The sequence below is a fragment of the Anopheles coluzzii genome, chromosome 3 (assembly GCF_943734685.1).
Source record: "Anopheles coluzzii chromosome 3, AcolN3, whole genome shotgun sequence".
Lineage (NCBI taxonomy): Eukaryota > Metazoa > Arthropoda > Insecta > Diptera > Culicidae > Anopheles > Anopheles coluzzii.
The window spans coordinates 61,831,169-61,966,522 of NC_064671.1; the positions used below are offsets into that span (position 1 = coordinate 61,831,169).

The following is a 135,354-nucleotide window of genomic DNA, read 5'->3' on the forward strand; positions in this document are numbered from 1 at the left end:
GTAAAAGTGCAACCGATGTGACCATTACTTCGATCGATCGAGACCATTACTTCATCAAACTGTCTGCAGACCCTCTACGTGTTGGTTTTTATTTAACAGCCCGATATTCACGCTTACAATCTCTGTCCACTAAACATGTTCAATAACACTGGTCGATTGCACTTCGTAGCACAAATAGCTCAAAAAATATTGTATTTTGTACAAGCATACATGTTTTGTAGCCCGTAGGTACGTCAAACATTGTTACGTCTAAGTAAAAAAAAAATAAAGACGAAAGAATAGCCTCTATCCTCTCATTTTGATACCATCGGGAAAGGGTTTAAAAACTAACCGAATTTTTTGTGTTACGAATTTTATGGATAACCTCTTAACACAGTTTCACGCAAGTATTTTTGCAAAAACATGTAACATTGAACAAGTGTTACACGTGGAGTGAAGATTGACTCTTTGACGTACATTCGGAGACAGCGTCATTATTTGAACAGATTTAGCAGATCTGTTGTAGCTATGCAGCAGCGTGCATGTTTTAATGTACATTTTTGATGCGAACATTGATAAGATTCGGGGTATAAATACTGGAACGCACTTCACTTTAACCACAGTTGCGCAAAACAAACGATGAAGTGATCTGTTTAGTCATTTTGGGTCTATTCTGCAGCAATGCAGTGTCAGCAAACGGAAATGAAAAGGCAACAGCCGAAGCAGCAGTGCTGGTCAATGGTGACAATGTGACTAAAGCAGAAGCAGCAGCACAATCTGGACGTATTTTCAACGGTGTTGCTGTGGATATTGCAAGATATCGCTTTGCAATAATTTTACGCCTCGATGGCCAGATCCGTTGCAGTGCTGTTGTCATCTCATTATCGCATGCGCTGACTGGTGCTCATGCTGTTTATCCATATCGCAACAGTTTCCAAAGGGTAAGTTGTAAGGCATAGATTCCATTCTCGCTCAAATAATGCTTCGAATTACCCCATCAATATTTCAGTTGACTCTCTACGGAGGCAGTACATCTCCAACCTCCGGGGGCTTTTCATTTCAACTGACCAGGATTGCTGTTCATCCTAACTTTAATCCAAATAATGGCGTGTCTGATTTCAATATTGCCGTTCTGACTGTGCCAACGAATAGCTTCGGAGGAAAGCGAAATATTGCACCGATATCGCTTGCATCAGCTGGAGTAGCAATTGGCACTAAATGCTCTGTGTTTGGATGGGGCAAAACCAGTGTTAATCTCTCAGGGCCTGCTAACACACTACGTTCTGCTGACATGATCATAACATCGGAGGCTACCTGTGCTAGATTATGGGCTCAGTTTGGAGTTAAAATTACTTCAAAGTAAGTGTGGTCACTATGCATTATTTATGTAATTCGACATCAGACCACCAATTAATTGAAATTGTTTATTGGTTGCTTTCTTCCAGCATGGTCTGCGCTAAGGGCGACAGAGGAGCGGACTTATGTACTGGTGATTCTGGAAATGCCCTGGTGTGCAGCGGTAGACTGACTGGCGTTGCAATCCTAAGTAATACGTGTGGTAACGGCCGGGACACAGCATATACGAAAATAACGGCTTCTAGTGTTCGCAGCTTCATTCGCAGCCAAACTGGTGTATAATGCGGATCGTGTATACTGTAACTACAAGTACGATTTTGTATGTTGTTATATTCATGCTTTACTTTGGAAACCTTTTCAATAAAAATTAAAGTCCGCAAATGTATTTGTATGTTCAGGTCCGCAACTGCAACGTTGATTAAAACGAAACTGTTTCAAGAGTAGAATATTGTACGGGACAGGCATTTTTGTGCTCCTTTACCTCATCAAATATCCCTCTTCTTCTCAATGAACAATCATGGTTTTAAAAATTCGCTCTAAACCAGTGTTACTTGAGCCAATTTAAAAAGATTGTGCCATAATTCTTCTTGAAAACTGTAGGTCTGTATTTGTTCCGCCACTTACTAGACGTTTTAACTTGTCTATAGAGTCTCGCTCATGTCCATCAATTTGAAAAATGAGCTGGCTTGTGCCTAATTTTAAAAAGGAAAATCGTTCAGTAGTTTCGAGCCACCGCGGTGCGCAAGTGCTAAGCTGTTTGAGACTGTGATTTTTTCATCTAACTTGTTCCTGTGCCAATCATGGATAAGCCATATGCAACACGGTTCTATGCCTTACAGTTCGACTGTAGCTAATTTTCTTTCAGCTGGAATCCGGAATTCAGGTCGATGCGGTTTATACGGAATTCAAGGCGGCATTTGATCGAGCTCTGATTTTGGTAGCCACGATGGATGGAGATTCCTATGGAGATTGGCAGCTAGAAAGTTTGAGTTGCAAACGATTTTGTTTGAGTTGCTAAGTAACTTTGGACTATCAAATGAAGATTTGTCAAAGTACACTGGATGAACCCCAACCTGTAGTAATATATGGATTTTGGATATAGGGTAAATGTACCAATAGTGGTGCAATTTGTAGTGGTACCGATGTGTTTTAATGGATTTAAAGTGTGAGGAAGGATAATTTGAATATTTTAACACATAGCAATTGGAATATGTTTTATCTACGCAATCACAACCATTTTTATCATGAAATACATCAAATTTACGAAAAAATACATATTTTTGTGACTGCTTCGTTGTACCTATAATGGTGGTATGGTTCCTATAGTCGTCGTATTGTGTTCCTATAGTGGTGGTAAACAAAGATGCATCAAAAACGGTGTATAATATCAATGAAACTTAGTTTCGAAGCTGTTTTCGTATGAATAGCAAGGATTACTGCCATAATATAGGTTTCTTGCGTAATTTGATCGTAAAAAAATGTATAAATTTTATCAATGAAACTATTGACTAAAGTACTGCATCACACCTGTCATCAACCTACACCCGGAAGAGTGTGCTTGATTTGAAGTCAATTTTTCATTCAGTCATATAAGCGAATTTTGGCCTGTTTTTGGTAAATTACCTACATAAAACTCATTTATGTTGCTTATTTTAGTGAAAACAATACGACATGTCAAAATTATCCTCGAAAAAATCTAAAACGACCTGTTTTTATTGACTTTATAACTATAACCACTATAGGAACATGCCTGTTTTGTGTACCTATAATGGCACTATGGTAAAAAACACTTAAAAATGCATAAATATGGTCAAAAGGCAAATAATTTTAGTAAAACAATAACAGTTATGTTGAAAAACTAGTAATTGCGTGGTTATGTGGTCATTTAGAACGTTAACAGAAAAATGAGTTTCGTTATGAAATCCTAAGGATTTTGGAAAAATGTTGACTCATTTCACAAAATAATGGATTTTTCGGTCACTAAGTAACGGAATGGCCCCATTTAACTTGTAAACCCTTTGTAAAAGGCTAAAGAACATTTCACACTAACTTAAATAACTTAATTACTTGTAATTTGCCGTATGAACCGCATTTTAGTGCAATACCACCACTATTGGTACTACCACCACTATAGGTACATTTACCCTACGTCGAATTTTGTCAACTGGCGTTCCTTTTATCTATCCCGGTGCTCGTCTAGAGTGAAGGTTGGTGATACAGCGTCAGAAAGCTTCATCTGCATCTCAGGCATCCCGCAAGCCATTGTGTTGAGCTCGTTGCTATTCCAATTGTTTGTGAACGATGTAATAAAATGTAAAATAAAACAAAAATGCACACTATGGGGCAGAATTTAGAATCTGAACAGAAATATGATCATTAGGGTCAGTCGGCGAAATCCTCGGTTCGAAAGCGCCGCTTACAGTGTTGAAAGTGCAGCACATGAGTAGGATCGGGTCAAAGGAGCCAAATCGCGGTCTACGATCATCGAGGGCCAACATTGCAGGAGTTCGGAGCGGCCTGGCAGGTCAAGATGATGGGTGCCAGTAGATGCGGCCGTCGAAAATTCCCGCGATTAACGACAGCCTGGCTCTCCGTATTCGCATTTCCATTTGCTAAACCGCACAAAGATAAAACAGATCGTAATAACTATAGAGCCATAGCGTTAATACCAGCAATCATCAAAATAGCGAATACAGCAGTGCTAGAGGTAATGATTAGAATCTGGAACATATAGAGGTAAATTTCGAAAACAAATAAACTTCCAAACAAATTTCAGATGGACTACCTCAAGGAGACGTACTATGGCTTACTTACTTACTTATCCGGCGCTACAACCGCTTTGCGGTCTTGGCCTGCCTCAGGAGTGTCCGAAACCGCTCACGGTCTCGCGCCTTCGTCTGCCAGTCCGTTATCCCGGCCTTAATGGCAGACGCCTCCACGCCATCTTGCCACCTCAATTTGGGCCTACCACGCCTCCTCTGTCCTTGTGGACGGCCTAAAAAGACTTTACGGGCTGGGTCGTCCGTTTCCATGCGTACAACATGGCCAGCCCACCGGAGCCTGGCGAGCTTAATACGCTGTACGACAGTGAGATCGCCGTACATCTCGTATAGCTCGTCATTATAGCGGCTCCTCCATTGTTCTTCCACACATACGGGGCCAAGTATCCTTCTGAGCATCTTCCTCTCGAACGCGGCTAAGAGGGCTTCGTCAGATTTGGACAGTGTCCATGTCTCAGAGGCGTATGTGAGTACTGGTACTATATAGGTACTATATAGTCCCAGCTTCGTCCGTCGCGACAGGTTCTTTGAGGTGAACTGCTTTTTCAGGCTGTAGAATGACCGGTTGGCAGCCAGCATCCTTGCGCGCAACTCAACTTCCATACTGTTGTCGTTGCTGACCTTTGACCCAAGATAGGTGAATTGTGGGACGACTTCAAAAGTGCGTTCACCTATCTGTACATCACGCCTACGTAGATTCGGATTATTTATTGGTAGGCCCGCTGATGTTGCCACCATCAGTTTGGTCTTTGCCTCGTTTATCTGCAATCCGAGGTTCTCTGCCGCCTGCTCAATCCCTTGGTAGGCTTCTGCTACATAGGAGAGCCGCAGACCAATGATGTCTATATCATCAGCGTATGCCAGGATCTGGGTTTCGTATCTGTCTTCTGGTAGTAAAGACTCTTCTAAAGTTTTGAATTCCTGTTGGACAGCAATGTCCCTTAGAGAGTCCGTGTTGAGCCGAGGCTGCGTGTTTTCTCCGCCCCCATTGGCGCGGGGGCGGGCGATTCTACAACGTATCACTAAGCCAAACAAGTAGTGATCGGAATCGATATTGGCTCCTCGATAAGTTCTGACGTTTAACAGGCTCGACTGTCGTCGGCGGCTTATTAACACGTGGTCGATCTGGTTGAAGGATTCTCCACGCGGGTGCGCCCATGTGATCTTGTGGATTTTTTTGCGCGCAAATTTGGTACTTCCTACAACCAGATTGTTCGCTGCGGCGAACTGGACCAATCTACTACCATTATCATTACTGTGCTCATGCAGACTGTGACAGCCAGTGTATTGGCGGTACATTGGCTCCCTACCGACTTTTGCGTTGAAGTCCCCCAGGATGATTATGAGGTCATGCCTGGGACACGCATCAATGATTCTAGCGAGGCGGCCGTAAAAAAGGTTGTTCTCCTCTTCCTCTTTATCTTCGGTAGGGGCGTGAACATTTATGAGGCTTATATTAAAGAATTTGCCTCGCATGCGCAGGGTGCATAGCCTATCGTTTATAGCCTTGAAATCCATGATTGCGGGTTTCAACCGGGGACCTACGGCGAAACCCGTTCCGAGCACGCGGTGGCGGTCGTGGCAGCTGTAGTATATGTCGTAGCAATGCTTACCACGCCTGTTGTGCACACCGTTCCCTAGCCACCGAATCTCTTGTAAAGCTACGAGGTCCATGCTCAGTGTGGCTAGGGCATCATCAAGTTTTTTCAAGGCTCCGGCTTCGCTTAGAGTGCGTACGTTCCATGAGCCCATTTTCAGAGTAGTCCGGGGGCATTGCGTATGGTCGGTATCGGGATGTCCGTTTCGAAAATTTCTGTGGCTTTCCGTAGTCGTTGGTTAATGGGACTGGGTGACTGGCCCCGCGCCCACGTGACCGTTTTGTTTAGCGTCGGGTTGCCCCCCCAACGTTCAGGCACCCAGTTTCCCGGGATACCCACCCCCCTCCTGGTTCGCCATGTGCCACCATCCGCCCAAGGGGTTGGGTCAAGCACGTGTACCCAAGCTTGGATATGTGGTGACACATGTTACCACTCTGCACGACGAGGACGTGTCGGAATAGGAGTTGGATGGGAGAGCCTGTATTATCCCTCAATGGGGCTTCGGATCCCATCCCATTACAGAGCTATGTTTGGCTATGGCTATGTTTTTGTAATTTATACACAAAAGAAATACATGATAAAATCAATCAATAAGAAATAAAGATAAGACAATATGCAGAAGACTTTGCTCTTATAACACAAGCTAAAAACAAACGCAATTTACAGATATATTAAACCAATTCACTTCAATAACAAATGAACTTAATCTAGAAATAAATCGAGACAAAACGAAATATTTGGTATTTCATAAAGACACTCAAAACATGAAAATAAGAATTAGAGGACGTCCCATAGAAAGAGTGAATTTGTCAAATATTTAGGAATCTGGCTTGACAACAAACTATCGTATCGTAGACAATAGAAGAAACAAAAATAAATCCTTGAACAAATTACAATAATGAGAAGAATTTGCAACTATAGAAACAAACTTAATCATAGCAAGACAAAACTTATGCACAGATGTTTTATTAGAAATATAATAACAGAGCAAGACAACCACCACAGCAGCAGCACTACAGTAACAACAGCGACAGCATCTTCGCAGACGACGAGATAGCCCCGCCATCGTTGGATGAGATTTCCAGCGCCATCAAGCAGCTTAAGAACAATAAGTGTGCCGGCAGCGATGGGCTGGCGGCCGAGCTCTTCAAGATGGGGCCGGAGAGGGTTACCGTCGAAATATATCGGCTGATCGAGAAAGCCTGGGAGCAGGACGAACTACCGGAGGAGTGGAAGCTGGGTGTCATTCACCCAGTCTACAAAAAGGGCGACAGGCTGGATTGCTCGAATTTCCGAGCCATCACAGTCCTGAATGCCGCCTACAAATCAAAGATCGTTACGACGTGGTCAAGCTGGTCATGGAAGCTCAACTTTTTATCAAGGACCATTTCTAGATCCTTGACACAGCTTTTGTGCTCAAGTATGGAGTTGTCTAGTGCGTGCCTGAACATGCATCTGATCTGCTTGTGTACGAATCGGTAGATATATTTTAGCACGATCCGCATACATTAAGTGGCTGTCCGAAAGCACATGGGTCACGTTGTTCAGTCGAAGAGAAGCGGGCCAAGGTTACAGGGTTTACCCGTCCAATAAACAACTATCCACTTGTTTATAACAATAGTCGTTTTGAATAGACACCGCTGTCTACCACTTGCTCACACGTCAGATGGTGTAAGCTACTCTGTCCAATTTAATTACACAATTTTCGCCGTAGATTAGCAACTGTCAGATTCGGCACAGTTTGTTTTGCTGGGACAAATTGCGCAAAAACAAAACATTTTCAAACACATTTTTTTATACAAGCAATATGCAGTATGAATCATACATTTCAGTAAATCAAAACATAAATTTTGTAAATACTGCAACAACCACATGAAACCGTGCCGAATCCGACAGTTGTGCAATCGAAGGCGAAAATTGTGTTATTAAATTGGACAGAGTAGCTTACACCATCTAACGTGTGAGCAAGTGGTAGACAGCGGTGTCTATTCAAAACGACTATTGTAATAAACAATTGGACATTTGTTTATTGGTAAACCTTTTACTTCCTTGCGGCATTCCGGAGGAGGCGATGATTCGGCGCGGGGTGTGTGGTCTCATTTTTACGAAGTAAGATTCGTCGACGAGGTAGGATCGCATCCAGGACTACAGCATTTCCGGTAGCCCGAGAATCTTCAGCTTGGCCAGTAGCAAGACGTGTGGAACACTATCGAAAGCTGCCTTTATGTCCGAGAACACGGTATCGACCGCAAGGCCGGCATCAATGGTTCTCTGGCAGAGGCTAAGATATTCGACGAGATTCGTGGTAGTCCAGCGTTTTTGTACGAACCCGAATTGTGAAGGACTGAAGTAATGTGTAGCTGCAGCAAGCAGTAACTCGTGTACCAATAGATCAAATACCTTTGCGCAGGCGCAGAGCGGTGTAATACCACGATAGTTATTTGCGTTTGATTTGTTACCCTTTTTGTGGATGAGAACTAGCCATGAAGTTTTGCAGCAAGCTGGATTGGAGCGAACACAGGTTTAAGCCTATTGCCTTCAAGACTGACAGTTCATCAACAGACGGAAGATTAGGGATCATAACTTCTGCTGATCGTTCGCTAGGACTTCCGAAATCTGTCTCCATTCGGGTGTGCTTGGCCGGAAGAAGGCGGCAAAGCGTGAGGCAACGGTGACTCCAGGGCGGTCCGCGTATAGGATACTTTAGCGGTGTACAGTCATTTAACGCGTTCATCTTGAATATCGACACACGAAGTACAAATGCGGCATTTTGACAACGTTAATCACCAATAAGGAAACCCCATAGGTTTAGCACTATGCAAGCAAATATCCGCTAGCTATGTGGCCTTTTTTCAAGGAAAAGAGACTACCAACTTCCAATCATACAATGCACCCCTTTTCGATGTGCTTGGTTTTTCTAAATTTTTAAAGATATCGGCCCGATTTCTGCCTAGCTAAAAGCTAAGACTGAATGTTAAAATCTTCTTCCTCAGTGGATAAAAATTAGTACACCCATTATTCCTGTCTCGTAATCGGCAATCTACTTCAGTTTCATTCAAATATCTGTCAACGTTATTCGCGGGCCGGATTGATAGGCTTCGCGGGCCACATGTATGTTTGACATTTCTGCCTTAGAGTCATGGACGGATTAAACACTACACAAACTAAGCTACCGCGTGGGGCCCGAGGACGCGAGGGGCCCCGAAAAAAGGGACGCACCCCCCGCTCACAAGTAGATTTACTTTTCAATAACCTTCCGTTTAGCCACTGCTTGGAGTATCACCTCTGATCATCACAATTGTGTATGTGACGCTTACATGGATTTTGTTCAGTTTTTATGCTATTGACAGTGACATTTTGCAGCACTCGCAGTATATGCATGTAATTGAACCATCAAGCGGGCTCAATGCGATAGAGCAAGCGTAACACACTTCTTCCATTTTGTATCGAATCGAAGATGGATGCCAAAATGATTATCAGCAATTGACAAAAATGACATGGAAAACAGGAGCGCTTTTCAGGAAAAATAGCAGCAGGATCTGCTAGCCCAACTTATGGTCACAATCAGACACAAGTTATACAAACTATCTGGATGCATTTTAAAGACCATCTTCAACGGTGGGTTCAAGCAGTGCGTATGGAGGCAAAGGATGAACCGCTCAAGAGAGAGCGTCCCAATGGGGATGTTGCTGCGAATCGTAAACAAATAGAGAACTGTCACCGCGGCTGACAGCAAAACATTCAGCATTTGCGATCGCGAGAGATTCTACACTCTCACGTACAGAGGGCACTGTAACGGGTTCGGATACAGGGAAGGCGAATGACCTCAGGATCGAGAATCGGGTTCCTCGCCATCGCGATTGCTTCAGTAGCATCACGACAGCGAGCGAATATAGTTGAAAAACTTTTTAAAGGTTTACAAAAACCGCGATTCAAATAAAGTTTCCACCCAAAGCGAAACTCAGCGTTTTAAGTATTTTTGATTCCTACGAAGAAGTGAATACTATATCGCCACGCGATTAGTTCGGGAGCTAACAAGCTTTAAAAAAGTTTTTTTTGCAATAAGTGCAAAGATTTTTATCGCAAATATCTAAAATCAAAGTGCCGGGAGTGATATTTTTCGAGTGTTAGTGCATCCGAGAAAATGTCCCAGCAAGCGATGAAAATCACCGGTGCAGCGACTGACCGCGATAATGCACCGCAAGTGCGGAGTGATGTGGGAGAAAAGACCGCTACCGCGGCAACAGCCAAAGTTACTCGACCCAAGAGCGAGAGGCTAATGGCGGCTAAGGCCAGCCAAAATCGGGATATAGCAGCCACGCAAGTGTTGGCAAGCGAAAAGCGCGAGGATAAACCTCTCCACCCGAATGATGAGCCTTGCTCATCCCAACACGGCCGCAAAGCAAGTTTGTCGAAGCATGAACAAGTTTCGACGTCTTCAAGATGCTCAGCATTAGAACGTCGCGTAAACGAAGAGAGAGCAGAGGAGCATAATGCTGCCAGCGATAAAGGCATACGGGAGCCCCACAATCCCAACAAGGAACCAGGATCGTCTTTGCGTCCTAGTAAGGCTACGTCATCCAAGCATGGGCGTTCATCTGTGTCGTCCAAGCGCTCAGCCTTAGAACGCCTAGTGAGAGAACAAGCCCTACAGGTGAAGTTGCTGATGGCTGAGAAAGAAAAAATGATGGCAGAGAAAGAAAAAACGATGGCGGAAGCAGTATTGAAGTGCAAGTTTGCCGCCTTGGAACTGCAGCACGAGACGCAAAGGAATAACCTCGAAGAGGTCGATGGCGGTTCCGAATACTCTGCGGGCATCATTCAGGGGTTAGTGTTGAGTGGTCAAGACGAAAACGAACAAGAGTCCATCTTGAGAGCAAAAACGGCGGAGTGGGTACAGGCCCAATCGAAGATTTTTTTACCGCAAGCGTGTTCCAGCGTTGAACCTGTGCAACAAGAAGTTACACGCGATAAGGAAGTAGCTGCTTTGGATTGGAAACCCTCCGACCACATCGCAGCTAGGCAGGTATGGCCGAAAAAACTCCCTACCTTTTCAGGTAAGCCACGAGAGTGGCCAAAGTTCTACAACTGCTACGTCGAATCGACAAAAGCTTGTGGACTTTCTCCAACGGAAAACATGGCCAGGCTGGAAGAATGCCTTACTGGACCCGCACGTGATGCCGTCGAAGGATGGCTCGATAGTCCGACGTCAGTAGAGATGGTCATGAAGACACTTCAGAGACTGTACGGACGGCCTTCGCTTGTGGTGAAGGATTTACTCGAGAAGGTACGGCGAACCCCGGCACCAAGGCCGGAACACCTAGATGAGCTAATCACGTTTGGCCTAACAGTGTTACATCTGTGCAACCATCTAGCCAACGCGGATCTGGTACACTACCTTTCAAATCCTGAGCTACTTGAGGAGATGGTAGAGAAGCTGCCCGTAACAAGGAAGTTAGAGTGGGTACGATTTAGTGAAAGTTACCATCTACCAACCCTGAAGGAATTTGGAGTCTTCATGGACAAACTGGTAGAGGAAGCCTGTGTTGTAACCAGATACACTCCACCCAAACCTCACACACATCGAACGGTACACCGCTCAAATGTACATAGCCTATCCCACGAGCCACCAACACCTGTCGTTGAGTCAAACACAACACCTTGCCGGATGTGTAAAAACACTAGCCATAAGTTGAGGCAATGTGAAGCATTTAGGCACATGTCTCCACCGGATCGCTTGGTAGCGGTTAACCAAATGAAGCTTTGTCGAAACTGCCTTGCTAACCACGGGACGAATCCCTGCAAATCGAGGTACTCCTGCGGCGTTCCGGGATGCGGTCAACGACACCATAGCTTGCTGCACCAGCCGAGGGAAGGGGCAACCGCCCAGCCAGCACAGTTGCAGACACACCACCACGTGGCGAAAACAACACTGTTCCGTGTAGTACCTGTTACCATCCACAATGGAGATAAGCAAATCGATACCCACGCTTTCTTAGACGAGGGGTCATCGTTGACACTAGTGGAAGCATCTTTAGCAGCAAGTCTTGGCATTGAAGGAGAATCGGAGCCATTGGAGTTAAACTGGACCGCCAACGTGAAGCGGAGGGAAGATTCATCGCAGCGCATCAGCATGGAGATCTCAGCACGTGGGGGAGAGCGGCGCTATTTAATAGCGGCCGCTCATACAGTGAAACAGCTAAGTCTCCCAAAACAACAGGTTGATTTTAATTCACTGATAAGTGACTATTACTACTTGCAGGGTCTACCAGATGAACAACGAGTGGATGGATTTCCGAGAATCCTGATAGGCCTGGAAAACGTCGACCTGATGGCACCACTGGAAATCCGATCCGGCCAGCCAGGGCAACCGATCGCCGTAAAATCCGTGCTAGGATGGGCGGTCTACGGCCCTCATGCGACTAACAACGCGAGAAGCCAACCGGCGGCCAGCTACGTACACAGTGTTCAGCAGCAGCAAATCGACGATAGCGACACAACAACTCGTGCGACTAACACCGCGAGAAGCCAACCGGCGGTCAGCTTCGTACACAGCGTTCAGCAGCAGCAAATCGACGATAGCGACACAACGTTAAACGAAATGCTCCGTCAATACTTCACACTAGAAGAAGCGGCCGTAACCAACTACAGCGAATTTCTGCCAGAAAAGCGAGAAATAGTGCGAGCCAGACAACTACTTGAAAGTACCACCGAGCGGCGGAACGATCATTTCGAAACTGGTCTGCTATGGAAATCTGATGACGTAATTCTTCCTGATAGCATAGCAATGGCCACGAAGAGGCTATACGCTCTAGAGCGAAAACTGGACAAGAATGAAGAGCTGAAGAAGATCGTACACGAGCAAATGCGTATGTATATAGAAAGAGGCTACGCACACCAAGCGACAGAAGAAGAATTGGCTACCGCAAATCCCAACCGCATCTGGTACCTACCATTAAACGTTGTTGGGCACCCACATAAACCTGATAAAAAACGCCTCGTTTGGGACGCAGCAGCGAAAGTCCAAGGGGTATCCCTTAACTCAGTCCTTCTGAAGGGTCCAGATCTGCTAGCTATGCTCCCCGAAGTGTTGTGTAATTTTAGACAGAGAAAGATTGCCTTCGGAGGAGACATAGAAAAGATGTTCCATCAACTACGAATCCGACCGGAAGACACTCACAGCCAACGGTTCTTGTTTCGGTTTGATAAAAATAGGAATCCGGATATCTATTTGATGGATGTTGCAACATTTGGTGCAACGTGTTCCCCATGTTCTGCACAATATGTCATGCATCGCAATGCCGACGAACATGCCTGAAACTACCCAAACGCTGCAAGTGCCATCAAACGTTCCACCTACATGGACGACTATTTTGACAGCTGCGATACAAGGGAGGAAGCGATAGAACGCATAACGCAAGTCAGGTATATCCACTCCCAAGCGGGGTTTAACATGAGGAATTGGGTATGCAACGATTCTTCTGTGCTTAAGGCTACAGAAGAAAACAATATAAATGTAAAACCCGTCGTCATAAACCTAAGCGACACCGGCAGTAACACCAGAGTGCTGGGAATGGTTTGGGACCCTATTGCCGACGTATTTCGATTCTCCTCTTCATGGCATAAAGAATTAGTACCCTACGTAATGGAAGGAAAACGACCTACAAACTCTAAGAACTGCCCTTAGAGTCATTATGAGCCTTTTCGACCCTCTGGGACTGCTAGCCCCAATCCTCATTCACGGTCGCATGATAATGCAAGATTTGTGGCGCGTCGGTATAGACTGGGATGCAGAAATGAATGAGCCAGAGTTTCTCAAGTGGCAGAAATGGGTGGGTCTACTACCGGCAGTTGAACGACTGGAAATACCCAGATGTTAGCTTGGCGATATGTGTTCGAAATTGAGTACATTACAGCTACATGTTTTCACAGACGCAAGTGAAATTGGGTATGGATGCGTCGCGTACTTGCGGGCCGAAGAACAAGGCCGCATACATTGTTCCCTAATCATGGCACGTAGCAAAGTAGCTCCCGTAAAATATCAATCTGTACCCAGAATGGAACTACAAGCAGCACTTTTGGGAGCGAGGTTAATGCGAACTATTGTGGACAGCCATACGCTTCCGATCAACGAGAAGTATATCCACACAGACTCAGAGGTAGTACTGGCATGGGTTAGATCTCCCTCTAGAGATTTCAAACAATTTGTCGCTTGTAGGATCGGCGAGATTCTTTCGGCGACATGTTCCTACGAAAGACAATTCGGCCGATTGTTTAACGAAATGGGGAAAAGAAACTCAGCTAGAGTCAAATAGCCGCTGGTTCAATGGACCAGCATTCCTCTACCTTCCACCATCGAAATGGCCAATGCAAAAAAAGGTAGAAGAGACCCTAGAAGAGCGAAGAACTGCCCACCTATTAACGCATCATCAAATTGGCGAACAACCCTTCATAAAGGTAGAACGTATTTCTAAGTGGAAAGTACTACTACGAACTGTGGCAATGCTTTTTCGATTTGTAGCTAATTGTCGACGCAAGGCAAACAATCTACCACTTGAGACCATACCAGCAACACAAAGACAAGCACAGCATATAAAGCGAAATGTGCTATCACACCAAGTCCCAGTTAAAGCTGAAGAATATAGTAAGGCAGAACAAGTGTTGTGGCGCATGGTCCAGCAAGAATGCTACCCAAATGAAGTAAACCTTCTGAATGGAGATAAAAAGGAGCAAACCCTACCAACTAAAAGCATCCTTCACTCATTAACGCCCATGGCAGACGAATATGGTGTGATACGCGTCGATGGTCGTACAGCAAACGCAGAATATACTGCATTCGACACGCGTTTTCCTATCATCTTACCAAAGCAACACCGCGTAACCTGCTTGTTGATAGAATATTACCACCATAGACTGGGACATGGAAACCGAGAAACGGTTGTAAACGAGGTCCGTCAGCGTTTTCATATACCAAATTTGCGGGCACTAGTTGATAGAGTAGCAAAAGACTGCCAACGCTGCAAAATAGCAAAAAGTAAGCCATACACTCCTAGAATGTCTCCCCTACCCGTGGAACGACTCACCGCATGGGTACATCCTTTTAGCTACGTCGGGGTCGACTTTCTAGGACCGGTCGACGTCACGAACGGTAGGCGTAACGAAAAGCGATATGTGGCAGTGTTTACCTGCCTCGTTACACGAGCCGTGCACCTTGAGATGGTGTACAGCCTCTCAACCGACGCCTGCATCATGGCCATACGGCGATTTGTTGCACGTCGAGGTACACCTATAGAGATTTTCTCTGATAATGGCACCAATTTTGTGGGAGCGAGCAACGTCCTAAAACAAGAAATATCGTCAACAATTTATAAATGTGCCGATACGTTTACCAATTCCTGCACAAGTTGGTCCTTCAATCCGCCGTCTGCACCACACATGGGAGGTGTCTGGGAGCGCATGGTGCGAAGCGTGAAAGCAGCTATGCGCACTCTAAACGATGGTCAACGGTTGAATGATGAGATATTGTTGAGCGTGTTAGCTGACTCGGAGAATTTGATCAATTCCAGGCCGTTGACATATACGTCGCTTTCGTCAGATGTAGAATCCATCACACCAAACCACTTTCTACTCGGAAGTTCAGCAGGCGCTCAGACACATATGCGCTTCTGTCCGAGTATAACACAAGCACTTAGACACAGCTACAAGAGGTCACAGCAGTTGTCCTACCACTTATGGGATCGTTGGGTAAAAGAATACTTCCCATCGCTAAACAAACGGCCAAAGTGGCACGACGACCAGGTTCAACTAAAGGAAGGCGATTTGGTGTTTGTAATTGAGGGAGATCGAAAAGAATGGACTAGGGCAGTAGTCGAAGAAGTCCATGCAGGACGAGACGGGCGGGTAAGACAAGCGATTGTTCGTACAGCAACCGGAAAACAACTGAAGCGACCCACGGTAAAGTTAGCTGTATTAGATGTGGAAATTAAGGAATCCGAAAAGGAGAGAGATATTGCACAGCTAAAGTAGAAGATAGTTTACGGATCGCGAGAGCACATGGAAAAGTGAACACGGTATGACAGCAAGCTTGACGGGTAACCAGTTCACGGGGTGGGGTGTTGCTGCGAATCGTAAACAAATAGAGAACTGTCACCGCGGCTGACAGCAAAACATTCAGCATTTGCGATCGCGAGAGATTCTACACTCTCACGTACAGAGGGCACTGTAACGGGTTCGGATACAGGGAAGGCGAATGACCTCAGGATCGAGAATCGGGTTCCTCGCCATCGCGATTGCTTCAGTAGCATCACGACAGCGAGCGAATATAGTTGAAAAACTTTTTAAAGGTTTACAAAAACCGCGATTCAAATAAAGTTTCCACCCAAAGCGAAACTCAGCGTTTTAAGTATTTTTGATTCCTACGAAGAAGTGAATACTATATCGCCACGCGATTAGTTCGGGAGCTAACAGGGGATATAGAATATAAAGAAGAATGATCTCGTTACATTTTTCGGACATTTTTCTTTAACTAATTCTAATTACTCCAGTCATTTAACTTATGAAAGCAAACCAAACTTCAAAGAACTTTATTGTCCGTGTTACTGTTTTCTTTTGTGTTCCAACGAACGAGATTCGTATAACACCTTGTTAACAAAATAAACTCTGAATAAATATCGCTCGTCTTACCATCAATCGGGATGTGCCCTTTAGTTTAGCAGAGTCTGATCTTTCCACGTTTCACAAAAACCGAACAGCAAATGGCTGTATTGCTGTTCGTTTTCTACTGTCCTACCCTTTAACATTCATCGAGCACTAGTGTAATTATTGTTTACTTTTCCTTGTCCTGTCTTTATAAAACCAATAACTGCGCAGATGTAGAGTAAGGCAATAAACAAGTGTAAAATGTAGTCATTTTTTCTCAACTTAGTCTGTACTGTCAAACATATTCGATGATCGTCATCGATGATCTTCATAACATCAGGTTCGTATTGTGAGATGCGTTGTACAGGATTTGTACAGGATCTGTGGTCGTTGCTCATGACAGGCTTTTTTCTACGCCGATGTACTGTTCGGTGTACCAGCTATTGTTCATACCATACTTATTGCTACGATTAGTTTCCATAAAAATAATCCTACCTTGCAACACCCAACAGATCTTACGCTGCACACATTTTATATTAGCTAACATTCCAAGTATGTATATAAATCGTAGTATATGGAGATATAAATATCGGTTTAAATATGTTCTTCCAATTAGTCTACTATAAGTTGTATCGTTCGCTAGAAATATGTAAAACTTTATAAAAGCGTCTAACAACAAGCATTATGTCCGGTAGCCGTACACGATTCGCCTTGTATGAGCTCTTGTCAGAGGTCGTTAGTGAGACATTAGGTTCTAGATTGGAAAACAATCGATACTATTCAACGATAACCCTATAGCAATAGTCTCATCTGTCCCACGTTTCTACTTGGAAAGGGAAACTTGATCTACTTTCGACATCGACATCTGTGTCTAGCACAACAGGTATGTGGCGGGAGCGTTAATCAACCTACTCGTTCTCTTAAGTTGAAAAATAAATCTCTAATAACAAGCTCAATCATTTTGTCTACCATTCAAAAATACAATTCCTTCTAGTTTTGCTATCTATCTGTCGAATGGATGGATGTAGATCTATTACAGGATATCCTGTAGCATTAATAAGCGGACAAACGAACCGTGTACCGTACGTCCGCAGATGGCTGTAGCTACAGACGACGGCCACCCTCGTCCATTGTCCACCAGAAGATTTACACCAACCATTCGGTGGCCAACGGAAATGTGAGCTTTCCCCGGATCGTGTTCGTCGCGGAATAGCACGGAATGGCCTGGGATAACTTCAGCCCGAACGGATAACAACCGGTCGGAGTTGTGCGCGTATCCTCCACAAGTAAAACACAAGTGGGACCGGTTCCAGCACCACATCCGTGAAAACTATCATACTGACCACACCCACCATTGGCGACACAGGCGTACTGGCCTTGCCTACCAAGCGTACATCTATTGGTACCGCAGCTGTTGCCGCTGCCACTGCTGTTGCTACTACAGTTGCTGATGCTTCTCCTACAGCCTCTACTACGCTCGCGGCTACAACGGTGAGCACTATTATGACTACTACTACTACGACAACGACGATCATGATTAGCGACGGTAATGGTGACGTTTGGGGAACAGCAGGAGTTCGTTGGTGAATCGAGGCGCACGAAGATGCCACGCCGCATGCAGCTTTCTTCCGCGCAATCATGTCAGACGGCGGTGCCCGTGTACAGCTGGCCGGGAATAGCCGTCGGTATTAACGGTTCCGGTTTGAACGTGCGTCTCAAGCGCTAATAGGACAGAGGAAAAGAGGTAATGTTAAAATGCATAATTTAATAAATGAGACACATTGCTATCGATTGCAATTATATTATTGATAATAAGGTAACATTTTTTTATACAGATAAAAGTTTACATTCACTATCTTTGATAATGTTGGTATGACTGCACTATTTCAAAAATGAATACGAATCAGCTTGTAGCAAATGATAAAGTCATCAAATGGCCCCGTAAGAACAGCATCCTCGAGGCGTAGGACAAACAAGTTATGAATAAACCAATCAATTATTATGGCCAAGCCCATAAATGTGGCTATCTCAGCTTAGTCCATGTGGTTAGGACAGCATTAAAAATATTCCTTCACTCTTAGGTTTATTCCACAATCAAACATTTATGAGATCTAAAATGTATGATTTTCTGTCTAATCCAAACTAACTAAATATGAAAAAACTTCATTAAATTATGATCCAGCTTGATAAAACGCCGACCATAGCCGGCATCGCGAATAAATGAACTCTTTTTAACAGTCGTTTAAAGTTCATTTTGGTTTAACCGAGTTCATTTGTTGTTCATTCCTGTTAAAATAAACGACCGTCAAAACAGTTAACGACTGCTCGATATCGCATATAGGCAAACACGGGGAAAAAATTCGAGCAGTATAATTAAACGACTGTTAATTTGTATCGCATACGCTCTTGACAGTCGTTTGTTAAACGACGGCTAGGACCAGTCGTTAAAATTAACAAATGAACTCAATGCGTTCGCGATGCCAAATTCTAGCAATTTTTAACGACTCTGGTTAATTTTTAACGACTGTTAATTTTAAACCAATTCTTTCGCGATACCAGCTCATATCTATATGAACAGTCGTTTTTCACGATTTCCGGAAAATCAGGATGAGATGAAGACAAACTCAGTGAATGTATAAATTGTGAAAAATATTATGTCATATTTTAGAGTATATTTTCAAAAGTTTGAAAAGGTTTGAAAATACAAACCAAAGTATGTAAACATATTTTCAAAAGCTCATTTTAATTTTCCATGAGAACCTTGTAAATTTAATAAATAAAGGTCCAAAACTGATCTGATCAAATGCTAACAAAAGCGACACAAAAACGATTTGTTAGCAGAATCCAAATGTTTGCTATTGTTCCATGCATAGTTAAAGAATAATCGAAAGAAGGTAATCGAAACCTCTTTCTTTCCTTCCACCACCCACTTCATCTTCGATGAATCAAGCGTTGTCAATTCTATCTTTTATTGATCAAAAGAATCCTTCAAAATTCAATAATTTAAGGGCCTTGTTTTACTGTTGTTTTAAGCCTTGTTTTACTGTTTTAAGATAAATTATAGAAAAGCCAGCAAAAAAAATAGAACAAGTAATATTTAAGTATATACTTACATCATTACAGTTGCCAGAGCTTATCAAAAATTTGTAAACCATATACGTCGGAATGCACAGAACCGATGACAGTGTCAGTGCCCAACCGGCAGCCACACTCCACTCAGGATACTCGTATTCCTCACCAAGCATTTCCTCATACCCGAGCAGAGAAAATATCAAAATGCACTGAAAGAAACATGATTTTTGGTAAGATATCGAAACTCTCCACACATACGATGATACTTACGAACAAAAACGTCGGACTGATGTACTTCCAGCAGATGCGCCAAAACAGTGACGGTTTCTTGCCCAGCATTTGTTCGATGTCGGCGGAGAAGTTTTCCACACCGTAGAACCAAAACACGCCGGCCGCTTCGACGAATACCACGAACAGTATCGCCAGACCGGGCCCGTACACGTTCAGGAAGTTTACCAAGTACACACCACCCTGCAATCGAAAAATGTGAAACGTTTAGAAATAAGAGCACGGACACAATGAGATAAGACACGCAGGTTGAATGTAGATTTCACGTTGGTTTCAGAACAATTGAAGCGTTCAAAATCTCATAAATTGTGTTCGATTAATTCAACAAAAGTCACTGACCAAACACACACACACACCCACACACACACACACTCGCGTTTAGTGAATGAGTGGATTAAATGTAGCTGACCAAGCAATGCATACACGAGAAAGATACATATCCAGTGCAATGACACGGAAAAGGATGATCCTTTCGCACGCCTTGCCCACTACCACTACGGCACACCTACAAAAGGTACGCACAGAGGGTGTGAGGATGGACATGTTATTGCGAGATAAATCGTTCCCATCCAACATCAACCCGCCAACCACCAATTCATTCTACTCGTCCGCAAGCCGTAAGATTAAACACGGAGCTTTAAACGGTTCTCCATTAGCTCATGAATAAAAACATGACCACCACCTCCCTCCTAATGTCTAGTGGAATGCTCAAACCCTCACCATGGCGCCGTAGGCACGTATCGTAAGTGATTGAATTAACTCCGGAACATTATTTATCACTTGCCAGCCACCGCGTACACAGTCACAGGACTCCAGGCCGACGGAAAGGGAAAAAGGTTTACTTATCAATTCAAATGCCGTGAGAATGTCGGCCCCATTTCGACGGAGTGTTTTCAATGGTCAGCATGGGCACTTCTTTTATCATCTGTTGCGATTGTGGATCCTTGTTCTATGGAAAGTGTACTTAAAATGGTGCAGGAACAGACAGCAGCAGTAGATAAAATGGGCTTCGCTATTTTTCACTGTTTTTTCCATTGCTCCTTCAGTTGGTCATTATCTTCCCGACAATCGACGGAGAAGTGGTATAAAACTTCCATCAATGCCACAGCTCATCAACCTAAACTACGGCAGCATCGTTCACTTTACGCCGTTCTAGTAGGAGGCTTTCTTTGCTTTGTCTGTGCTTTGCAATTGTATCCCGAGGATGAAATAGTTCTTTTTTTTACTATACCAATGTTTCAAGAAACGATTGAATGACGCCTGTTCATTGCGTTTCTCTGGAACTTGTTATTCCTAACTTAACGGGCAACCAATCAACGTTTTATGTTTACCACAAAGGCCGATTGCGTGTCCGTTCTTGGTAGCTATATTTATTTCCTTGTCGTACTTTAACATCAAACAGAAATGTGCGTGCTATTGTTCCATAGCCCAGTTCTATTGTTTGTACATGCATTTCATGGCCTCTTAAGCGTCCCATGATCATGTATTGAAGAATACTAAGGTTCTGTAGCGGATATGGATATTACACCAGTTATTGAATTATCTAAACGTCTAGCTTTTAGTGGCGTCGAATAGCAAGAGAGACTTAAATGCTAGAAATGGTCGAACCTCTGCGTACATCGCCTCTTGTTTTGCTAAACAACCGTAGTTGACCTAAAACTGCTATAGAATTCGAGTTCTTAGACTTGAACTGGCGCGTCGTCATATTTCTTTGCATATTTCATATTCTCTTAGGTGGTTTTGGCAAGCGGCGAAGGACCTTTGCTACCGCCGATTTCATAGATAGTTTTAAACAATTGGAATCTGCGTTATTGTTGAAAATATCCAATAAACAATAGACAGTTTGTGTTATAGTAAAAAGAAGGAAAATCTTATACTAATATCACAGAGCCGGTTTCGTAGTACAGTCGTCAACTCGTACGATTTAACAAAATGCCCGTCATGGGTTCAATCCCCAAATAGACATCCATCTATGGTCGGCTGACTATCCTGCTATGGGGGGAATCAATTAGTCACTGAAAGCCAAGCCCACAAGTGGGTAGAGGCAGGCCTTGACCGACATCGATTGTTGAGCCAAAGAAGGAGAAGAAGAATATCACAGAACAAGGTATGAGGTATAAATCATATATCTGTTTATCTAAAAAAATCTATGTTTTTTTACTAAACAGATAAGTAGTTCATTTTCAAAAATGCCAAATCATTCATACTTTTGGGAACAAAAGTTAGAGCTTAACCAAGGAACTCATATGAACATTCAAGTAAATTATATAAAAAATGTTTTTATATTCTCTTCACTCCCGGAAAGCCCTCTGGAGGCTATGAAATCTTAATCTCAAAATTGAGTAGTTTTTCTATCGGTTGTTTCATGAAAATGGATGTAATGTGCAGGACTTGTGCATCTACCTTTTACAAAACTTTTCTTGTCCGAATTAAGTAAAAAACATGGAAAAATAACATATGTCCCTCGGCCTTAAGATCATTGCGTACTTAGTTTAATGATAAACATTGCGGCAATGTTAATTAACTCCAGACAACAGAAAAATTGGACAAATTTACCAAAAACGCTCAATTGTGTTCATAGCAAACAAATATTAAGGCCGGGGGACACTGTCCGTATTCGCTAGTGTAATTTCGATTTTCATTAGCGCATTTGGCGGTGCCTGGTGGAAGTTTTTTTGGTCGTCGGGAGAATGGTTCAACCGGATCTCAAAATTAATTAGTTATTTCACCGTTTTTTCGTGCGAAACGACTGAAATACTTGCACAACATATTTATCTATCAATTACAAGGCTTTTCCAGTCCAATTAAAGTAAAAAAAAAAACATGGAAAAATAACGTATTTTCTAGAGCGGCTCCAAATTGTTTGGCAAAATGCTTCGGTCAGCCGCCGCCAGATGCTCTAGTGAAAATCGAAATTATACTAGCGAGTACGGACAGTGTCCCCCGGCCTTTATGCTCAAAATTTCGAGTTTTATAGCTGCTTCTATTTGATAGAAGTATCACAGTCACAGTGTTTCTGTAATGTAGTAATTAAAAATAAAACCATCATACTCACGTATGTCATTGTGGGTAGTGCACAGATGTAAATAAGTCCTAGTAGTATCAACACAAACAACTCCCGGCGACGACCGATGGTGCGGGGATACTCATCGCACAGTGCCGTTATCATCGCTTCCAGCCCGCCGAACGTTGAGTCTAGCCCAAGCGTGATCAGCATCAAGAAGAAGATGATCGACCAAAAGACGGACCCCTTCATCATGGCGATCGCTTCCGGATAGACGATAAACACCAAACCCGGTCCCTCGAGACCGACCTCCTCGATCGATTTGTTCTGCACCTGGGCCATATAGCCGAGCACGGAAAATATGACGAACCCGGCCAGAAAGCTTGTGAGACAGTTGATGCTGCTCGTGAGCAGCGCATCTCGGTAGCAGTTGTTGTTGAACTTGTTGTAGCTCGAAAGCGCCAGCAGCGTACCGAATCCGGGCCCAAGCGAGAAGAAGATCTGTGACGCTGCATCGATCCATACCTGTTGAATGAGCGTGCGTTAGGAGGAGAAATAAACTCTGCAGGACAGTACTCCATGCACACTTACCCGTGAGTTGTTTAGCTTGTCCCACTGTGGCGTTAGATAGTAGCGTATCCCTTCGGCAGCACCGGGCAGTGTTACACCGCGGGCCAGCAGTATGAGCAGCACCACGTACGGTGCCAGTGCCGTCACCCATACGACCTTCCCGGCACTGCGGACACCTTTCCACAGCGAGAAGTACACCAGCACAAACACGCCGAAGACACACAGGGCGAGCGAAGGTTTGACCGGTCCCATAAAGTCCAGCCCGTTCGATTTGTACTGCTCCAAAACTTGCCGCCTAGATAAAGGATATTGTAAAAAATGAACACTCGTGTTAGATGAAACAATAAGTCACCTCATCAATCTCAGTGGTATGGATTTCATTGCTTAGCCTCACTTTACGATTCGTACTTTAGAACCATTGTACAGCCGCACATCTAGTTTATAGTCCACTTCCAATCATCCATTTCTCCATTCCCGTTCGGTTCGAATGTACTTACTCGAAAAATTCCCTAGCTGGGCTGGAGAGAGCGGGAGCGCTGGCACCTCCGACCACTCCAGCGACCGTCGCCATCGTGCTGGTGGTCAGATTGGATAGCATCGTTGGCAGCGTGCTGGACAGCAGGTGGTGCTCGTACTGGTAGTAGTGCGAATGGGTGGTGCCCATTGTCGAGTTACCCAGTGCGGACGCAACCAGTGTCACACCGGCCGACGCTGCACCCGTACTCATCGATGACATGGCCGTTGTCGTTGCAGTCGCCACGGTGGAGGTGACCGTCTCGTTTACCCTCCCCGTGACCGGTGAACAGTTCTCCGTGTTCCACGGATTGCCACATTTGGTCCAGGGCAGCTCGGAGCTGAACGATGCGAACAGATAGTAAACGGCCCACCCGATGATGGTGTTGTAGTACATGCCCATGTAGATATCGATCAGGCAGATGGCGTACCCGACACCTGTGCGGCGAAGAAAGGGAAGAGAAGAGGCAACAAAAACCATGGTTAAGAGATGCATGTGAGATGCGGCTGTGAAGGGAGACGAAAAAGCATCGTAAACTTGCATTCGATCCACATTTCCCACGGCAAGGATACGGGTTTAAAATATATTACCTCAACCGATTGAGTTATTGGTCAGTGACGCATAAAATCGGATAGCGTCCTCTGCCTGGTGGTTCGCGTGATTTACGATGGTAAGCGCCCGTCCGTATTTATTGTCACCCTGTACCGGTGAGTATTGGGTCAAAATCGGGATTCCATTGGTGTCGCGTAAACGTGTTACCGTGCCATTAAAGTCGGTTACCCACAAAGTCGGGGTAAGGCCCGACAATCAGAATCGGTTTGCACCGAAACTCAATCATACGCCTCCCCGAGGGGTCATTTTTGGAAGAGAATTATTTCTCAATCAGATCGATGCACGAGGTGGGTCCGATATTTTATGTTCCAATTGTAGGGCACACTTTCAATCCAGGTTGTTACAAGCGTTAGCTGGTTATCATTACTACCGTATTACGATATAGCATCAATAAACAACAACATGATGGAGCATTAAAATTATAAAAAGGATTGTCCTTATTTTACATTACAGAATGTATGCGATGTACACCGTCTTGCTGGCAAAGATTCAAAATAATCTATAAACAGGTCAGGTAAATGTAGGTCAGATTAACATTTATGGGCCTGAGATTTTATGTTATAACTGTAAAGCACGGATTCGATTCGGGTTCATACAACCATTGGCCTGTCATCCTTAACACCGTTTTATTATAAGACAGCAATACACATCAAATTGATGAAGCATTAAAATTATAAACGGATTGTCCTTATTTTTGATTAGCGAAATGTTTCCAAAATGGTTTACGAGCAGCGATTAAAAATATTCCTAAACAAGCTATATGCACGTCAGGTAGATATGTATGTCACATTGTCATATCTAGGATAAAAATTCTCATGTGAAACCCTTTTCATCTTATCTTACCGTGCACGAACCGTGCGAATAGACACATATACTAGAAAACCGCCACTAACCCTCTCGGGCTTATTTCGTACACCGCAAAGCCAGATCCGAAACATACAAAAATTCAATTCTACGCTGCGTCCCAGAAAGTACGACCCCGGTGGTATTGTCCGGAACGAGTATTTACGAGTTTGCACAATGGATTTAATTCCCTGTCTGCCATCGCGGCCGGCAAACACTATCGGAGATGGTCTCCTTCACCTTCCCTCGAGCCTTTCACGAGCTTGCGGTTCCGCATGTGCATGTTCTCGTTCTCTCGCATAGTGTTCTTAGTCAACGGTAAACACTTGCGACTTTTCAAGTGTCGTCCGTGTGCTGCCTTTCTAGGGCAAAGTAAACCCGTTCTGTATTTCCATCCCGCATAACCACTAACTTTGCTGAGGGATCCAAGTGGGATTTACTTTTCCCTTGTGGTAGTTTTATCGGAGGTGAAGTGACTGTAGGTTCCTTGTCCGTGGCTCTCTCAAAGCAGTGGTTTGACACACAAACAGTGTGGTCCACGGGACCACTTGTTGCTTCCTGGTTCGGTTGCTTCGCACAATTGGTTCACAGTAGTTTGTGTGTGTGTGTGTGTGTGTGTGTGCGTGTGTGTGTGTGTGTGTGTGTGTGTGTGTGTGTTTGGCTACCGTACCGTCGATACTGCAACGATTCAACAAGTTACAAGCACCGGCCCTGGTTCATCTTCCCTTTTTAGTTCGATAAGACGAACCTCCATCGCAAAGGACGTAGACCTGAAAGGAGACAATGCATGGCACGACACCGCTCGAGCCGTCCGAGATTCACATCGGTCGGCCAGTCGTCCGATTCCTTCCTTCCGATGGGAAAATGTTAATGGAGCGGAATGGAAAGCTTCTGTTATTGTTTATACATTCGATGGTAATCACAAAATGGACTGACCTTCCCTTTTACACCCCTCAAACGTATCCTCTCCCTGCCGGCAGTGACACCATCATCACATCGTTTCCCTGTTTTTACGTTCACTAGTGTACGAACGACTCTACACGATGACCCACACCGCTCCACATTTATTCCGTCAATACTCAGTCACCGACAATTAATCAGAGCCGTGAAAAGACGGGGAGCGTTTTTGTTGATGGAGCTACTCGCTCCATGCTCGTTATGCCGGCTTGCTATCAAGCTGATGGGTGAATTAATTGCTCGTAACAACTCGTAAAAAACTCGTCCTACTTTAAGCTGCATGACGTAGGCAAACGTTGGTCTAGAGACGCACAAAAAACACACGGACACACCCTCGGTGGAAAGGAATGGCCCATCCACAGTGCAGGGCAGGTTAGTGTTAACGCACCCGGAAGCAAACGGAAGCCGGTGGTGTGATGCCCGAGGGGATGGTGGAAATTAATTTACAAACTCGCTAAACCCGCATGAACATTAGCCATTTCTATGCGTCCTGTAACCGGCTTGTCATCTCTGTGTATATATATATGTGTGTGTGTGTATGTGTGCCTGTGTTCAGTAAGTTCATAATTTATGAAAGTCTGATTTCAGCAAACCAACGCGAAAACCCTACCATCATCATCATCACCATCATCACCATCGTCTTCAGAGACATCCACCGGGGCATGGATCACATCGTGACCGTGCCCACTCTTTCCTTGCCATTGTAGGACATTGTTTGTGACGTTATCACTAGTACTGTGCGTTCTTCAACGACAACGACTCCTGGCACGGTCATAGGGGCATTTTAGGGACAGTGCCGGAACAAACTGTCACTTGTTGTCTCAGCCAACCCCTCCGCTAAAGACGATCGTTGTCAAATACCCTCGTTTAGCTAAGCACAATTTTCCCCCTCATCGTTAGGATTTTTCATTCACTCTAGCATCTTAAAGACGGTTAAAAATTAATTTTGATCTCTTCAAGCTTTGCTTCGACATTGAGCAGCATGACGGTGATATCTTCTCTCCGCACTAGCGTCACACGCAGTCAAAAAAAATCCGTTCAAAAGCACTCGTCATCGGACGTTGATTTTCGAGTAGCTTCTTATAACCCTGCAGAAGGACGTCTAAATTTCACACATCCGGTCGGTCCCGCAGCGTATGCAACGCATGAAAGGGTGGCAAAATTTAATCTAATTCCTGCCAACTCTCAATCTCCGCAATCAATACCATGCTCCAAGATGGCTTAGTAGCGTTTGCGTCCGAAGATGTAGGCCCTTGTGCACTGTACTACAAGGGAAGTCGGCTTGGGCGGCTCGGTTTGAGATAAATGGATGCTAAATTGTCTATTCAAAAACAATTTTAAATTATTAGCCATTTTAAGGCTGATGGCAGTGACTTCTATTAGAATGAGTCTTGGGATAGCGGATGTCTTCTAGATAGATGATGTTTCTTCGTTTTTTTTGGCAAAATTATAACAGGACAAAGTTTCTTGCTACATTTGAGCTTGTTGTTTCGTGGTTTGAGCAAGGTATCAATGTTTTCATTTAGATATATGAGTCAAGGTTAAACCACGGAACCACAGTAATTAAGCTGGAGCTCTGCCAGATCAGTTTAACTTCATAGATACTGGTTGAAAATCCTAGCTTGCAATTTTGCTGGCATGGAAAATGAAGGACAAGTTGGGTCTTTTATTAACTTAGCAACACCGGTAGTTACACAATAGTAGAAGCAACGATCTACTAGGCTAAGGTGAAAGTGTTGGAGCACATTTAAAGTGTTCCACCAGCTGATCGCTGTGGCCGTGTGACTGTTTACTTTATCATTCTGAACCTAGAATCCCGTCCCAGTGAGTTTGTCAGTTTATTCCCTTTTTTAATCGTATTCATGTCCAAAGTTCATGAACCGATCCCAATCATAGACCTGATTCGTTACAATACTACTCTTAGCCTACCAGCATAGTGTTAGTCTTACAAAGTCTTTACTTTCTTCTCACTAGTACTCAGGGATCAGAAGATTAAATTACATGCATGACAATTGTTGTTACGTATCGAGCTTCTCCCTCAGGCCATGGGAAGGATTGGCTCTCGGGAAGAGTCATAGGTTCGCAGTGGAAAAGCAACAAACAGCTGACTTTTGGACAGAGTCTTTGACACTTTTCCTACTAACATGTCCTTTCCGCTAGTTGCTTCTAATCCATTGGTTGGGAAGTCTATGCAGTCGAAAGGAGGTGTCTAACACAGAAATCCAGGCGCTCTGTCTTATTTCGGATGTTGAAGAATGATGTTTACTCCAAGAACTTCTGCGTGTGAATCTCTTCCACTTCAACTCTGTGACTCTTACCGAGGGCCAATCCTTCGCGAGGTCTGCCTGAAAAACTCGGTATGTAACAGTTATTGTAACTAAAAAGTGCAAGATTATTATTGTTCTTCGTGACATAAATTATCTATACAGTTATTCCAGATTAATAAAGGCTATCTGAATTAATTGAGTACCTATCAACATAATTAATTTAAACATTTGAGAAGAAATTTACGTGAAAAAAATAATCTCAATCTCACATACACATACTAAATACAGTCTTTCCCCAAGCTACGCAATTTTTTATTTTAACAGTTTAATAAATCTCTGTAATTTTCTCAGACAATTTTCAAAAAATAAATTGAAATATTGTTATATGTTTAAAATAGCTTAAAAACAGAAATAATCGAATCTTCTATACGATTTGTATAACATATGTAATTTAGAGCATATAAGTGCTAAATTTAATCAAAAATAACCATTTATGTCTCCGAAATGCATTATTCGCGTAACTCGGGGAAAGACTGTACTTTCAATAATTGTAATTAATACATTGTACTTATACCATGCAATTAACAACATTGTAATTTAAAAACATCGAAGAGGGTTTGAAAGAGGGCTGAATTCAGATAGACAAACATGTTTGAAGCCAGGTCAAACATTTTTAATATAAATTTGTGTACTAAGAGGTAAACTTGGTGTCTTAGTAGAAATAATATGTACCATGACAACGGGATTATCGCAAGTAAAATTTCATTTAAAAAACATTTCCGATTTTTGTGAAGTGTTGCAAATTGCAAGTGCAAATTAATTTTGATTCATTTTTAAACTAAAAAATTTGTACAGCAATGTTGAGAAAGTATTTTTATTAAATTAGCCTCTGTCTCCTATAAATACGCAATAATTATCAAGAAATGTAAACTCACACTTAACTCATTTATCGCACTTAATCATTTTACTTTCATACTTGTGTCAACTACTGCACGTAAATACACTCTCTCTCTCTCTCTCTCTCTCTCTCTCTCTCTCTCTCTCTCTCTCTCTCTCTCTCTCTCTCTCTCTCTCTCTCTCTCTCTCTGATCTCTCTGATAACAACAAAACACTGCAATAAAATGCTTTTGCCTTTGCAGTAAAAACTACTCGCAACAGGTATTATAGCCGATAAAAGTAAAAAACAAACCACTGATTTGCTGCGAAAACAATTCACATTTTGAAGCACTCCCATTAAGCTTTCCAATCCAATTCTTCTGCATAGACGCACCATCTCAATACGAACTAAGTTCCAGTGGGCAAAAAAGTAAGACCATCAGCACCAAAGGACATCGACTGCGAAGATGGGGAGCAAACAAAAAATGGAAAAAAACAACAACTTCAACCAATAATCGTTAGCACTTGTCAACTTGTTGTACGGTGTGCGTTTGCTCCCGTTGTTCCGTTTCATTCCGGTTTTCCCTTTTTTCAAATTACTTCTAGCGAATGTTTATGGACGTGTTTTATTGCCTAGCTACCTGTAACTGCTGTGACCGTGCATTTTGTTCCACCGTTTGTCGTTCGGATTTTGTGCGCCTTTTTCCCTGCGGAAGCAAAATCCACTGCTTTCAAGTGTTGGATTAAGCAAAAAATATGTGTATGTGATTACGGCAGCGTAAAGTGTACAGGGCGAGAAAAAAAAACTACTTCTTCACTATTTCAGGAAACACTTCCAGTATCTTACACTACAACTGGAAGGGAAGGGAACGATTGTGTTGATAAAGGTTCACAAGAAGATTGCTTGAATCCTTAAGCTTACTTTTGAATTGATTTTCCACATTGAAGCACACCATATATTTCACTTACTATTTCAGTATATCTTTATTATTATTTGCGGTATAATGTTGTAAGTCGTTTGGATGTAGTTTGCAAAACTTTTATTTAATTTCAAAATGTATTCTTTCTATTTATTTATATATTATTTCATGCTATCAGCAAAAATACTTTAATTCTCATTCTCAAAGACTTTTGCAAAAATATACGTAGATCTTTAAATGACTATTTTGATAACTACTGATTTTTCTTCTTCTTCTGCCTTTTTGACACAATAATCGTTGTCGGTCAAGGCCTACCTGTACCACCGGTGGGGCTTGGCTTTCAGTGATTTATTGATTACCCGTAGCAGGAAAGTCAATCCTACGTATGTGCACAGCAAATTTTATCTTCCTGGTTCAGTAAAGTTTTCTACTGAAACGGTTCAGTAGTAGAATATTTTTCTGGTTTTCAGCATAAATGTCATATTTTTACTGTTATTTTTATTAAAACAATTTACTGAATCCATTTCAGTAATACACATTTTATTGAAAATCGGTAAAATCGGTGTCAAATAGGTCGTTTCACTGAATATCAGTAAAACAAATTACTGAAAATGCAGCAATTCATTCTGTCAAATCGACCTGTCAGTCAGAACATCAAAACAAAACAACGCGATGTCCTCTTGCTCATGATGTGATTTGGTAGGCGCTTACAGACACCCCGGTAAAATTTCAGGTGAGATTGCAGCTTGCGGGATTAATTTGAAACAATTGCCAGCCGTGTTAGTATGTACAATCGTAACTACAATTCACTGTGCTTACGGCAATTTCGTGGTGTCTGTGAGCGCTTACTGAACCATTAACACTTGTTGCGACAAAATACAGTATAAAAACTGTATCAAACAACATAAAATATGGATGAATATGAACTAAGGGACTGGCAATCTCTGCGCATTAATACAACACTCAATTTAAAAGGAAAATTTCGTCACTTTTTAATCGCTACCAACTACTGAAAAATCGGTAATATGAAAAAAGGCTTTACTGTGATTTCAGTAAACAGGCTGTCATTTTGGCGAGCCCCGAACATTACTGAATGATTCAGTAAACATTCTTTTTACTGAAAGGATTACTGAATCTTCACCTAAAAAAACATCAATAAAAAAATTCTGTGTGGGCCCGGTCCATTCAGGGTTTAAACTCATGACGAGCATTTTGTTAAGTCGTGCTAGTTGACGACTATACCGGAAACCCCATTTTGAATATGAACGCAGGAATATCTAGCGCTAGGAACTACCGTTTGTGATAAAAAAATTGCCTATGAGCAATCCTGGTATGGATCAGATGCATACCATAAAATGATGCTTTTTAGGAGGCGAAAGCTAAACTCTCCTTTAGAAATGACGTTTTGCTTACCCATACAGCTTTTTCCAACTCATATGCTTTCCTTTAAATCAGAGATGATCCGCCATCACCATCATTGCGCCCTTTTTGCTCTCGCAGGGATCATCCCTCCGAATCAGCATACTTGTCCCGCGTGAAACTGATATCCAACGCGAGCTACGCTAAGCACCGTTTCAAAGCTATAAAGTGAAATCCGTCCGCATGCCCAAGGAGAAGCGAACAAGACAGAGCCATGTAAATAGAGCCCTCGAGTTGATGAGAGAGGTGCAATTGATTTGTTGATTTATTACAATATGAACGCTGGATGAAGTAAAGAGGGAAACAAGCACGAACAGGTGCAACCATTCCGAGCACACACACACAAAAAGTCTAAACGTCTTTCAAAGTGTAAAAAATGGCAGCGTTTTGGTATTTCCGAGTGGCGAAGGGGTAGGTACAAAAAAAAACCCGCTTCCCGAAGGAAACATCAAATCGAAGCGCCAAGCGATTCCCTAGACGCGCACGCGAATGTGAACAAAGCGGGGGAAATCATCTAAATGATGAGTGATTCTCATCCTCGCACGATTTCGCCCTTTTCCTCCCCGTATGGAGGATGGATTTTTTCTTGATTTTACCCTTATTTCTCGTATCCGCTTAGAGTCGCACTTCGATCGTGAATTGACGCGAAGGAGCAATTGTTACCATTACGCCGCAGGCACGTCTGTGTCTGTGCGTGCTACGAATGGTATTGAGTGTGTAAATGTTCGCCCATTTCCACTTCCTACAACAAATCAACCCAACCTGCCTGATTTGTCTACGGTGCTTGATTGCTCGCATCATATCCGATAGATACCGATCTTCTTTCGTCGCCCTCCTGTTCATGTTGGCCAGTGGGGAAAAAAGTTGCTCCCTCAAACTCTGGCCCAGCACCGTTCTGGGCAGGTCGACCGAACGATCGATCCCGTGGAACGTTGAAATGTCACGTACGGATTTTCACGAAGCAATTGTACGCTCGCTCGCTCGCTCGTTTGCCTTCCCGTTGACTGTAGCCGCGAACAGTCAAATAATTCGCATACAATTAAGAAACACATTCTAGACCACAAAAAGTGACCTCAAGTCAAGATATTTTTTGTTCCTTTTTGTTCTGCATGAAATCTTTTCGTTCTCAATCGTTTGACGGCTTTAACGAATTTCTCAGAAGGACCGTAAAAAGACGCAATGGTAAAACGGTAAAATTCAGTGTAAAACAACACCGGGTACCTTTGTAAAACTTTTTTTCATTACTCAAACTCTAGCCCTACGTTTTCTGCTTTCCCAATCCGATTGGGTTAATTAGTGAAATGGCAAACTCTCGATTTTATGCCTTTATGACAAACCTTTAGGTTTTAATTGGGTTTGCCTTTTAGAGTCTTCTTCTACCCGTAAAATCGGGCCCCGTCTTTTATAATTGATTTAAACAATTTTGAATATATATTTTAATGCTTTTTTAACACTTCATCTGACGTAAAGAAGGGGTAATTGGTCATTCCTTTATAAACACGCCGAGGAAGTGCCAAAATTGTGGTTCGTTTGCTTATTGTGTACATTATTTTGTATTGAATCTATTACTATTACTATTGTTCTGATACGGTCGCATTCATTCTTTAACCCTTTGACAGTCCCTGTGTTAAGCGTAATCTTGCTGTGTCGGGTTGGGAATTTATTGAATGTTTGACGGGAATTAGAAGAGTTTAATACTAATATAGAAAATCGGGCATGAACTATAAATTGTGTAAAAGTGAACTCCGGCAAGAATTGATAATTGTAAAAGAACTTAAAAGCATTAAAGACATCATTGAAATAAGAGCTATCAAAACATTGGTCCTTGGAGCTGGTTTTGAACCATGTACTTATAGATAAACAGTCACAATGTCACGCGACGATTGCATCGAAACGGAGAACAAATCAAATTCTCAAGTCCTTAGGAACCTTAAAACTTCGGTTTTTCTAGATTGCGATTATTTTTTTTTCAGTAGGAACGGTCCTGAAAGGCCGTATTGCTGCGTTTCAAATTATTGCTTTAGAAAAGTTCATACCACATAAGTTAATTATAACAAGCGTACGACTCTATGCATCAAAAGCAAACGATTTTTGATGATAGATTTGCTATTCCCAATTCATGAATTTAGCTCACAACCTTATTACTTGAACATGCATGAAAAGACATTTGATGATTTTACGGAAAAAAAGTTTTATAATAATTGCTTGTTATACATTGTAAATAATTTAAATTGCAATTACCATCAACATTAATATTGATACACTTTGAAAGTGGTAATTCTAACCAATATTGTTGGATTTACATTACGTTAAGCTTAATTTACATTTTCCTCCACTTACCTTTTAAAGCCGGACAGATGCGCTTCCAGATGGACAGACAGCCGCACCGATGAAACTGACCCAGGGCAAGCTCCATGTAGAACAATGGCAACCCGCCAAACAGCAGCATAATGCAGTACGGGATGAGAAACGCACCACCGCCATTCTGATAGCAGATGTACGGAAATCGCCAAACATTGCCCAAATCCACCGCAAACCCAATCACCGCCAGCAGAAACTCCGCCTTCTGGCTCCAGGTCTCCCGCCGTCGTTCACCCGTCAGGGCCACCACAAGGCTACGCTCCTTGCCACTCTGCAGAACCTGTGCCGTCTCGGTGGTGGCCGGGTGCGTTGGTTTGCTCGTGGCCGAACTTCCATTAGAGGCCGCTTCTTTCACGGCGAGGGCTGCCGTATCGGACACGGTATCGGGTGGCTCGCCGTGCCCTCCATCGGTCGACGTTCCGTTAGTGCCGGGTGCCGCCGCGGTATGCCAAGAGTCACGCTTTTTAGCTCCCCGCGAACCGGAACCACCCGAACCGGAGGAATTGGTCGTCCCCGGCTCGGTACCCATCGTTGGCGCGTTGGTCCTTTCGTGAGACTTATCTTCTCCCTTTGTACGATGTTTGATCTGTCTACCGCCCGTCTTCGGTCGCAACGATTTCCAACGAAACCTATTATTTCCCTGCAGCCGCTTCTCAAGTCTTTTCCGTTGTACTTTGAGACAAAATCAATTTGTAGGACTTCTTCAGCAAACCAAAAAAAAACCCGCTAGAACGCGCTCCTAAACGGGCCCGTAACCGTTTCCGTCTCCGATCGATTAAACCGCCGACTTATCATCTTCGCTTCCGAGAAGGAACAGGGTTGTGGTCGAGCGGTTTTGATAGGATCCTTTTCTTCGGGTCGTCTACACAGCAAGCAGCGGCAGCAAAACAAAGCCTACCTGTTTTCTTCGCTAATTATTACCTCCAACGGTGGACATTGTGTGGCTGGAAAGGGAATAGGAATGAGAACAAAAATACGATATTTTTAGAACACGAAAGTGATGACTGCAACTTGGAAAGCAACTTTTATGCAAAATATGGGCATGGGAAAAAATAATGATTTTTTTTCGACTATGTACTAAATCATTCGCGAACTTTGTGAGTCGGGTGTGGGCGGTTTTTTTGTGATTGTCGGTGTTTTTTTTTTGCATTTTACTCGCCTACCGCTATCAACCGCAAACGTTGGTTCTTTCAAAAACCAAAAGGCACAGACCATTTCTAAATGGTCAGCAAGAAAAGCAAACAGTAGAATGCGTTTCATCTAATGGGTCTGCTGAACGCAAACGGAAACATTTCCGGTAACGATAAGCTGCTGCTCGCTATCGTAAGAAAAGGTGAACGCCAATTGGTTGTGAGAGCAATAAAGGCAAGTGCAATACATTTTTTTTAACCTTAAATGACTTAAAATTACATTCGACCTGCAAATAGCTTTATGGCATCATCTTAAGACCACTTTAAGTATCCTTAAATGCAATATGATATTATAAATCAGCGCTGTCAAACTCATTTGACCACGTGGGCCAGAATGCATACTTAAAGTAATAGCGCGTGCAACAACCTAGTGGTTATAGCATTTGCTAACCTTTGACCCTAAGCAGTTGTTTTAATACTAGTATGCATACATTTTTAACTATAGTTCAGAAATTCATTACTATAGGAGATTTGTATAGTTTTGTGTCAACTAATGAGATATAGTTGGTTCGCAAAAAAATGTTGCAGCTACGAGGTAGATTACAATCTCGTTCTGATTTAGTACTGTGCTTGGTAATGGCTATAATGGTTGCTTTACCGGTTGCAGAATAGTACATTTCATTGTGTCATTTGTAGAATAAATATTTTTGAGCTTGTATCGATGATAAACAGCAAGATTTGAAACAATCAATGTTGATCTTAGGTAATACTTTACGCTCCTGAACGACCTCTTAGGATACGTGAGCTGTTAAGACCTACGTTCTCAAGATCTGCACATTCCTACAATGCGCCTATTAACCAAATGATACATAGCTTCAACAAATACCAAAGATTCTTCGACTTCAATATTAGTATAGCTCAGTTTAAAACCAATTGTCTCTCGTTTCCTTATTGATAGCGCTGTAGCTAAGTTTGTAGATGAATTAAGGATTTATTATATAAGTACGTGTCCCAGCAAATCTATGCAAGATACTAAATGAGAAATAAATAAATAAATAAATAAATACCATATCAAAAACATAAAAATGTTTGTAAAGTCTAAACTGAGTAAAGTAAATTACTCTTTTTCGTTCACTATTTCAGCTGACTTCGTTTCGTTCCGTTGAAGTATAATGTTCTAAGCTGCATCAAACCAAACGAACCTTGCATAAAGAATGTGATACTTCCACGAAAAAACATGCTAAAAAAGTGGAAAACCTTACATACAGCGCCTACCATAACTATATGGACAGTCGTTTTTCGCGATTTGATCGTGTAATCGCAAGGTAGTTTATAGTAGGTAGTTTCATAAGGGCTGGCTGGGTTAGTAATGTAGAATTTTCATGTATTAATAATTTATTTGAAATATTGGTAAGAGTATGTGAAAAGGGTATTGTGGTAGGCCCATTGCAATTGAATATGGTATTCTTCTATATTTCTTGAAGCGATTTTTATTTTGTAGCGATCTAAGAGAACATCGATGGTGAAGTAAGTAGTGAGAGGCAAAAAACAGGTTATAATTACATTCCTTAACTATGTTTATAAGAACAGCAAACATTTGAATTTGCTAAAAAATCGTTATTGAGGTTTTTTGTCGATCAGATCAGATCATTTTTGAACCGTTAGTCACTAAATTGATAAGGCTCTCATGGAAAATAAAATTAATTTTTGAGATCTTTTTACATACTATGTAAACGCATAATTATTTACGACTTTAATTTTTTTTTCTCTCGGAAATTGATCGGAACCACAAACACGCAGAAGTTCAAAGTATGTATTTGACTTAAGATGTCGCAGACTACACCAAACTTTCATGATTTTAAGAGCTTTATTTAAGTAACTTCAATTTTTACTAACAATTATTTATAAACAGTTTGAAATTATAATTAAACTAGCTGGTCCGACAAAGTGAGTTATTGAAAAAAAAACTAAAATATTCCCTTATTGCTTTGTTACTTGGGATAGTTGTATTGTGCCCGCATCCCCTCAGGATCCTATCATCGAGTGTAAACCGCCAGGCTCCTCACACCAAGTGTCAAAGTGCCGTATACAACACAACAACAATCCTGCTCTTTGTATGGGAGTTAGAAAATCATTTTTAAATTAAATTTAGTGTAACATCTGAACGATTTTTAAGTCTTAAAACCTATTCTCATACCACCATAAGGTGTGTGCAAAGTTTCGTTGAAAATGATCCAGCCGTTTCGGAGGTTGCTCGCAACAAACACCGTGACACGAGATTTATATATATATATAGATTATGTCAAGCCGGTCTCGTAGTACATGTTAGCCTCGTTATGTTAGCCGGTCTCGTAGTACAGTCGTCAACTCGTACGACTTAACAACATGCCCGTCATGGGTTCAATCCCCAAATAGACCGCGCCGCCATACGTAGGACTGACTATCCTGCTATGGGGGGAAATCAATTAGTCACTGAAAGCCAAGCCCACAAGTGGGTACAGGCAGGCCTTGACCGACATCGGTTGTTGAGCCAAAGAAGAAGAAGATTATGTCAAACCCATGCCATTAAGCGATGAGAAAATTGGAAAATGTTAAGCAAACTTTCATTTAAATTGATCTAAATTTAGTGGACCAGTTTGACTCCCCACCATGAGGCTATGTAGTGATGAACAAACTTTTCGGCCAACAGATCGAAGTTCTGTGAAAATACTCCTTGATCAATAGAGTTCTTCATAAAGTACCACATGAAAAAAACCAAACATCATATGTTTAAAAGCTTGAAAGGAAATATAATAATATGACGGGAAAAAGACTACCATCTAGGGAGCAAAGAAGCATGTGGCTCGCAAACCGTAATTGGCCGATTTCTTGACTAGAGGACCCGTACCAAGTAATTCGTCAATTAAAAATTGTGTGTATTATATCTTTAATATATTTATCACAATGTTTGGATATCTGACCGGTCTCATGGTACAGTCGTCAACTCGTACGGCTTAACAACATGCCCGTCATGGGTTCAAGCTTCAAATGGACCGTGTCGCCATACGTAGGATTGACTATCCTGCTGTGGGGGGTAATCCAAAAAGTCACTGAAAGCCAACCCCATAAGTGGTACAGAGGCAGGCCTTGACCGAAAACGGTTGTTGAGCCAAAAGAAGAGAGTTTGGATATCTGAACGCATTTCGAATGATGAGGACATAAACCCATCTTAACACTTTCAGCGCTGGCATTCCTCGCTGGCTTACTGCGGAGAACTCAGTACAAAATAAAAGAGCGGTACGAGCGCTAGGTGGCTTTCTATCAGTTATTCTCTTCTGATCCTTAGAGACGATGCAGCTTTTGCTATATGCTTCCCGTTGCCATAAGTTCTGTTGAAAGTTGATGAGAGACTATTCATAGAGAAAGAGGATGAAAAAAGCCAGCGATCGAAATCGATCGCTGCAGGGCGCAGATTGTGAAATTAGTTGATAGATGAACTTATGTAGCATTCAGTGTGTGAGTTCTCAACTTGCTTATATCAATTTTTAAATACTTTTGAAAATATTGAATCGAGCACATCGGAAAAAATGGTTCATGTTTGTTTCAGTTTTTAGATCTTAAACACGTAACTTGTATGTTTTGAATGTTTTTGCTCGTCTAATTTAAATTTATTTTGAAGTAATAGAGTAAGAACCCACGAAGAATCCCGTTCAGACTGATACCTCATTGAAATATATCTAACACTATGTTTTTTTGTTCTTTTTTGTTGTATAGAATAATTATGCTATCCGTGAAGTACCAGGCGTCTCCATGGAAATGCTAAGACATTTGCATATACCAAAGAAAAAATAAAAAACTTTTAGAATTCTCGTGTGACGTATAAATTTAAGTATTGAAAATCTGCCCTCGGTTCTTCAGACAACAGTTATTCCGCTTGTAAACAATGTAATACACGGGAATTGTCAAGCTCTTATAGTAAGTTCTTGTAGTACATTGTTTTAAATTCAATTTTAACGCAGTCATGAATCACAAAATCTGTTTAATCATAAAAACCGACCTTTCTATTCTATTCTATTCTATTGTTGAATTAGTTGCTAGAATCATAAATTTCATTAAAAGCTTCACATTATTTTGATGCTGCACTAATGCTTTCGAAACACAGTATCTTTCCAATGCAGCACAAATTATTTAGTGATTTTGATATTGCGATGCCATTACAAATATAAATTCAATCAACCAAAGCAAACTCCTATTGTATTTTTACGCTCATGCTGATTAGCTATCCCTCGATTGAAACACAAATGTCGAGCAAAAAACTTGGCACAAAACTTGTATTTTCTTCTTTCATGGAGACGCCTGGCCCTTTACAGATAAGCATAATTTTTGCTGCGCCAAAAACAAGAGCAACACAAAAAAGAAATCATACCACAAACAACCGTACCGCTACCGCGATGAAAACCGAAAGTCAATAGCAATTTAACCTTTACCTGCGCCAAAGTTTCTTGAAAAGTGATAAGAATCGTTCTGCGTAATGGAAACATTTAGTGATTCGTCGTAATAACTTCATCCCGACAACCGCAGCCAAAGTCAAACAAGCTCGACCCATTACAGACCATTCCAGAGAGGGGCAATCGTGTACCAAATGCGTATCGGTTTGGCAGAGATCATTATCGCGTAACCCGGAGTTGGGAGGCTAGTCAGTGCTGCGTCCCTACCCAGCGCCAAATCAACTCACAGTAAACGAAGTCTGTTTGGGTAAAGCATCTCTTTGCCCATGGATTTTTTTTTCTCACAGGTGAAAAATCACGGACCAAAATACGGCAACAGACCATGACAAACATGACGAGCATCAGTTCGAATACACGCACACACATACATAACGCAAACAGCTTCAAAGCGAAACTTTTACCAAACGAAAACACGAACAGTGGTCTGGTTTTAACGAAAAAGGTGCAATATGAATATGAAAGTGGTGGAAACCAGTGGCACTGGATGGTAGATTATGTGCGAATGAAAGTCAAACAGTTATACAAGAGCAGATGAAGCAACCCAAAACACAACAAACAGTTTAACAGAATCGTAGGGCGTAGATTAAAATGAAACCGAATCGGAAACCCGTTCGTTGGTTTGAAAATGTGAATGCTGAAAAAATAAATGAGACAAAAACAAAATTTTCTTATCATTTAAAGCCTGTATGTATTTTTTACGTGATTACCTTATCTGTAAACAAAATAAGCAAGCTTTTTTCACTCTCGCGTACAATCAAAAATACACTCGTCTCGTAAAAAGATCTTATCATTCCTAATGAAAGTTATAGGCGTTTTTTTGTTTGTTTGTTAACGAATTCCTTCGCAATAGAGAGAGAGAGACATAGCGAGAGAGAAAAAAAGAGACGGAGATTGGGGGTGGGAGTAAAGGCTTTTTCTTTCTACCACAAACAATCCACAGCGAAAAGGTTGCCTAGTGAACCGTGGGAAAGTAAAGGACTTTAAAGGGCTTCAAAGATCGAGATTATTACCGGGGACATGTTTTCTTGGGATTTTTTTAAAGCACTTTAAAGAAACTCAAAGAAGATAGAATTTTGTGTTGTATTCTTACTGATATCAAATATGCAGCTTTCCGGTATCTGGGTACATATTAATATGAAGGCAGATTTCCGTTTTATATAGCCAAACAAGTCAAGCAATCTGAACTAAGCGACCATTTAACGGAAACCATACCGAGTGCAGCAATATTCCATAAGGGTTATTTACTACCACTAAATAATTTCCCAATTGACCACGGTTAAATTAACAAAGCTGCAAAGCTTCCCGTTAGAAATTAATCATAAATTTATTAAGAAGCGTACCAGCTGCATTACCTTCGAGCCATGCATGACCCATGACCTATGCTTAGAAGAAGCTACGCTACCATTGCTTTCATGCGCTTTCGCCCACATCTTTCAATCATTGGGAAGTTTTACGTTTCTAGACAGCTTTTTAATATGGAGATTGACACTTGGTGGCTGAAATCATGCCAACACTCCATACGAAACCACACGCTACATTATCCACAGATTTTCAGTCTAGATTATTTCAGCCTGAAAATATGATGCATTGCTAGCTCGAATATATTGGCCAAGAATGATTGAAACATATTTGATCAAGAAATGTTAAAAACTGTTTCATTCGATATTTTAAAATGTATTTAACTGTTTAACTGGAACTGTTACCCAATTAAAACAGAATAGAAAAAATGGCTTTAAAATGCAGCTTTATTTGTACACAAATAGTAAAATCCAATATGGCGGAACGTTGCTTTCAAATGAGTGCTCCTAGTAAAATGAATGTTATTCCATTGACAGGCTGAAATTTCCGCTTTCTGGCTTAAATTATAAAAGGAGCCATTACTATGGCCTTTTATCTTTCTTTCTTTTTTTGTTCAGTCACGTTCCTCCTGAACAAACAAAAACGCGTTAAGTTGAATACCTTTGCAGCCTGCAGTTTTTGCCTCGATCAGAGTTGCTTCTTGGGCAGTTTCACTCAATGGAGAGTATGCATGTAAGGATGGCTGGAAAGGAAGGAACAATGAAGCTAGCTGTTTGATGCCGTTTCAACTCCATCTCCAGATGTGGTACACGTCACAGGTTGTTTTTTTCTGGCCCGATTAAGTTTCCAGTATTACGGCTGTATGTGCTGCCTCGGCTTGTGTTGCAGGTAAATAAGGCATTATACTGGGGTATTGGCGCTGTAAGTGAGCGCGCCAGAGGTTAAATGTTATCGAATGGTGGTGATACTCGGTGATACTGGTCGCACGTACCTCCAGATTTCATTAGGGCTTCCTGGAAAGAAGACCATTGCTGCTGCATTGCTGCAAGAGACTCCATGAGGTTCTTAAGCAACTTACACATCATATATATCGACAATATGACGATCTGAATATGAGATCTGTAATACAAAAAAACTCGGCTCCCGTCTACAAATTGACAGCACACGAGTAGAACGTGGGCCACTGACTTCACCGATACTTGGCACGTGATACAATCTGAGGACATAGTTAAGTCTCAGACATGGAAGTACTCATAGAAAAACACATGCTTCCGTCCAGTCCTCTCCAGCACATTGGGAATCATCCTATATGCCCACTTCACGTACCGACTAGCTCGTGAATGATTTGCGGCTCGGTCACATCCCAGAAGGTGGAAGGACACCATTTTGATAACAATCTCCACCATATTAAAGAAACAATAACTATGGTCGTTGGACCAGATGCCACTTTGCATTAGCCAGCATTCGTCTGCAAAATTGCATACCCCAGGCTTTCGCCCAATTCACTTCCTCAACATTGAAGTGTAAGTACTGCAAGGTCGTTCACAAAACCCGCTACATTTGCACTTTCAGAGAGGGGGGGATTTATTTGCACCTTTCATTTGCACCTTTGGGTTTATCTCGACTATACAAAAACCAGGAAACACTTTCTTGCTATACTCGGTGCTGATTATTACCCTTACGTAGGCGAATGCCATCAAATGATGACATTTATCTCAATTTATCTCTGCTTCTTCAAGCCTTTGATAGGCTTCGGCCACTTTAGAGACCCGCAAACCAAGGGTGCCTGTATTTTCTCGAATTCTTCGCCCCGAATCACATATGACCCCCTAACGCCAAGTTGAATAAAGACAGCTACGCCCATCCACCTGCTATAGATTTGCTACATTATGTATTACCCGAGTTATGTTATCAAACTATTTCATTATCACATCAAACAAACAATTTTCTTTTACATATTAGTTCTATTCTATACAACCCTAACAAGTTTATGCATAGTTTACCATTTCAAAATTATTATACTAAAGTGCTTGGCCACAACGGCGACAATATACGGACAAATTTATAAACTTAGGCAAAATAGCTGAACAACTACAAACAAGAGCTTTTCTCGTAGTACCATAAAACATATATACATTTACGAAAAAAGGCTATGCTACTTCCCTTCAGTAGTCAAAGCATCTTCGGCCTTTTCTTTCTCTCTGTCTAGGACATCGATAGAGACATTCTGAACATAAATTTGTAGCAATCATAGATCAAAATAACAAAAATAACAATAAATGTAATCTGAAATGAATTATAAACACAAGTGTTATCAATATTCTAGAAATGTATTACAACCTTTTTTATAATTTTTAAGCACACGATAAAACTTTTTTGTCCACATTTTGTTAACGTTATTTTGTTGCTGTTATTGGTTAGAAAATAATGATTTTTTAGTAATATCACGTTTTTATTAATATGTCAGTTTTTTTTCGCTACCGTGTTCCCGTAACGTGTTATTTTCAAAATGAAGGACATACTGGGGTCAAAACTCATACGAATTGAATTCCTTTAAACGTAGGATTGACTAACTTATAGGATTGACTAGACTATTCAGTCACTGGTATTAAAGTTCAGATGACAAAACTAGACCCATGGCGATTATTGGGTGAAATAAATGAAAATCTTAATTATAAAATGAACAACAAAGTTAACATCTTTGAGAAAGACATCGAATAGTGGAATTTGGGACAAGTGTGTCATCTTAAGCATTGTATGTTATAAATCACTAACACTTTTTTATTAAAAGCCGTTTTAAATCTCATATCCAGTTTACATCTGTGGTGTTGTCGGCTGGTGGAAAATAAAATATAACAAACCACTTCCCCAGAGCATTACCCATCACTACCGTTCTGCTACATTAAGGGTTAGTTAAATTAGATTAGAATATGAATTATAATAGATTAAACCGATAAAAGATAACGGGAGAGTCGTTCAGGAGACGAAGATAGGAGTGGCAGGACAATGCGTTAGATCGCCACGCTCACAGATAGGGATACGCATGTATGACAATGCGTGAGAGCGCCACGCATATTATGAGGTGAATCAAGCGATCGTCCTCTTCTCATCGGTAACAATCTACCTGTGTGCACGACGTGCGAAAATAAATAGAAATAAAGTTTATATTGTACAACCCCAACGTACACATATATTTCCTCACTTATAAATGAGTTTCACTTGAAAAAAGCGCAAACAAAACTATTTTTGAAGTGTTTTAAAAAAGGTCTTAAAAGACGTTATTTTTTGGATTGTGGGGCATGAGTGCCACCCGTACGAGACAAGACGTCCACCCGGATAAAATAAGCAAATTTCTTAGATAATTTGAGTTTTTACGTGTGTGGCACTAATGTATGTATTCTTACATGTCTTGAGCCACCAAAGAACGCTTTTGTACAACCAACTATACCGCAATATGTAAGTTACTGGTCTGATCTTCTTAGGCGGAATCCGTTCATGATAGTGCACCGCAGAGACCCGCAAACCAAGGGTGCCTGTATTTTCTCGAATTCTTCGCCCCGAATCACATATGACCCCCTAACGCCAAGTTGAATAAAGACAGCTACGCCCATCCACCTGCTATAGATTTGCTACATTATGTATTACCCGAGTTATGTTATCAAACTATTTCATTATCACATCAAACAAACAATTTTCTTTTACATATTAGTTCTATTCTATACAACCCTAACAAGTTTATGCATAGTTTACCATTTCAAAATTATTATACTAAAGTGCTTGGCCACAACGGCGACAATATACGGACAAATTTATAAACTTAGGCAAAATAGCTGAACAACTACAAACAAGAGCTTTTCTCGTAGTACCATAAAACATATATACATTTACGAAAAAAGGCTATGCTACTTCCCTTCAGTAGTCAAAGCATCTTCGGCCTTTTCTTTCTCTCTGTCTAGGACATCGATAGAGACATTCTGAACATAAATTTGTAGCAATCATAGATCAAAATAACAAAAATAACAATAAATGTAATCTGAAATGAATTATAAACACAAGTGTTATCAATATTCTAGAAATGTATTACAACCTTTTTTATAATTTTTAAGCACACGATAAAACTTTTTTGTCCACATTTTGTTAACGTTATTTTGTTGCTGTTATTGGTTAGAAAATAATGATTTTTTAGTAATATCACGTTTTTATTAATATGTCAGTTTTTTTTCGCTACCGTGTTCCCGTAACGTGTTATTTTCAAAATGAAGGACATACTGGGGTCAAAACTCATACGAATTGAATTCCTTTAAACGTAGGATTGACTAACTTATAGGATTGACTAGACTATTCAGTCACTGGTATTAAAGTTCAGATGACAAAACTAGACCCATGGCGATTATTGGGTGAAATAAATGAAAATCTTAATTATAAAATGAACAACAAAGTTAACATCTTTGAGAAAGACATCGAATAGTGGAATTTGGGACAAGTGTGTCATCTTAAGCATTGTATGTTATAAATCACTAACACTTTTTTATTAAAAGCCGTTTTAAATCTCATATCCAGTTTACATCTGTGGTGTTGTCGGCTGGTGGAAAATAAAATATAACAAACCACTTCCCCAGAGCATTACCCATCACTACCGTTCTGCTACATTAAGGGTTAGTTAAATTAGATTAGAATATGAATTATAATAGATTAAACCGATAAAAGATAACGGGAGAGTCGTTCAGGAGACGAAGATAGGAGTGGCAGGACAATGCGTTAGATCGCCACGCTCACAGATAGGGATACGCATGTATGACAATGCGTGAGAGCGCCACGCATATTATGAGGTGAATCAAGCGATCGTCCTCTTCTCATCGGTAACAATCTACCTGTGTGCACGACGTGCGAAAATAAATAGAAATAAAGTTTATATTGTACAACCCCAACGTACACATATATTTCCTCACTTATAAATGAGTTTCACTTGAAAAAAGCGCAAACAAAACTATTTTTGAAGTGTTTTAAAAAAGGTCTTAAAAGACGTTATTTTTTGGATTGTGGGGCATGAGTGCCACCCGTACGAGACAAGACGTCCACCCGGATAAAATAAGCAAATTTCTTAGATAATTTGAGTTTTTACGTGTGTGGCACTAATGTATGTATTCTTACATGTCTTGAGCCACCAAAGAACGCTTTTGTACAACCAACTATACCGCAATATGTAAGTTACTGGTCTGATCTTCTTAGGCGGAATCCGTTCATGATAGTGCACCATATCGCTGCACTCCAAAACAATCTTTATATTTAGATAGCTCCGTGCCCATGAAATATGGTGGCATAGATGCCCCAAATGGAGGTGGCTCTTTCGACCCAAAAGAAGTTTTATGTATTGAATTTTTCATATTAAAAAAAATGATTAATTCAATTAACCCCACAGAAAATTTATTTTTTTTCTCAGCTTAACAGGTTGGCTGATAAGTCCCCGGTCTAACAAAGAAAAACACATTTTTTTGTCAAAATTCGTTTTTATTATTCAACATAGTTCCCTTCAAGAGCGATACAACGATTATAACGACCTTCCAATTTTTTGATACCATTTTGGTAGTACTCCTTCGGTTTTGCCTCAAAATAGGCCTCAGTTTCGGCGACCACCTCTTCATTACAGCCAATTTTTTTTCCCTGCGAGCATCCTTTTGAGGTCTGAGAACAAGAAAAAGTCGCTGGGGCCAGATCTGGAGAATACGGTGGGTGGGGAAGCAATTCGAAGCCCAATTCAAGAATTTTTGCCATCGTTCTCAATGACTTGTGGCACGGTGCGTTGTCTTGGTGGAACAACAAAATAATAAAATTTGCTTGACAAAAGACGCTCTGTCTCAAAAACTAATTGACATACAGACGTCAAATTTTGACACGAATCATTTGAAGGTTGGTACTATATAAATATATATATATATATATATATATATATATATATATATATATATATATATATATATATATATATATATATATATATATATATCTATATATATATATATATATATATATATATATATATATATATCTATATATATATATATATAGATATATATATATATATATATATATATATATATATATATATATATATATATATATATATATATATATATATATATATATATTTATATATATATATATATATATATATATATATATATATATATATATATATATATATATATATATATATATATATATATATATATATAACTATATAAAAATGAGCCGGTCTCGTAGTACAGTCGTCAACTCGTACGACTTAACAACATGCTCGTCATGGGTTCAATCCCCATATAGACCGCGCCGCCATACGTAGGACTGACTATCCTGCTATGGGGGGGAATCAATTAGTCACTGAAAGCCTAAGCCCACAAGTGGGTACAGGCAGGCCTTGACCGACATCGGTTGTTGAGCCAAAGAAGAAGAAGAAGACTATATAAAAATAATGTGCATTTAATACTAGCGGCGCCATCTATGTGTCAGACCGGGGACTTATCAGCCAACCTGTTATAGTGGTATAAGTATTTTCTCGTTTCTTTGTTCTTATGTGTTTTGATAGCTTATTTGGTATGGTAGAACATTTTTAATTTTCTGCTCAATTTTGAAACTCAACATAAAACAGAGAACATGAAAAAGAGAACTACAGTTATTAAGTGGAAGAGTGTTAAAAGAACTAAAGCACTACTATATTAAAAGTAATGTTTATATTTTCTTTTATGTATATATTTTGTATGCATATCTTATAAAAAAAAACAATTCATCTCTTTGTGGTACTTCTTTGGATAGAGTTTCATCTGCGAAAGATCTAGGGCAGGGGTCTCCAAACTACGGCCCGCGGGCCGCATGCGGCCCTCAAGTGCTTAAAATGCGGCCCCGATGACTTTGCCAGATTTAGAATAAATATTAGGTTATTTTGACTTTTTCAAAAGAAATTGTATTTTTTTACATTTCTTAGACAAAAATCAAGCTTTAGTAACACGAATCTGTTCAAGTATCGTTAGTATTTTGTTATAAAAATGAGATTTAAACGTTCACTCATCAATTATAGGTAACATCAAATGGCCCTCAACATGGTGATTTTTGAAGCAATGCGGCCCGCGGGCTGAAAAGTTTGGAGGCCCCTGATCTAGGGGTATGGTTGGACGTTGAGCTTTCGTTCAAGCTCTTAGTCTTTAGCAGAGCAAACAAATCACATGTGTCTCAAAGCTCTTTATTGATGTTGGGTCCGTCCTGTTCCAGAACATTAATGTCTAATCTGGACAGCATCAACTAGCACAGCCATGCAAATACTTAGAATCGTTAATATCCGAGAAATTTATTCGGAATGCGATCCGCCGATTTCTTCACTGGTACAATATAGCTATGTTCTTTTACATATCCCATTGCCGACTATCAGGTATTGTTAACAGTAGGACTTGCTACCATCATGTATAGGCTTCATTCATAGTATTTATTAATAGCAGAGCAAAACATAAACAATATCACCGTCAAAATTTTGATCATCCAAATATTAACGTGCGAAAGAACCAGTCACCAATGACTTACAATGACTCACCTACTTGCTACCGTTTGAACATAAAACAAAGGAAATAAATAAATCAAACAATAACTCACCCGAAGGTCTGCGTGCGAAATAATTTGGCAGCAAAAAATATTCAAATAGGGAACCGTGATTCCTCGTAATAACAGTAAACAGTAAAAACCAAAAAAAATCCACACCATTACATAATAGGTGCAACATTGCTCGGTCGCAACGCTATGGTGACTAATGCCTGCACGCAATTGAATGATTACTTTTATTTTGAATAATCAATAATGATAAACACTTATCAAACGAGCTAGCAGTGCGACAATATACACACAGTGTGTGTTTAACACCTAAACCTTGCCCATGCATTGGTAGACTTTGACCGGTAATGATACACCGGTTTGTCTGTACGCAAAAGATGCTTCATCACTCAGGTGAATGTGCGTGACTCATTGAGCGCGTGGTATCTTTTGCTAGTCCGTACTGAGATCGGGTCGATTCTTTGCTAAACACTTTTGGAGCGTATGATGGTAGAAGGGCGTACTTTTGATCGCAAATTCATTATCCACGCGACCTGTTTGGGAGGTATGTGCTGTAATTCTATGATTGTATTACCAGGAGAAATGGGGACTTTGACTTCTGCTTCACCTTGATCCAGACAGCATGGCATCAAACCAAATATCGTCTCAAAATTCGATGATATCAACACCATGTACGCTGTCAATCATACCTCAAACAAGCTTATCTGTACTTCAGGAAGAGCCGGTGTTGTTATGATTATCACACCGCATATCAAAGCTGCGGGGAACGGTCATAAACAAACAAACGTTTGTGATGACTACACTCTACATGCTTCAGAACGAACAACCTTTGTTTTTCGCACGGCAATCCATGAATGATTGATTTTGAGCAATCAGAAGCAATGTTTATCAAACAGCTTGTAAGGTAATGAATCAATATAAACATTGTACCGCCAATTCATTATAATGCATAATGTCATACTATGAGAATTTTTAAAAAATGTCTGAATCCAATAGACGCAACATGGGCAACAATCGGTTCTGATGCTTTTGATACAACTTCTGAAATCTGTGGAGTGTTGTGAATTCTTTCACAAGTTATTAAAAAAGGAGATGTAAGAAAAGCTACATTTTTTTAAATTATTATCTGCTCTGATTTTACTCTATTGTACTTGTATTTGTCTATTGTTGACATGTATTTTTTCAAAAAAAAGTTCTCACGGTATTATCCCTTTTTATTGGTAACATACAATTACGTTGTAATTGCTTATTTTAATTGAACTTAAGATTCACTTAGTCCAAAAGGGCATGCATATAGTGTTACCTACGATGTATTGATTGGTTTCCGTATTTTTTGGGCCCGTTTTACGATTTATTAATCGTTTCGCATATATTTGTGGTTCATTTCTACAATTTATTAGTATCGTATGATTGGGCATCAATACAATTTAATCAAAAACTTCTGGTAAACGTCTAATAAATCCGTGGAAAACACCGAAAAAATATTAGGAAGCAACAACAATGTTTTAGAAAACAACGAAATAAAACCTTGGAAAACCCTTTAAAACCAATATAATGAAGAATAAAATGCCACATTTGTTAAATAACAATAACATTTGGAAAGATTTAATTGTTTCCAAATCTTGACCACAAATGTCCGACTTGCTCGACCATCAAAATGTGTCGCAAAAATATCATCATTGATTTCTTTTCAATTTACTGCAAATAGTTTGACTAAAATTATTGTGGTGTTTTTACATTTTGTGTATAATATTGTCTCATGAATAAAAAAAACAAATACAGGCAATGAAATATAATATTTCGTTTTAAAACTTCATCGAAGATCAAATGCATTTAGAATGTTTTAAAATAGCAGTGAAAAACTTATTTCATAAAATTTTTAGAAAATATAACAAAGAGTTTTACATTTAGTGTCTAAAATAAAACTAAAACAACTGTTAAATCCCTCTATGCAAGCATATGAATGACCACTTAGGTCATTATTCAAATATTAACATCTGCACCATATTAACAGCCAGTCTCGTGGTACAGTCGTCAACTCGTAAGACTAAAATACATGTCGATCATGGGTTCAAGTTTCAAATAGATCGTGCTGCCATACGTAGGACTGATTATGGTAATCAATAAGTCCACGAAAGCTAAGCCCATCATTGGTACAGGCAGGCCTTGACCGACATCAATTGTTATGCCAAAGAATGATGTAGATCTCTTTCAAATTGTATTCAAGTTGAGATCTTTGTTATATGATTTTTATAACCGGTTTTCTAAGACAGCAAAAAACAAAGTTGATAACGTATCGTTGGACTTCTAGTCTTAGAGCACTTGAAATACTTGGCCACTGGAGTACTCCTGGCTGTAACGGTATAGATTATTTAGGGGTATCATTCGAATCCGTTGGCGAGACTTGATAACGCTTTGGAGATATTTATGTTGTTTGTCTGGTTGAAACGATTGCATCAAATGACGACAATGGTTACACATTTTATGTCACAGTTCGTATTACGGAACCATCCCATCGGTGACATTCATTCATAATCCAAAGATCATAAGGCATCAGTAATCTAAATTACCCCTATCGCAGTGAATAGGTGCGGGAAACAATCGAGTGTAAACCTCAAAACGACTAATTAACTTCGATTCACACCCTCGGCCCCATCAACACACCAGCCGACAGCCGATTAAACCCCATTTTACCCATTTTTCACCCGTTCTTTGGAGTGGTCTTGATTATTCGCTTTTCTGTTTACCAAACATCGAGTGCTGTGTGCCTTCCCTCCTCCCGATAAATCACACAGTGATGATGGTCGAGTGTCCGAATTGAATTCGCGCACGCACCAGTCGATTCGAAACGCTCGAACGATATCCATTACCAAGCGGGAGAAGTTAATTAAATTCGTACCAAGCGCGGGCGAATGCTTGCGTTGGCTTTTTCGCGCTTTTTCCCAAAAAATATCCGTGCCGAAGCGCATCTGTCAATGTATTTGCAAAAAAAATCTGCTAACGGATTGCTGGACACTGCAGCTACTCAGGGTCAAATAATCACTTTACTTTTTGCAGTGAACTTCGAGAGAAATAAAAAAAATATGAAATTTTGTTTTAAAATTGATTGCCTGTCCATAGGATTATTTATTGGGGTATTTCAATGTTTTCAGACATTTCTTTTAATATTCAGTTCGTAAAATGTTAAACCCCATCATCAAGATCATAAATCGTTCAACAAGTTCATTTAATTAAATTTACCAAAAAAAAATAATTTAAAAATCCTCATCCCAATTCAACAAACGTAAAATCCTTGCTTAAGCTTCGTTTAATAGTGTCTTCACTGCGCCCGCACCACGGCACAGACAAACACGCCACAATTGTTTGTGGTTTTATTTTTTGAGTAAGTCCATATAGAATTAAAATAATTCACTTTTGGATAGCTAAACAAGGCAACGGTTCCGTTCTGTTCTGTTCTATTTGTACGAATGTAAGGTAAAGCATCCCAGTAGCATTTTATTTGCTAATCTCATTCGCGAGTGCGCTGAAGTGATTCGTTGATAATGTATTAGTAGCCGCCACAGTGCTGAGCAGTCGTTCGTACGTCTGCACTTGGGACGCTGAATTAGAATTAATTAAATCGTCCATATTTTATAAACCTCATATATCTCCAAACAATCATTTTTATTTATATTTTTGTTTTCCATGAAATCCCAAACAGCGCAAACACGTACACTGCTCGGTCCATGCTGCAATCGTTCAGTCTTTAAAACCAAATTTTGCTGATTTAGTACATCCAACCCTTTTTTTAATGTTCCACTTTTTGCCTCGTTTGTGTGTTTGCTTTTCCTGTTTTGTTTCCCATAATAATGTACAACACGGCCCGACTTTGTTCCTAAAAGGAGGCTTTTTCGGTTTCCGTAATCCGATTTTCTGCTCCATCTACAAATGATGATTTTGCTTCGCCATAACGTCTCCAAAGATGCTCAACGGCTTGTAGCAGAACGATGGCAGCGCATTGGTTTTTTTTTTTTAAGGCGTTATTAGTTTGTTTTAATACCTTGTGCATGTTTTGTCCGTTTGAAAGTTCTATCTCACGTTTTCTCCAGAGAAACGTTACTGTGCGTTACTGGTATTGTGTTTACAAGCGCGAAAAGACTCACAAGACATTTTCATTCAAATCGCACTTGAACATAGCCATGTGTCGCTTACTTAAAACGAAACCCGTGCGTTGAAACCATTTCGGCGGCACCTTTCTTCTTTTCCCGCCGTCTGTCATGATAAGAAAGCTGTCCAAACACGTCAGATGAGTTGGTGAGCTGCGGTATCGATTACACGCGTGTGAGGTTTTGCCCGCTATTGCTCTACCATATTGTACCAAATAAATGAAACTAACGAACTCCAAGTGTGAAAATGGTAAGAACACAAAACAACTGCACAAACAGTGTCGGTGATCGACTTCGAATTCGGGTTTGAATCGGTTCCGGCCGCTTTGCGAGAAACTCCACTTGCTTAACGCGATTATCAACGGCTGCGGGCGGCCTAAACGGTATGATTTAAAATGCAAATGAAATAATAACAATTTCCATCTGTATCTCTGGTGGTGTTGTTTGCGGGGGTCGTGTGAATGGTTTGGTGAGTTTTTTTTACGTTTATTTTTTTATTTATTTTGTCTGGATGATATTTTCGGTAAGGCAAAGGGCAATTGAATCTGGTAAATGCTAAATTTGACCAGATTTGGGTCTTGTTACTGATTGCAGGCGGTCGGTAACTAAGACGCGGCTATTTTATGTTTGTAACTGGGACGCGAGTATCAATTATTGCTCTAACAAAGTGCTTATCAAGTGTATAATGGTAAAGAGCGTTAACACAAATAGCAAGCGTGTTTCGTTTAGAACATCGTTGAATAAGATACAGTGGCGGTCATCTAAAATCGAACACCTCATAATTTCACCTACTATCTGACTTTGCGGCACCCTGGACAGTTCTTTATCGGAAGACTTTTTTCACGGAAAACCACTTATCTTTTTCCTTATCGGAAAACCACTTATCGAAAAACATGTTTCACAAAGCGTTGAGGAAATTCTTTAGTTATGTTCCTATATTATATTCACGTAGGTTTAAGCTCGATATCACAAGTATGATTTTTGTTGTTGTATTAACCACCCACAAAAACGGATGTTTTGAAGGCTGCTCCACATCCAAATATTTCTTTATCATTCAATTGTTTTCTCATCTTTTATTTGTATTAATTAAGGAATTAGCCGGTCTCGTAGTACAGTCGTCAACTCGTACGACTTAACAACATGTCCGTCATGGGTTCAATCCCCAAATAGACCGCGCCGCCATACGTAGGACTGACTATCCTGCTATGGGGGGGGAAATCAATTAGTCACTGAAAGCCAAGCCCACAAATGGGTACAGGCAGGCCTTGACCGACATCGGTTGTTGAGCCAAAGAAGAAGAAGAAGAAGAATTAAGGAATTATGCAGAAAAACTGACCAAATTTTCAGACCGCTGATTTATTTGATTTCGATATACCTCAGACCACCATTCAGGGAACGTCTACGTCTAGCTCGGTTAAGAAATTAGTAAACGTGTATATTGTTATTTATTATGAAAAAGCTGTCTATTTATATGTATATTTACCCGATTAAACCAAATGAGTTCGATGAGTGAAATAATTTTAATGTTATTTTTAAGTTACGCTTAAAGTTAGTGCCCAGGCTAACTTCTTCTTCTTCTTCTTTGGCTCAACAACCGTTGTCGGTCAAGGCCTGCCTGTACCACTTGTGGGCTTGGCTTTCAGTGACTACTTGATTTCCCCCCATAGCAGGATAGTCAATCCTACGTATGGCTAACAGTTTAATAAAAATACACTTTTATTTCGATTACTGCAAGGATTAGCGCGCTTAGATAATCAAAATTCAATGATGAACAGCAATGCATAACGTTTAAACCAAACTTAATATTTTGGTTTCGTTCCAAAACATTCAAGCTGTTTCGCTATAAGTCTGTGCCTGAGAAGATACGTTTTAAACTAATGCAATGCAAATAAAAGGATGCTCCAACACATTTGCTCCCAATTCAAACGTTCTTTACATAATTTCACCTTTTTTTATACTTTTATACTTTTTTTATTTCGATTACTGCAAGGATTAGCGCGCTTAGATAATCAAAATTCAATGATGAACAGCAATGCATAACGTTTAAACCAAACTTAATATTTTGGTTTCGTTCCAAAACATTCAAGCTGTTTCGCTATAAGTCTGTGCCTGAGAAGATACGTTTTAAACTAATGCAATGCAAATAAAAGGATGCTCCAACACATTTGCTCCCAATTCAAACGTTCTTTACATAATTTCACCTTTTTTATACTCGTGATACTATTATTCGTTCCAGGGATAACTCGTTTTTTTAAGATTTGCGTAGAACGAAGAAAAGTGAGATTTCAAATTAAACCCGGATCGTAATTTAAGGCTCACGCTTATTACATCCTTCTGAAATAACACTTTTTCCTACTTACGTCCATCGCCGCATTGCATTGCTAGGAAGTGGAATGAAGTTCCGCGAGAAACAAAGAGAGACCGAAGGAGCGATAGAGACAAACACACAGAGAGGATAATAAAGGAGTAGATTAATGTAATCTAAACCTTGCCAGCAAGAATGAGCATGAGTATAGCAATGTACAGAGCGATGAGTAGCGAAGAACATTAGTGCTGGTTTTGAGATCAAAGTTTAGAACAAATGTGAAGCGTTGTAAATCAATCCCGGTATCATTAATGGACGCTGGCGAAGGTTTGTCCATTTTCAGCATAACAACAGCCCTTTTAAAGACACCCATCCAACACCTTAACCGATAATAAAAAAAGCGTATAAATTACATCCAATAGCATCGTCGCCATTAGACTTACCTCCCTTGAGGTATTCTAACATCCGTTAAACGGGCCATAGAAATTCACCGCAGTGTTGCACATACACACATTATAATAAAAGTCATTTGCGTTCGGAGCCGGAACCGGAACCAGCAATGGTTTATTGCCGTCTGCCCAACCAAGCTCCCTTACCGAGCAGGGAACGGTGGGGAAGAAAACCCCCGGATTGTGTTCACGGCTGCTGTTGTTGCCCTTTATTGCCGTCCCAGTACAAACACTGTGCCGGGTAATTGCAGGCTGCGACAAAACCCGCCCGGCACACGGTACGAACACACTGTAACGAAGATGGCCTACCATAATTGGGTTACGGCAATGGCAATGGGACTGGAAAATGAATTACATGAAATCGATAAACTATACCATTGAGAGAAAATCGACTCCTGAAACATTCGGTCACACGGAGGTACGGTCAGACGCTTAGCCTAGGTCCTGGTTCTGCAGGTGGCCACGTTGGCAACAATTGTTGCAGCCGATGATTGGTGGAAGATTCTCGCACACGTTATGCTCGATCGTCGGGTTCGAGGCAAGATAAGACGAAACCTTGCACACCGTGCTGCTGCGTTCGGTGGCATAACTTCCGTCGTCACAGTCTCTAGTTCTCGGCACGCCGGAACAAGCTAGTTGTCTAACGAATTGGGGCGGGAACGAAAGTTTTGAAGGTGATTAACTATCGAATGCAATTTTGCAACCAGCCCGGCGGTTCGAAGGTGCGATACGATCGAAATGGCGTGCAGGAAGTATACAGGAAGTGTGTCCTTGGCATTGGAAGTGGTAGCTTTCGTACGGAACTGGTAAGCGGGGAAATTGAACCGATATACACGCATGTTCCGGTAGTGTATTATCATGAAAAGCAGGGATTTTTTTGGAATTAAACTGCCGATATGCCCAAGGAAAGTGATCATACTAATGTTTTCTTTTTATTCCTATTACATCAACCATATCATGGCCAATCATTTATTGGCGTCAAATATATCAAAATAAATCAATTAGTGTCGAGTTGTTGCCCTGAGCTCCATCCAGTAGCTATTGTCCTCTCCCGCAGCACAGGAATTTGAATACCCATTCTAACTAGCAACAACAACCACCCGAAACCGATTAATGAATCTGCGATGCTTAAAGTATTTCGCGAGTCTTCATTCACATCACTCAGTCAGTCAGTCACTCAGTCAGTCAGTCAAGTGACGAACGAAAGGTCAAATCTTGTCCAATTGTTTTTTGGTGACAGCTTTTGATTAGGTTAGCACGGATCGGCCATGACTGAACTGTGGTGAATGCAAAGTAATTTGATGGTGAATCAGTTTCGTCACGTCGGCGCCTAGGAATGATTGATGTCCGCTGAAATATGCACTTAAGACACGTTGCTTTTGTTCTACACAGACATGGACATTAAAGGATGAAATAGCACAATGGGAAGACTAGTAAGAGCTCCCTGTTAATTCTTGCAACTGTTAAAAGGCTTAAACGTTGAAATGTTCAGACAGTATATTAAACGAAACGAAAGCAGATGAGTTGTGATCGAAACAAATTTCTATGGCTATGGTTTTCCTATGGCTTTTAGCTTGAACATTTTTCAGCTACTTTCTGATGCATGTGGCTGATTTTTTCATGTAATACTGCCGTGTCGTACTTTGTGAATAAAAAATAGTGGAAAATTAGAAGCGGTTTTGCATTACTTCAGTGTTATAATAACCTCCTTCATGTTTCTTCTTAGATTCAGATGATTCTATTTTCTGAAGACTAATTATTTAATTAAATTATTATCTTCATTCTACATTGTGCATTAGTTGCTTGTTACTGCTTACAACACAGTAGATAATTATTTATCTTTCAATAATTAACAATTACCAAATCCAACTAACAGATACATCTTACTGATTGCGTTTACTAGAAACTCGATACAGAGTAACTGTATAGTAAGGTTTCCATCTTTTCCAGTTTTTCATGCATTGTAATTATTGAATGTGTGCTCAAAGAGTTTCAATCAAAAACATTTAAAAATTTTAGTTAGTCTTTCCTATCGAACGTATGAAGTTTGAAGGATTGAATTCGTTTTGATTTGCCTACGTTACACACCATGCTATATGGTACACACAATTTTCGACCACCACAAGTAGTACAAAAAATACATATTAATTATTGCAAAATGTTATGATGTTCAACAACAAATCTCTATAGTTTTATGTAATGCATTTTTCATGAATATGTGGTAAGATAATTGATTATGATAATGCTTTTGAACTAAATTTAAACGTTATTTGAATTATGCCAAACCCTTAGGCAAAGGCAAAGGAAATAGACGTATATTTTTTAAATATTTCGTATACATCCAATTGGATTTTTTACTGATTTATTAGACACTGAAATATGAACCGTTTCAAGAAAATTATCACTATTTTTGTATTACCCAAACATTACTTAAAAAGAAACATACATTCCTTAGCATTAGTAAATCCAACTCGATCTCAAACTAGAATTCTGTATAACAGAACATGGAATTCTGTATGGAACACAGAAAGAACTAAGAGAAAATATTCATTAACCAAATAATTAAATCTGATTTGTCTTTGGATAATGGTCGATAAATGTTTCATGGTTATGTCTATTGTTTATCTAATTTGCTAACAATAACTGCGTGAGTAATCTACGTACAACAAGCCTACTAATAAAATGTGTCTTTTATTGTTACGCTTATGTTAACTTAGGTTATTTTATGCTGCTTCCAATGCTCTTTTTTAATGTTTCAAGTTTTGTTTGCATTTTATCGTGTTTGTCATATATTTTTTTATTTAAAACCAATTATTACATATCACTGGACAGATCGTTGATGATCATTCGTTGATCAATAAAATATTACATTACATAAATTGATATGCGTCAGCAATATTGTCTTTATTACTTTTTTCACCGTTATCTATAAAAAATTAATGTAATGTACTGATATATTTGCAATTGAAAAACATTCAACTGGGACTTTTTTTTTAATCGATGTTATAAATTATTTGTTTATGAATGTAAAGCTTAGCTTTCGGGGACAAAACATTTCCATTATAAAATTTTATGATATGCGTTCTAGACATCTTTACATTTCTACATTTTCTAGCATCCCTTTAGAATTAATTTTATCCATTTACCCCAAAATTCCATCGTTCCGAACTGATTCACATTCAATGAACCGTTGATAGAAAATAAAACAATTTAAAGATAGTCTAAAAGACCGAATCTCACATTCCAAAGCACCGCAGCCACTATCAGCAGCATAAATCCACATTTATCTCAACATTCAAACTGGTTCACAGTGCAATTAACAGAAACGTTTAATAAAGTTGCAATTAAAAACGATTTGATCAGTCCAAATTTCTTCAACGGTCGTAACGATCGTGCCAAATCGTAGCATTTCTTCTTTTTTTGTGCATGTTTCCATTTCTCACCAAACCAATTTATCCAATTTAGCAAACGATCCGAACGCGCACAGTACAATCTGCACAACAACAAAAAAAGCATGTCGATATTTACATGCCATGTGTGTGTTAATTAGAAAAATGCGAAATCTTCAACACCCTGAGCAACTGGCCACCGCCAACCGACGGCAAACCAATTTTGTCAAGTGACAATTAACGCTCGCACGCGCGTGTGAGTATAATGTAAATGTTTTAAAATGTTTTATCAGTTTCAGTTCATTTGCTACGGAACCGAAAAGGTTTGCGATATGTTTAACATGCAATTAGAGCTGTTTGCAAAAGTAATTCACTTCAAACTGGCTTCTTCGGTTCTTGCACCGTGCAGAGAAGCGAATGGCTATGTTTTAATTAGTGCAAATAAAACAATGTGTCGCTAAAACAACCGTTTCTAAAAGACATGAACAGTGAAGGAGCGTTTGAATTCTAATTATCAAAAAACAAACATACCATTAATTGAAAGTTGCTAAGAGCCACGACACATTCGTCTCTGCCAGCCGAAGTCTTCCGATGCTCCAGGTCCGATGGGTTTGTCCCCGCTACCGCACCAACAGAGTCACAAAACCTCAAAGACAACACACCCCTAATATGTCTGGGGCCGTTTGTTGATCGGGCGACCAACAAGTGTCTCTCCTCCTACCGCCGTCTGCGCGTTCGGAAGGATTCCTTTGCTGTTGTACTCTTCTGGCCGGTCCGGCGTGGAACCAAAATGGTTATTTTTGCACACTTGCGTCAACAAATTAATCACCACTTAATCACCACACTCGCACTATTTGCACCAATTTTTACGCCCCGATCCAACACCGAAACCGACGACAGGCCGAAAAAAAGGCCAAACCCATTTTCAGTTCCACACGCTAAACTGCTGTCCTTCCAGGTCTATCTTCGATCCACCGTGGCTGGGGCTACCAATCCACATACTCTTTTCCGGCGAAACGATCCCTACCACATTACCCGGCTCATAGGTGCACTAACATTGTTCATACTGAGATACACGGAATGAAAAGAAAAGAAACACATCTACACGTTAGCACCGGCGGAACGCGTTGAACACATTGGAACAGAAGAAAAATAGTGTTGCCTCGGCACGCACGCCGTTTTGTCACAACGAACCACGCATTAGGAGAGTAAGTTTCAAGTTCGCTACTGTTTGACAATCGTTTGCGTGGACACTTTAAGTACCGCGAAACTCAACTGGTAAACCTATCTATATCCCCTGTCGACCCCTATCAGCCACTATCAGGACGCGATTATGAAAGCACGCGCTAGAAGTGTTAACTCACCGAAAAAGAAAGTATGTATGACTAATTGGTTTAAAATTTAAAGAAAGCTAAACAAGTAATAAATATGAAAAGAAGATAAAACAAAACAGCAATAAAGGGCTTAGGAATAGCAATTTGTTTAAACCAATGCTTAAAAACGTGTAAACTAGCATGAAAATGCCGTCGGCAGATCAAATAGTCAAATAAAACAACATATAATTTATAAAAGATGAATTATAATCCCGTTTGTATAAAAACGGATAAATAATCAAAAGAAATTAAGTAAAAATATAATAAAATAGCTTGAAAACAAGCACAACCGAGCAAAAGTACAATTAATAGAATTTGAAGAGAAGAATCTGATATTCTCACTAGGTAATTTGATCAATTAAAAAAATAAAAGAATTTTAAAGCCTCAAATTTTACAATTGAACTTAAAAAGCTTCCAAATACTATATTATTATTAAATTTGTTTATTTTAAATATTTTATATAATTATAAGATAAGAGATGGCGAGACTTAGCGCCATCGCTTTTCATCGCCAAGTTCAAATTTGTCAAGAGATAGTTTAGCTTTTTCATTTAGGGTTAAACAATGTAAGGCTTTTGCCTTTTGTTAATTTAATCTAGCTTAACCTAACGAAAAAATAAATTATGAGCTATTATATACATCAAAAAGAGCCCTTAGAAGAAGGAACTAAGAATGTTGGGTTCCAAATTCTAAAATCTAACGATTTCTCAATGTATAAAAAATTCACTATCTTTCTCTCGGCTTGTATCACTATTCTACAGTATGAGCTTCACAAAAATTGTATAAAGTCACTTGAAATTCTTTTTTATCTCTGTATCAAACCACAAACTAAACAATTCAACTAATAAAATCACACTCAAAATCACACGATTTCATCCAAGGTCCGCTGCTTCTGTCACTGGCAACCTGTTCGGTTGAGTCCCAAAACAGCACTGAGCACAAGAATGTTCCTTCCGGCAGCTGCTAACCATGCCGGATCCGGAAACAGCACTAAAAGGACACTCGGGTTGTGGGGTACCTGTTCGTGCGTAACAGTTGCTGACGCGTTTGCGACCTGCTGCTCGAACCGTTGCGAACAGACTGAAGCACCACCGGCACCGAACGGCACTCTTAAAAGGCAGCGCCAACCATCCCATCGGGTAAGCCCCCCATTCATTCCGATACGGGCAAACAACCGTCATCAACAGCAGCAACAGCATCATCATCATCATCAACATCGTCCGTCGTCGTAGTCGTGGTCGGCGTGGTCGTTTTTGCGTTCGGAGACCTTTGCGCCCGACCGTTGCGTACGCTCGGGAATGGCGCGAACGCAGACGCCTGTTGCGCTTGAAGCAAAGGCACATGGTCAGTCAAGCCGATGTTATGGGCAGACAGGGTTGGATTTGATTTTTCGACGAAAGCTTTTTGAAGTCCCGATGATGGCCAGCGCACCGCATGGCAAGGATCGAACACGGTGTATGGTTCTTGCAAGCAAAAAAAATCCCGACAAGGTAGCATAGCCCATGCTGGACGCTGGAACGCACTTGACCGTAAGCAGGGCGCTATTACACACGCAGCAAAAAAGGGTCACCAGAACGAACGCTCGACTGCTGGCGACGGTCGACCGTTTTTGTTTCGACTTCAATGCGCTTTACACATCCCCCACACTGTGTCCTGTTGTTGGAGAGCGCGCGCGCTCGGGTCTGAATGTTCGATTTATGTGGAAAATCAGAGCAAAAACAACAACAAACCCGCCCTACAGGGTGAGCTTATTAGGGATGCTAAAGCCCTACATTTTAAAGCAAACGAATGTCAGGGTTTTCCCTTTTTTGCAGAGCGTTCGCGTTGCAAGCGGGTAAGGGGTAGTTTTGAGGCTCTGAAATCCGTATCCCGTGTGGTTGGAAATGTTCGATACAACCACACGGTTTGCAGCTTTGGGTGTTCCGTTTCGGTTTGGCGCCGGAATGGATTTAACAACCCTGTGACCCGGTCCCCACTTTCCGAGCTTGGCATAATGCTGGATGGATGAGCAGTAAAACACTTCAAGATGGGTCTGAGCAAATTGCATGCGCGAGATGACACTGTCCCCCGCCAGCTGCCAGTCTGCGTTGTGGAGTACACTCCGGTTTGGCGTAAATTTTCACGCATGAGTGTTTGCGTACCTTTTTTTCTGGGTATGTTGAGGAAGCGCGCCGACTGAAGAGGGATTTCCTGAAAATCGTTGAGTCGCCTCTATTGGGTAAACAGTTTATCCGGGCGGTGCGTGCACAAGTACGGGATCAACCGGACTCCTTTAATGCGTTAAATGGAGGAGGGGGGGGCTAGAGAGTCGACGTTTGTTAAATAGTGGACCGAATGCGCCCCCAATTGCGTTTAAAAGGGTATGGGCATGGAAATTATTCTTTTTTCTCAATATTTGATTTTTTTGTTTGTAATTAAAAATGTTTCTGCATCAAAGGATATTTTAACATCTACATCCTGCTTTTAAGCAGTTCCTTAGTTTTATTGACCATGTGGTTGGAGCGCATTGAGAGCCTTATAACGTCTTGGCCTACAGCAGTTCATTTTAAAATGAAAAACGCATCAAATTGAAGACTTGTGCAGTTACTAGTCAGCCACAAACACAGGCAAAAACGAACGGTCACAAAGTTGCTTCACTTTGATGCATTTCTCATTTAAGTGAACTTGCAAACCTGCAAACGCCACCTCACTATTAGCGTACAAACTCCCTCTTCTAAGTGAACCGAAAACCACAAAGCAACCACATCATAAACACAAACTCACCCCCACCCCGGGGCAGCTCTGTTTATGATTTCGACTCTTTGTTGCGCACCCGTGTCGTTATCGTGAGCAGCACGGGCATGCCGAACGTTTCGATCAGATCCGACGTTACCTGTTCGTTGATTTGGCGCAGCTTCCCGTTCGATTCGCCACACACCAGCCGGGCTATCCGGTCGTTCGGGCAGGTAACGATGGTGCTGGCCAGTATCCGACCCCCCACCACCTCATAGTACTCCAGCTCCGTCTGCAGCAGGTACGGTATCTCCTGTGGCATAAAATCGAGCAACCGGGCCCGAACGCTCTGCACGATCAGCTGTTCCGGCGGCTGGTCCGTGTGCTCGTCCGGCAGATGTTCCCACGGCTGCTGTTTCGCGTTCGCGTGTATGAACGACATTACCTCCCGCAGCCCATCGCCGGTCATGGCGGAGACCATAAATATTTCCGTGAAATGGGGCCATCCTTCCACCCGCGATGGAGATGTAATCTCTTTCCCCTCCAGACCGTCGCTTGGTGCCTTCTCTTCAGCGCCAGCATCCCTGCTCTTCCGGCGCCTAGTTGGCGGACCGTAGTTCCGGATGCTTGCCAGCTGATCGCACGTCAGGTTTCGCACAATGTCCAGCAGGATGCGCTTCGATTTCAACGTATCGATTTTGTTCAGTATCAGAAAGCTCGGTATGTGGGCGTACTCTTCCAGCACACGCAACAGCACCGGGCTGAGCGCGTGGCGTGTCCACGAGTTCGACACATCGTGCACAACACCGATTAGGGCCGAATGTTGGATGGCATGCCGGCACGCAGACACAAACTGTGTGTCCAGCTGGTGCTTCTTAATTTCCCGGCTACCGACGAGCCCCGGTGTGTCGAACAGGATTGCTTGCGAGTTTGCTTTGCTGTGGATAGCCTTCGAGGCCTTCCGCGTGGTGTGCACCTTGGCCGACACAGGACAGACCTGTGGGATGGAAAAAGAACATGCCAGCTTAGTAACAATCTCATGAAAGGAATAACTCTTCCCTCCAGAACTTACTCGTTGATCTATCAATCGATTAATCAGTGTACTTTTGCCAGCATTTGGCATTCCCACGATGGCCACTTTGATGAGCCGTTCCGCGCTATTGCTGTCCGCTGGTGCGTTCGACTGCTCCGTTCCACTCTCGTTGCTTACATTCTCGGACAACCGGGCACTAAAGCACCGCTGGCAGTGCTGCAGGCCCAGGAATGGTGCTGGACCGATACGGATTCTTCGCAGCAACAGCAAAGCCATCCCAATGTCGTGCATTACGACGAAAGGATGAAGAAAAACGCGACCGGTCGGCGCAAAAAACGCTGCAACTTTCGTCCTTTGTTGTGATTTTAATTTTCGTATTTTGTTATGTCACAGGCGACAGCTGTCAACCAGCGGTGGCACGGTTGCCAGATTGCTCAATTTATAAAATTGTGCCGTTCCGTGCTGCCAGATCGAACGAACATTTTAAATGTTGTAATGGATTATTTATTATAGCTCAAAAATAACGCTGCGAGAGACGGTGTACATTAATTTTGGTGCTAAAAATTTAATTGAATTATTTAAAAAATACTTCAAATGCACCAATCTCATCAATTGATAATAATTTTGAAATTAAACAAACGAAATAAACGACACACTACTGTGCTGGCAGCACTGCGGCATTCCACCAATCAGAAGCGACCACATACGAGGCCCACAAAATGCGCAGCTTGATGGGGTGGAATTCCCTACACTTTGCAGTAGCCCATTCACACTAGTGCAACGCTTGCATGGTTGTTTCATCAGAAAACTTTTCCTCCTAGCGCCCTTCGCGGGTTCCTCGAGCAAAAGGAGAGGCAAACGGTATAAAAGAAAAGCAACGGCATGGTGTGCGGTTTCCAGCACATCCATTCAAGCAAGCCAACGGAAAAGAAGTGAAAAGTGCGAGTGACCTCCAGTGAGTGAGTCAGGTTCTACACAAACAAAGAAAGTCATTCAGTAAAGGAACGCAATTTTTATAAAAGAGGAAGCCGAAGAAACGATGGCAGGATGATGGTGTAAAGCGGAAAACGTATCTCACGGTTCAAAGTGGCCTACTTTCCGTGATTTGTATCATCACATCACCTTTGGATTCATCTCTTTCGGTGCGCCAACGTGGCACCATCCTCTGGACTAGCAGGGTGAAAATTCTAGAACATCGTCATCATCACCACCCACCACCATCATGGCTACCCCAATCTTTATCACCGTACCGACCAAGTACATCCCCATTAACGTGGCTCCGGCGGTGGTGGCCAAACCGCCGACCAGCATAACACCGGTCAAACCGTTGGCCAAACGGCCCGCCTCGGTTGCTCCGTCGTCGGTGGCCTCCGACGACGAATCCTCCTCGATGGATGAGTTTATCGTACGCGGCAAGAAGCGCCGCCTCGATCATCTCACCTGGGAGGAGAAGATTCAACGGAAGTAAGTGTCCCAGCATCACTTCCGCACGATTTTCCCCCTCTCACCTATCCTTATTTATCACTTTCTCACTTTCCAATTATTTCTCACTCTGTTTCCCCATACCAGAAAGTTGAAAAACCGTGTCGCAGCCCAGACGTCGCGCGACCGGAAGAAGGCCAAAATGGAAGAAATGGAAAAGACGATCCAGGAACAGTCGGAACAGATCGAGCAGCTGCAAAACCGGTGCAGCGCACTGGACACGGAGAAGAGCTCGATGTACGACAAGTATCTAGACCTGGAGCGACGGTTCGAGGATCTGCAGAAGCGCTTGCTGGCACAGGAATTGCAGCAGCAGCAGCAGCACCAAGACCAGAAGGTGAAGCAGGAACCGCAGGAAGATGACGTCGTCAAGGGTAGTGTGGGTTGCGTTACTGCCGGGCGCCAAACGGGATCAGCAGCATCCCCACGATGCCCTCAGCAGCAGGGACTGTACAAGTGCGGTCCGGCGGAAGCGCAAACGACACTCCCCTCGACGGCGAACAGCGACCCGCGGCTGGCAGCCCTCTGGAAGATCATTGCCATCTGCCTGCTCTACAAGACATGTTCGAAGATTTCGACGTGTCCCAGCTCGAAGAGCTTGCCGAAAGCCTGCTCGCAGGTGTCGGCGCAGACCTGGAAGACATTGATCGAGCAGGCCGCCCGGCTAATGCCGAAGGCGACCGCACCGGCCAGCGCCTGTCTGGATCAGTGGTGGGGCCCGCAGCAGAACTCATGGAATCCGGTCGACCGGAGACCCCTACGGGAAATCGCCTAATACTGACCACGCACAACTACAGCAAGTCGCCGTTTTACGAGCACTCCGATGCAGCAGCAGCACCAGCACATCCACCGGTAGTGACTATTCAGCCCAAGAGAGAGCGGGATGAGCTGGAAGGGTCGATTGCGACAACCCTGCAGCACCACCAACCCGCCCCAATCCTACCGAACGGCTGCAGTGATACACTCTACGGCACGTACGACAACGAAACGAACTGCATTACCATTGTACTGGCGGGAGATCAGGAACAGGTCAGCGAAACGACGACAGTCACCTGCATGGAGGACGGTGAGGCCGTAGCATTAAGCGAGGAGTTAGTTCTGGTAGATCAGCAGGAGCAGCAGCAGCAGCAGCAGCAGGTGGAGATCCTGATGGAAGAAAACTGTCCAACGTCGGCCCTCCCGTCGGAACCATTCTGCCCACTTGCACCGATCACGATCAGGCCACCTTCGCCGCTGCAGGATCTGCTGTCCCCGATCGCACCCCAACCGCTCAAGAGTCCCGGTGGGTTCTCGAGCGTGTCCGATGCCGGGTATGAATCGGTCGGATCGCCAACACCCGCCTCGATTGCTTGCGATACGATATCGCCCACCGATCCCAGCACGATGTCACTCGATTACGAGCTGTGCGACGATTTCAACACATTCTGGAATTTGGACCCACTGTTTCCGATTCTGGAGTGAGCGTCGTCCCCCCGCCCGTAATCGATGCCCTGTCGAACTGTTTTGTTATATTGTCCCCCACCCCCATGTACAAAGTGTAAAGTCAGTTACCGTTTAATATTAGCGTTGTTTTCGTTCGTTCTAATGCTTATTTATATAGATAGAAGAGAAGGGCTACAGTGTAACGCTGTACACGTAACTAAGTGTAGGAACGTAAGCGGAGCCGTAGATTGTACCATTGTTTAAAAGTTTAAGGATCTCTCTGGTAGAATAATTGCACTAAGTTCTCAGCATCACATACAAAGCTTGTCAATCTTTCTGATAGTTTAATGATTTGTTAATGATTTAAAGCATTTCTTTATTTTACCCAATTAAAATCGTTAAAATGAGCGTTAACTTGAAAGGGCAGATGTGCAAAGATCATAAATTAATATATAGAAGAAAAACAGAAATAAAATCATTTCTTTCACCCAAACCACAACAAAACGATGCGTACAAAAAATGCGATTTGTTTTTGAAAGAAATCAAACTTGCAATTGCTGTATCTATCGATTTTTAGATTATTACATACATGATGAAATGTGGAGAGAAGAGGTTATTAGAAGGTCGGTCGAATTTTCTCGATCCTTCTTCAAATGACGTGTGGAAGTTCAGGGCGATGGCGTATAAATAAATCAAATCCACTTAATTATTCAACGTATGGGGGAATGGTCCATTCGGGGCTCGGACCCATCACGGGGGCATGTTTTGTTACATCGTCGTTCGAGTTGACGACTGTATCATGAGAACGATCCAGCTTTCATTGGCTATGTATTGATTTCAAGCCCAAACGAATGGCTAAATAGCAGTGACAATTGAACAGCAAAATAAGCGAAAAAAAGAAAAGATATAAGTATTAGCTTTTTAATGGTAAATTAAAAACGAATATATTACCAAGATTTAGCAGCAACACGAACACATTAACAACAAAGTATGAAAAGACAAGTATAACATTCCAAATGGATAAAGGAGATAATTAAAAAAAAAATTAAAAGAAAATTATAAAACACCTCTCTTGTCTAGATTTCACTGCAGCTTTAAGAGCATTATTACTCATCGCATTGCTTAATTATTTGCACTTTGTGTAAGAATGGAAATTGAAAAAAGATACATTTCTATAATTGCCTGCTCATGTCGTAGAGGAGGAGAGGTTGCCACCCAGTTAATTAAATCGATTTTTGCACATGCAAACCTGAACTTCAGCCAAAGAAAAAACAATCCAAACAACCGTTTAACAAGCGTGCAAAACGAATCGTAACGATGTTGCCGGAAATGTCCCCAGCACACGAACGAGACCCGCGCGCACGCGTAAGTAAAGCAAGACGAATGTGTTAATCTTCCATCATTCATATCTCGCAATCGCAACAAAATCCCATTTCTGCCTCCCCGAGTGATGGGCTCGGTGGGTTGGGACCGATGATAAAATTGCATGTTTTCTCTCTCGCTCTGTCCCTCTCTCTCCCTGTGCATCGGTTACAATTGGTGTGCAACGTGTTTCACCGCGAAGACGATATCGTCTTCGCAGAGCACCATTGATGGCCTTGAACCTATCGCCGATTTTCCTGCTGGCCTCGAGCAGAAGAAAACAGGAATCCCTTTTGCACTTTACCACCCCAAACGCAGAACCTGTTTCCCCTTTTGTCCCGAGGGGGGGAGAAGAACACATCACATCGGGTGATGATGATGATGTACCTCGTCGTATGTTAAGTTGTCTTATATTTAATAGCACGCGACAGTGCACGCACGAGCCATTCGTGTGCCCAATCGAAAAACGAAATGCAGCGGCGGTCCTATCGGTTACTATTCTTGTTAGCGCTTGGTTTGTTGGCAACGTGTGGCCATTGTGAGGATGTGGCAGGAGAGGAGGAAAACGAAACAGCGGCTCCCGTAACGGTTGCTGAGATGGTGGATGAACTGGCGCCAACGGAGCGTACTGATCACGTGTACCGTAGTGGCTGCCGGTGTGCGAACGTGAATTGTCCCACAGTGAACAGTGATGGGTTGGAGGAGAGTGATTGTGAACAGTGCTGCTTGGAGGAACAGTTAACCACTGTGACTGATCAATCCGGTGACGAAAGTACTACCGAGCAGAGTGATGTTACGATGGATAGTACCACAACTACCACCAGTACCTCCACCACGACCACTACCACACCCGCTCCAAGGACACACGGTCGAATGGTGCGTTTTGGAGCAGGGAAACGACGGATGTCCCGTCCAACGACGACCGAACCGCAGCGCAGAACAACGGCAAACTCGCGCACTGTGCTCAATCGACGCGGTCTATTCAACCCGGAACTGCGCAACCGTTACCTGGGACGATTCCGTAGCACTACGGCAGCACCGGATAATTAGATAAGGCCACGTACGACGTAGACTAACTATTAAAAGATGCACAGAACATTAAATAAATTACATTGCAGACTACATACCATTTCACTAACAGCACTGTTCGTGTTTTTCGCTTCATTTCGGTGTATAAAAGAGGATAATCCTTGTAAAAGGCGTATTAAAGCGATCAACGTTCATAATTATTTGCGCACGTTCTTTTGTTTTTTTTCAAACCGATCGACGGACAGTCGGGGATGGTGTGTCGTCTGCTGATTGCCCCATTTTCAACACGATATATCAGCTGCCTTAAACCTTCTTTACAATCTGCACCACATCCTCATCGTTCAGCACGTGATCGATACCGACCTTTTGCGGTTGATGCTTGACGGACGAACCCCACACAAGTGCACTGTTCGAAGTGGGAGAGAGAGAAAGAGAGCAAAAAAAGCCCCAAATAAATGATGTCTCTTTTTTAATTAAAAATAAAACGGCTTTACTTACTATTTAAATTCTTTCGCAATCGTTCGGTGAAGCTTGTTACAGAAACTTTCCACGGTAGTATGCTCGTGGTGCAGCACAATCGGTGAGCTGTAGTCCGGCAGCTGGCCCTTCGGTTTGGTATAGCTGTAAAAAAGAAACACAATAATAGTGTGTAAGCACCACATTTTTACCACTTTCACGCCATTAATGACCACTTACATTCGCACCAGCTTCAGATACTGCCACATCATATCGAGCAAATCGTCAAAGTTCCAGTGGTGATGGGCAGAGATTGGTACGCAGTGCGGGATTTTATAGATGACGTCCAGCTCCTCGATCGAAATCTGATCGATCTTGTTCAGCAGATAGATGCACGGGATGTAAATGCGGTTGCCCTCGATCACGTCGATCAGATCGTCCGCCGTCGCATCGTACTTCAGCGTAATGTCCGCATTATGAATCTTGTACTCGCCCAGAATCGTCTTCACCGTGTCCAGGTCCAGCTCCGACTGTGCTACGGTGGCGTTCAGGTTCACTCCGCCCTTGTCCTTCCGGCGGTAGGAAATGTTCGGCGGCTGCTTGTTCAGCCGCAGCCCGAACCCTTCCAACTCGTGCTCGAGCAGCTTCTTGTGCGTGAGCGGTTTCAGCACGTCCAGCACCATGAAAATCAGATTGCAGGTACGTGCCACCGCAATTACCTGCCGACCGCGACCCTTACCATCCTTCGCACCTTCGATGATTCCGGGCAAATCCAGCAGCTGTATCTTGGCGCCCTTGTACTTGATACAGCCCGGCACGGTCGTCAGCGTGGTGAACTCGTATGCAGCCACCTCCGAGTAGACACCGGCCAGATTGGACAGCAGGGTCGATTTGCCCACCGAGGGAAACCCAACAAAGCCGACCCGGGCGTCACCGGTTTTGGAAACTTCGAAACCCTGTTCCGATGCACCGCCGCCACCCTTGGGAGTGATGAGCTCGCGCCGCAGCTTGGCCAACCGTGCCTTCAGCAAGCCCAAATGTCCCGCCGTAGCCTTGTTACGTTGGGTACGAGCCATCTACGGATTGAGACGGTACCGCCGGACCGAAAAACACACACACACAAAACATAACAAATCATCATAACCTCGAGCGCAGTTCGGTGGGTGGGATGGATGGGTTCCACAAGTGCCGGACGTGTCCAGCGTATTGTTGCCTTACCTCCGACTCGATTTGAGCAATCTTTTCCAGAATCGTACTCATCTTGCACGCTCTTGCAGCAGCTCGGAGTTGGTCAAATAATTGAACGAACGAGATAAATCATAGATAGAAGTGGCACGCAGCAGCACACAAATTCTGTAATTTTCCGGTGAAATATCGTGGTGTGTGCGATCGTGTACGTTCAAGGTGGATTAAAAATATCAGGTTGTGCAATCTGAAGCATTTTGACAATTCGTCACTTGACGTAAGGTCCCCAGGATTCAAACTTTGTTTGCTTTTTTTTAATTGGTTCCTTATATTTTTCTCCCACATTTTTTCAATTAAATATTCTTTAAAAATATATGTTGGGCTTTGCGAGTTCTTATCTAACATTAAAACAAAGATTGAAGAGTGTTATTTCATGAATTTATTCTATAGTTCATTGTGTTTCGACATGTTTGAGGGTAACAAATAGTAAATTATTTATTTTTCCTGTTTTTATGTTTTTTCCTCATTATCTGCGAGCCTCATGGGCAATTTAAGTGAGATTAGAACTCTTATTCACATGATTTTAAATTTCGTACCTAAACAAATCATCAAATGTTTTGTTAATATATCTCATTTTTCGTTAAAATCATTAAACATACAAACATGCACATAGTAACTAATAAATCTGTTCTGTTTGTTATGCTTTGTGTGCGCAAACCAATAGTTAACGGTTTTAAAATGACGTAAAGTCCCTCAACCATGGTGACCCAAGGTGGATTTAAAAATATCAGATGGTGGACTCTAGTGCATTTTGACAATTCGTCACTTGACGTAAGGTCCCCAGGATTCAAACTTTGTTTACATTTATTAAATTTGTTCATATAATTTATCTATCCAATTTTTTCGATTAAATATTCTTTAAAAATATATTTTGGACTTTGCGAGTTCTTATTAAATGTTAAAACATGGAATAAAGTGTGTTATTTTGTTTTATTTCGTGAATTTATTCCATAATTCATTGTGTTTTCGACATTTTTGGAGATAAAAATTAAGAAAACCATATTTTTTTCAATTTTCACATTGATTCCTTATTATCGACGAGCCGCATGGACAATTTATGTGAGATTAGAACTCATACTCACTTGATTTTAAATTTCGTGCATAAACAAATCATCAAATCTTTTGTTAATATACAGTGGAGCGCCGTTTATCCGGGTACCTTTTATCCGGCTTTCCGTTTATCCGTGCTGTTGAGAAATGACAGTTCAATACAAAGGTGACATTGCGTTATGAGGAGGATATTTAAAAAAGCGGTTATAAGAGCACATTATCATAACAAAAAACACTATAATTCATGGCAAATAACAAATATTATAATGGAAAAAACATGAAGTTAATAAAAACTGGGTTATTTTTATCAAAAAATAGGAATTTTTAAAGAACTAATCAGAAATTGGTGATTAAATATATAATTTGACTCATTATCCGTGTTATTCGCTTATCCGGTCGAGGTCAAGTCCCAAGAAGCCCGGATAAACGGCGCTCCACTGTATCTCATTTTTTCGGTAAAATCAATAGACACACAAAAATGCACATAATAACAAAGAAATCTGTTCTATTTGCTAAGCTTAGTGTGCGAAAACCAATGGTTAACGGTTCAAAAATGACGTAAAGTCCCTCAACTATGGCGACCCCCCAAAGGCCCTAATCCACCACCTGATATTTTTAATCCACCTTGATGGTGACCCCCCAAAGGCCCTTATTCACTAGACCCTTATATCACTACCTGATATTTTTAATTCACTTTGGTGTACGTTTTCGCCCCGTTGGACAAGACGTGAGTTTTTGACGTTCAAAAATAGCTGCATCTCGCTCATTTTCTCTAGTCGTCCTGTAATCGCTTACGGTGCTCGTTTCGAGGTGAGTTTCTGTCTCCTTCTCCCTTGTTCTCGCTCGATTTGTCGTACCGTCTCGTTCGCGCACATCGACGCGTGAAAAATGTAAACAACTTGGTGGTTAATACGAAATATAAGCACCGACAAACCGACGTGACACTGGCGTTACAAAAGTGTCCCACACGAAAGTACTGTCATTTACCAGTGAGGCGATCACTTCTGTCAGAGTAAGCTCTGTTTACTGCTGCTTCGATGTAGGGTAAGGCTGCGCTCTGGCACCAATCGAACACGACAATCGACTCGAACAAACCCATATAATCATATGGAGGTGCACTGTCAGACACAAACAAACAAACAAGACAAACATGTCAAATCCCATACATTTTTCATGTTCGATGTCGTGTTCGATTGGTGCTAGAGCGCCGGGTAACTGTACCAGTTTTCGGCAGTGTACCTATTTTCGGCAGGGTAGCTAAAAACGTGAAATTCTGCACAAATGCGGTAAAAAATTTCACAAAATACAATTTTGTAGTGAAGGTGTACTTATTTGATATTCACATACGAAGTTTCACACCATTTCATTACGTATTTTCCAAAATATCAAATAAATTGGGCTTTTTTTCGGCAGCTTTGCTGTCAGCCAATCGTTCGGCAGGTTTTGTGATTAAGAGAATCAGAACAGTAAAACAATGAAAAAGTGGTGTATAATAAAGATTTTATGCTTATTGAATTTATTCTAACTTTTCGGAATTTTAAAATCACGATAAACAAGTTATTTTTCACTTTAAATGCTGCCGAAAATAGGTACACAGTAAATGTTCATTTTTGACAGCTCAATGTTGTGGGCTCCTGCCGAAACTCGGAACAATAACACACTTTGAATTTGGCTGAATATTCCTTTTAAAATTGATCAGAACACTACAATGCGTATGTCGACACATAATATGACCTTTCTTGTACCAAATATCACCAATTTTACGGCAAACAATGCACTAACTTAAGAGAAAAATAAATATTTGTAAGCCAGTTCGCACCGTACGCTATAACCATCAAACTGTCAATGGCTGCTCTGTTTAAACGTCGCATCAAAATGGCTGTCAAAACGGGCCAAAATAAGCAACATAAAATTAATAATTAAAGTGCTTTTTAACACCAATCTTAGGAAAGTAAGAGTGTTAAATTGCTTTAAACATTTTTTTGTACATATTCACATTGATACAAACATTTTCTGACCCGTATTCGCGCTGCCGAAAATAGGAACACAGCCTGCCGAAAATAGGAACAAACTGCCGAAAATAGGAGCAAAATCAATGTTTGCATTTTCACGAATATTTATGAAAAAGGGCTTTGAACCGGCAAAAAAAAATTGTAACATACTATGATAGTTTATCAACCAGAATAACAACACTTTCAAGAAAAATAATGAAATATATTGATGTGTGAGCAATTTTTGTGAAACTGCTGCACTAGCCTGCCGAAAACTGGTACAGTTACCCTAAACAACTTTTCTAAATACAAATAGCGAAGGAAGTGTGAGGCACGATTTTGTAAGAATTATTGGACAAAACACCCAGGAAAATCATTTTATAAGTTTCCAAATCAATGCAAAAGATGTGAGAAGTACATAAAACAACAAGCATTGGAATTTGCGAAGAAAAACAAAAAGAGGATTTAGCAGTTTCTTCTCTGAGTCAGTGTAGTAAGCGAATCATTCTAGAGATGGCGCTAGTGTTTAACGTATTTTCATTTGAAATAAGGAGACAACTTTTGAAGCTCATTTTGTTCGAAGTGTCACGTCGGTTTGTCGGTGATATAAGTGCTCAATATGGTTGGATGAAAATCAACAGAAAAAGGGTAAACGTGTAATTTTATTAATAGCTGAGAGGGTTTAAATTACTGTGCAACGCATGGGATCGCCGTTCAAAGTGCTGGCACGCGGGCGTAGCTGAGCGAGATGTGATGAGGCAAAACATCCGGCGACAGGGGTGTAAACACAGTTTTGAGTGCGAGAGCGGACAGCCACAAGGCGAAAGTTTTAGTTTTATCTATTTATTCTACAAATAAATCCAAATAAAATAGCAAATACTTTAAAACGGTGTCACCTGCTGCTCGCTTCATTAAGCGAAAGGCTATGGGAGTGACAAAATGCTGACAAATTTTTCAAAATGTGAGCTTTTGTCACTTTTTTGAGCTTTTGTCAAAATTTTGTAACCTGGAGCAGCCAGGAAAAAAAGTTGACAAAAGTTGACAAAAAGTGACAAAATTTGACGTTCGTGAAAAAGCGTAAACAAACAGCTATTTGGCGCAGTTGTGACCCATTGTTATGATAATAATGCTAAAATGCATGATTCTAATAGATTTATGTATCTATTTAGTACTTCTGAAACAAAATATCGATGATATTCAGATGTCGGAGCTTTTTGTCGCTCTTGTGTATATTTTTGGTGCGGCCACGAGAAAAGCTCTTTTTTGCTGTTGACAAGCAATTTTGACAAAGTTGAAAATTTTTTCAACATTTTTTCAGCTCCGTGGCCACGCGCTATATAGCACTGCCTTTTCCTAACAAGGGGTAAGTTTGCTAAAAAATGTTTAATTTTAAGCATTACGCCAGGACTCCACACAGCATAAAACGGAGCGCAACATAACAACTGACAGCTGCTAAACGCTTCATAAAACTCTTTATTGCCGGTACCATGTTTTGAATATCCTTAGTAGGCCGCTCATTTTTCGTTGAAAAGCTACCAACCTACTGCGATGACCGATAGTTAATGAAACGCTTAACCTCCTTTCCCAAGCGTTTTCTCAAGCGTTTGGCAGCTGTCAGTTGTTATGTTGCGCTCAAGGATAATGTATTTAGAAGGCTGATTTTTATCGCTTTTGCTGGGCGACATTGTGGGGGACATCTGTCACTCTCTGCATACAAATTTCAATACCCCGCACCAGCCCTCCCCGATTTTTATACCGTAGCCCCCGGAAGAGAAATGTCAAGTCGAGAAATGTCATTTTGCTCTGAACAACTTCACCTTTTCATTTATAACACCTTGATTTTTATACCGGAGCCCCCGGAAGAGAAATGTCAAGTCGAGAAATGTCATTTTGCTCTGAACAACTTCACCTTGTCATTTATAACACCTTGGTTGCGCTCCGTGTTAGTGCGGTGGCAACGCTCATCGGATGCGATTTTATCGGATGAGATTTATATGGGATTTGACAGATAACGTCGGACGTGCGATTTCGTTGTCCGACGTTATCTGTCAAATCCCATATAAAAATTTGACAGGTTGTCCGATAAAATCACATCCGATGAGCGTTGCCACCGCCCTTATGCTCTATGGAGTCCTGGCGTTAGATGAACAACGCGTGTTCTTCTTCACCTTGCAGATTAACAAAATGACATGCTGTGTCAATAGTGCGTGAAGTAGTTGCAGTGCGTCATTTGAGGCAGGTAAGATGTGATCGTTCGGTAGTAGTACAGATTGAGCTAATCTTGAAGTGTGATTTTCCTTTTGTGTAAGCAACCATACACTGGTATGGACAGGGGTATGGCAACAAAAAAACGAGACTGCGCCATTATAAAAGAATGCCCCAAGTGCCACAAATCCACTAAACGAGGTCTAAACGACTCAAGGGCTCAGCCTAAACGGAATATAGAAAGACTTAGTTTAGCAGACGGGTTTAGCTCGCGAAACTTAATGACAGGAAATCAAAACAATTTTGGTCAACTACCCAAACAATAAATCAGAAAATATATTCACCATGGGACAGGTCGAGTTGGATTATATTCACCTCAACTTATTATTCGAGTTTCCCAAGCGAATGAAAATGGCACTTTTCGGCTGTGTTTTCGATTGACATTTCGTGCACGATTTGACAAACGAAATCGTGTACGAGATTCAGACTTTTTTCGGCACATAGGGCGGTGGCAACGCTTTTTCGCATGCGATTTTATCGGACGGCCTGTCAAATTTTTGTATGGGATTTGACAGATAACGTCGGACGACGAAATCGCACGTCCGACGTTATCTGTCAAATCCCATACAAATCTCGTCCGATAAAATCGCATCCGATGAGCGTTGCCACGGGCCATAACCACAACCGCGTGCAATGGCATATTTGCTATCTTCATCGCACGTCTAGCGTTAGACATTTTGAGGTTAAATAGTTTTCACATTGTTGGTTTTTATATGAATGATACGATACGAAAGAACACAACTGATTTAAATACAAACTAAACATAATACACAAAAAGAAATACACATAACCTGCTTCAACGCTTGGCTTGGAGAGCGAAATGGTTCGAAAGGAAGAACCCCACATACAGTCATATATTGCTTGTCGAATTATGAGAGTGTATGAGTTATCGTCCGAAAATTTCCGCTTGGGTTATTGGACTAGAAATTCAATTAGCGGAATTTGGGGCAAGTGTGCCATACGGGGCAAGAGTGCCACCAAACATTTTTCCTTAAAAACTTTAGTTTAATGATCAATTGTGTATACAGTTGGTTGCTTTCCAATGACTAAGTATACTTAGCCGACAATTTCATATAGACCAATCGAAATTTCCCATTGTTTTGAACTGATTTATGTTGAGTTTCAAAATTGAGCAGAATGTTATAATTTTTTAATCCAACCAAATAAGCTCTCAAAAATCATGGGAACAATCAACCGAGAAAATATTTACACCACCGTATAGCTGAGAAAACGTGAAATTTTGTGTGGGGTTAGTTGAAAAAAACTTTCTTTTTGTCACTGAAAAATTCAATTTCAAAAAAGTTACAACTTTTGGGGCAAAAGAGCCATCTCTATTTGGGGCAAGTGTGCCACCATCTTTCATAGGCGCGAGCTGTCAAAAATGTAAACATTGTTGTAGCGTTCAGCGGTATGGTGCGCTTTTACGAGCGGATTCTACTCCGGAAAAACAGACCAGCAACAACCCATATTGCGATACAGTTTTTGATGAAAAGGGGTTCATTGGTGACTCAAGACATGTAGGAATACATACACTAGTGGTACAAACGTAATAATTTCCAATTATCTGAGAAATACGGTTATTTTAACCAGGTGGCCGTCTTGCCCCATACGAGTGGCACTTTTGCCCCGTAGCCCAAAAAACAACGTCTTTTTGGACCCTTTTTAAAACACTTCAAAAACTGTTTTGTTTGCACTTTTTTCAAGCGAAACTCATTTATAAGTGAGGAATTAGATGTAAAATGGTTATGAGATTTAAACCGGCTTTTGAAAAACACGTTTTAGTGAGTTATAACTTGAAATGCTTAAGGTGGCACACTTGCCCCAAATTCCGCTACAGTAGAACGTCGATTACCCGGGCAGCTCGGGACCGGACGGTTGCCGGTTAATCAATTTGCACATAATGGTCCAAGAAATGTCAAATCCACATAAAACTTATAAAATTCACTAATTTTATGATTAATTCACCTTTAATCAATCGATTAATCGTTAGAACAAGGCCGAAAATACATGGACCAGAATTTCGCGGCCATGGAATTCCGCCTGTTGTCAGTCCAAAGTGAGTTGATAGATCAGGTGGGCTTATCAAGTGCAATTTGACGTAAAAACAAAATAGGAAGAAAACCTGGTTTGAAAGTTAGATCCATAACAAACTGGATGCTTTGATGATTTTTATATGGACTCACTCCTAAGGGCTTGGTACTTGTTTCGACGCAGCGTATCGCAACGCATTGCGTGACGAACGCTGGTATCTGTTCGCAGCGTTCTGCATGGATATGTCAACACATTTCACAAAGAAAAACATCAACAAACAGCAATAATGCCTCTTATTTATAGGTTCTGATGTGATTATAATGTTAAATTACAACTGTAAAATCATTTCCAGTTCTGCTCAAAACAGTGCAAAGCATGTTTTCGCTTTATCATTGCACATTGCATACTGACCCGCACACACCTGTTTTGCAGTAATTACGAAATTACTTTCTCTACATTTATTTTGTTTTGTTAATAAAATTATTTAGTAGTCCAATTACACGTCCAATTGCGCTCGAAACAATTTAACGTGAAAAAATATCGATTTTCACCCGATATGATTGAACCATTTTGACAGACGCATCACGACGTGCGTCGAAATAGAAATTTTTCTACTTTGACGCTGCGTCCCCATACATTTTGGCGTCCCCATACAAATCCCATACATTTTGGCAAAATCGCAACGCATTGCGTCGGAACAAGTACCATATCAAGATAGATATCAAGTAGATATCAAGATGAGATCAATCGGTGGTCTGTTGAACAGGGCCAAAGGAGATATGCGCAGGCACTCTGATAAATTCAGTATAAAATCATATTTGGTTCGGTTGGTACATTGCTCCTTACTTGCCAGAATTATTGATCTGCCAGAAAGGATTCAATAATTGTTGCCTATGTATCAGATTTGGCGAGAGAAATGATCTTTTTTGGAATATACTTACTTATCCGGCGCTACAACCGCTTTGCGGTCTTGGCCTGCCTCAGGAGTGTCCGAAACCGCTCACGGTCTCGCGCCTTCGTCTGCCAGTCCGTTATCCCGGCCTTAATGGCGGACGCCTCCACGCCATCTTGCCACCTCAATTTGGGCCTACCACGCCTCCTTTTGGAATATATAGTCTTCAAATCTTCGTTTTAATCCATGAACAAGCCGTCATGTTTTTTTGGCTTCTTTCTTCGTGCTATGCCTGAGTAAAACCACAGACCATTCCTACGAGATATCGTTTCAACTGCATAGCATACTAGTTTTTGTTATGGAACAAACCGTCAAATTGTGGTTCGGTATTGGTGAGAAAGAACACCATAAGCCCACCTGATCAAGGTGTATGTATTTAGAAGATTGATTTTTATCGCTTTTGATGGGCGACATTGTGGGAGACATATCCCTGCATACAAAATTTCACTACCCCTCACCAGCCCTCCCCGAATTTTTCAGCAAGCGGAATTCCGCGACCGTGAAGTTCCGGTCCGTGTATTTTCGGCCTAATATTATTTTAATCAATAACTATAGGTTGAACAACTGTTCAAGAACAAAAATCAATTTCGAAAATAACACTAGACACTACAGAGCTGCACAAAAAATTGGTGGCCCACTGCAACCAATTTGTTCGCTGTCGCTGAAAATGTTCGCTGTACGTTTGAACAGCTGTCACATTTATACGCACGGTTAAGCCGCCCGCCGGTTAATCCGCCTCCGGATAATCGACCTTGTACTGTATGTTGTGTCTCATTATGCACGGGCATTTTGATCTTCAAAAATGGTAGTCTAAAAGCTGCCATGGTGTTTGAAAACTAAAATGGAAAAGCTATGATTCATTAGGAGCACACCTTGTTTTGAACATAACAGGGGATTATTCTGTCATAATAAGGCGCGTTTGTTTTTATTCTGCTTCTCATTGTTTTGGATATCCCTGTCCTTGGCCTTAATCTGCTCCTATAAGTGTTTCTCTTTATCATTCCGACCTGCTGAAAATCCATCTGTGAAGAAACTTTTTTAAGCGATAAGTGTTTCAACAAAACGGAATACCTTACCGATGTTGTATGAGTGAAGCATAAGCTATAATCGGGTGTTGTGATGTGGTGCTAGCAAACTGACCAAAAAGAGATGCGGGAACATTTGTGGTGATATATTTACTTCTATGGAACCGTGTTGCTATATGATTTTATTGTCAGATAAAGTGACTGTCTTGATCTTGTGAGAAATCTACATATTTACAGAGCACCTTTCATTTGTTCTAAAACTTAGACGAGTTTCTAAAAACAACTGCGCGTCAAAAATTGTCACGGAGAACTCCAGGTGAAAATGAATGCTGCGTCAAATGTTTAAAGGCCGGGCTACATTGATCGTATTCGCAAGCGTAATTTCGATTTTCACTAGCGCATCTGGCGGCGGCTGGTGAAAGCTTTTTTTGGTCATCGAGGGAATGGACCTGCCGGATCTCAAAATTTAGTAGTTTTTCCATCGTTTTCCATTGCAAAAATGGATGCAATGCGTGCAAGACATGTGTATCTACGTTTTACAAAACTTTTCTCCTCCGATTTAAGTAAAAAACATGGAAAATTAACGTATTTTCTGGAGCGGCTCCAAATTGTTTGGCAAAATGCTTCGGTCAGCCGCCGCCAGATGCGCTAGTGAAAATCAAAATTACGCTTGCGAGTACGATCAATGTAGCCCGGCCTTAATGTTCTACAAGCAACTTATTCGATCAAGCATTTCAGATATGGCAGATGCAAACAAGATTACTGAATCAGACAATGCAAAAAGCAGCAACGCATCGTCACAAAATCAAGAAGGAAGCTACTCTGCTGCAATTACCAGTTCAACATCAACTGACGCGAATTCCCGTTCACGCGTTGTTATAAAACCAGCAATTTTGGCTGTGCAAAAAAAGTTGCTAGCTTCATCCAGATCCGATGCAATTCCATCACAATCACGTTCCATTTCACCAAACCCTCCTAGAACACCGAAACGTTCTCCACCTTCTTTATCCAACAGTGATTTTTCAAACCATGCACCAGGTCGCCGAAAACCTGCACTGCCACCCAAACCTAAATTGATAAATCCAGCTGAAGCAGCTCCATCAACCTCTTTGCCTTTTTCCGGTTTATCACAGCAGGAAAGAATAGAACAAAAAATAGATATGGTCGTTAAAATGCTACAAGAACTGGCTCCACAGCTAGAAATCATTATGAACAATGTGGAAAGAGACAATTTTAATTTGTTATTAGAAATGGAAGAAGATTAAAAAATTAATAGTAAATTTTGTTAGACAAACAGTTGCCATAAGCTTAAATAGAGGGTCACCAGCAATTGAAATGGATCAGATATTAAACATACGGGTATCTCTAGACTAAGAAATAAAAAAAAATTCTTCTTGTTCAGAAAAATAAGTAAATTCTGATTTTATGATGACACAAAGATTAAGTACGCGTTTGAACGCGCCCGCGGAAACACGCGTCGTGTATTTGCGGCCTTACCTATTTACTTGGCCACCTATTTACTCCGAAGCAGGCTTTAGTATGAATCTTTAGTGTCACAATTTTATCGATTTTCCGTAAATGGAGTCAAATTGATCTAATGAAATAAATTCCTTGTTACAACCGTCACATTGCTTTTAGACGACTGATAAAATTTTCAGCAAACTTCGGAGAAACTTTCGTTTTGTTGTCAATCCGTTCTGGTTTTAGAACGAAAGTATGACTAACTTCGTTCATGATGTCATTAAACGCGTGCACCGCGTTTTTGTGAAAAAAAAACCACAAAGCCACTGCAATGACGATCCACCTTTTTATTGTTCTAAAACAGATACTTTTTAGAACAAAGATTTCGCTGAAAATTTGTCGCGGATCGTCTAATGTTTCGGTATTTCGCTTTTTGGTTTTTAACAATTAAAAGTTTTCGTATATATATTTTTTTTTTTGAAAGTCCGCTATTTAAGAGAATCGGAATGCTCAACACAAGCGGCAAATTCGCTTGCAATGGAGCTGTACCCGTTCGCCAAGGAATGTACACCCGCAATTGGGAACACCTTTTTAGTACAACCATGACAATTTGATGCTTGGGAATTGTGTTCAAACAAAACAAATCACCTTGCAAGGGTGCGTTCCGTTATGAAAATGTGCTTTTACAACGTAGCAATCCTGCTTGCTATATGGACGCACGTTAATTAAACGCATCAAAACAGTAAGTTGTATATATTTCTTTCGTTGATTTCATTAAATTGTGCAAATGTCATCTCTTTTAGTAACAATGTACAACAACCGTTCCTGTCCGCACACACCGGCACCGCGGAAAGCCGGGCCACGGTTTCCCATGTCGGCGGCAATACTAGAAACTCCCTCCATAATGAGCTCGTTTCGAGAGCTGGAACAACCGAACGGTGCAGCAAATGCATCCCATCCACCTGCTCCAAAGCAGTTCATCATGTCGTATTCATCAAATGCGCCGAATGGCAGAAACGGATGTGTAGAGAAAGCAACCGTTAATCAGCAAAGACATGATTTGAACGCTACACAATCATTAAACGGTTCCTTTCTGGATTGCAGCTTTAGTTCTAGCTTCACCACATCGATGACGACACAGAACAGGAAAGTTCCTTTAGCTAACTCAAGCACCAACAATCTTAAAACAAACACTACACTCAAGGGATGGTCGTCCTCATCAAAACCAACAGTGGGATTACAAAACTTGCATCGTTCGAGTGCATCTTCCGGTGGAGGTTCAAACGTCACCTGTCCTTCCTACACCGGAACCACGTTCGGGCATGAAAAACGAAAGCATCCTGCAGAACATAGCGCTTCAAAATACAGTAAAACTACGGCTGCAAACTTCCCAAAAGGATCGTCAACCTTGACAGCAGCTACCGGTGACGTTTCCGCCGGTACGCAGCAGCAGAACCTCAAACCAGCTTCCCTGCGCATCCTTTCCGGTACGATCGAGCACCTGCAGAAAGCGATCCGTGAACAGGGCAGACAGGTTCCGTTGCTACTGGAAACCGTTGCTAACGTGATTAGCATCAAACCCGGCACGAAAGTGAAGGAGAAGATTATCCTGCTGCGGCACCGAAACCAAGGCCCGGTAATGCAGGGCGTGTTCTACGAGATCGACCATGATTTACCGCCGCTGGCACCGGGCGATCTGGTACGCTGTGTCGGACGGCTTCAACCCGTGGGAAGCCGGTTGCAGATACTGAAAATAAACCGTACCACGGAAGCGTACGGTCGGGCGATTATGCGCCTGCAGACGGTCAGCGCATTCACTGCGAAGGTGAGACGATAAAAATTGGTTTTCCTTTTTGCGGTTCCTATTTTTATCTTTAATTTATTACATTCAAAACGGCGCTTGCGGGTGCCGTTACAGCACAATCGGCTAATTGAGACACTATTACGACAATTGTTTGTACTAAATGCACTATGATTGTAAAAACGAAAACTATAAATGAACTTTTTTTGTCCCTAGAAGTACACGTGATGATTTAGTTGTTATTTACAAAATGAAACTACCAACAAAAGCCTTAAAATACAAGTTGATTATTCTACTTTCTAACGTAGACTAAAACAACACCCGAGTTTAGCTTCACATACGCACGTTAGTCCGTTTTTCGTTGCAAAAAGAAACGAAATGTTAAAGCGTAATAATTAGTAAAAAAAATAGATAGAAATAAATAAGATAAACGAGTAATGCGGTGTACGCCACGATGGTTGATGCAAATGGATTGCACAGTTCCAAAAAAATCTCATCGCCTTACATCATCTGCCGGAATGCGAAAGCAATATTATATGTAGCTGCCCTGCGTTTCATACTAGAGCTCATGGAGGCACTTTACGGAGCGAAGCGGGCACACAGGGTTTGGCGTTTTGTTTTATATGGGGACGTTATTCTCCATGGTCCACGATGCGTGCCCTACTCATTGACGAGAAGTACAATTAAGAATCCAACCACGCCGCTCAGCAGGGCCGTTATGTAGGGTAGGTGAAACCGGCGTTCCTTGCTAGGTGGTCCACCACGGTAGCTACAAAAAGGATTGGGAAATTAGACTAATGAATATTTTCAATCCATTAATTATTATTACTAATTATGTGTGATTGAATGTGGATGAAATATTACTGTGAGTATTCAATCTGTATGCTATTGTTAACTTTCAGGTGTTGTTTGAAGAATTTGACTTGTCAAATTAAGTAAGAGTCTCATACAATTCCTTGGCACAAGCCATATTAGCTCCATCTCCTAGTTGAACATAGTATTAACTGATTTTTGCTTAGATAAATCGATTCATACGATTGCATACATGACCACAATTTAAACTAATTGTCTTGCAATAGATTGTTTCCAATAAACAAACAAATAAATAAATAAATAAATAACTAAATAAATAAATAAATAAATAAATATTTAATCTCTTAAATCTTAAAGCCGTAATTGACTAGGAGCACTTGGACGTGAAGCACTCAATAAGAAAATAACCGAGCAACAGTTACGTTAAATACTCAGTGCACTATTTCTTGAACATTAAACTAGGGAAAATTTGTAATTTTAAAGTCTTTAATTATATTACCCACCCGGGTAGGGCCCGTACAAAAATGTAATATACAAATACATACCGCTTCTTCGAGGCCGAAAACGGTGTCGGTGGATTCACCCCCGGAATGCTGCTGTCCAGGTAGATGATGTACCAGGTAAACGACGAAAGCAGCAGCCCGAAAGCGACCGCATACAGCGTATGCGACACCGCACCAGCCTGCTGGAGAAGGTTTTCCATCTTCCACGAAAAGGTCGGCAGCCGGACACGGGTACACCGGGTTAGGAAATCTTGCCACACATTATCCACCACTGCGACGACTCGGGAACCGATCGATCGGTATGATTCTGTGTGTAAGGGGGAAGATACGGAAAAGAATGTTTAGTATCTCGTTTTTAGTTTAGGACCTGATAACGATTGGTTTATCATACAAATTAGATTAAGCTCGCCGTATCTTACAAAACACCAAGGCGTGTATTAAACGGAACGTACCGAAACCGAGGTTATTTATAAAGGCACAAGATTAGATGACTACACATGCAAGCTTTGTACGGGAGGAGATTGAGGAACTGAAGCTGATGATTTCATCAAACCCTCTCGAAAACATCGCGGCACGTCCGGCAACTGCCACGCATTCGACCGAATGCAAACACAAACAAACGGACGGCACACCACGAACCGAACCGACGGGAAGGTGGACGCACATGGCCCTCCTCCCAACCCAACAGTGGGATGAATATCTCACATGTAAATAGTTACTCAATACAGACACACACACATAGTGGATGTATTGCAACCTTTTCCCTGCACCCTTTGTATATGGTACTAACCCAGATCGAAGGACGGAAGCAGATATTTGATGGAAACCGCAAGCGTTGTGGCGACGGCCAGCAAGATCAGCGTTTGCTTCGTGTCGATGGCATTCTTCTCCCGGTCGGATGGCGCTCCCTGCACACCCTTCAGGTCGGAAAGCTCCATATCGGACCCGTTGAACGATAGCCTTCGAGGACGCTGGTGCGGTTGCACATCGGCCGTTCCTTTCGTCCCATTGCCGTACCATTTTTCCGCCCCGACGGGCATTATACCGCCGCCAGCTGCTGTTCCGTTGTTGTGATTCTGTGCCGCACTCTCGACGTGTATTGAAGACGACATTATACTTCAAATTGGCTGTTTTTCGTTCGATTCGATATGGGTCACGAACCGGTGCACACTGAATTGGAACAAAGTTTGTAATAAAAATACACAAACACTAGCACGCGCGCTCACAAACGGTATGTGATGCGCTCGATGTGCTGTGAATGCGCTTGCGTGGAATGGCGGCGTGCGTGTTTACGGTGGTGTGGTGCATTTAGCTGAATCACACTGCTGCAACCTACACACACTGCTTAGTTTTCGCTTTCGATACCAACCCACGCGTGGTATCCAAACAATCGTTCCTCCGCTATTTCGGTAACTATTTCTGGCCACCACGCATCCGCCACTGCTTTAACGGGATCGATGCAGTAAAGCTCAACTTTGTTGTAATAACACTTTGATGACCTTCTAGAATGTGACGACACCAGGCCGCTTGTTGTGGTTGTGTGGTTGCGAACGCCTCCACACAGTAACAGGAGGGTAATGGGCACTTTTTGTACACGAAATCAGATATGTAAAAGCACACGAAGCCGAACGCGAGCCCTGCGTATAGATACGCGGCAGAAAGAAAACAACGCGATGCGATGCGCCAGGTAAATAAAGCCCTTTTCTTCCTCCCCGCTTATTCCTCTTCTACAATTCGTTAGGAATTTTTAAACGTAGCTATACCTATGGATTGACTTCTTCAAATGCACACTGGGGATAGAGAAGATCAAATGCTTGTTTAAAAATTATTTTATATATTTTAAAAAAATAAGGTTGAATGCTTTCAAAATTAGTTTTATTGATATAAATACGTATTCCTCCTGTTTTTTAAATAAATTATAAAATAGATGATTTACTTCATACACATCACTCTGGATGTGACGGATCTGACTTTTTATGATGGAATTTACAGTGGAGCGCCGTTTATCCGGGTACCTTTTATCCGGTTGTCCGTTTTTTCAGTGCTGTTGAAAAATGACAGTTCAATACAAAGATGACATTGCGTGCTGAAGAGGATATTTGAAAAAAAAAAACGGTTATCAGAGCCATTTTCTTAACCAAAAACGCTATTATTCATGGCACATTTCGAATATTATCATCGGAAAAACATGAAGTTTATAAAAAACTGGCAAGGTTTTACCAAAACATAGAATATATTTAAAAAAAACAGGAATATGTGATAAAAAAATACTTTGACTCATTATCCGTGTTTTTCGATTATCCGTGCGAGGTCGGGTACCGAAGAGCCCGGATAATCGGCGCTCGACTGTACTTTTCTGAAAAGCATTTTTTTAATCTAAAAATCTTTATTTACATTGGTTTGTAGGATATTTAACTTAAGAACAAGAAGAAATTCGTAAGACATATGATATTTTGCATCTTTTTAGCATCATTGATCGAGATGCCTGTATTGTTTTTTCTGTATGATTTTTAAATTCAAATTATAAGCAAGTTTTCAAGCATGTTCTACAGAGTTTACATATCATACAATCTCGCATTAAGGCCCGTGTCTGTGCTCCATCGCATGCGATTTTATCGCACGTGCTGTCAAACGCTTTTTCGTATAATATTGCGATTATTTGGATGATTTTAATAATATAACGATTATGAAAAATTAAGTTGAGATTGTTCCTACAAAACACCACACATTTAGTTTGACAGATAAAATCGGATGCGGCGTCCGACGAAATCAAAAATTTTTGATTCCGTCGTACGACGAAATCGCACGTCCGACGTTATCTGTCAAATTCCATTTAAAATTTTGACAGGCCTTCCGATAAAATCGCATCCGATGGAGCACATACACGGGCCTAAGGCCCGTGTCTGTGCTCCATCGCATGCGATTTTATCGCACGTGCTGTCAAACGCTTTTTCGTATAATATTGCGATTATTTGGATGATTTTAATAATATAACGATTATGAAAAATTAAGTTGAGATAGTTCCTACAAAACACCACACATTTAGTTTGACAGATAAAATCGGATGCGGCGTCCGACGAAATCAAAATTTTTTGATTCTGTCGTACGACGAAATCGCACGTCCGACGTTATCTGTCAAATTCCATATAAAATTTTGACAGGCCTTCCGATAAAATCGCATCCGATGGAGCACAGACACGGGCCTAAGTGGTTCGGACTAGAGATGGGTTCTGCGGATCGCACCCACGGTTCCGCTCCGGTTCCGGCAAGTATGATACCGATTCCGATTCCAGAGAGAAGGAATCGCTAGTTCCACCGGAATCGTCCGGAATCGTCTGAAATCGTCTGGAATCGTCCGGAATCGTCGGAACAGTCGGAATTGACCGGAATTGGTTGGAATCGCCCGGAATCGACCGGAATCGTCCGGAATGGTGCGGAATCGTAGTCAATCGATAGTAGTGAATAGTAGAGCCGATTCCGGTCGATTCCGACTGTTCCGACGATTCCAGACGATTCAAGTTCACGTTCCGGCCGCCGCGCATATGTCAATGCTGTCTGTCGTACATTTAAGCCAGGAATGTGCGCACTGAGTTCCTCAATATCGTTCGATATGGACGCTAGCATCTTGTGTTACTGTTTGTATCTACAGTAGAACGTCGATTATCCGGGGGCGGATTAACCGGCGGGCGGCTTAACCGTGCGCTTAAATGTGACAGCTGTTCAAACGTACAGCGAACATTTGCAGCGATAGTCAAGTGGGCAACCAGATTTTTGTGCAGCTCTGTAGTGTCTCAGGGTATTTTCGAAAATCATTTTTGTTCATGAACAGTTGTTAAACCTATAGCTATTGATTAAAATAATATTTTAATAACGATTAATCGATTTATTGAAGTTGAATTACTCATAAAACTAATAAAAAACTAGTAATAAAAAAATTTTTGTATGAAAATGACATTTTTTGGACCATTATCCGTGCAAATCGATTAACCGGCAACCGTCCGGTCCCGAGCTGCCCGGATAATCGACGTTCCACTGTATTTGTATTAGGTTATGCACTGAATAAATGACATGAAATGAAACGGAATTCCGACGATTGAAGACGATTCCGGGCGATTCCGGGCGATTCCGGGCGATTCCGGGCGATTCCGACGATTCCAGACGATTCCGGACAATTCCGGGCGGTTCCGGCTTGTCGGATTTAACCTACCCTTCGGAACTGGGTCCGAAATTTGTTTTAGTCCGAAATTTGTCCGAATTATTATTATTATTATTATTATTATTATTATTATTATTATCATTATCATTATTATTATTATTATTATTATTATTATTATTATTATTATTATTATTATTATTATTATTATTATTATTATTATTATTATTATTATTATTATTATTATTATTATTATTATTATTATTATTATTATTATTATTATTATTATTATTATTATTATTATTATTATTATTATTATTATTATTATTATTATTATTATTATTATTATTATTATTATTATTATTATTATTATTATTATTATTATTATTATTATTATTATTATTATTATTATTATTATTATTATTATTATTATTATTATTATTATTATTATTATTATTATTATTATTATTATTATTATTATTATTATTATTATTATTATTATTATTATTATTATTATTATTATTATTATTATTATTATTATTATTATTATTATTATTATTATTATTATTATTATTATTATTATTATTATTATTATTATTATTATTATTATTATTATTATTATTATTATTATTATTATTATTATTTAGAAGGGACAGCTAAACCTGGGTAAGATCGCAAATTTTTATGAAAAATTTACAACAGCTTTGGACGACGGGAACGAGAATAGAAATTAATTCGGCCCTAATATTGAATCGCATCTTATATTTGTACACGCTTGCCGACAACGCTTATTGATAAAAGTAAAGATAAACACTCACTGGTTTTATTGGCTTAGGGCCAGTATCTGTGCTCCATCGGATGCGATTTTATCTGAAGGCCTGTCAAAATTTGATGTGGGATTTGATAGATAACGTCGGACGTTTATAAAAAAAAAATTAATTTCGTCGGACGCCGCATCCGATGTTATCTATCAAACTAATTGTGTGGTGTTTTGTAGGAACAACTTCAAACTATTTATTCATAATCGTTAAACGTTAAAATCGCATGCTAGGCACTAGGCACAGACACGGCCCTTGGGAACTCGGAGATTACTTATGTTTTTTTAAATTTTTTCTCTTACATCGAACTTATTTTGGTTTGAATAATTTATTTTTTTTACAAATTACATGTTTCATTAAAAGTTTAATAATTTTTTTTTTTGAAAAAAGAATCAAAAATCATATTGCTATGCTATACTTCTAGGCGTATAATGCTTTGTTTTTTCGCGCATGGTTAAAATACTTACCCCATTCCTATACAATAGTGTAATAAAAAAATTACACCGATCCTGAAATTTCACGCCACTGGCACTAGAAGTGCAATAAATAACATTCAAACTATCCCAATACTAAAAATTAATGCTTTTAAATAATTACGAAGAGAGAACCAGAAGCAAAAACACAAAAAATATCTAAAAAAAAAGAAGATAATTTGTATGTCCATCTTGTCTACACTATGCAACGGTATTTTAGCAACGCGTGACATTTCTTGTTTGGCGCGTTTTTTGCGCTGTAAGCAAAACATGTGTTCCGTTGCATGCGCTAAACACAATTTGCTTTTCTCTCGCTCTCCATGAACTCGAAACCGCCTGACACAACACCAAACAGAGGAGAAAAAAGAGTAATATTATCACTATTTCATTTGAGCAGCAAAATAATCTTAGTGTTAGTACACACATGAAAAGGAATGTTTTGATGGCGCCGTTCCAAAAATCAAATCTATTATAAATAAACCGACAAGAGACGGACGCTCGCTCGTTTCTTTCGCGCATGTCCAATAGCCAATTGCAATGTCACCAGCAGGGGCCGGGGAAAACAAACTTTTCCCCCGTGAGAGCCAGAGAAAGGGGAAAACATGATGCGCTCGTCCACAAACAGAACGCTTCTCCGAGGTCGGGCGAGCAAACGACGCGCGCTGACCAGAGATAGTATAGTGGTGCAACCACCTGTAATGTGCAAAAGTGACGTTCGAGTGGTAGTGGTGCAATGGCACCTGTTCTGAAAGATAAATCCTCGTGAGCAGCACCGCACCGCGATACGTACGACCTTCCCTGAAGGCCGACACAGGCAAGCAGCAGCAGCAGCAGTAACAACAGTCCGTCACACAATCGCTCTCTTATCAGCCGTTTAACGATATCGATTTTTAGTGTGAAGGTGAATCGATTGCAGCCCATATCTTCACACCTGTTCTGCCCAGTTCTCGATGGACCGAGCAGAATGTCGACCGCGTACAAGCACCTGTACTCGTGTGTAACGTTTCTGATATTCGTGTTTGTGCTAAACTTTTACAAAAACCGTATCCATGTGAGCCGCGAACGGGAGGCATCGGTTCGGGCTGCCACGAAACTGAAACGTACCGGAGCACTCAACCGACCACATCCGGTGGAGAGTGTTGGGGAATCGTTTTTCCTCGACTTTTCCTATCTGGATTGGGAGGTGGAAGGTGGGGAACCGAGCTGGCAGTGGGACCGTTCCAAGCAGTACCCGGGACGATGTCTCGATGTGGAAGTGTTCTTTGTGTTTGGGTCGAAAAGTACGACGACCGTGCGGCGGAGAATGGCCGGAGACGGACCGGAAGGTCTGCACTACAAGAGCACGGTACTACAGCAGCAGTCGGGCGGCGAGCGGGGCAAGCGAAAGGACCCCGAGCCGGACAATAGTGTACCGAACTCTTCGATTTACGTGTTTCTGTCCGTGCTGGTGGTGTTGCTGCTGGCGGCCGGTGTCGACATTGCTAAACATCTTACCGGGACGGGCGGTAGGCGCGAGGATGCTCAGCGTCGTCTGTCGCTGCAGAACTATCAGGCCCTGATAAGGGAAAAGCAAAAGCAGTTTCGTATGATGAAGCAACACTACTCGCAACCGTCGATGAGCATACAGCGCTCGGTCGATGAGTCAGCGGCCACGTTTGCACGCATGGAGGATACGCCGATGATGCCGCCGCCGTCAGCACCGGTCGGAAGGTCACTGGTGGGGAAATCAATTCCGGCACCGCTGCTGAGACGTCAATCCGTTCCGACGCTGATGCGAAGTCAGCTGGCAGTGGCGGGTGGTGGTGGTGGTGGAGCGGCAAGCACTTTTGCTGCGGTACAGCCAACCTACGGACGGCGCACGTCGATCGATGCGTTCTGGGATGTGGATATGGCGAATTCGGGTCCCATGCCGAGCAATGGATCACCGCAGGAGGTGCGAAGACGTGTCCGGATGCTACATCGCCACTAGTATCACCACCTTTTTCGTGTTGGCTTTAGTGTGTAAGGGTGTTTCCTTGTGTTAACGATCGCACTCGCTGATCGTTACACGCCAAATGTACGAATAATCATAATGAACTATTCGATGTGATCTCTTGATGTAAGATTTTAGAGCTTAAACCTCTCTCTCTCTCTCACGGTGACTGTGTGAACTTTTTTAAATGAACTTTGAATAACACTACACTGCTGGTACAATCTAAACTTAAGACAATGTGAACACGAGAACGAGAAGGGGAATCTATTTTCAGGCGCGTTTTTAGTGCACCAAAATGTTTGCATATTCATATATTATCTGCAGTTAATCGTACGTGCAACTGAAGAAAAGATTTTAATACCAAATAATACACGCACTTGTATTAAATACAGGACAGAGAAGACAGCATGAAACCAAAAAAGGACTAATAGCTAGCTTTGTGGAAAAAAGGAATGAATTTCAATCTATCTACACACTTAAAATGTTACACGGCATGTAACATTCACTGAACTGATCTACAATTTAAAAAAAAATATGGAAACTATACATCGTATCAAACACATGGGAATGATTCCCAGGGGAGCGTTTACAATTTGTATCACTCACGCACATATTCGTGGTCGATTGACCTTCTCCCTTGCAATTTCCCACACAACTGGCACACACACACATATGTGTGTACGAAGAAAAGGATTATTAAGGATGGGAAATCAACCAGATGGGGCACGAAACACATCGATACCGTTATGGAAGGACGTTCACACATTATTTAATAAGTTCCGTTAACCGGCAATGTCTCAATGACCTAATTTACACCTTCACCTCTACGACCGGCATACCCGGGAACCTAATACATGTTGTATGTTATTCTTTTTCAAACTAAAACTTCAATAACATTTGTTGAATTGAAAATGAAAGTATCAAATTTTGTACAAACGTACGGACATTAGTCTTACAGGGTTTCCGAGCAAATTTCCAATGTCAACAACATTTTTCATCGATAGTGAGATGTTTTTCAACAGCTGTCAAATATTGTATTTGTATCACAATAATTGTTCAATTCTTCCACATGATTTTCAACACGTCTCAAGCTGGATTGAGTTTGACAGTTCTTAATTTTTTGTTGAAAATCATGTGTAAGAATTGTAATTTTATGTTGAGGCAAATACATCATTTGAAAGCTGTTGAAACACATCTGGGAGGTGGTGAAGAATGTTGTGCACATTCGAAAGAGACTTGGAAATCCATTAAAGTAAGTAGTGAAGAAATGTGATTTTTAAAATCTAGTTTACTCTTTTTAAATATTGTTTTAAGGTTGCCAACTCGCCTTTTCAATGGAATTTTTCTGCTGTTGAACATTGAAAAAATATTTTTCCATTAATTTTTTTAGAAGATTTTTAATTAAATATTCTTTTTTAGTCAATATTATAAAAAAATATACATGTTTGGTAATTACAATTTCATAAATATAGAATTATACAAAGAATACTAATTCTGCAAACTTTTCTCTTTTGGTAATATGTTTTATAATTGAAACATGATTAGAAGAGAGCACATTTGAGAGAAAAATAGAACATAATGTATCTTTAAATAATATACAAAGCATTTATATGCTTGATTTTTTGTGATGAAATAAGTTAAATTATTCAAATATGTTTGACAAACATGTTTTTATGGAGAATTTCTGTTTTTCTATTCATATTCAATTAAAATAATCAGAATCATCCATGAAGTACATAATTGCTAATTTATTTAATATGGTTCAGCATTGAAGGCTGCTCATGAAAAAATTGGTTGTCATATATTACAAAATATTAAAAAAAAAAATTAAGTGAAACTCTAAAATTCCCATTTCTTTAAAAGAGTAAATAAGACTAGTGCCTATATCTTTAAACCAAATTACATTTTAATATTGATTACATCAAAAGTTATGAAGGTTTCAATATTAAAAGCTATCACTTCCCAAACAAAATGTATGGGATACCCCCGGGTATGCCAGACGCAGAGATATTGGACAATCAAAAGAAAATATGTTTAAAAAAATATTCTAAAATTTTTGAAAAATTAGTTCATCATGTGCCCTTAGTAAAAATTAAATTTCCAAAAGATACGTGACAAAATTAAGTAGCTACCATTTTTCAATAAAAAGTTATATCAGTTCGAAAATGAAAATCATTCCCGGGGAATCCGGCCGTAGAGCTCAAGGTTAAGACGCATAGCGATGGCATCGCATCGATGTCACTTTGTCGTTTGTTTTTCGTTAAAAAACTGATTTTCTGTTACTGATTGCTTTAAAAATACAATTTTTATAATGATTTGGGTCGAATTTGGGAAAGCAAAACAACAGGGTGCCGTCCTAGAGGCTGTAAGAGTATGCACAATCAGATTTTTTACTACCTTCAAGATAAAAATAGCCACACTAAAGACTATTAAAGTGACTAGCACCAGAACTGTAACAACGATACGACATTAAATCAGCGTTTCGATGGCGGAAAGAATTTTAAAAAGTGTTAATTTGATAAAAGGACTAATTTTAACTCAATCAACACGACGTGCAAATGTACTTAAATTACCATTGTAACCAATTACCTTAGTTACAAAACTAAGCTACAGCACATTTTCCGGACGCAGAAAAGGCAGAAAATAGTACGCGATAATTATAGAAAATATTGTATTGTATTGTTTGTGGTATTAAATAGTTACTCTATACACACATCTCGAACATATAACAAAGGGAGGGGGTGGGCGGGATCGCAACGTCTCAACAAATGCCACCAACCTTTACCTATTCCCCCTTGCGTACACGCACCATCAGTTGAACTGTGCAAACAGTAAAAAACAAAACGAAAAAACACACAACAATTATTAAATGTGAATAAAACGAACGTGTTGAGTGCGGCGCACCCACACACACTTACCTCTATCACTTTCCTCTTTCACTCCTTCATCAATCCGGCACCTTCCACTGCAGCTTCTTGCCCGTGTCGTACAGCGTCGAGAGGGCGCGCGAAAATTCGTCCTTCTCCTGGAGCCGCAGATAGTGCTTGTACAGGTGCAGTGCCGTCCGGGCGTCCTCGATCGAGTCGTGCGTCTCGGACTGTATCTTGATGCCGAGAAACTGCCAGGCCAGAAAGCGCAGCGACACCATCCGATGGTGGGGCAGATGGAACAGGTGCACCGTATCGACCACCTGCTCCGGCGGCACGATAATGTTGATCACGCGAAAGTCGTTCCGCAAACCGTGCCCGACAAAAATGACGCCACTGTCGACGAGAAAGCGCAGCTTCTGGTACGAGTTCTTGAGCGTGGTCAGCCGCTTGTTGCTAAAGTTCGCGTCCAGATCGCCCGGCTTGATGCCGGAAAACTTGGTCAGATAGTCCACGACCTGCTCCTGGGTGGAGATGTAATCGTCCATAAACGGTACGCCCTCGTAGTCGCCCTGCCCCCGTATGCACGTGATGCGGGCGACGCTCATGTGGCTCGGCTTCACGGTCGACATTTTACCGTCCGAGCGGATCTCGCTCTCCTCCGGATTGAGCGTCACGAATTCCGCATCCATCGCGACGAGATCGCCGGCCTGGAAGCGTTCGGTGCGCCCGAGCGGTTTGAACAGGATTGCTGCATCCGCACCGTTGTCCGGGTGTTTCGCTTCCAGGTCAGCTTTATCGATCGCGTCACTAGGGCTGTCTGCTGTCAAGCGGTGGACGGATCCATCGTCCGTGCTTTCGTCCTCGTACAGATCGGTGCTGAAGGGATTTACGTACTGCGTGAGTTGCTCACTGTGCAGGCCCAGCCCCAGACGGCACTGCTCCTCGGCCAGCACGCTGCTGGTGTAGAACAGTACGCACGGTACCTTCCAGTCGAGCGTAAACCAGACCGCCTCCTGCACCGGTACCGGGGAAATGCTAAAATCGTTGAAAATGTACCAACTGCCTGCGGTGCTGGCAGCGTCCCCCGGTTTGGGTTGCTGGTAGTAGGAGGGCACGTGAATCAGCGACACTAGATTGTGCTGGGAACCGTCGTTGATGTAGCAAACGACCGCGGAAAGGTTGTAGGTTTTTGTAACTTTCTGAGCTGGCGGTGGATCTTCTGGAATGTGAAAAAGCGGGTTAGAGAATAGGAGGAACGATTTATGGCAGCATGGCATACCGTTCGGGGTAGTTTCTTCCTTTCCTTCCACATCCGAGGGCGTGTCGGGCTCTGAAGCAACGTTCGGCATCACCGGTTCGCCGTTTGAGGCAGTTCTTAGTGAACTAATGTCCAAGTTCTGCTGCTCGTCGAGTGACATCTGGAAGCTGAGTGGGAACCACGACTTTTGCATGCCATGGGATGCAGCAGCAGACGTTGAGCTGGACGAAGCTGCCGATATCACACAGGGTGATGACTTTCTAAAAAGAAAAAAAAAAACATTTCAATACCATTCGAACTAGTGATGGGGAAAATGAAGTTTTTGTCGGAATCGATTCCGGCTAACTCCGAAGTTTTCTGGAATCGATTCCGAATAGTAGGTCCGGGGAATCAAATTCCGGAATCGGCTCCAGAATTGGTTCCGGTATCGGCTCCGGAATTGGAATTGGCTCCGAAAGCAGAATCGGCTTCGAAACGGAGTCGGTTTTGGCATCACCATAAAAATATGCGTTTGGGTCTAATGATGCTACGTATTGATAGCCGCAAAGAATCAAAATTTACTTGTAAATTCTCATTCTGGAGCTAATTCAATTTCTGGAGTCGATCCGGATTCCGCTACTTGGGCAAATTGCGATTCCCAGGTCGTTTCCGATTCCGAAATCGGCTCCGGATTTTTTGACTCGGAAATCTCAATAAATTTCAGCATCAGAATCGGCTTCGGAATAGATTCCGAACACGGAATCGGAATCGGATAGATCCGGTTCCGAGCTCCCACCACTAATTCGAACGATTCCAGCGACCACAGCACCTCATTACCTTGGATGAGCGAAATGACAGTCGACGCGCGAACAGTTCGTCCCATACCGGCACATCTTCGTGCCGGTGCCGGACCCGTTGAACGTCACCGATCCCGTTGCCTGATCCGTGGCCGCTCCCGATCCAGCCGGCGTACCTGTCCCTCCATTCCCTCCCGCCGGCAGCTGACTGCTCGGCGAAGAGTGTGCACCAGCCGACCGGGACATTTGGCGCTTCAGGTACTCCAGCTCCTTCTCGTTGTCTAGGCCACAGTTGATCGACAGGATGGCGGGCAGACCGGTAACGCGCGATTTCTGATTCGTCGGCGTAAACTTGTTGCACGTTTCGCACCAGGCCGGTGTCGTTTTTTCCACCCCGAGCGAATGCTTCAAGATGGTGCCGAACGTGCCCTCCACGTTGTTAGTGGTGGTGGTCGGGTAGAGCAAGCTGCACACGAGCAACACATTGTCCTTGACGCGCGTCGTGTTGCATTTATTGCAGCGATGGGTCGTCTGCTGCTGCGTACCGAACAGTCGCCCGATTTCCGACTCATCCTGCCCGCCGGCGGCACTGTGGGGCTGTGTGGCGGTGGCTGTAGCACCACCGGCCGGTTTCCCTCCGTTGCCGAGGTTAAGGATCTGGAACTTTTGCACACTATCCTGTTCGGGCGTGTGCTGCTGCTGTGATGGTTGCTGCTCGTAAAAGTGCATCGTTTCGTTCTTTTTGAGCGCCTCGAGCAGCTCGGAGTGGATCTGGTGCAGCACGAACCGGTTCCAGTTCTGTATCAGGCTGATCAGGTTCACGTTCGCACTGTTGGAGGACAGGATGAGGCCAAGTGCGGCCGCTTCCGGCACGGTGCGAAAGGAGCGTAGAAAGTTGCTCGCTTGGCACGGCGAGCTCGAGCTGCCGACGTTGAGCATGTGAAACAGGAAGCCAAGCTCACACGAGAGACAGAACTCCTTCGCGCAGCAGTGGGCCAGAATCGCTTTGCGCAGTGGTATGATGAAGTACAGCACCTGCAGCATCGCGTTACAGTACGCGTTCGGCAGGTTTGCCTCCAGCCCGACAAAGCTCGTCTGGTTATACTGCTCGAAGTCAAAGTCCTGAGTACCCAGCTTGCTGTACTTCACCTCCACCTTGCGGTACCGGCGAGGCACAAGTTTCATGCCCTGCTGCTCCACCCCGGTGCCACCTTTCGCAGCGGATGAGCCGTGGGTGGTCGAGGCGGCAGAGCCGGCCGCCAGCGCACCGTTCGTTCCGTCCAGCAGGTAAGGGATCTGATTGCGCAGTCCGGTGCGCGGGTTCGGTGCGTACCCGATCGGGCCCTGCATCTTCATCGTGGCAATTACGACCGGATCAATCGGCTTGGTGCGCCAGTGCTCGTACGTGTTCATCCACGGTGGCCAATCGCTTAGCCACCGCTCGCCGGTCGTCAGGTGGGGCAGCAGCACGGACGACAGTGGGAAATTGGTGTCCGTCAGTGGTACGAACGGTGTCGCCGGTTCGATTGTGTCCGCAAACTCGGTGTCCCGCGAGTACGGGTTAAATTGCAGTGTCGGGGTGTTGATTTTGGCCGCCGTAATTAGATTGATGTGACCGGACTGGTCGCCGAATGCCATCGCCTGGCTGGTGGCGCTTATGTCGAACGACAAACACTGCGACCCGCTCGTGTTGATCTGGAACATGCACACCCGCGGTTCGCTCAGCTCGACCGTGTCGACGAGCTGCAGCTGTCCGTGTGGCGACACGACCGCCAGCCGGGAGTAGTGCGAGGGCAGAAAACGCAACAACTGCGGTTCCACCAGCACCTGGATCGGGGACACTAGCCGCAGCATGCGCATATCGTACACCATCAGGAAGCGATCGATCGTCAGATTGCCCTGGCGGCCGCTCAACCCGCACGAAATGAGATAGTTCCCCTGCACGTCAAAGTCGGACAGGCTGCCGGAGTGCGTCGGTAGCTCGTGCTCGATCGCCAGTGTGTTCGGATCGAGCAGCGTTATCTTGCCGTACGCATCGCCCGCGCAAAGGTAGCGCGAATGACGGCGCAGGATCGCGCACCCATTGACGCCCGCCACCACGCTGGTCAGCTCGGTGCCCGTGGCCAGATCGAGCTCGATCAGATCGCTCTGATGGCCGCCCATCAGGAGGCGGGCGGGCGCGTGCTCGATCATGCACACCATATCGACCATGCGCTCCGAGCGGAAGGTAAACTTCGGAATGCCGCGCCGTAGCTGGTGCCTCAGGGAGGTGGGCGTAAGCGCCAAGATGCCCGTATCGATCGTCACTATCTGGCGTACCACTTCGTTGGCGTGCACCTGGAACGAGGTGTACTTCTGCATGGCACTGCCGTAGTAGGACGTCACGTGCCCACCCTGGTTACCCATCCAGATCAGCTCTTCCTGCGTATCGAAGCAGACGGTAGACACGCCGAATCGGTCGCCTCCGTCCGCCAGCATCATACCGTGCTCGATGTACTCCGCCTCGGAGGAACCAATGTTAAACGCACCGTATTCGGTCGCATCCGGATACTCCGGCACGGCACCGGTCGGATCGTTGTCGTACACTTTTTGCCCACAGCAAGAGAAAGAAAGATGGAAAGAAAGAAAGTGTAGAATATGTACGTACGAATGTGTGTGTGTGAGTGTGTACTGATAAACCAACACAACCAAGTTGTGATTCTTCGATACCTACTCGTAAGTGTGATGATGTCTTCGGCCCTCGGATTGCTCGGATCACCGCCGGTCATGTAGACGTAGTCCATCTTTCGGAAGTTCTACAAACACACAAACACACACACACACACGCAGTCACTTCCGCCAGACGCTCACGTACTTTCAGCGTCGTACCTCGTTTTGCGGACCGTGTACGTGTAAAACCCGCGGCATCGAGCAACCCACTTTCGTCGTGTACCGCGCGATGGGCAAACCGGATGATGACAACCAAACACCAGCCAATGCCAACTGTTGCTTTCCCCGCTGCCTTTCCACCTAATGGGGCCGAGGCTAGGGAGGCACAGTTGTGAAATGGCCTCGTTCTGGCGGGGAACAAAGACGTGGGCCGCGGTCGACGATGACGGTGATGACGATGATGAAGCGGATTAACGGTACTGTTGCCTTTCCTATTCGCTTGCACTCGCGCGGCCCCTGTTTCTGTCGCGCTCTGGTTTGCGTTGTTTTGCCGTCGCGCGTTCGTTGTTGCGATTTCTGCACTGCTGGGTTTATGACTGCTTGTCGCCGTCGCCGACGTCGTCACCAGTGCCCGTCGCCGCCACTCGTCGAGCCGATTTTGTTTTGTGTGAAAATGTAAACAACACGAACACGAACACCCAAGCTGGCGTCGCGATTGTTTTGACAGATGCTGGATGCACGACCGTTCGTTGACGATTTATTTTTACAATAATAAGAGTTTTGTCGCCGTTTGTTCTACATTTAGAAAAGTATTGATTGACTGCCAGTTCCTTACGAATAATATACATTTGGAAATAGTTTTACCAGTTTTTTAGTCCCATAAGCTCATGTTTATTAGTACGAAGTGCAACAAGTACTAAAATTGAGAATGTTCTAAAAATCGGACGTTGGGCGAAAATGGGGCGAAATGTCAAATACAGGGGTTTTCAGGGGATTTTTACGATTGTTTGCCAGTGATTTGATATTCCCTGATTTTACACCTTTGTTTGATAGTGGTATTGTGATTTCTTGTTTTCTTCGTATTTTTTTTATTCGTTTCACTATTTGCAGGATTTCTGTAGATTTCCACATAGTTCATGGTAAAAAAGTATCGAAAAATCCTTCGAAAACGACCAAAAAATCAAAAAACTTCAATACAGGTGTGGTACTCAATAATAACACGTGTGGTTTGCTCGGTTGATAACTATCAAGTGATCTCTTTATTATCTGTTCGTAACGATCGCTGTCGTTAGTATCACACTACCACATCTCCCTTTGTCTTTGATATCGAAGTATCATAGCGTATAAAAGTTCATTTCTCTACATGTTGAATTCATTATTTCAATTACTCCCAAATATCTGCTTGCACGTTTATACTCCCGCTGCTATCTGATCTTCAGACTATCCCAATTGCTATTCCCTGGCTAAATATTTTCTTGTGGTTCTTCCTCATTTGTAAGATTATGCCATTTAATATATTTTACAAAGTCTTGAATTCCTAATGACCACCAGTTTTCAGTGTTTGCTACAGTAACCATTGAGCTGTTCTCATTTATTTCCTTCTTCTTCTTTGGCACAACAACAACCGTTGTCGGGAAAGGCCTGCCCCCATCCCTCAAATGAGCTTGACCTTTGGTAACCTATAAACCCACAGCGGGAAAGCCCGTCCCACTATGAGCAGAGTCCACTCAGGATTGAACCCATGACGGACACGTTGCGAAGTCGTGCGAGTGGACGACTGTATCACAAGACCAGTCCCCGTTATCCTTTCCATTTCCTACTTCCCTTCATCCTTAACTCTCCCTCTCCCTCTCCCTTTCCTTTCCTTTATTCCTTTTTTTTTTGGTTTAATTTTGTCCTAATCATCTCAGCCTCTTTTCCTGGCTGTCACTCTGCCGGCTATTTCCTATCTTTCACCTCTCTATGATTGATTTACTAAGGGATATCCTTACGACTGTCGACCATACGGATAAATCCATCGACTTATGTTAGTAGCTCATCTGTTTTTTTCCTGATACCTATCCTATAAACCTATCTTTTTATAACTGGTTCAGTATTAAAAGAATCGACGTTGCCCTGCGGCCTTTTATATGCATTCCGATTAAAAGAATGTCTTTTATTAAAATTCTCACTTGTCGATGCAATTGAAGTAGAGCGGCACACCACAGCAAAATGTCCACGTTTTCCACATTTCGCACATGCCTTATCTTGAGCTGGGCAGTATTGATGGTTATGAGAAAAACCACAACATGCACAAGGTGTTGCTACGTAATTGATAGCATCCGATGCTTGGCTATTTCCAGGACAATTGTTATTTCGCTAATTTGATCATTTGCCGAACGAGAAGTTTCAAATGAATTAACTTGCCGTACTAGCTCTGCTAAAGTAAGATCCTGCTCTTGAAGTAACCTGCCTCGTAAGTGGTTCGGTACAAACTGTAGCATTTTATCGACTACAGCTATTCCCGCGCTTCCCAGCTCTGTTTTCCCAAAATTACATTTCGATCCATGTGCTTGGACGCGAACCAAAAACTTATCAATTGACTCATCCGGTTCAGGTTTCATATTCCAAAAAAGAAATCTTTCATGTGCCTCATGGCGCTGGGGGGCAAAATATTCGTCCAATTTTCCAATCGCTACAGCATACGGATCGATTCCTTGTTCCTCATTAGCTTCCACATCTGCACCCGGAATACTAAAGAATATTTCCTGTAGCTCAAATGACCCACACGCTAACAACAAATCTTTCTTCTCCGTCCCGTCGCTAACCTTCGATGCACGGAGGCAAATCTCAAATCCCCGCTTCCATGATACCCACAATTTCCTCCTATCAACCAATGATACACCTGCTATCCCGAGCGGAGGTTAGCTTAGCTTAGCTAGCTTAGTTAGTTTAGCAAATAGTTTCGTGTCATTCATCTTCTCTCTCTCTCTCTCCTCTTATTCTGTACAACCGTTTGCACGACTACTCACTCCACCGCTTCTCTCTCGACGCGCTTCACCGGACTCCTCTATACGAGAATGTGATTACACACACTATCGGAAGCTCTTTTTTCAGCTTTTTTTCTCTCTCTGTGCGCTGTTTTTTCCGATAATTTTTTTTCAGAACCTTGACCTTTGCTCTTCCAACTGTGTGCACACTCTCGCCTGGATCAAATGCTCACTCGACGCCCTTTCTTCTTGCTTATTCCCGATTACTTTTGCTTACCAGACGCATTTTTTTCTCTCTGCTTACTAGACGCAGTTTTTTTTTCGGCGCTCTCTATCTTCGAACCGATACTTATTTTTTTCGTTATTTTTTTAAAATGTTTTTTTTATTATTATTTTTTTTTTTGCACGTCCTCCGACGCATCAGGTGCTTACTAGACGCACTTTTTCTTTTTTTTTTTCTACACACTATTTTTTTCCACTTTGCTCACGAAGGGTGACGTTTTTTTCCACCACTTTTTTTTTTACCTCGCTTACTCCTATGCAATCCGTCGTCATCTCTTCGCCACAAAATTTAATTATCCATGGGGTTTATTTGCTTGTCTATACGCTTTGTCCAGCCTATTTTTCTGCTCACAAATGCGATCCGCCGGTTTTTTCCACACCTCACATTACGCTCATATGCGATCACTTTTACTCCATGTGTCCTGTGTGTGCTTTATCTCATCGCATTTGAACTCGTTTGCACTGAACCCTTTTTTTTTCTTCTCAATAGAAAAAAAATTCCAATCCTCCGCGCCAGTTTGTGGTACTCAATAATAACACGTGTGGTTTGCTCGGTTGATAACTATCAAGTGATCTCTTTATTATCTGTTCGTACGCTCCGGGATGCTGTATGAGTTTTGATGGCACGACACCACTACTGATATCTAACGATCGCTGTCGTTAGTATCACACTACCACAACAGACAACCCCTTTTGTTACGTCAATGTCAAAATACAGCAGAACGTCGATTTTCCAGCGACGGATTAACCGGCTGGCGGCTTAACCGTGCGCATGAATTTGACAGTTGGTCAATCGTGGCGAACATTTTCTGTGATGGTCAGGTTAGCAAAAACATTTGCTGTGCAGCGATGTAGTGTCTAACCGCAGGACTCCACACAGCATAACACGGAGCGCAACATAACAATTGACAGCTATCAAACGCTTCACAAAACGCTTTGAAAAGGAGGTAAAGCGTTTCATTAACTGTCGGTCATCGCAGTAGGCTGGTAGTTTTTCTACGAGCAATGAGCGGCCTACTAAGTGTTGTGGGCAGCCGTGCCGACCCCTGGACTTGCCGTGGTAGTTGTGCTGCCACTGTTAAATGTCCAGGGTGCGACAGTGTGTCACGCACACTGTCGTACGCACACTAAGCGCGGGCCGCTTAGTGTGTGTTGTGCGCTCGGACAAGCAGGTGTCGCGAGCAGCCGGTCGAGCAGGGCTCCCAGCAGGGCACGGTACGGCTGGCGCGCGGCCGAGTATATATAGTGTGTATTGTGCTTGTTATTATTTATGATGTGTACTGTAATATTAGTGTTTTAATAAAGTACCTGAGAGTAAGCCAAAGACACAACAGTGGCGACGAGGATGGGATCCTCTTGCGTAAGGAGGATCCCTAGAAGAACCCGCGGTCGCCATCGCGATCGAGCGCGTCGGTTGGAGCCGGCGCCATCGCGATGGCACGGGTCCCCGCGACAGTGGGACGCCGTTCGACAAGGACCGCTGCCGCCGCCGCCGTTAAGACCGTGGCCCTGGCTGTCGTCCCGCGATGGGGACAGAAGGGACAGCCGCACACACACACTCGGCGATGTTTGATTCGCCGGGCTGCAGGCCCAGGGAGCGCCGGCAATGGAAAGGTCGAAGCCTGATTGCCGGGCCATCTGCGGCGACGCTAGGTGTCGTCGGGCTGCAGCCCAAGGAGCGCCGGCAGTGTAAGAGGCGAATTGTCTTTCTGCCTAGCTGCCGGGCCATCATTGGTGACGCGAGAGGCCACTGAGTTGCTGCCACTGTGTTCGACGGAGAGGGGGCGAGATGCCACTGCAGTAGCCGTCGTGTTGGACGGAGAGGAGGGCGAGGTTCCATGCCGCCCCGCTGCAGCCGTCGTAGACCAGTGAGTGGGGGCGAGGTTCCATGCCGCCCCGCTGCTGCCGTTATGTTCGACGGAGAGGGGGCGAGGTCCAATGCCGCCCCGCTGCAGCCGTTGTGTCAACGGAGAGGGGGCGAAGTCCCATGCCGCCCCGCTGCAGTAACAGTGTCAACGGAGAGGGGCGAGGTTTCATGTCGCCCCGCTGCAGCCGTCGTGTTTGACGGAGAGGAGGGCGAGGTCCAATGCCGCCCCGATGCAGCAATAGTGTCAACGGAGAGGAGGCGAGGTCCCATGCCGCCCCGCTGCTGCCGTTTTTTATTCGTCGGAGAGAGGGGGAGGTCGCATTCCGTCCCCAGTTGCAGCACCGACGTGTTGTTCCCGACGTGAAGGGCGAAATGTGTGCCGTCCTTGCTGCAGCAATTGTACCACCGCTACAGGATGCCATAACGGGCTGCTGGGATATGCTCTTCAGCCGGATGAGGCTTGCGGGACAAACCGGTCGCCGCCGGAGAGATCGCCAGCAGCAGCGTAGCAGCGTGCGGAACGAGTTGCTGGGTAATGCTCTCCTGCCGGATGAGGCTAGCGGGACATTACGATCGCCGCCGGGGAGATTTCCTGCAACGTCGTAGCAGCGTTGCGGTAGCCGGGTAGCGGGGACGCAGCTTAGGAGCAGCATTTGCGCAAAATGCCCCAGGACAAGGGTCTATGGCCGGAGGGTGTCACCACACCGATATTCCCGCAATGGAATATGCGCGTGTCGGTTCGACCCCCTCCGGATAAGTAAAAGGGGGAGATGTTGTGGGCAGCCGTGCCGACCCCTGGACTTGCCGTGGTAGTTGTGCTGCCACTGTTAAATGTCCAGGGTGCGACAGTGTGTCACGCACACTGTCGTACGCACACTAAGCGCGGGCCGCTTAGTGTGTGTTGTGCGCTCGGACAAGCAGGTGTCGCGAGCAGCCGGTCGAGCAGGGCTCCCGGCAGGGCACGGTACGGCTGGCGCGCGGCCGAGTATATATAGTGTGTATTGTGCTTGTTATTATTTATGATGTGTACTGTAATATTAGTGTTTTAATAAAGTACCTGAGAGCAAGCCAAAGACACAACACTAAGGATATTCAAAATATGATACCAGCAATAAAGCGTTTTCTGAAGCGTTTGGCAGCTGTCAGTTGTTATGTTGCGCTCCGTGTTATGCTGTGTGGAGTCCTGCGGTAATGATATTTTTAAATCTTATTTTTGTTGCATAGTTACACGCATAACGCAGTAACACTGCAAGACTCGATCAGAGTACACATTGAGTGAATGAAGATGATTCTGTGGTGATCTTGGGTTTGACATCCCTGATTTGCGCGACGAAACACTCAATCGAGTTCGACACCTCAGCGCGAACAGTATAAATATAAGCGAATTTTAGTTTGTAAGGAGACTCTGGAAAATACACTTGATCAAAGCAGAACGCTCGGACACATTCCATCACTTGCTCCACTGAAAGAAATAAAATACGCAGAATCGTACATTGGTGACCCCGACGTGATCGCCTGGAGCTCGACACAAACGTTCTGAGTTCGGCGAAATTTCAGTGCGGAAGTGATAAAACGGTCGAGTATAACGGAGCACATACATTACGTTTTTGTTTGACTCCAGTGAGCGTTTCTACATACACCGAGAATGCTGCTGAGAAAATAACTGACAGCATGCTTTGACAGCGAGTGACAGCATTTTCGGTGAGAGAATTCTCCTCGGCATGCAAAGAACGATGGAGCTGAGAAAAAATTGAATTGGCAGTTTATAGCGATCGATCAATTACAGTTTTCATTTTTGCCGTCTAATAATCGTAGATATATTATTAAAAAATAAAAGAAACTTTTTTGGCTTCATTTTAGCGATTGAAATGGATTTTTTCAACATCATTTTAAAAGTCTCATCTCGGCGCTTTTCAGAGCTTCTACACACACCAGCGTGAGAAACCGGTTGTCAATTCTCTCACAGCCATCTCTCAGCTGCATTCTCGGTGTATGTAGAAACGCTCAGTGACATTCAAGTGCACTCGTGCGAAACGCCGAAAGATAGCAAACTAGAATGGTTTGACTATCACGTGAGTTCGGCATGCTACTTTTGTGCAGTGTCTATTGCTTGTGCCAGTGTCCATTCAAAGATCCACACTAACAGCCTTCAAACCATTAGAAGAAAGGCTCTCGCAACAACGGTTATCCAAACAGCCACCGTGCACATAACGTCTACCCGTGAGTGCACAAACGCAACGGTGCAGAATATAACGCGCCGCAATCGTTCGTGACTTTTCCGAATCGATGTGCAAAGCTGTGCGTGGTAGAGTGCGTAAAGGATTTACTGTTATTGTGTGTGTATGCGTGTGACGTTACGTCTGTTCAAACGTTGCCACAAAGCGTTCGCGTGTATAGCACTACTCAATGTTACATAGTGAGTGCAGTAACAAGAGTTCATCAGAGAGCGGTTCGTTAAAAAAAAATCATTTAACTGATTTTATCTGTGAAGACACTTTTGCACTGCGATCATCATACACCAAAAGTGTAAAAAAAGCAACAGTGTTTCCCATCAATGTCCCTTTTCCACCCAAGTATCCACCGGGTGTCGAGATTTTTCACGGACAACATACTGCAAAAGTGAGGAAATTTTCATCGATGCAGTCATCAGTTGCAGCCAACGCAAATTTCATCCCATCGTGAGTTTCGTGTCACATCACAAAATTGCAACCACCGAAGCAAACCTTACGGGTGACAACACCAACGACAGAACGAGTGAGAGAGAAGGAGACAATCATCGCAGTATTCTTCCCGTGGCGCACGCAGCAGCGCATCTGAAACCGTGTTCCCGTGCGCCCCCCTCGCACCCCCTCTCCGCAGCAGCATCGACTCATCGGCACGCGCCAGCGTTGATCCATTGTCTTCTGCGAGTGTTCTTTGATGAAGAACAGAATTCAGCGAATCGACGTCAACAGGCAAAATCGGTGAGCGCGTTCCATTGTTATCGTTTTTTTTTCTTCTTTGTTTCGTTTTGCGTTCAATTGCGTTTGGAAATTCGGAGTATAGGTTCAGATCGAACATACGTTTAGTAACAATAGCCTGATTACAGAGAAAAATGTTTCAACCAGAACAAACATTATCCCGTACGCCGATGAAGAGCTCAGAGCCCATCGAGATTCCAGCTACAACACCAAAAATCCCCCCTCGCTCCATAGAAAAGGTTTCCGCAAAACTTCCATGCTTTTGGGATGATTCCCCGGCTGCCTGGTTTGCTGCAGCCGAGGCTGAATTTGAGATAGCCGGAATTACACAAGAAAGAACTCGGTATTCGTATTTGGTCAGCACACTTCCAAAGGAAATTCTTCGAAAGGTCATGGATTTAATAACAAAACCCGCGGAAGATCTGCCCTACACAACGCTAAAAAAACAGCTAATAGAACGCCTCACAATCAGTGAGGAACAAAGATTATCACAATTGCTTTACCACGTTGAAATAGGGGACAGAAGTCCATCCGACTTTTACAGATACATGGTCCAACTCGCTGGCAATTCTGAAAACCTTTCTTTAGAACTCGTACGAAAACTTTGGCTTGCACGGCTTCCTAAAACAATAGAAGTATCGTTAATCGCAATTGACACGCGTGACGTAAACGAACTTCTCCGAATTGCAGACAGGCTTTGGGAGGTCACACAATCGGGTAGTATTTTTTCAGTCAACAGAAATGATCATAAACAACAACAACTCAATAGCCCGAGCGAGAATGAACTGCTTCGTAAAGAAATCGGGGAATTAAGGGAGATGGTAAAAAATTTGTCGCTTGCTTCACAAAATAATACACGAGGACGACAGCGCAGTCGCAACCGGGGACAAGGCGGCAGCCGATCGCGGACACCGTCGAACGCGAGAAAATATGAACATTGTTGGTATCATTTCCGATACGGAGCGGCGGCAAACAATTGCATCCCACCGTGTAAATTCAAAGATAACCAATTGGCATCACAGAATCCATCAACATCAAAAAACTAATAAACTCGACGGTATTGACGGACTACCCTAGAGTATTATCAGGCTCCTCTCCTCGTCTTTTTATTCATGACGATTTAAGTAAATACACATTTTTGATAGATACCGGAGCTGACGTGTCCGTCATTCCAAACAATTTGGTGGGGCGAGTTGCAAAACCCGAACAACAAGTGCTAGAAGCAGCAAATGGTAGTGCCATCACAACATATGGTACAAAGCTACTTCAAGTAAGCCTTGGACTTCGGAGAGTATTTAACCACACTTTTACAATAGCATCGGTCAATCGCCCAATCATTGGAGCAGATTTTTTAAATAAGCATGAACTACTTGTCGATCTCAAGTCTCGTCGCTTGATCGATCCAATGACCAGCCTAACAACAAAAGCTAAAATTGCTTTAGTAGATACTCCCACTCCAAAGCAATTTGTAATAGAATCTAACATATTTGGTAACATTATAAAACAATATCCTTCATTGACAGAACCTCCAAATTACAATAACCCTGTTCATCATACAGTTGTTCATCATATAGAAACAAAAGGCACTTTGCCGTTTTCAAAACCACGTCGTTTAGATCCTCAGAAGCAGAAAATAGCACAGGCAGAATTCCAGCACATGCTGGAATTAGGAATTTGCCGTGTGTCTTCCTCTTCCGCTTCATCGCCACTTCACATGGTTCCAAAATCGGACCAAGATTGGAGGCCATGCGGTGACTATCGACGTTTGAATGCAATTACTGTGCCCGATAGATACCCAGTGCCACACGTTCAAGATTTCACGATGAATTTAAATGGCTGTACATATTTTTCGAAATTAGACATCACTCGTGCGTACCATGTAATCCCTGTTGCCCAGGAAGATGTATACAAAACCGCCATAACAACCCCATTTGGACTGTTTGAATTTCTTAGAATGCCGTTTGGTCTGAGAAACGCAAGTCAAACTTTCCAACGGTTCATGAACAATATTTTTCAAGATCTCGACTTTATTTTCGTATATATTGACGACATTCTAATAGCTAGCAAATCACAAGATGAGCACACCTCACATTTGCATGAGGTATTCAAACGTCTAGCCAAACACGATATCAAGGTCAAACTTTCTAAATGCGTTTTGGGAGTTCCGTCAATAGAATTTTTGAGCCACACCATCTCAGCCGAAGGAATTACGCCTTGTGCAGAAAAAGTACAGGTAATACAATCATTTCCAACGCCTAACAATTTAAAACAAGTGCAACGAATAGTAGGAATGATCAACTATTACCATCGTTTTCTACCAAAAGTTTCTGATAAACTCAAACCATTACACAATTTAATAGCTGAACTAAGCAACAAAAAAACTAAACCACAATTCATCTGGTCTGCAGAATGTGAGCAAGCGCTTCAGCAAGTGAAGCATGATCTTAGCAATGCTACAATGCTAGCTCACCCTAAACCAAACGCGGTATATTCACTCACAACAGACGCATCTAATTTTGCAGTGGGTGCGGTCCTACAGCAACACAACAATGGACAGTGGGAACCATTAGCTTTCTTTTCAAAAACAATGACACCCACAGAGCAAAGGTATTCCACTTTTGACAGGGAATTATTGGCAATAGTTCTTGGCATAAAACATTTTCGATATTTCCTCGAAGGTAGGTCTTTTACAGTTTTCACTGACCACAAACCTTTAACAACAGCTCTGACATCCAAAGCAGAAAAATCTCCTCGACAGGATAGGCATCTTGACTTCATATCTCAATTTACCGCCGACATTCAATACATTTCCGGTGACAGTAATGTGGTCGCGGATACTTTATCAAGGATCGGTGAGGCAAACTCAATAACCGATATCACCAAAAGCACGTTCCAAGAACACCAAAAAAGTGATAAACAACTTAAAATACTACTTAAAAGTTCTGATCAGGATAATAGTTCAAAATTTCAGCTACGAAAAATAAAAACAGCTGACACAGAATTATTCTACGAAACATCCACTGGCAAAAACAGATTATATGTCCCTGAACTTTTAAGAAAAGCCACATTTGAAAATATTCACAAACTATCACATCCCGGTATTCGAGCATCAAGAAAATTAGTTTCTGAAAGATTTTTCTGGCCTTCTATGAACGGAGATGTTGCAAATTGGACCAAAGCTTGCAACAATTGTCAAAAATCAAAAGTGGTTCGTCACACTCGTTCTACCCTTGACACTATTCCAATACCGAAAGGCCGATTCGATCACATCCATATGGATATTGTCGGTCCTTTGCCTCCTTCAGAGGAAAAACAATATATACTCACTATTGTGGATCGCTTTACCCGTTGGCCTGAATGTTTTCCCATAACAGATATTGCGGCAACAACCATAGCAAAGGTATTTGTTGAACAATACATTTCACGATTTGGTTGTCCTATTACTATCACAACAGATCGAGGAAAACAATTTGAATCTAGATTATTTAAAGAACTTACACAACTTTTGGGAACCCATCACATAAAAACTACCGCGTACCACCCGCAAGCTAATGGGATGGTGGAACGTTTCCATCGTCATTTGAAAGGAGCAATAAAAGCCTGCGAGGACCCCGTACGCTGGATTAAATATTTACCACTAATTCTTCTCAGTATACGCACATCATATAAAAACGACCTTAAAGGAACTCCTGCGGAAATGGTGTACGGCCAAAACCTACGATTACCATTCGAGTTTTTCACATCTTTCAATACAAATCCCACAGAAGATATTTCTGATTTTATACAAAATTTGAAAAAGGCATTCCAACACGTACAACCAGTAGCTCCTAAATGGAAAGACAATACAAAGCCATATATCCCGAAAAGCTTGGAAGATTGCAAACAGGTTTATGTCCGCGTGGACAGAGTAAAGACAGGGTTACAACCACCATATGAAGGTCCTTATGACATCATTCGCAAATGCAGAAAATTCTTTGTCATCAGAATTAAAGATAAAAACGAATCAGTATCCATAGACAGGCTTAAACCAGCATTTGTAACAGAAGAATTTGAACAACAAATCCCATGCAAACCCAAAAAACGCGTCCACTTCAATTTTTAATCATGACTCCGTCACTGGTGGGGGGTCCTGTGGTGATCTTGGGTTTGACATCCCTGATTTGCGCGACGAAACACTCAATCGAGTTCGACACCTCAGCGCGAACAGTATAAATATAAGCGAATTTTAGTTTGTAAGGAGACTCTGGAAAATACACTTGATCAAAGCAGAACGCTCGGACACATTCCATCACTTGCTCCACTGAAAGAAATAAAATACGCAGAATCGTACAATTCCATTCTGAACTAAGGAATTAAGCAGTTGTGTTTTTCTCAAGATATATTCCCTGCGACATATCAATTTTTGATAAAGAATAATTGTTGAATCCATCGTTATTGATTCAAAAAATATTCCAGAAGTGATTAATCGATTGGTTTAAGGTGAATACTTAGTACAACTAGTGAATTTTGTAATTTTTATACTTGACATTTCTTGGACCATTATCTGTGGAAATCGATTAACCGGCATCTGCCCGGTCCCGAGCTGCCCGGATAATCGACGTTCTACTGTATATCAAATGTGCTATACCACGGGGGAAGGTTTAGGACTCTTTTCAAGAACTTATTCTGAAATACTTGCAGCTTATTTATATGAACATTTGCACAATTTGCCCATATTTTAGATGAGTAAAGAACTGTTGGCCCAATTGCATTTTGTAACATTTTATTTTTTAAGTTCAATGTAGAATTCTTGTTTATGAAGCTATACAAAATTTGTATAAGTCTTGATCCACTTATAACTTTTTCCTGAAGGTGAGCCTTTTATCCAAAAACAATCCCAAATACTTTACATTATCTTTCCAAGCAATATCCCAGTCACTTATTTTTAGATTGCGATCTCCTCAGATTTTTCTTCGTTGATTTTTAAGTTACAAGTTTTACAAATGTCTCATATTTTTTAATCCCATTGTTGAGGTTTTTAATAATAGATTTTGGATTGGAATCCGAACTACTCATAGCAAAGTCATCTGCAAAACAATATTTTTTGACAGATTTTGTTTTAGGCAAGTCGCTTGTGAAAATGTTGAGAAGAACGGGTGACAGCACGCTGTCTTTGGGTAATCCGGCAGGTCGGCGAATTTCGTTTGATTTCGAAGAGGTTATTTGCACGACACAGCTTATATCGGATAAAAATGACTGAATCAGTTGAATGATGTTTGGAGGAAAATTGAAAAAATAGTTTGTACAAAAGCCTTCGGTGCCATACTGTATCAAACGCTTTTTCTAGATCTAGCATCACGAAACCAGTGGATTTTTAAATATTTCGTTGTGGTTTGATGTGGCTTTTTTAGGCAACTGTTTTAGGGAATGGTTATTGATTTTATCTGGCCCTTGAGATTTTTTTGATCTCAACTTATAAATGATGTTTGTAATGTGTTTTGGTTTAATAAAGTTGATGGGATCGAAGTTGTTGCTGGGTTGTGCTTGATGGTAGGAAAAGAATCTACTATTTGTCTCTTGCATGTGATGTTCAATTGGGCTCTGATTTGGGAACGTTGTTCTTTAAGTTTTTTTCAAAATGGTCGCTCAGAATTTCACATTTTTCATTATTTGTGATATAACAATTTACATTAGCTTTTAAGGGAGGAATAATTGCTGAATTACTATTTATAATTCTAACAAATTTCCATAGTTTAGATTTGCTTGGGAGGTTCCGTGGTACAGTCGTCAACTCGAACGACTCAATAGAATGCCCGTCATGGGTTCAAGCCTAGAATGGACCGTCCCCCCGTAGCAAGGATTGACTATCCGTCTGCGTGGTAATGAATTAAGTCTCGAAAACCTGTATAGGCCGGCATGTCCGCGTAAGACGTTACGCCAAATAGAAGAAGAAGAAGCCTACACCTGGAAGCCGACAGGATGAGTGCCGATCGGGAGAGATAATCGGTGATCGGTCTGCTGCATGATGCAAGAGATCGATACACGAACGGGGGCCCTCTCCTACGGACCGCGATAAGGGTCAGACGTGCGTGCTACGCTTATTCAATTGTTAAAGCGAATTTCATCTGTGGCGTTTAAAATAAAGAGAATAAGTTTTAAACAATACAACAGCTTGGGTCGTTATTATTTTTGTCAAGGTTGCCTGTCCAACTCTGATTTCGAAAGTTTTTTTATAAGTAACTAGCTGGCCCGACAAACTTAGTTATTCCACAAAAAATAAAATATTTAATTATTGCTTTGTTACTTGGGATAGTTGTATCGTGCCCGTATCCCCTCAGGATCCGATCATCGAGTGGAAACCGCCAGGCACTTCACACCAAGTGTCAAAGTGCCGCATACAACACAACAATCCAGCTCTTGGTATGGGAGTTAGAAAATCATTTTTAAATTAAGTTTAGTGTAACATCTGAACGATTTTTAAGTATTAAAACCTATTCTCATACCACCATAAGGTGTGTGCAAAGTTTCGTTGAAAATGATCCAGCCGTTTCGGAGGTTGCTCGCAACAAACACCGTGACACGAGATTTTTATATATATAGATATTATTTCTTTTTTTAATGTGTTATATGTTGTTTTAAGTATAGTGTTATTTCTATCTTTCTGCCATTGCTTCCTTGTTGCATTTCGATGTTTATTTTTTTAAGTATATTAGGGGGGTAGAATTAATTTAAATTTGTCTGGTATTATGAATGGGACAGACTTAGTGTGGGCGTAGTTCATTAATTTTGAGAAATATTTTATCATTTGATCTGTTTGGTTGGATGTGTTAATATTTTGAAGATTTAGATTATTTGTATTGAGGCGATTATTTAAAATTTCTTTGAATAAAGTCCAGTTTGTTTCTGAGTAGTGCGGTATTCCAAAAATATGATTGTTTTGTATTAGGCAAATGTTATATTCAAAATAAACAGGTAATTTTTTCGGGTTTGTTAGTTAATAATAGGTCTATGGTCAGTGGCGGATCTAACGGTAGGCGGACTAGGCGGTCGCCTGGGGCCCCGTAGATCGCCATTCTATAGTATGCCATATAGACAGAGTACTAGCGACAAGGGCTCCCGGAAGGATGACCGTTGGGGTCCCAAGGCTGGCGAATCGTGAAGGTGAGAATATGGAAGATTTTTTATACGGCATGGAAGATCTTTATTCTCGGCTGGAGAATTCGGGTGAAAAACTCTCGGCGAACATGCAGGTGGCCATGATTTTGCGGAGCCTTCCAAAAGCATTTGACGCACTTACCACAGCTTTGGAAAGTCGTTCAGATAAAGAGCTAACGATGGATCTTGTGCGGGCAAAGCTGATCGACGAAAGTGAGAAGCTGTACGGCGGAAAGGTGCAGGAGGAGCGAGTGCTGAAGGCGAAAAGTGAAGCAAAACCAGGCGCGTGTTTCTTTTGTGGTCAACCTGGCCATAAGAAACGAGACTGCAAAGAGTTCCTGAATCGGAAGAGCAGCGGGGAAGGTGAAAAGAAGAAAAAGATTAAGCCGAATAAAGAACAACAAGTGAAAACAGTGCGCGAAAACGACACAAGTTCGTTCACGTTCATGGTTCGTCAGCCTGAAATTCGCGGTAACGATCGGTCGTGGCTAATCGACTCGGGTGCTAGTTCGCACATGTGTAGTGACAAAAGCGCGTTCACGGTAATGGAACAAAGCTTGCGTTCAAATGTTACCGTCGCGGATGGCAGCGAAAATCGCGTTGAAGGCGTTGGCGATTGCCTGATCAAGTGTGCGGTTGAAAACGGTGAAATCATAGTCGGTATACTTTCGTCTATTTTCTCAAAAAGAAATCGGAGGCCGAGGATAAGATTCGCGAGTATGTAAAATTGGTTCAAAACCAATTTGGCCGGAAACCGCGAATCATTCGCTCCGATTAGGGAGGAGAATACTCCAATAAGGCGCTTCGGAAGTTCTGTGCGGATGAAGGGATAAAGATGGAGTTTACTGCAGCATATTCACCCCAGCAAAATGGAGTTGCGGAGCGGAAGAACCGATCGCTCACGGAGATGGGTCGGTGTATGCTTCGGGATGCAGGTATGCATAAGCGATTTTGGGCGGAAGCAATCAATACCGCTTGCTACTTGCAAAATCGATTGCCGTCTGCTGCAGTAGAACGTACGCCATTCGAGATCTGGTTCGGCAGAAAACCAGATTTGACCAACCTGCGACTGTTTGGATGTGTTGGGTACGTACTGATTCCGTCGGTGAAACGAAAAAAGTTAGACGTCAAGGCGGAGCGCATGACTTTTGTCGGCTATTCCGGCGAGCATAAGGCGTATCGGATGCTAAACACTCAAACGGGAGAAATTCAAATCAGTCGGGATGTCCGTTTTCTTGAGATTGATGACGGATCCAAGGAGCAGACATACGGCGATCCCAAAATAGAGGATAATCCGACTGAAAGCGTTGAAATCGAGTGGTCTCTCGATGAAACGAAACGGGAAGCTAAAACTAACGTGGCCGATGATACAATCTCCGAATCTGAATTTTACGGTTGGGATTGTTCAGACGATTGCTGGCCACGAGGTTTTTGGAACGACAATGATAACAATTGGCTTCGCGGACTGTGGGACGATGACGACGCTGAAGCTGGAGCTGCGATGCCGGAGGCAGTGCTGGATGCGGTACCGGAGGCGATGCCAGCGGCTGTGCCAGAGGTGTCGAATACTCCCGTTCGTCGTTCACAGAGGGCGACAGCTGGCGTTCCACCGGCAAGATATGACGAAGAAGTATATCTGGTGAAGGAAAGTGTAGCAGAACCAAAAACATATAAGGAAGCTGTATCCGGTCCTCAGAGTGCCGAATGGAAAACAGCGATGGCAGAAAAAATGCAGTCCCATCAGGAAAATGGAACGTGGGAGCTAGCGGAGCTGCCGCCACACCGGAAGGCTATCGGGTCGAAATGGATCTTCAAGTGTAAGGCAGATGAAGACGGTCATTTCGTTCGGCCACGGCTGGTGGCGCAGGGTTTCTGCCAGAAATTCGGGACGGATTACGACCTGGTGTTTGCCCCCGTCGTAAAGCAGATTACTTTCCGGACGATGCTGGTTCTGGCGAGTAAAAGGAAGATGTTAACGAAGCACGTTGACATAAAGACGGCGTATCTACATGGTCTTCTCAAGGAGGAGATTTTTATGCGCCAGCCACAGGGATTCGAAAGCGATAACCCGAACGAAGTATGCAGGCTGCATCGCAGCATTTACGGGCTCAAGCAGGCAGCTCGTGTCTGGAATACGAAGATCGACGACGTACTGAAAACTATGGGTTTCATCCAATCAACGGCGGACCCATGTTTGTACATACGCGAAAAAGCGGGTAAGTCCATCTTTGTTCTCATTTACGTTGACGATGTGATCGTCATATGTAACACGGAGGAAGAATTTTATGAGGTGGTCCACGTCTTGACACTGAATTTCACGATCAGCGTCATGGGTAACCTAAGATTTTTTCTCGGCATACGAATTCTGCGTAACGATGGGCTGTTACTGTATGGACCAACAAGCTTATTTGGAACGAGTTCTGGAGCGTTTCGGCATGCTGGATGCTAAACCGTCCAAATACCCGATGGATCCCGGCTTCTTAAAACGAAAGGAGGAGAATGGCAGGAAGTTGGATTCGCCAAAAGCGTATCAAAGTCTCATAGGAGCTCTGTTCTACGCTGCAGTGACCAGCAGACCCGATATTGCAATCGCCACAGCCATTCTGGGCAGGAGAGTGCAAGATCCATCAGAAGCAGATTGGAACGAGGCCAAACGGATACTACGTTACCTCAAGGGTACACTGGATAGTGTATTGTATCTTGGAAGCGGCGGACAGAAGCTGGAGTGTTTTGTGGACGCCGATTGGGCAGGCGACGAGAGCGACCGCAAATCCAATTCGGGGTTCGTGTTTAAGTTCGGCGGCGGGCTCATCGGATGGGGCTGTCATAAGCAGAAGTGTGTGGCACTATCTAGTACCGAGGCCGAATATGTTTCCCTTGCCGAGTGTCTACAGGAAGTAAAGTGGATCCTGAAACTGATGGCGGATGTTGGCGAGCAACTGGATGGTCCAGTTCTGGTCAACGAAGACAATCAAAGTTGCATTGCGCTGACTAAAGGAGACCGAGCCGAACGCAAAGCAAAGCACATCGATACGAAATTTAATTTCGTGAAGGATATGGTTCGGGACGGAATCGTGAAACTGCAGTACTGCCCAACCGAACACATGCAAGCTGATTTGCTTACCAAACCGTTGCAAGCAGTGAAACTTCGACAACTTAGGGAAGCGATCGGAATAAAACCATTCAGTGTTGAGGAGGAGTGTTGAACTTCTCAGCTTGACACGACAAGTGCCTATCAGGCAACACTAAATGAGTGCCAATCGGGCCACACATACATTGAACTGTGAATAAACTTTATTCCTGCATTAAGCGTACAAGCGAACAGACGTATTTTTTCTTTTGGTGAATCAGTCCACTCGGTAGTCCACTTTGCGTTTCCCTCACACTTCAACAGGAACGATGTCTCGTTGTACGTAAATTCTCTGGAGCGAGAAGGTGTTAGTGTTACCTTTTTAAGCCGTAGCCTAGCTGGTGCCGCATGGTGTTCACTGCAATTTGTGCACTTTAATTTGGCTGGAGCTATTTTACCGTCTGGACAGGTTGTGGTTTGGCTTAGTGGACACGTTTTGGATATGTATTTATCGGCACACTTTACGCACACCGGAGGAAGATAACAGTTTGCGCTACCATGTCCGTAGCGCTGGCAGGTTGTACACTGCATTGGACCGTATTTGTTAGAGTAGTACTCAAAGTATACTCGGTGATGATCTACTGCTCTAACCTGTTTCAACTCGCTCAGTGTTATTGACCCTCTAGGGAAGTGTAGGAAATACATACACTGGTCGTCGTAGAGTTTTTTCTTCAGTTCGAGTTTTTTGATAACACATGGTGCGATATTGACTTCAGCAAGAACAGTTTCAATGTATTCTGTATCTTGTTCTGGTAACCCAACTATCGTTGTTTTTTCTTCCGGTAGTTGATGCGTGTAGAAAGAATTGTTGTGGCGCTTCAACACGTCCACTACAAGCTTAAAGTCTTTAGATGTGGTAGTGTTAACTAGTGTTGGCCGTTCCGGTCTGAACCTAGTAAAAAAGTTCCGTTCTTTATGTAGGCCGTTCCGTTCCGATCCTTTATACAAAATCGTTCCGTTCTGTTCATTCCGTTCTTTCCGTTAATTTCGTTCATTCCGTTCCGTTCATTCCGTTCCGTTCTTTCCGTTCATTTCGTTCTTTCCGTTCATTCCGTTCTTTCCGTTCATTCCGTTCCGTTCAATTCGTTCTTTTCGTTCACTCCGTTCCGTTCCGGTCTTTGCCGCTTCAATATTAGCCGGCATCGCGAATAAATGATCTCTTTTTAACAGTCGTTTAAAGTTCATTTTGGTTTAACCGAGTTCATTTGTTGTTCATTCCTGTTAAAATAAACGACCGTCAAAACAGTTAACGACTGCTCGATATCGCATATAGGCAAACACGGGGAAAAAATTCGAGCAGTATAATTAAACGACTGTTAATTTGTATCGCATACGCTCTTGACAGTCGTTTGTTTAACGGCGGCATAGGACCAGTCGTTAAAATTAACAAATGAACTCAATGCGTTCGCGATGCCAAATTCTAGCAATTTTTAACGACTCTGGTTAATTTTTAACGACTGTTAATTTTAAACCAATTCTTTCGCGATGCCAGCTATTAGCTGGTCGTTTATTTTAACAGGAATGAACAACAAATGAACTCGGTTAAACCAAAATGAACTTTAAACGACTGTTAAAATGTGTTCATTTATTCGCGATGCCGGCTATTGTTAGCAAAGTGCTATCGTTCGTGCGTTCCGTTCTTTGAAAAAAAGTTGCTTGCTGCATGCAAGATAACTGTTCACTCTTTCTCGCACACAGTATGTGTTGCCTGTTGCCAGTATGTGTTGCCTGTGCTCACAGGAATATTCATCGCACTTCGTCGCGTATCGTTTATAAAAATCGTGATGAGCGAAACCAAAACTGGTGTTGCATTTGGTATTATGGTGCAATTTGTAACATCTATTATAGTTTTTGTTACAAATTAGCTTGTTTTAACTAGACAAATAACTATTATAAAATTTAAATCTGTACTCATATGGCGGAACGGGTTGGAAAAGATGTATTATAATATGCGAGTATGAACAACGAAAAATAAAATGTATTTATTTTTTATGCCACGATATTCACTTGATCTTGACGAAGCATTCTATTCCATTCGACAACCGTTTGAGTGCCGTGATCTTGTAAACGATTTGTGTGAAAAAAACTATTTGTTTTAAATAGTAAGTGAAATTCAAATAATTAGTCAATCTTGTGATACAATCGTCAACTCGTACCACTCAATAACATGGACATGGGTAAAAGCCTCGAATGGACCATACCCCCATACGCCGGGATGATTATCCTGCTATGGGCATTTAATAAGTTACTGATAGCCAAACCTATTAGTGGTACAGGAAGGCTTTGACCAAAAATGGTCGTCGCATCTAAAGTTTAAAAAATGGTAGATATTAAATGCATGCTTTATAATAGCACAGCTGGTACAGCTGGAAGCTTACTGGGCATAGGTTGAACCCATCTAGATTTGGTGTCAGATATGATTTCAGATTGAAGAAACGCATTTTCATATCCTGTAACAACTAGCAAAATTACCCCCCCCCCCCTTCCGGATGACAGTTTGGCTTCTAAGCTCTGGATCGGTTCTTTTGCACCCCAGGTTCACGTTCCGTTCTTTTTGAAAAATGAACTAGTTCCGTTCCGTTCCTTTTTTTCAACGAAATTCCCGACACTAGTGTTAACCATTATACCTTTCTATGTGCAGTTAGTTGTGTTCACTACACCACCGGAGGTGATTTTTTGTGCACATCTCATACTTGTGTGCCGGTGACTGTTCTTTCTTCTTCTTCTATGGCTCAACAACCGTTGTCGGTCAAGGCCTGCCTGTACCCACTTGTGGGCTTGGCTTTCAGTGACTAATTGGTTCCCCCCCATAGCAGGATAGTCAGTCCTACGTATGGCGGCACGGTCTATTTTGGGGATTGAACCCATGACGGGCATGTTGTTAAGTCGTACGAGTTGACGACTGTACTATATAGACCGGCCGGTGACTGTAATCGGTGGTATTTTTGATTTCTGTTGTTTTGCCGTTGCCGATGCGGCAATTATCGATGGAGCTTCTTCATCTTAGCTAAGAATGTCGTAATCGTTACTTTTGTAACGTTTGGTATTGTGATGTATGAGCACGAAGGCACGGCGTCCCCCGATGCTACTCCTTTCTTGCTGTGGCTCATGGCTATGGGCCAAGCTAGCCTTTTTAACGCCTTAGCTATTTTGTTGTTGTTGTCGTCTGTTTTAGTAGTGTGTGTGTTTCTATATCAGTGATCGCAGATAATCGGGGCGAGTACCGGCTTCGAACGACGAAATCCGTTCGACGCTCATGAGAGAATGAGAATCATGAGATACAACTGTCAAGCATTTAAAGACGTTTATATCTACGATTCAAGGATGGTTAAGTTTTGAATTTTGATTTTTTTGGCCGTTGGTATTGGATTTCATTCGTTACATCATTTTTGGATGATTTGTTATGAATTATAAGGTAGCCTTACTCACTTTCTTTAAATTTGAATTTAAGTTATTTCATATTTAGGAGGGACGACAGGATTGGATTTACTTTATAAAAAGTATAAAAATACTGATTGATTTTATTTTGAAGAGTTATAAACGTTATTACATGGTGCAAATGTTTATCGATATTTTTCTATAAAGTTTTCAGCAGTGTAACAAATTTAAATGAAAAACATTAAATTTGACCTTTAAATGCGTATTGAATTATCTATATGTGTGTATAAAAAAGTTATATAAATATAAATATATATATATATATATATATATATATATATATATATATATATATATATATATATATATATATATATATGTATATGTATATATATATATAGATATACATATTTATATTTATATATTTATATTTACATTTATATAACTTTTTTATTAAAGATATTTGTATGTATATTTATATTCCGATATATTTTATGTTTTTTATATACATTTTCAAAACTGATTTATGATTCAAAACTTTTTTTATTGGAAATAGATCACAAAAAAATTCAAAATGTTACATACCTCTAAGTTCAATTCACTTCAATCATTTAAAGCAAAATTTGAAGCAAAACGTGACATTGAAAACAACATTCGTTCCAAATCCGCAGCGCAAAACCTCGCGGATTTCTCCCCATACAAACGGGAACGTTCGACCCCGGCAGGTAGAACTCATTCTTTCGCGCGCTTCTTACGGTCTCTCAATGGTACGTTATTTTAAAACTGAGCGCCAAGTGAGCGCCTTCTGACAGCCGCGGCGAACGGATCTCGTCGTTCGAAGCCCATAGTCGCCCCGAATGATTAGATGCGTCCGATCGGGTCGGAGACTGACGAAGAACTGAATTACTAGAATTGCGTGGTTATGTGGTCATTTAGAACGTTTACAGAAATATGAGTTTCATTATTAAATCCTAAGGATTTTGGAAAAATGTTGACAGATTTTACTAAATGATGGATTTTTCGGTCACTAAGTAACGGAATGGCCTTATTTATCTTTTAAACCCTTTGTAAAAGACTAAAGAACATTTTACACTAACATAAATAACTATATTACTTTTAATTTGCCCTGTATAGACCGCAGTTTAGTTCAATACCACCACTATTAGTACTACTACCACTATAGGTACGTTTACCCTAATGATTAATCGATTAGTGTAATGTGAAGTTCTAGTAAAACCAGTGATTTTAAAAATATTTATATATATATATGAATTTTACATTTTTTGGACCATTATCCGTGGAAGATACTTAAAAATCTGAACGCGCCACAACGTCAAATAATGGGGGTTCTGTTGTTTGTGTTGTAGTGCAGGTAATCGATTTACAACAGCGGTCGGCAAAGTCCGGATTTAATTGATCTTGAAAGATAGGAAGAACCTATTCGTATACAAATAACTGAAGATCTTTTAGTATGACACTATATATCAAGTGTCACAAATTCAGTTAACATCTATGTGAATCTATGGAGCCTTCATTTTTTTTCTATGGATATTTGATTTTCCAGTCGTTTAAGAGTAATCTTGAGATACCTTCGTACTCTTTCAACTATAATTAAAGTACTATTCCTAAAGTTTACATTAAAAAAACTGACTTTTTCGGTTGGCTGTAGAAAAAAAAATACGAAAGATAATTTCTATTTGTACATCATTTGAAAGGTAATTATTTAAGCTTACTAGCACAAATAAAACGAAGACTCTGCGAGTTGCCTTTCGTCAGTTATTCGGAATTTTCGCCAAAGCGAACGAAGACATTTTTAGAGTAAAGCTTTTGCATCATGTTGTTCTAGACAAATTCGATGGGACACAGGTGACGGATGTTGGACTTCGCAAACAGCCTCTTTTTGAACCTCAACGGACTAATAGGACGTCCACAAACTTCCGCTACTAACACGAAGTCCATTTTAGACGCTACGGGGTGCCATAGTTTGATCGCGCACGCTTCTAAACGAAGTTGCTTTATTTTTTGGCCACCATGGTTAGAGATCGACTGATAGAGGTGTCAACTTTTGTCTGCTTACTCATGAAATACTACTATTGAAAGAGCAATTAACGATTCTTAAGTGCGGGTGAAGATGAAATCATGAAAAATCGAAAACATTTGTTTTAATGCAACCGTTATGTAATACAGACAGAATTCAATAGTTGAACGCTTTTTAGTTGGCATGCTTTAAAAGTTGAACGCTCAATATTTGGCTGACAGTTCAATTAAAAAGCATATGTTTGTATGGGCAACCCGGTTTTTGAAAATTTCACAAAAATATCACATTTTTTTGTATGGAAAAACGTGCAAACTAAAAAGCACATATTCAATAGTGGACAGGGAATCGAAGTTCAGCCAGTGAGTTCGGACTGTATTAGCATTGTTTCAACATGAAAATAAGACTTTCGGAATGAAGGAAGTCGCATACGAAATTGTATGTAGGTAAGATACATTTAAGTCTGGTTGCAATAGATTTATTTAAAGTTTTGCATGTGACATTACGATGCGAGAACATTTGTCTTTCGCCAACGCAATAAAGTCTGTTCCCGAGTTATGCGGCTCTCGACTTACGCGGATTCGGAGATACGCGGTTTTCTTAACTTTACAGATCAAATGTCAAAGCAGTACAATTTGCAACGAAAATCTTTATTCATGCAGTATAAATTTTATTTTTGCTAATAAATGTAATCCACTTAAAAGTCAAATATATCAGAGTGTTCTATACAAATTGTATCAAATAAATGATTTAATGTGTACAAGTTCTAAATTTAATAAAAAAACCCCAAGCAATCAATTGTATTTTGGCCAAAAACCGCGAAATTCGAATTACGCTGATATTCAAGTCACGTGGATTGCTCGGGAACGTACAAACCGCGTAACTCGGGAACAGACTGAACAGTACAAAGTTTTAGAAACAGTGAAATAGTGCCATACATTTTTCTCGTGATAACATTTTTTCTGTTATTCGTTCGTCGTAATTTCACACAAACCAGTTGGTTTCCTTTTCATCTATTTTAGGAATATTTTTCATCGTATTTGAAAACAAAAACGAATATTTAAAGAAAACCTGTTGTTTTAATGAAAACTACGATTCCACACTGTTGCTGTTTACGAATACAATGATTATAAAAATGTTTTTTCATAAGGAATTAGTTATCAATTTAACTGACATGGCATTACTTTTCCATTATAACTACAAATGCAACGTTTTTTACATTACATACTAAAAGTTCAGGTTCTGGCGAGAATCAAACTGAACCTTTCTTGTTTCGAATCCAAAAGCGATGTCATTACTTTATTTTAAAATTACATTAGCATTTTTTTTAGGAGGAACGGTCCGCAAAGACCGTATTGCTTGAACTACATTTGCAATTATGCAGACACGAAATTTTCAACATACCAAGATGGTGGTAATCTATCAGTTTTCGCTCAATTTAAATATGTATGCATATGCAGCACACATCGACAAATGACATGGCGGTACAATACAGGGTTTGTATTACGGCCTGGCTCTATGTTGCAGAAACATCGGTTACTGATTGCATGTTGCAGTATCGAAAAGCGCATAATCATTCGCCGGCAACAATCGAACTGTGGTGGCGGTTATGTATGGCACATGAGGGGAATACACAGAGCAAAGGTTCGATGCGGTAGTATAGGTTCGACAGCATGATCTGCACTTTACGACGATCAGCTCACAGTTGTTGAGCTCGTGCAAACAAAACGCACACTTTTGCAGGGGGCAGTTTTTTTGTGTCGGTGGTACGCTTATTGGCCGGTGTGGTGGTATAGACGTCAACTCGCACTCGCACCCGTCATGGGATCAATCCCCGAATGGACCGTGTCCTGATACGTAGGTCTAACTATTCTGCTATGAGTAATCAATAAGTCCCAAACCCGCCCTACTAGTTGTACAGGCCACCCACAGCGGAAGTTGTGCCAAAAAGAAGAAGAAGGTACGTTTATATAAAATGCAATTCTCGCTCTTACCGTAATGCGTTTCCCCTTATTTTGTTCTTTCTCCGTTTTTCTCGGTCATACATCGTTTACGATGGAGTCACCCAGTGTTTTGTTCTAATACTGGACTACGCGAAAGTTGTGAGCTTTCATGGAGGCGCCTGGTGAAAAATTTTGTTTATCATCTATAGATACAGGGCTTTCAATTATATTATTGACATGTTCAGCGAGTTGTTGATTCGTTCGAGCATATAATTGACTCTTTCAGCGAGATATTGAATTGTTCGGAAGCAGGCGTTGACAAGTTCGGCGATACTATAGAGCTGTCACTTTCGTATCCCTTGGACTGCAGCTTGTATCTTTCCCATCACGGCCAAGCTACACGTACCGGACGACATCGGACGATGCCATAAAACGTAGGACCGCAGACAAGAGATTCGCGTCGGGCCGGGCCGTGTCGAATCACAGCGGGCCGATTATGTATGGGATTTGACAGTTGGCGTTAACGGATTTAGAACAGAAGGTAAACAAACGGTTTTCGAAAAAATATTCACACCAGCTTCCTGGGATGATAAGAAGATGTTCGTTACCTTTATTGATGATATTGGAATTATAGTAAGCCGTATTTGGGTTAGGAATAATTAATTCATAGTAACCTATGAATTTGTGTAGTTATAAGTTTTTGTATGAAATACAATTCATTCTGTTTCTAACCGTACACCAAGCTGGTTGACTTCACTACTTCCAATAGGTTATAGGCCCAGAACCCAGAAGCGTACAGTGATTGAAGCAGAATCTTTTCGCCGTTATTCCGAAGAAGTTTTAAGATGAACCCGAACTCCACTGGATCCTCAAGCGCTGCAGGTAGTAGCATTTCAACATCAAGTCTTCCTGGCATAGAACGACTCATCGTGAGAGAAAATTGGCAAACATGGAAGTTTGCCGTGCAAACGTTCCTGGAACTCGAAGATCTATGGTGTGCAGTAAAGCCGAAGAAAAACGACGATGGAAGCTACGAATCCGTCGACACAGCAAAGGATCGAAAGGCACGAGCGAAAATCATCTTACTTCTTGAACCAGTGAACTACGTTCATGTGAAGGAAGCGACAACAGCGAAAGAAGTTTGGTCCAAACTAGAAAAGGCTTTCGAAGACTCTGGCCTCACAAGACGAGTCGAATTGTTGCATAAATTAATCAAGACAGATCTAGAATCATGCGATTCTATGTCATCAAAGGATGGGCCATCTTAACATCAACGGTGTCCGAAGCCTTGTGAATGGAATAGTGACTGGCGTCAATATTGTTGGAGTTACCATGGCCGATTGCAAAGAATGTCCAATGGGCAAACATAGCCGTCATCCTTTTAGCAAGATAGGATCGCGGGCGGCTGAAATACTCGATTTGGTTCATTCTGACATTTGCGGGCCGATGGAAGTCAAATCTCTAGGAGGAAGCCGATATTATATTGTATTTGTGGATGACAAATCACGCCGGATGTGGACATATTTCTTGAAATCCAAGTCGGAAGCTGAGGTAAACAAAAATTTCCAGGATTTTCACAAGATGGTAGAACGGCAATCTGGACGAAAATTGAAGGTACTCAGAACAGATAATGGAAAAGAATATGTCAACACAGGGTTCACAAACTACTTAAAGAAGCACGGCATTGTTCATCAAACATCCAACGCATACACTCCGGAACAAAATGGCATGGCGGAACGAGCGAATAGGTCGATTGTAGAGCGTGCAAGGTGCATGTTGCACATGGCGAGACTTTTGAAAAGTTTTTGGGCGGAAGCTGTGGCTGCTGCTGTGTACCTTCTGAATGGTTCTCCAACCAAAGGCCATAATGTTACTCCGCAGGAAGTGTGGTCTGGTAAGAAACCTAACTTGTCCCATATTCGGATCCTTGGTACTAGAGCGATGAAATTTATTGCGAAGCAATATCGCAAGAAGTGGGACGCTAAATCAGAAGAGTGCATTCTGACCGGTTTCGATGAGTTTACCAAAGGGTATAGATTGTACAACATCAGATCGAAGAAAGTAACAGTCAGTCGTGAAGTAAATTTCATTAATGAAGGTGTTGCTGTTCCTATCCAAGAAAAATCAAGCAGAAGGCATATGATTCTCCTTGAACATGAGACAGTTTCTCTTTCACCGAATGCTACATCACAAATGGAGGCAGTTTTGAGTGAAAATGAGGACGAGGACAGCGACAGCGAATACTTCACGGACGCGAACAATGAAACTTCTGAAGATACCGATGGAACTAGTAACGAATTTGACGAAACAGTGGTCGATAATGATGCAGGTGTTAACAGCGAACCTCTCGTTATACCAATTCAATCGCAAATCCTGAGGCGAAGCAGTCGGACGCGTAAAGTCCCAGAGAGGTATAATGATTTTATAAAGGAACTCTGTTCTTTGAAATACTTTGGAAGTTTTTTATTTTTAACAAGTTTCTCTTTTATGCGACCGTTCTCGTCAATGGTTGATTTGCGACTGACTAAATGAATCGATCGTTCCTACACATATTAAAGTCTACTTCGATTACACAGCTACTTCGTTTACACCCCCTCTCGATCGTTCACTCCAAGTTTCTTCCTGAGGACTTCGAATCGACCAGCTTCTAAAGCTTTAGTAAAAATATCTGCTAGTTGATTCAAAGTTGAAATAGGTTCAACGATTATGTTTTCTTTTGCAATATGGTCCCGCACAAAATGGTATTTGATATCTATGTGCTTGACCCGTTTACATTCTAAATTTTTCGACATACCGATACATCCTCTGTTATCTTCAAATATTGGGACAGGTTTTGTAAATCTTAGTCCAAGATCCTCCAAAAGTCCCTTCAACCATATAGCTTCAGCCGTAGCAGCACTTAAAGCGACGTATTCAGCTTCACTGGATGATGTGGCTACAGTTGTTTGTTTTTTGCTTGACCATGAAACTGTGTTTCCATAAACCTTGAATATGTAGCCACTAACTGATTTTCGATCAACAGTATCGGCTGCCCAGTCTGCATCTGCAAATCCAACGAGTTGTTCGATTTGTTCGTTCTTTTTCAAAGTCAGTACCAAATTCTTTGTTCCTTGGAGATACCGTACAATTCGCTTAAGCGCGATCCAGTGTTGGTGTCCAGAATTCTGTTGAAAACGACCCATATATCCAACAGGATAACAGATATCCGGACGAGTGGACATCATAACGTACATGAGACTTCCCAAAAGCTCACGGTAAGGTTCTGTTATACCGGCATCTTCTGTTCCAAGTTTCAGACCTTTCTCCATAGGTGTTCTTGAAGAATTACAATCTGCCATTCCAAATTTTTCAAGAAGTCGATCGATATTGGCAACTTGTGACAACTGCATAATTCCTGCATTTTTATCGTAATCGATCTTGATTCCCAAAAAATATTTTAAAGTTCCACAATCCTTCATCTCGAATATTTCCAATAGTTTCAATTTCAGCTCCATGATGGTATTTTTGTTTGTGCCTGCTATTATCAAATCATCGACATATAGTACAATATATATGAAATCGTTACCTTCTTTGTTGAGCCAAGTGTAAAGGCAGTAGTCATGCTTGGAACGAACAAATTCTAGCTGCAACAGTGCGTCATTGAATTTTTCATTCCAGCAACGGGGGGATTGCTTTAGCCCATACAACGATTTTTTCAAACGGCACACCATACCCGGAGCAGCTTCTACGCCATGTGGAACTTCCATATAAATTTCTTCTTGAAGCTCGCCGTGAAGGAATGCTGTTTTGACATCCATTTGATGAAAATAACATCCCTTTTGGATACCAACGGCCAGTACCGTTCGAATTGTTGTTAGTTTTGCCACCGGCGCGTTTGTTTCGTGATAATCCATTCCAGGCTTCTGCAGAAAACCCTTCACTACTAGTCGGGCTTTATACTTCACTGGATTACCATTCTCATCCTCCTTTACACGAAATACCCACTTGGATTTCAATGGTCTACACGATGTCGGTCGCTTCACTAATGCCCAAACATCGTTTGTTTTCATCGACAACAATTCATCCTCAATAGCTTCCATCCATAATGTACAATCTTCCCGATCCACGATTTCACTGTACTCACATGGTGGTTCAGTTGACAACTGTCTATTTCTACCAGCTGTTGCACTAAAGCCAGTGAAATAATCACGAAATTTTCTCGGGAGCCTTCGTTCTCGTTCACTATGTCGTGTTGCTATTGATTGTTCGCTTTCGCCAGTTTCGCGAGATTCATCGTCACATATTGCATCGCGATATTCCTCGTTATTTTCATAAAAATCATCATGCGGTGTGGTTTCGTTTTCATCATTACGTGCGACATCTTGAAGTGCTTGCGTGATATTGGCGGCATCATCGTGTTCGTCCATGTTGGTGTTGATTTCTTCTACGTTAACAGCATCATTATTATTATCCTCCGTTTCCCCTTCTTGCTGAAAACGGATAGAAATAATTTGTTTGTCGTGATTTTCAACATCCTTCATTTCACAAAACGGGAAGCACTTCTCATCGAACTTAACGTCTCGCGCGATGATAATCTTCTCAGATATTCGATCCCAAATACGATAACCGTTCGGAGCATAGCCGACCATTATTCCCTCAACACACTTATTGTCCAGTTTCTTTCTTTTCTGATCCGGGATCCAAGTAAAAACCTTACATCCAAAAATTCGTAGCTTTCTAAAATCTGGTTTTACCTTCAGCCAACATTCAGCAGGTGTCATATAGCCCTCTAACGCGCTTGTTGGGCTGCGGTTTATCAAATATGTAGCCGTCAACACCGCTTCTGACCACATTCGCTTTGGCATGTTGGAATCAATAAGCATGGTTCTGACCTTCTCAACCAACGTTCTGTTAAATCGTTCTGCAACACCATTCTGTTGTGGAGAGTAGGCTACCGTACATTGCAATTGAATTCCTTTTTGCTTGTAGTAGGTTAGCTGCTCACTGGAACAATATTCTCGGCCCTGATCTACGGTTATTTTGCTTATTTTTCTCTCGAAGTGAGCTGTTGCCATTGCTTCATACTCTTTGAATCGCTCAAATACCTCAGACTTTCTTTTAATTGGATATACTACCGCAAAGTGCGTAAAATCATCTATGAAGCTAACAAAATATTTGGATCCGTTCCATGCAACAGGATCAATAGGACCACACACATCTGAATGTATCCTCTCTAGTGGGCGCGTGGCTCGTACTCGGTTGCCATCAAACGGTTCTCTACAATGTTTCCCGAGAACACACGTGTCGCAAAAACCAACCTGCTTAGGCTTTGGATCTAAACCAACTGCCATATTATGCCGCACTAAAGTGTCCATAGAGTGTTGACTTGCATGTCCAAGACGACGGTGCCATAGTGTACTCACCTCTGATGTACACATACTTGCAGATGATCCAGTCGTCTCCAGCTCTAGTTGCAACTCGTAAAGGTTTCGCCGCATATGAGCTACAGCAATCACTTCCTTCTTGTGTTTCATTATAGCCTTCTCACAGCCATTTTCGCGAGTGAAGAGAACATCAATTCCAACTTCCGACATTTTCTTGACAGAAAGTAGGTTGCTTCTCAAATCCGGTAGGTAAATTACGTTCTTGATTTCCACCGTAATGCCTTCTTTGGTTTTTCCTGTAACGCTACCTTCGTATTCGCCTACCAAAGTTACACCGTCTTTGGCAACGTCCACGACGAACGGTTCGTTAAGTTTCCTTATATTCTTCAAATATTTTCTGTTGTTGATCAAGTGGTCACTGCATCCAGAATCAACGATGAAAGAGTCTACTGCGAGCTCTTTTTCTCCGATTTGAAGCTGCGATTTCACCATAAAACTCACAGTTTTCTCTGCCAAGACAGAGTTGGCGTTTCTGTCTTGCATTTTGGATCGACAATCCTTTTGCATGTGGCCTACTTTTCCGCATCGATGGCATTTCCTTTTGAACTTTTTCTTGTGAAAACTTCCACCGACAAAAGCTGTTGATTTTTCTTCGCCACAGTAGTCTGCTCGATCTGTTCTCTTCGATTCTTCACCTAACAACCGATGTTTCACAATTTCTAGGGAGAGATCTTTATCGTCCATGTTTTCTAGAGCTGTCACTAATGGATCGTAACTGCTCGGCAACGTTATGAAGAGTTGAGAGACCAAATCGCTTGTTTCCATTTTTGCACCTGCAGTTTTCAACTGACGCACCAGGTCGTCGAATTCGGCAAGATGGTTTTGCATTGACGATCCTTCCTTCATACGTAACGTGGCCAACCGTTTGCGCAAGATCGTCTGGCTTACCCCCGACTTCTTCGCAAAAGTGTCTTCAAGGGCTTTCCACATTTCCTTGGCTGTTCCCTTTTCTTCTACTATGGCTAGACAATCGTCTCCAACAAATCCAACCAGCAAGGATTTTGCCTTCCGGTCCATTCGCAAAAACTTGTTCTGCGGTTCTCCGACCGCCTCAGGCACGTCTTCTTCGAGCGCCTCCCAAACTTCCGAAGCTTCCAAGAACAAACGAACTCGAAAACGCCATTTTCCGTAGTTCGTTCCATTCAGCTGGGGAATGCCAGCACCTTCCTTTACTGAGGAGCCCATAACCTAAAGGAACTCTGTTCTTTGAAATACTTTGGAAGTTTTTTATTTTTAACAAGTTTCTCTTTTATGCGACCGTTCTCGTCAATGGTTGATTTGCGACTGACTAAATGAATCGATCGTTCCTACACATATTAAAGTCTACTTCGATTACACAGCTACTTCGTTTACATTTTATAATCCCACATGGGTCTGGTCTTTTCAAACTGTTACCAGTTCAAAGATCATGAGCAGCAATTCAAGCGAGGATCCAATCACACACCAGGAAGCAATGTCGCGTAGCGATTCAGAACGTTGGAAAGTAGCGATGCAAGAAGAATATCAAGCGTTGATTGACAACAGCACATGGAGATTGACAACAGAAGGTAGGAAAGCAATCAAATGTAAGGCAGCGCTCTAGCAGCAATCGAACACGACATCGAACATGAAAAATATATGGGATTTGACATGTTCGATTTGATAACCAACAAATCGAACATGTCAAATCCCATACATTTTTCATGTTCGATGTCGTGTTCGATTGCTGCTAGAGCGCCGGGTAAATGGGTGTTTAAAACAAAACACGATGCGGCTGGAAAAGTCAACCGCTACAAGGCGCGCTTGGTGATAAAGGGATATTCTCAGCGAATGGGGGTAGATTATAACGAAACATATTCACCCGTAGTTCGTCATAGTTCCCTGAGATATTTATTTGCACTAGCGGCCAGAGATAACCTTTTGGTGGATCAGATGGATGCGATAACTGCTTTTCTACAAGGAGATTTGGAAGAGGAGTTATACATGGAGCAACCACCGTGTTTTGAGCAGCCTGGCAAGCAAAACATGGTATGTCGATTGAACAAAGCGTTGTACGGACTAAAACAATCATGTCGTGTCTGGAATACGAAGCTAGATGCAGCACTGAAACAACTGGGTTTGGAGCAATCGAAGTATGATCCATGTTTATATTTCTATAATGGCAATGGAAATATGCTGTTTGTAGCTATTTATGTGGACGATTTAATGATTTTTAGTAATAATGAAGAAATGAAGAATCAGCTGAAGACGAAATTGAGCAGCATGTTCCGGATGAAGGATTTGGGACCAGCTAAACATTGTTTAGGGATTCGTGTGAATTATTTAAATGACGGAATTGCACTTGACCAGGAAGCCTACATAGAAACTATCCTATCCCGGTTCAAAATGCAAGACTGCAAAGCTGTTGCTACTCCTATGAACTCTTCCATAAAGCTAACTAAGGAAATGTCGCCACAGACAGAAGAAGAAAAGGAAGAGATGTCAGCGGTGCCTTTTCAAGAGGCTGTAGGTTGCCGGATGTACCTAGCATAATGCACCAGACCAGATATCCTGTTTGCAGTTAATCAGCTGAGCCGATACAACAATAATCCTGGATCGCGTCACTGGCAAGCTGTAAAACATTTTATGCGATATCTAAGAAGAACGGCATCGATGAAACTCAAATATTACAGAAAAGGTAACGAACAAATAACTGGATATTAAGATGCTGATTGGGCCGCTGATACAGAAGATAGGAAATCCACCAGTGGATATGTTTTCTTGATGCAAGGAGGAGCGGTGTCATGGTGTTGCAAACGACAACCAACTGTTGCATTATCAACCTGCGAGGCGGAATACATGGCATTGTCAGAAGCGATACAAGAAGCATCGTGGTTTAAAGGATTGTTAGAACAATTTGGTAAGAAGCAATCGTTCAGATATTTTGTGATAATCAGAGCACTATCTGTATTGCAAAAAATGGAGGATATACACCACGAACGAAGCATATCGATATAAGACATCATTACATCAGGGATGCTTTGGATCGAAATGTTGTGAATCTCCATTACATTAACACTGAAGAACAAGTTGCAGATGGTCTTGCAAAAGCATTACAACGAATCAAACAAGAACGTAATCGACGATCTATGGGAATTACACAACAATCGGCTTAAGGAGGAGTATTGGAATTATAGTAAGCCGTATTTGGGTTAGGAGTAATTTAATCATAGTAACCTATGAATTTGTGTAGTTATAAGTTTTTGTATGAAATACAATTCATTCTGTTTCTAACCGTACACCAAGCTGGTTGACTTCACTACTTCCAATATGTTCTGTTCGTTCCCGATTGTAGCACATCACTACTATTGTCCCGATTGTAGCACATCACTACTTTCGCGGATCGCTACAAATTGTTCGACGGGTCATCGATCGTTTCGTCATCACGCACACCATTAAAAAAAATGCATTATAAATAAAGCGGCAAAAGCCAAATTCTCTCTCTTATCATTCAAATCCTCAGCAAGCAACACGCTTCGCTCATCTCAACAGCAACTCCTTGGCACACACAAGTGGCACAGAACTCCAAGCAAAACCACCCAGCTTGGTAACACAAAAAGCACACAATCGGCTCTTTTCAGAGCCACCGATTCTTTATTAAGAACATCTTAAAGAAAAAAAAATACAAAACACAACGTAGGGTTCCGTACCAAACATGTTCAAACCGTAAAAAAGGCGTTGACAGCTATGGGTACAACAAAAGACACTTTGCAAAAGAATCTTAACACGTTTCTGCTACAATACCGAAAGGCTCCTCACACCGAATCAGGAAGTCCGCCAGCAAAGTTGTTCTTATGTCGAAACATTCGCACGCGCATTGATCTTGTGCGACCACAAGATATCAACACACGGATGCATCAGAAGCAACAATCCACATTCGAACCGACTTTCCGTACATTCTCAGTTGGACAGAAAGTGTACTGTCTTTCTGGAAACCCACGAACGGACAAATGGATTGTAGGAGTCATCGAAGCCTGCTTGGGTGATCTTCATTATCAAATCAGATCTAACGGAAAGATGCTTAAGCGACATGTCGACCAGATTCGAAGCTTCCAAGGCAACGTCAGCTTCGAAGAGACCGATGAAGACGTACCTCGTCGACTGGACTTCTATGCGAACACTGAGACGCAGCAACCACCAATCAATAATGAAGCCAACGAAACAGCAACGTCTTCAGATGAGTTAATTTCATCAGATATTGTGTTTGGAACACCTATGAGCAGCCCGCAACAATTAACCTCATCGTCAAGCGAAGACTCACCGCCAGTAGCCCGCAGGTCCCAAAGACAACGTCGCCCTCCTCTACGCTACTCGCCATCCTAGAGTGAACCAGGATCTTCATACAAGAGGGAGGAAATGTTGTATATGGAACACCCTATGTATGAGCGG

The 135,354-nt window shown here is 41.9% G+C and overlaps 8 protein-coding genes across 9 annotated transcripts; 3 read left to right on the top strand and 5 right to left on the bottom strand.

Annotated features, from left to right (window-relative positions):
- Positions 1-16,260: 16,260 nt before the first annotated feature.
- LOC120956781 (sodium-dependent serotonin transporter) lies at positions 16,261-61,338 on the bottom strand. The gene is made up of 9 exons (XM_040378506.2): positions 61,243-61,338; positions 59,383-59,917; positions 34,034-34,998; positions 23,783-24,236; positions 23,307-23,580; positions 22,767-23,240; positions 19,694-19,894; positions 19,465-19,632; positions 16,261-18,073 (listed from the first exon to the last, which is right to left on the bottom strand). Exons 3-9 carry the CDS (start codon positions 34,581-34,583, stop codon positions 17,993-17,995), a joined length of 2,202 nt encoding a protein of 733 aa, XP_040234440.1. The 5' UTR covers positions 34,584-34,998; positions 59,383-59,917; positions 61,243-61,338; the 3' UTR covers positions 16,261-17,992.
- Positions 61,339-62,663: 1,325 nt separating this feature from the next.
- On the bottom strand, positions 62,664-64,358 carry LOC120954738 (GTPase Era, mitochondrial). The gene is made up of 2 exons (XM_040374910.2): positions 64,009-64,358; positions 62,664-63,933 (listed from the first exon to the last, which is right to left on the bottom strand). Exons 1-2 carry the CDS (start codon positions 64,258-64,260, stop codon positions 63,010-63,012), a joined length of 1,176 nt encoding a protein of 391 aa, XP_040230844.2. The 5' UTR covers positions 64,261-64,358; the 3' UTR covers positions 62,664-63,009.
- Positions 64,359-64,699: 341 nt separating this feature from the next.
- Positions 64,700-67,272, top strand: LOC120954740 (uncharacterized). The gene is given in 3 exon segments (XM_040374913.2): positions 64,700-65,433; positions 65,539-66,007; positions 66,010-67,272. Coding segments are annotated over 3 exon segments (1,614 nt in total). The 5' UTR covers positions 64,700-65,191; the 3' UTR covers positions 66,913-67,272.
- Positions 67,273-69,439: 2,167 nt separating this feature from the next.
- On the bottom strand, positions 69,440-71,140 carry LOC120954739 (GTP-binding protein 128up). The gene is made up of 4 exons (XM_040374911.2): positions 70,939-71,140; positions 69,961-70,796; positions 69,763-69,885; positions 69,440-69,670 (listed from the first exon to the last, which is right to left on the bottom strand). The coding sequence occupies exons 1-4, from the start codon at positions 70,978-70,980 to the stop codon at positions 69,568-69,570; spliced, it is 1,104 nt and encodes a 367-aa protein (XP_040230845.1). The 5' UTR covers positions 70,981-71,140; the 3' UTR covers positions 69,440-69,567.
- A 5,729-nt stretch (positions 71,141-76,869) lies between these two features.
- LOC120956206 (uncharacterized) lies at positions 76,870-83,590 on the top strand. The gene is made up of 2 exons (XM_049609640.1): positions 76,870-80,595; positions 81,018-83,590. The coding sequence occupies exon 2, from the start codon at positions 82,528-82,530 to the stop codon at positions 83,575-83,577; it is 1,050 nt and encodes a 349-aa protein (XP_049465597.1). The 5' UTR covers positions 76,870-80,595; positions 81,018-82,527; the 3' UTR covers positions 83,578-83,590.
- Positions 83,591-83,599: 9 nt separating this feature from the next.
- Positions 83,600-86,573, bottom strand: LOC120958441 (uncharacterized). Its single transcript, XM_040381266.2, has 3 exons — positions 85,648-86,573; positions 84,900-85,164; positions 83,600-84,310 (listed from the first exon to the last, which is right to left on the bottom strand). The coding sequence occupies exons 1-3, from the start codon at positions 85,967-85,969 to the stop codon at positions 84,202-84,204; spliced, it is 696 nt and encodes a 231-aa protein (XP_040237200.2). The 5' UTR covers positions 85,970-86,573; the 3' UTR covers positions 83,600-84,201.
- An 8,357-nt stretch (positions 86,574-94,930) lies between these two features.
- On the bottom strand, positions 94,931-100,542 carry LOC120955865 (PAN2-PAN3 deadenylation complex catalytic subunit PAN2). 2 transcript variants are annotated; one of them, XM_040377066.2, is made up of 5 exons: positions 99,891-100,542; positions 97,218-99,762; positions 96,423-96,661; positions 95,192-96,359; positions 94,931-95,093 (listed from the first exon to the last, which is right to left on the bottom strand). In XM_040377066.2, exons 1-4 carry the CDS (start codon positions 99,958-99,960, stop codon positions 95,221-95,223), a joined length of 3,993 nt encoding a protein of 1,330 aa, XP_040233000.2. In that variant the 5' UTR covers positions 99,961-100,542; the 3' UTR covers positions 94,931-95,093; positions 95,192-95,220. The 2 variants fall into 2 exon arrangements, with proteins under 2 accessions (XP_040233000.2, XP_040232999.2); XM_040377065.2 differs by having other exon boundaries at positions 95,192-96,362; positions 99,891-100,540.
- Positions 100,543-117,503: 16,961 nt separating this feature from the next.
- On the top strand, positions 117,504-118,244 carry LOC125907333 (uncharacterized). The gene has a single exon (XM_049608955.1). It carries the CDS (start codon positions 117,504-117,506, stop codon positions 118,242-118,244), a length of 741 nt encoding a protein of 246 aa, XP_049464912.1.
- Positions 118,245-135,354: the final 17,110 nt, after the last annotated feature.

Excerpts from the sequence above, each read along its gene's own strand:
- LOC125907333 (XM_049608955.1), top strand. The coding sequence starts at position 117,504 with ATGGATCCCGGCTTCTTAAAACGAAAGGAGGAGAATGGCAGGAAGTTG.
- LOC120956781 (XM_040378506.2), bottom strand. The coding sequence starts at position 34,583 with ATGGGTACCGAGCCGGGGACGACCAATTCCTCCGGTTCGGGTGGTTCC. Across the intron at positions 19,895-22,766 it reads CACTACCCACAATGACATAC|GGTGGTGTGTACTTGGTAAA; the intron begins GTGAGTATGATG and ends TTTCGATTGCAG. Across the intron at positions 19,633-19,693 it reads TCAGTCCGACGTTTTTGTTC|TGCATTTTGATATTTTCTCT; the intron begins GTAAGTATCATC and ends TGTTTCTTTCAG.
- LOC120958441 (XM_040381266.2), bottom strand. The coding sequence starts at position 85,969 with ATGTCGTCTTCAATACACGTCGAGAGTGCGGCACAGAATCACAACAAC. Across the intron at positions 85,165-85,647 it reads GCTTCCGTCCTTCGATCTGG|AATCATACCGATCGATCGGT; the intron begins GTTAGTACCATA and ends CCTTACACACAG. Across the intron at positions 84,311-84,899 it reads TTTTCGGCCTCGAAGAAGCG|CTACCGTGGTGGACCACCTA; the intron begins GTATGTATTTGT and ends TCCTTTTTGTAG.
- LOC120954739 (XM_040374911.2), bottom strand. The coding sequence starts at position 70,980 with ATGAGTACGATTCTGGAAAAGATTGCTCAAATCGAGTCGGAG. Across the intron at positions 70,797-70,938 it reads TTGCTCAAATCGAGTCGGAG|ATGGCTCGTACCCAACGTAA; the intron begins GTAAGGCAACAA and ends CTCAATCCGTAG. Across the intron at positions 69,886-69,960 it reads TATCTGAAGCTGGTGCGAAT|CTATACCAAACCGAAGGGCC; the intron begins GTAAGTGGTCAT and ends TCTTTTTTACAG.
- LOC120955865 (XM_040377065.2), bottom strand. The coding sequence starts at position 99,960 with ATGGACTACGTCTACATGACCGGCGGTGATCCGAGCAATCCGAGGGCC. Across the intron at positions 99,763-99,890 it reads AGACATCATCACACTTACGA|TGTACGACAACGATCCGACC; the intron begins GTAGGTATCGAA and ends GTGGGCAAAAAG. Across the intron at positions 96,662-97,217 it reads TGTCATTTCGCTCATCCAAG|AAAGTCATCACCCTGTGTGA; the intron begins GTAATGAGGTGC and ends TTTTCTTTTTAG.
- LOC120956206 (XM_049609640.1), top strand. The coding sequence starts at position 82,528 with ATGTCATCTCTTTTAGTAACAATGTACAACAACCGTTCCTGTCCGCAC.
- LOC120954738 (XM_040374910.2), bottom strand. The coding sequence starts at position 64,260 with ATGCACGACATTGGGATGGCTTTGCTGTTGCTGCGAAGAATCCGTATC. Across the intron at positions 63,934-64,008 it reads ATCGATTGATAGATCAACGA|GTCTGTCCTGTGTCGGCCAA; the intron begins GTAAGTTCTGGA and ends TCCATCCCACAG.